This window comes from Pungitius pungitius, chromosome 9 (genome assembly GCF_949316345.1).
Source record: "Pungitius pungitius chromosome 9, fPunPun2.1, whole genome shotgun sequence".
Classification (NCBI taxonomy): domain Eukaryota; kingdom Metazoa; phylum Chordata; class Actinopteri; order Perciformes; family Gasterosteidae; genus Pungitius; species Pungitius pungitius.
In genome coordinates, this window is record NC_084908.1 from 18,893,136 (window position 1) to 19,015,590 (window position 122,455).

Consider the following 122,455-nt stretch of genomic DNA (forward strand, 5'->3'; position numbering starts at 1 on the left):
GTTAATTTTTAACTATTTGAAATGAGGTCAGTCATTATTTAGGCGATCGGTCGATAATTAAGAGTCTAATCTGAATTAATTGTTGGGAGACGTCAGTCTGCTTTTTGCCGTCTGAAACCATTCCAATTAAAAGTGAAGGGATTTAATATATTGATGTTTAGTTTTTTTTCCCCCCATAAATCTCTTTCTTTACCTAATGGAAGCTATGATGATGTAGAGAAGGAGAGAACCCATTTCCAGCTCCTTCTCTAAACGCAATTATAAACTTTTCCTCGTTCTAATTAGTGTAATTGTGCCTTGACGGGACGGCGGGATTTATATTTAAATTCATGTTTGATTAAATTACCTTTCTTAGATGTATATAATAATGTAAAATGATGTGTGTATATCACACACACACAGATGTGTGTTTGTAAATATGTGTGTTCATAGATATACATGAATTATCACACTTGAATTCTCCCCTGATATCCTGTGTTTAAATGAATAAAATTAAATATTCACAAAGTCAAACTTTTTTTATGGAGTCATAGTTCGAATTTAATTAAAAGTCATATTTCACCTCTTCTTCAAACATGTTTATTACACCAAAAGATTTTCGAAAGAGTCCAAAAAGCCATTTTAATTGTTATCAGCGAGCTGGATCACTCTCCCTCTGTGTCCCTTTCTTATGCCCCCCCCCGCTTTCTTCCCCTTGGCTTCCCTGGGCTGTCTTGGCTCAAGGCGCAGGGAAATAGACCTAATTAACCCCCCCTCCCCACAGGGAAATCCGCTATGCAAATTAACATTTTCAAAATACAGTAATGATATCATTTGAGAAATGGTGAAGCCAATTTTTCACGCACCGGCTCTAAGTATTTGCAGATACATTTTAGCAGCACAACCAATGCTGTTCTCCTCATCCTCTGGTAAGTGTGTGTGTGTGTGTGTGTGTGCGGGGTGGGGTGGGGGGGGGGGTGTCGTGTTAGAACAAATGCTCAGTTCTGATGTGCACGGAGGAAGAATGGATCCGCCTCTCCGGCCACTGTGCTGGCTACCGGAGCCCAACAAAACCATCTGCCGGGGGTGAAGTGGTGGAGGGCTGGATGGAAGGAGGAGGAGAAAGACCCCACCCCCCCCCCCTTCCTTCCTCCCACCCCCCCCTAAACCAAAGAGCTGAGCTTAAGGCGACTCTGTAAACGAGGAAAGATGTTTTAATTAGGAAGCAAGTTCACGCGCCTCCCATTTAAATGGCTTTAATGAACAGCTCAGTCTGAGTGGCTGGTTTGGGCTTTTTAACATTTTCCCCATGTAGCCTCACTCGTATTATACATTTATACCAAATGTACTGTGTCCATATAAAATCAGTTTTATAAAACATCCCCAAATATCTATCCAGAAAAGTCAATGCCGATCACATTTATTGGGAGGGAATCAATCATACATTCATCTGTGGGTAATCTACTGGATAATCTGTGAAATTATTCCTCAAAGAGATAATAAAAAAAACATCCTGTGACCTGTCACATAATGGATTCACGAGTCTTTGGATGAGGAAAGGTAAAATCTTCAAGGTGAATCCGTTTTCAGGACGCCTTTAATAAGCCGCGTCGGCGGTTTGATCATCGTTTTTCCACGTTTTAAGCAGAATATCAAAGGGCTTTAATGGCAAAAGGTTAGCAGCATATATCACTAATCCTCAGGAAAAGCTTGTATTTAATACCCACGCTGTAAATCCATATCCAGTGTTCATGCAAACAGACATCACGTGCACGGTGGGTTCAATAAATCACTGCGATATTTTTGACGTTTTACGGCGATTGTTTGAGCCACATCGTAACCTTCGGGCCCTCGTGAATCCCTGCACGAGTAGATAAAACCACTACAGAGGAGCGGAAAGGCTTTTCACTTTTACGACGTCCTTCTTACACTCCGTGTTGCTTTAAATGTTCTATATAGATGCTCAGGGGATTCAAAGCATGAAGGTTATTCTTAAATCATTTCTGGCTAAGAACTGTGATGCTGCTCAGAGCCCTTTTTTTTCAGTCCTGTTGGTCAAGAATTTCTATTTAGGTGGAAACAACTTTCACAGTTTTTTGATGACACATGATGTCCATGGAGCTTCCAGAACTATGATCATATATAGTTTAGTTCTATTTGTCGACACTATGGAGAAAAAACGGGGTTTTCCAATGATACAACATAAATGTTACAGTACTTTTAACCTTTAAGCTTTGTGCGCTCGAGTCGCACGTTTAAACTTAAATCTTCAAAGTCTGATCCATTGGAGGACAAGCAGCACGGCACTAAGGCCCTTCCTCTTCCACTCTGCACACAGTTTTCTCTTTTGACAGTCGAGCCGCCGATGGCACGCGGCCAAAAGGACGGGCGCTTTGTGCAATTAATGCTCAAAGATGTCAGCCAGTGAGCGAGCTCCTTTCAGAGGAACTGCCAGTCCACAAAGCGCCGCCTCACGATACCTTCTGGAACATCCCGTCCAAACATATGCCTAATTGTTTACTACCGCTTGTTTACATAAATACAAAATGTTGTAGAGGGGGGAGGGAGGGGAGGAGAGGCGCTACACTATAAGACAGAGCTGGAGAATTAATAACAATTTGTGGCAGATAATTACTTATCAATTAAAGCTGCTATCCCGCCTAATTAGGCAACGTTCATTAAATTCAGCCAATTTAAACCTTAATCAAAGTTAGCAGTGCCTGACAGCTGAGGGAGGATCAGTGGAGGAGCGCCCCCCAGTGGAGGACAGCCCCCCCCCCCCCCCCCCCCCCCTCCAGGGGCTGAATGTGTGGCGCATTTTCAGTTCATTTAGTGTAATTTTGTGAAGCATTACGAATGGATGAGAATGAATTGCTTTTTACACATTTTATGTTTTGCTTAATTACTTTTTTTTAAGTATTATTGTTACTATTTGTGTTCTTATTGTTATGCTGTTGCTGTTGCTTGTTATCAATGCAATAATTACAATTACATGAAGATCCTTTAGTAGAAGCTGTCCTGCTACAAAGTGGACCGACGGCGTTTTAGGAGCCGTATTAGTGTCATTATTCTGTTGCTGCTGGACTAATGTCTAAGCAGATATGAAGTTACTAAACCTGCGATATAATTGGAATAATAATAATAATTGAAGAGTAAAAAATAGTGTTTCATTGTTCAAGCTATTGGACGTGCAAAAGCACAAACATGCTTTTGCAGCTGAGATATTTGGCTCCTTATAACCATGTTAAAGCGATAATTTATCCGCTGAAATAATGAAGTTCTGGAGGCCGGGATTTTGATCCAGACCCGGTCTAAAGGTCCGGCGATAAAGTCTGACCTAATGAACGTTATCAGCTGATGATTTGGTTTGGTAATGCAAACCTTGTGCAATTACCTGGAGATTCACCGATATGTAAAACATTAAAGTTACTCTCCAGGGAAAAAAAGACATTAAAACCATCACCAGGAGCAGGAAGTGATCTGCAGGTCACAGTGACACTGGCCTCAACTTCCAAACGTTCCTGTGAGTAACTTCATCCTAATAATATAACCAAAAACAAGTCACCATGGCAACTTCCTACAACCTACAACTCATTTTGGTAAGTGGTTCTACTGGAGTAAGATGTTTGATTTATTTGGAATAGTGTAAAAAGTTTAAAATGAGGTTAAAATATGTAAAACTGTAAAAAAACACCCTGCTACAAGAGAAGATGGTTCAGCAGCAAATAAACATAAACAACAACCTTTTGATGTAAACAGTTTTCTAAAAAGGGATTTGGTTATTAATGTTACATTGAGCATTTGTGTTAATTACCTAGCGTTTTCTTTGGCTCAAATGTTTAAAAATGATTATTATTATTATTGCCGTGTCAGTGGCACGGTGTTGTTTCCTACTGTTTTTTATAATCCACCAGGTTTATAAAGGAAATAATTTGTTTTCTCACGTTTCAAAAGTGACTTAAAAACGTAGCTGTTAAAGGGGCTTTTTTACATTCTTGTTGCTCATGGTTTGCGCTGTTAGCCCCGTTAGCGCCGTTAGCCGTGAGCCGCCATGTTGAGAGAAAACCAAAATGTTGGATCAGTTAAATAAACAATCAATTCCCTTTGACATGTGATGCAGTACAAGGTAGCAAAGGAAATAGCATTTCAAAGTGGTCAAGAAGTTACCTGATGATAATTACGAAATGTGTTATTTTTAGCAAAACAATCTACCCTGGCGCGCACGTGACCGGAAGGTGTGACTCACTCCTCCGCCCTCCTCGTGGCCCGTCTGCTCCGCTGCTTCCGGGCGGTGGACAACAAGGAACCAGTTAATTAATATTGGCTCTTGTTTGGTCTAGTTAATGAACGAGTGAATTATGCACCTCTGGGACGCACCGCCTCCCCAATCGGTTTAAATTATCCCCCGCACCCTCCCGACATTGTCCTCCAATTTCCCCACTCTGATCCTGCGCTGATGGGGTCCCTGTCACCGACCAACATGACACACACACACACGCACGCACACGCGCGCGCACAGAGAGAGACGCGGGCTACCCCTGCCGTCTCCATCTGTCTGTCTTTGTCCTGCTCGAGTGTGTTTTACTTCTTTGTCTGCAGCCCCGTTCATCGACGCCCCTCGTTTTCTTCTTTTCATTCGACGCTTCTGTTCGACCTCGCATCGTCGGCTCAGGGTGGCAAATAACTTCCATCCCATTAACTCATCTGAGAGGGGGGGGCGGGGGGGGGGGGGGGTAGTCAAACAAAGCTCGCCCGCAATCTGATCCTGATCCAAACATATATACACGCTGTCTCTCACACGCGCACACACACACACACGTGGACAGTGGTGTGGGTCAGAGGAAGAGGAGACAAAAAAGGGTCCATATTATTTGCATTAAAAGCCTCGCAGCGTGAAATTCATTTATAATTACAAAGCGGGGTGCAGCGTGTGTTATGCAGATCAGGGGCGTGTGCGCGTGTGAGTGTGCGTGCGTGCGTGTTTGAGTGTGGGTCTGTGATTGGCTCGGATTGGTTATTTTGTGATATGCTAACACGGAATGTATGGTGACAGATTGCAATTATCCCATTATTGTAATTGTCAAAGTCAATTCACTGCAGGCCGCGTGACAGATTCTCACGTGATTTAGATCCGCTCCGTTTGACCCTTTTTCTTTTAAATCTAGTCCTTAAAACAGTCTCTGCTGTGACGAGCTGCACGGGGGCTCTTTATTTATTAACAGTGAGAAGTGTCGATAAAATTAAGTCATGAAACAAAACAAAAAAGTTAACGATCTGTTAAATGCAAGAACTATTTCTATATCGATTCTGGAGAACAGTTCTAGAAAGTAGAGGCCGATAGGCGATTACGTTTTGGGGTTGTTTCAATTTTAAGACGTATAGGTTACAATATCCTCAAATTATATATTTGTTTCACTGTCTGTGGGATGATCCAAGTGAAAATGCCCCCCTCTTCTAAGATATCTCAGCGTCTCACGCACATTTTTCTGAGCTCGTCCTCGTGGATCTCCAGCGCCCCCGTGTGGGAACAAAGGCAAAACAAGAAAACGATCATAATAACAGTGGTATTTAGTGTTATTGTAATTCTAACAGTGATTGCAAAATAATAATAATGAAAATAAGGATGTTACAAAACATAATTACACAAATACCAACTTGATCAAAATAGTCCTTCACGTTTCAGAAAACGTGCATATGACACACAATATATATATATATATATATATATATATATATATATATATATATATATATATATATATATATATATATAAGATATAAGATAACATGTTTATATCTCAAATCTGCACTTTGCATTGAATCTGTAGGCGCAGGTTCTGTTCTGTTCTATTTATTGAAACACAAATCAAAGTGTAAAAAAAGTTCCAGAGGTTTTATTGGGTTGTTTTAGGGCCAGAGTCATCTTATCTCTCGGTGGTTGCCAGGCAACCAGCCGAGACTTCAGGAAGCGGCCGCCAGTAGAAAAGAGAAAGCCACATAGTTGAGTTGAGTATTGTCGTTTTCTCTTTGCTTTTTCGTGAGGTTCAGGTCACGAGTCACATGTTGTTAGCTTTTTTTGAATGTGTTTGTTCTCAAATAAGCAAACATGGCTACCAGCTGCTGTCAAAATTTGCAAGTTAAATTTTTTAAAACTTTTAAAACTGTTTTTTCTCTTTGAGTCTACTTAATTTCATTTTGAAATGGAAATGAGGAAAATAAGTAACCAAAACATGTAAGAAAAATAACGATATGAATAAATTCCTTTCCATGGCCAAATATAAGGGATATTAACGTTACAAATAGGCCTCCGCCACCTTTACATCAAAAGGTTTTTCAACAGTGTCCGGAGATGTGACGCGGCTGTTTACGTCACCGATGACGTCACGCGAGCACACCTGCACCTGCTTCCACTGAATACCACCTTCCTTCAGACGCGGGGGCAGGAGCTCGCGCCCGGCTGAGATGGCTGAGTCCCGCAGAGTTCAGTTGACCACGTTGTCCGGTGACCACGGACCTGCATCCCCCGGGGAACCGGTCCCGGTCCCGGTTCCGGGTCCGGCCCCTCCCTCCGTCCCGGCCCCGCGCCGGGAGCCTCCGGCCCCGCGCCGGGAGCCTCCGGCCGGTGACCCGCCGGAGAAGGCCAAGGGTTCGGGCGGCACGGTCCGGCTGGAGCTCACGTTGTTCGAGGCCGACGAGAGGAGCTTTCCGGAGTTCAGCTACACGCAGCTCGTCGACATCAAGGTGGGACTTGATCCGAACTTCTGTTCGGAAGCCATTGCTCATTTTAATATTAACATTTGCTGCTGCTTTCTGTGCATGTCAGATCATCGTGATTGATTTATAAGGAAAATAGATTTGATGAATCAGAAGGGCTGGAACCTCTGTATCACTGCTTTTTAATGAAGGCCAAGTTAAATGTGGGACTTAACGACGCAGGGTTTTTTGTATCTTTTGTGTAAAATCCATGATTGTTTTATGTTTTTTAGACCATGCACACTGAAGAAAAAGTCCAATTGAGCCGATTTGAAGAGCAAGAAAAGAGGGAGAATGAAGAGATCACTGCTACTTTAAGGAAGTTGGAAAGAAAATATGTCAGTATTTTACTTTTAATCTTTTAAAAAAAATTTTTTAGCCAACACTATTCATTAAAAAAAATGTCTTCAAGCGACAGGTCGTGACTGAAGTCATAAAGGTGTTATTTACGAGTGGCAGAACGATATTTCTCATTCGCTCTTTGCAGGGCAATGAACCAAAGAAGAAGAAGCAGGACCGCATTCAGGACCTGATCGATATCGGGTTTGGTTACGATGAAGAGGATTCCTTCATCGACAACTCTGAGGCTGTGAGTCGCACACTTTAAACCCCCCCCCCCCCCCCCCCCCATAGTACGTTTTATCTTTTTGAAGATTTTCTTCAGGAATTGACAAAAATGCTAATGAGATGATTTATTTACCGGCCGCTCCCTGTAGTACGACGAATTCGTGCCGGCCGCCATCACAACCAAATTCGGTGGATTCTATGTAAATTCGGGCGTGCTTCACTTCCGTCAGGCTTCAGAGGCGGAGGACCTGGCAACAGAAGAGGAAACACTGGACTCTTCAGACGTAAGATGTTCCTCTGAAAATAACCCACATGAAAGACCATTGATGGTTGTTGTTTTTTTTTCCTCAAAAGGAACAGATTTCAGTTTTTGCCCAAACGGTTCTTTTTTTTTTTGTTTTGTATTTTTGTTACGGAAGCTTTCAACTCCTCGGAAACCCGAGGTCAACGGAGGCCCGGGAGAGCCGACGATGAAGCGCTGCGGAGAAGAAAGAAACGTGGATCCGACCTCCAGGTGAGGCTGACCAAACGTGCTGGCGCCTTTGACCCTCCCTCCCGTTTAATCCCTCTTCACCCGGGGCGCGTCTCATCCCGCAGGACTTTGTCTGAAGCTGGACCGGTTGACGGCGTGAAGAGGAAAAAGAAGAAGAAGAAGAAGAAGGCGACGACGACGACGACGTCCGCCGGCCCGCTGAGCGTCACCAGCATGTTGAAGAAGTTCCAGAGGGAGAAGGCCAAGGAGCGGCAGAAGACTGAGAGAGCCAGCCAGAAGAGCCCCGTCCCCGGCGAGCCGTGTCCGGCGGACGCGGGCGGCGGGTCGGGCCTGACCGACCCGCTCCTCAGTCTCATCGGCTCGACCGACGACCACGCCTTCATCCAAGCGGCCAACGCGGTGGACCTGGACATCGACCTGGACTCTTTGTTAGATGTCACCGAACAGACGACGACAACGACGACGTGGCCGACGCCCAAGGCCGAGGCGCCGCTCCTCCGGGCCGGGGCGGACGACGCGAGCCGGGCCTTCGCCGCCCCGCTGGTCCGGCCTCCGGACACCGAGACCAACTCGCTGCCGAAGCTTCACCCGGAGCCGGTCGGGCCCTCGCCGCAGGGGGTCCAGCTGCCCGAGGGCCTCCCCTCCCGCCTGGGAGACAGCATTCGGAAACTCGTGGCTGTGAGATGTGTTTTTATATATATATATGTGTGTGTGTGTGTGTGTGTGTGTTTGTGTTTGTGTGGGGTCACACGACTGATGACGTGCACTCGTTTCTCAGGTCGCCAAGACGTCGGAGGGAGAGTCGAAGCTGAAGTTCTTCACCCCGGAGATCAACTCGGTGTTGCTGGAGTGAGTTCTGGAACATCGCGGATTCCCTCGGATCAGTTTCTCCCGGATCCGGGTTGCGAGATGTCAAACGTTGTTTTCTGCTCAGACTGATCTAGGTTCAGATTCAGAGGTCCAGATTTCTGCCACCGGGGGGGGGGGGTTTGCCTAAATACTCTACATTGATTGTTTTTTCTATGAATAGTCTCTCAACACACCCTTTGGGTCAAATCGTGGATCTACCACCTGAACTACAAGCCTGTGAGTCTTGTGTTTACCTCGTTGACCCCCCCCCCCCCCCCCCCCCACCCCCAGCATCGAGGTGCAGTGCCGCGAGCAGGGCGTCCATCTCCGCTCCAAGGTCTACACGCACCTGTCGTCCTTCCTGCCCTGCAGCCGAGACACGCTCCTCAAGCGCGTGAAGAAGCTGTTCCTCGCTCAGCGGGTGAGCTCCTTATGAAATGTTCCCGCACGTTGTTTTTCCGGCGCTTCTGTTTTGTGACCCGCTTTCTTGAAATATGGGTGGGGGGGAACAAGGAGGACCCCCCCGGCGTGGACGACCCGTTGCAGAAGCTGAGGGAGGCCGTCGGCAGGGCGATGCCCGAGCAGATCGAGAGGTTCAACCAAAGCTGCGTAGCGTACGAGCAGATCAAGACGTTGAGGTACTTTCATCCGCACATATCTGGTGTAATTGGAAAAATGTCAAATAAGCTGCTTAACTTAACATAGTTATGCAAGTGAATAAAACAACATTCCAGGGATCCAGATGTTTATTCCTTAATTGACATATTAAAGGTAAATAAGTAGAAGCTGGAACAAAAAGATGTGATTGAGTTATTTAAATAATCCAACCGAAGAGCTACAAAAGGTGGTTGTAAATGTATTCAATTTGAACTTTGATCAACTAGGTATAAAATTTACTTTTTTTTTCTTTAGATATTATTAGAATTAAATTTTAAAAACCTTTTGTTTTTGTACACTTCTATGCTGCAAATATTGAAATGCGGCCCCGGCCTTTTTGAAATAAGGGTTTGGACTGCAGATTGGAGATGTGTGTGCGTGTCTTTCTTTCTATTGTCTTGAACTAGTTTATGTCCATGTCAGGGCAACGGAGGAGAAGGTGAACTTTGGTCCAGAGGACCACGTGGAGGAGAAAGGCGGGCGAAGAGGAGGAGTTCCTAAGAAGTCCTTCCAGTGGAATGAGGAGATCAGGTCAGATATGAAAAAGACCATCTGCTCGTAGGATATTACCTGGACCAATAATCTCATTCATCCAGTCGCAAGATCCCTGGATCCCAAACTACCTGCTTCAGTGTACATTAATTCGGGTTCCCGGGTGCGTCCACATGACTCTCCTCCCCCCCTCATCCAGGGGGAGCCTGTGTGAGGTGTTACGGGTGAGAATGGAGCGATGTAAAACTGAAGGGAAAGGGAGTCAGGAGATGGAGCACCACCTGAAGACCATGTTGGACAACGAGGTCAAACCGCTTTGGCCAAAGGGCTGGATGCAGTCCAGGTGTGTGGAACTGGTCCAAGTTTACTAATGAAACCCTTGTTTTCTATATACATTTATCAGAAAAAAGTACTTCTTCACCCGTTTGTACACGCAGACGTGTCCTTACTCAACATTTGTTTCTTCAGGGTTCTGATAAGGGAGAGCAGGAAAATGTTGAGCCTCTTTACGTCATTACTGTGAGTACGAGTTCAGCTACACCTACAATTTATATTAAATAAAGCTCAAATAAAAGCTCAATCCCACCCAATCAATCCACTCTCCGCCCCCCCCCCCCCCCCCCCCCCCCCCCGGTGTGTTGTCAGAGTGAAGCGTGTCCGGCCCGAGAAGAGGCCGCGGCCCATCGGCGCCCAGTCGGACAGCTGCGGCGTTCCCCACGGCCCTCCGCCACTGAAGCGACTCCTCCGGGTGGAAGACGCGGACGACGACGACGTCGTCGTCCTGAGACCAGACGTCGACGCGCCCCCGCCGCTCGCCACCGAGGACAAAGGAGAGGCGGCACAGGGCGCCGTTTCCCCGCCGCCCGCAGAGGTCATCGCTGCCGCGACGCCGTCCCTCCTGGACGTCCTCGCCGACCAGGCGCTGGCCAGGGAGCAGCACCCCCTGGTCTCCCAGGAGCTCCTGGCGGCGGCCGTCGCGAAATACAAACACTCGGTTCAGCGCTGGGGCTTCGGGGGGGACGCCAAGAGCCCCCCGCTGTCCCCTCGCCCCCCTCAGTCCAGCCCGGTCGGCTTCCCGCTCGGCGGGACGTGCCGCGGGGTTCTGCCCCAGCTGGTGCACTTTGGGGACTTTGCCCGGCACATGGACGCCAGCCACGTGCAGATCATCTCGGACGATGACGACGTCACCATCCAGTGATTTTTACGGGTCGGTTTAAATCACTCGAGCTTTGGGGCGATTGAGTTGATTCGGTGCGGATCCAGCAGGTCTTACTTTGGTTAAAAGCTCAGGAAAAAGCTAGTCTTTTTGGTCAATATAATATTTTGTAATTAAAGCATGAAATGGCTAAAATTACCATCAATTATTTTATTTCTACAATGACGCGAAGCAAAAGTCAAAACAAGTGTAGGATCTGTTTTTTTACTTTGCCAAAGATTGTTTTGGAGACTTGGAATGTAGAAAATAATCATTTATCTAATTTTTTTTGTTTCATCAGCAACGGACTGGACACATGTTGGGGTTCTAATGAAAACTAAACCTGCAGTGGAAATGATTAACGAGCTTTAATCAGTAAGTTTGGGTTCTCATTTTGTTTGAATCAGTGTCATCTGAGGAAAGGTTTCTTACTTTGACCCATTAGAGGAGAAGTTGCACTTTTACCAATGAAACAAAGTGACGACTCACTCGTTATCTTTCACATGGTTTGATCAGAAACATCCCAGAGGACCACCTGTGACCCTACTACGTATTGAATGATTTGAATAAATAATTATTAAAAGCTTACATTTTCTGTAACTGTTTTTTATTCTTTGAGTTGGAGCAACTGAGCCTTAAATTTCATTGTCTGGAGATTATTTCTTCTCTCCGTCTTCCCACCATCTGCTTTACCAACCTTTTTTCTTTTCTAAAGGGATAATATGCTTTCTTTATATTTACCAAGATTTGTCAACTGGGAGAATTCTTAGCATTTTGCCAGGGGGCAACTCCTTGTAATAGGAACTTCATAAATGCCACACTTGGTGCTTTGCAATGTTAAAGAAATACACAGAGCCTCCACTTTGGTGGGTCTTCATTCTGCAGAATAATAAACGCATGTCCACAGACAGGAAGTGAAACACTGTTGGAAGAGGATCCAGAGAGTCCGTGTGGTTGTGGATCATCAACCTGCTGTAAGGAAAGAAGAAAATGTACCTGGGCAGAAGCTCAAAAAGGAACTCCGCTTCTAATGGGACCTGAGATTCTGATGAAAAGGAAGTTGCGAAATAAGACGTTGAGAGAGAAAACCGGAGCCGCTTGAACAAATGAAGAGAGACTCGACGAGTTTTCCAGCGATTCTCAGGCCCGGAGCCGCTCATCCAGAGCGAGGAATCCCACCTCAAGTCCTACAGCCAGTTAATCATCTGAATCAGCAGGATGGCCAACAGGAAGTGTTCATTACAGCTGTTTGTGTTTCCTAGAACGAGGAGGAGACAAAAGCATTTTACCATCACGGGAATTTAAGTAAAGACAAATTTCTCCGATATTCAGGAAGGGGGAGGAGTTTAAACATTTGTAATTAGAACTCCAACGCACCACTGGCAGGGAGGACCTCCACCTCCACCGTGAAGTTTTTCTGTCCGAGGCGTCCTGTTGCAGAGACCGTGTATTTCCCAGCATCCCCTCTGCTTGAGTGAGTGGGCAGGGCAACCACTTGTCCATCTCTGAACCATGTGACCAACGGCGAAGGGTTTCCGCCCACCTCACAGCGGAGACTCTCGCCCTCTCTCACCTGCAGCTTTGTGGGACACGAGAGCCACGGACCAACTGGGAGGAAAGACGAGTCGGGATGAAAAACATGTTTTTTAGAGGAGAAAACGTGGACCAGAGTCCCTTTTATCTGTTCTGACCTTTCACAATAAAAGCCTTAGCGCAATTCGTAACCATTTACTGGTTAAAAAAAGAGTCCGTCTATGCATTTTAGGTCAGAAGGTGAAATTTGTTAAAACCTTTTTATAAAATACGTGTTGCATTTTTGGCAGCTTTGCATCGCTGGTAGTTTGGATGCAAAATAATTGCAGGAAAGTATTCGGAATTTTAATTTTTTTAAACTCACAGAGGACAATGGTGGTGATCTTTTGTGACATCACTAAAGGGAGCTTCAGTCCTTCAGGTCCCAGTTCCAGCTTCGCTTCACACCAGTACTCCGCTCCATCATCTTCTCTACCCGGGTTGATGTCCAGAGTGAAGTTCTGAGTCACTGGTTTCTCTGGTTCCTCCTCTGTGCTGTTGATGGACTGTGGGAGACCCAGTGCTGTCTGTCCTCTGTAGAAGCTCACAGAGAGGTTCTTAACAGGAGCCACGTCCTCTACTGTACACTGCAGAGTGTACCGATGACCCTCCATCATCGGCCCAGTGTGGTTAGCGCTGATGGACACTTTGTGTGGAGGCTCTGTGGAGACAGAGCAATATTCAAACCAAAAGAGAAAAAAAATGAATATTTTTCTAGCATGTCAGAAAGAGAAGGCTATTAACTCACTGTACACTATCAGAGGGAGAGCGATGTCGCACCGCCCCCCCGTGTCAGCTAGCGCATAGCATATTGGTCGGATGCCCCAGTCAGTCAACCTGTCAACATGCCAGACCAGAAACCCATCCATCGTGGGGTCAGGAGCCGCCTGGAGGAGCAAAGGATTCAAATGGTAAGTTCAATATAATGAAGTATATGAAGATGGTCTCATCATACCTAGCAATACAAAGGAATAATTATGCATAGTTTACTATTCACACCTAGAAGTACAAACTCAAATCCAAATCTTGGATTGCTGCCATGAAATATGTCAAATATTTTGAATTAAAAAATCAATTAAGTCAAACAAATATTTTAAAATATGGAAAAAAGTCAGAAAGAAATTCCAAAAAAAGAGGTCACTTAAGTTTTGAAAAGAACAAAGAAGAAACTCTTGAAGGAAAAAAAGTAAAAAAACTATTCAATTGCAGCTTATTTTAAAAGATGAAATAGAATCGATCAAAGGCTGGATGGTGGATCACACTATCAGAGGAGAACAGACACAGATGTCCTTTTTGTCTGTTTTTGTTTTACACAATATATAGATTACCTTACTTTGCTGAAAACAGTTTTCTCTGTTTTTCCTTTAGATGACATTACTTACAAAACAAAAGAAGAATACAGTAACTGTTTCTTACAGTAGTTTATGTGGCAGCAGTTTATTTGTGGGGACGATACAGTCCTTGAATGTTAAATATGTTGGTAGGCTTATTAACAGGGTTCTCATATAGATGTATTAGATATATTAGTATTAATTCACCTACCAGTGAGACTTCCCAACCAAGGAGAGAGAAGCCCATCTGGGACACAGAGCAGTTTGCAGTGGCTGGATCTCCGAACCTGAGTCAGGAGAGTTTACACACCTTTAGTTTACACAGAAACAGGGTAGAAATCTGCTTCTCAGCGAGGTCAGTGGCACCACAGATAAAAAGAGGGTTTTTTAAAATGTTTTTTAGTTTTAGTGCCTGCATGTGTGCACAATCCTTCCGTTGGTTGCTCAGAGGATCCACTAAAAGTGAAAAGGAGAAAAGGACACAGACCCCTTCAGCTGTCCCTGACATACCTGACGACCAGGGTGGAGGGAGACACCGTCAGAGGGCAGCCCACCGCTGAGTCACCGAGGGGCGGGGAGGATGCCAGAGACGGGGCGGGGGCCACGACTTGCCATGGGAGAGGTGGAGCAGGTGTGGGAGGGGAAACGGGGGATGAGGAGGCTGAGGTCAGGGAGGGGAAGAAAGACGCAGTAAGTCACTAGAGGAGTGAATGTATGTCCTAAAGACATCGTTGTGGCGCGGAGGGGTCAGAAAACTTATTTTCCTTGAGATGTACGTATTAAAGTATAAAGTGATCTGTCGCGTTAAGTCAAATCCCTGATAAGAAACGATGCCTCCCTTTGTGTTGTCCGAACAAAGGAGTCATTTCCCCCCCTTTTGAAACAATACATGCGAGGGTCAATTGAATTTTGCCCATCTCGTGAAATAATACTCCTTTTAGCTGATCTATTGTGAACCATTGTGAGTCCAACCCAGCGTGTTCCTCTGAGGAAGGAAGGACAACCCTGCCCAAGTCAAAGGACTGGCTCCTCTCTTCTATTGACCATTGTTCCCCGAGTCCTGGGTGGCGCCCCATCGGATGACCTCACAGCAGCTCTCCGGCGTGGCTGCCGGCAGGGCGGCTGCCGGCAAAAAAATCCATTCGTCACGTTTGCCACATGCCGCTCGCTCAAAGTGAGGGACACCAGAGAAATGCTTACGGCCCGCGGCAACGGCCTCACCTTTAGAGCGGATGGAAACATGCCAAATCAAAAATGAAACACGTCTTTCCCTTTTCAGAAGAGACAGTGAGATCTTTCACACAGGTGTAGGCATTAAAATGTGAAAACCTGCACTGAAAATATAATATAACATTTTAATTATACAGAAAAGAGTGGAAACTCCATTCAATTCATTTCTGTGAAAGTACCAATACTTCAGAATGAAGAATATATATATTGCCATGTAGTGTACCTGCAGATTAAATACCAACTTGTTGATCCTCCCTACCTGAGGTTTCCACAAAACGTTTCAAAATATATATTCAGACCTGAATATCTGGAAAGAGCCCAAAACTCGGAGACGATGATCCCGGTTCTTCTCGCCTCGTTTCACCCACCTGAGCTGATCAGATGGAGCAGCAGCAGCGTGACCGGCCGTCCAGGTGCACACATCCTTCCCCCCGGGGTCCCTCGCTCCAAATGTGCCAATATGTTCACATGTATGAAGGCGCACGTCTGCGTGATGGCGGCAGTAAGTATTTGTGAGCGAACGGGAGCGGGGGGGGGGGGGCTGCAGGTTTTTGTGTCAGGGTGTGTGTGTGTGTGTGTTTGTGCCGTTTTCCTTTTCTTGGGTGTGACTGAAGCTGATCGTCCGTGGAACCCACCGAGGGCGTTTCTCTGTTCGTAAATCAAACGAGGAAGGAAGGGAGGGTCAAGAATAACGCGGCGGAGCTCTGCAGCACAGAGGGCACCGGTGTGTGTGTGTGTGTGTGTGTGTGTGTGTGTGTGTGTGTGTGTGTGTGTGTGTGTGTGTGTGTGTGTGTGAGAAAAGTTACACACACACACTACTGAGAAAGCAACACTTTTAAACATCCTTAACGATGTCATCGGCGATGTTGGATGAGACGACTTTGTTAACTTAAAGGGGACGTGTGGCGCAGTCTAGCGGTGAGGTGGCTCTCTACAAGTCCAATGTAGAGAGAGTGTATCCAAAGTACGCCTGAGTGGAAGTTTACATGGCATCATAGTAATTGGTTCAATTATCAGAAAAGCACAATTAATGTGTGGTGTTTTTTTTTTGTACTGAATAGATACAAACTATGAGATGTCAACAATTTGTTTCCCTTTTACATTTCAACATCAAAATACTTACGAGAGTTGTCTTTTCCTAGAATCACACATTTTCATTATTTTACTTTCAAAGTTAAACGAGAAATGAAAATGTCTCCAATCAACATGTCCTGAAGAGATTTGACCAATGGGGCCGATCCCCAGCAACACTGATCTGTTGATTTATGTATGTACTTTAGAAAGAACCGGAGGCGCCGCTATCTACGCTTTCCCCACTTTGTGCTTCTCTCCACCAACTTCCTCCTGACACCGAAGGTCAGGTTTTCTGCCTTTTCTCCTGCTCTCCTCCCTCTCTGAGGAAGGGAGGAACCGCGTCTGTGACTGTGGAGCAGAGCGGTTTATCGTGGGAAGCATCAACAGCATCTCTTCTTCTCTTTTAATTGCTTCTTACTGTCATCTGGGATCATTTTGCTGAACCCTGTGCAAAGCTTGGGTCATGTCTGTCTTCAGCTTTCCTGGAAGAAAGGAGGAAAGGCATCGCAATGCTCTCTTTTGTATTTGCATGATTGCATTAGCCATTTGTCTTGTAGATGCAAGCGCTGTGTTGTCCAAGGAGCAGACCGGTTGTTATGTTTGGCAGGATTTAATGCAGGAAACGCTCTTCCCCGTCAGCTCTCACGACAAGAGTCCCGGCTGAAAGTATCAATAAGGTCTGATCTCCGTCTCTGGCGAGACATTTTGAATAGTTGAGAAACATCGACTTCAGGTAGGTGGTCTGGACATACTGGTTTGCCTGCGCTTGAGAGGCCACAGAGGCTGTAACGTCGTACATCAGCATCTTGCACCAGGGTGAGTTCTGACAACGACGAACCTTGGTTTACAGCAGCTACCAACTGCAGAAGGATCGGGCGTTCAGGACGGGGGACGAGAGCTTCACCTAAGAGTCGAAATACAGGTTTGACAAGACGGCGAGAGACGCTAAACGAATGTACTCTCAGCGAGTGGCTCTGCTTGACGAATCAGAGTCAGAAAACAGCTGCTGCTGCTGCTAAGTAAACAACAACAACCAAGCGTAGGCAAACCAAAAGGGACGTAACACCGGAGAGGGAACACAGGGGTGAGAAAGATGCTGTGTCCATCTATCTGGGTATTTTAAATTTATTTATTCACTGGAGGAATTCTCGAAAAAAAATGTCGAGGAGCAGCCAGCAGCGCCGGCAGTCGCTGTGAGTCACATCGCGCAGGCGAAGACGCCCAAGGTTGTTCGAGCATTTCGACATTGAATGAACTAAAAAAGTCAACGTCGTAACGTTTTGAATGTAAGGAGCCTCCAGCTGCTCTTCTGCCGCTGCTTTTCACTCGTCTTCTAGCTGATCAAGCTAGCGTTAGCTCGCTAATAACAGCAGTGATGCTAGCGAGAGCAGGTGGATATTTTTAAAAGAAAGAAAAATGGGCTACAGATGCAGAAGAAGTCTGTCGTCTCACTGACTGGTATTGTTAGGTAGGGTTGTTTGTGCAGGTTAACATACAATTTATATATAAATAAATAATAAATGAATGTCAGGGTTTTGGTTGTTAAACATTTTTTTTAATTTTAATATTTTATATAATCATTGAACACAAATCCAACCACGGATGATTTCAATTAGTTTATCCAACTTTTTTGCACGCTCTGTTGTCTGTTCTGAATGTGAGAGATAGCCACGCCCCCTGATTTGCATGTAAGAACGTGAAATAAAAGTGGCATTATGAAATAAAAGTCTCTTGAAATAAATAAATGTATTTAATATTTATGTATTTATTGCCTCATTCATTTATTTCTAATTATTTTTTTTTAAATAAAATGCATTAACACGATGTATTTCAAATGCATATTTTATGTATTTATTTATTTAATTGTGAATAAAACGGCATTCCAGAGTTCTTTAGAGAGTACTGGTGGCGACACTTTCTTGACTTTGAGCTTTTCTCCACCGACTTCCTCCTGAAACCGAAAGTGAAGTTACCTACTACATTTTCTTCGGCTCGGCTCGTCGGTGTCTCGGTGAGTCCCTTTTCTATAAAGAAGTGTCCACTGTTTTAGGGTTTAACTTTGATTTTGGGTTCCGGTTCCGCTTCGCCGTTTGATCCCTTTGTACTAATCTAAGGGTTCTAGACACCGTTTTTTTAAAGGCTTTTGTCCACATTAACGCCCTGATACGGAAAGGGGTGTCTTCTCCACGTTACGTCATATTTACTGCTGTTACGGTGACATGGGGCGAACACGTGACTTTTAAAACGCATTAGACTTTGAGCCACATCTCGTGTGCGGCCCACAATAAACTCTTATCACATCGTAATGAGCGCCCACTCAATTAATCTAAAACGCGCGTGTGTGTGCGTGTGTGTGTGTGTGTGTTACTGCTGCACTGCGCATGCGCAGGAACAATCTGAATTCTAATTTTCTTTAATGTGGCACAATCAGTGGTCTCATAAAAGTAGTTACTTATTTTATTATATTATTTATTTAATTATTATATTTAAATCAATAATATTACAATATTCTGAAAATGAGACTTTCTCAATGCTGCAAGTGTAAGTAGGCAAATAGTCTATTGTTTTACTACCAGGTCATTTAAAGAAACGGCTTAATTGACTTTCCCAATTCTTTCCCCTCGTCCACCTGCAGTCTGAGCAGACATGTCGGTTAGAAAGCTGCTGCTTGAGGTTCTGGAAGATTTGCTTCAAGAAGACTTCAAAACCTTTAAGTGGCACCTCGGGGACGTCGTCCTGAAAGACCTTGAGCCGATCCCCAAATCCCGCCTGGAGGCCGCGGACCGAACCGACACCGTGGGAAGGATTTTGGAGAGCTACGGCGAAAAAGACGGCGTGAGGATCACCGTGGAGGTCCTGAAGCTCATCCGCTACTGTCACTCTGCAGAGAAGTTGATGAACACATACAAAGGTATTTCTTTTGTAAAGTAAATACATTTACAAGTCGAGGTAAGCAAAATCCGACTTTTGCATTAACGTTTTGCGCACGCGTCTGTGTTTCTATCAGCAGGAGGAGGGGCAGCTTCATCCTCTGCACCTGGTGGTGCACCTGGTGGTGCAGCTCCTGCGGCTCCATCAGCACCTGCTGTTGCTCCGTCCACCATGACGGCTCAGGACCAAGGTGTCCTCTTCGCCCCGTTATTCGCCGGGGGCACCGTTGGGACAATGAATGTAACCATAAACAAATGAAAGACATCTAGATTAAGGGAATACACACTCAGGTTTTTTTTTCTTTTTTCAACGTAATTCAATTTCTTTTTGTTATTGCCCAGATTGAGATTCACTGTGGTTCACCACAAACAGTTGAGCCTTTGCTAAGCCCCTCCCCCTCGCCGCTGCTCCACCCGACCGTACGGCCGACGCTGACCCAAAGTCGGCCGCAGTTTGAGACCCACGATGCGAAGGCTCTCTGTGGTCCTGATGTCATCAGAGAGCTCGGACAGCAAAGTTAATAATTATAGTGATAGCAATAGTTGTGTGTTGTAGAAATACACAATTGTACTATAAACATTTGCCATTTTAAAATGTTTACTGTAGAAATACATGTATTTATAAAACACCTGATATTAAAGATGTGTTTTTTTTAAGCATCAACAGGCAGCTGTTAATTGCCTGTGGACCGATGGGGCTTTTTCTAGTCCTCGTTTGGAGAAATATACAAATATACAACTTTTGTTTATTGAATCGTTTTTTCATAACTTTTTCATCTCGGATACCTCTTCAAGTCCACCCTTTTTTAATAAATGAAGCAGAACTTTGGGAGAGGAGTGAAACTGAATTTGTGTCATCATTTCAACGGAGAGAAATGTAGATTTTAATTGAATGTTAATAGATGTGATGGGGGGGGGGGGGGGGTCATGAGATTTAGCCTCATCGCTGCAAAGGGGTCCAAACGAAGCAGATTTAAAGTGTGTGTTGTCCAGTTTCATGGAGACGCTTAACTATTATCTCCTGCTGCCTTCCCTCATCCATTATACACCACGGCTACAGTCCACTGAGCGCACACTGTGGGGGGGGGGGGGGGGGGGGGGGGGCTGGGCTTCCTCCACGCCATGCTTCTCATGTTCTCGTCATCAATTTAAATTCCACAAAAACAATATTTGTAAGTATTGAAATATTTCACAATAATTGTATCTACAAATCCATAATTTCATGGCTCTTATTTTGGTAGGTTTATTCATATCATTTTGTTTTTTACCAGGCGACAACTTAAAGCTCTGAAAAAAGAAGCCAATGTAGAAGCGGTGTAAACTGGAATTCTTCCTACTGACCAGCAGGGGGCGACTTTATTGTGTAGAAGGGAAAATAACCTCAGTAAAGTAAGAGTTCACGGACTAAAGACACAATAACAGAACTATCTTTGTTTCACTGAGGATTTCAAATATTTCAAAACAAATTTATTAATTTTCCAATTACTTAAAATGTTTACAAAACTGAAGCGGTCAGTTTTCAAAAAAGTGCACAGTACAAAATATGAGAGTGTACAAAATGATCAGAACACCTGGAAACATTTAGAGTAGGCCGTCTCTGTTGGTTCATGTTGTCCAAACATTTTTTTTAAGAATGTAGTTAAACCTGCAAACATGTGGTGCAACATGTGGAATACATGCTGATGAGATCCCGCGGATGGTCGGTCCGTGATTCCTAAACTAACTAAATCCCTGAAACGCCTCCAGCTCAGCCACCGAGAGACGCCGTGGTGATCCAGATGTTGCTTCAGCGGTGAGTCTCCATCGCCACCGTCGGCGTGCTCCGCGCGCTCCGAGGGTGTCCCGACGCTCCGAGGCCTCTAGAAAGACTTCCATCGAATGGCAGACAGGAGGGTGTGGGAGAAGTAGAGAAGCGTCGCCACGAACGAGAACACCTGGAAGGGCCGGGGAAAAAAAAGAGGGGAACGTCAGCGGTGGACTGGACTGGACTGAGAGGAGTCGTCCTCTGAGGACCATGCATATCGACAGGAGGTGTGGTGCGTTCGGGTGTTTTGGGGTAGCGCGGCTACTTAGGACTTGCATTCCAAGCTTAACTTTGTTGGTGTGGTCGGCTCTTAGGAGTCGAACCACATCAACCGTTCTTATTTTAAGATCCCACTTTAAACCCCTCCTGTGGTGTGGACCAGTGTACATCCGTAATAACCGCAAATTCGCATCATTGACGCAATGATAGTCCCACAGAAGAAGTCCTTCCCCACAGGCCTCGTAGTGATTCTGAGAAGGGGAATGTATGCAGCGATGTCCATTCTATGAATCATGGAAAATAGCAGTAATGAGGTAGTAGTTTGACACTGTGGGAACCTGGCGTGCGTGGGAGGGTCTTCGTGCTAAGCTAAGCTAAGCTAACCAACACTTGAGCGGCTTTCTCAGCTGGTCCTGCAGGTTCAGGTCTGTGTGTGTGTGGGGAGAGGGGAGGGGGGGGGGGGGGGGGGGGTGGGGGTTCATCCTCTCTGCTGGCCCTCTGACATCCCGACTCACCACTGCTGAGACGTCCAGCTTGTAGTTCCGGGAGCTCGTGTCGGTTATGTTCAGGGTGACGTTGGCCAGAACCACTGAAGCACTGAGGTAGAAGAAGGCCGCGACGCCGTGGTAGATGAAGTCCTGACAGAAGACAAAAGCAGAAGGTCAGGTCATCGTTAGGTGCTTCACTGTTTGCAATGGCGCCGAGTCAACGCAAACGCTGTAACACAAACCTGTTGCATTCACAGATTTATTATTTAGTTTTTTTGTCTCATTTGTCAAAGATGTCGGTGATGTGTCATGGTGGAAATCTCTCATTGGTGCGTTCAAGTTCCCCCCGTTATCTGAGGGTTGAGGATTGATGGCTGAAAACAAATCGTCGTTGTCTCAACTGCACTTACAATTAGTGTCCAATTGGGGGTTGAATTAATTCAATCACATGACCAAGCAGTGGTTGCTGAAGACACACCTGACAGGAGATCTCCACACACTATGTTGAGAGGGATCTCCTGTTAACTGTTAACCGTCAATCACTGCAGCTCATTCTTGAGGCGATGGAGACAGGAAACAGTGTTTGCTTCATGGGAAAAGTGAGGGAGACTTACTGCGGCGGCCCAGCGGCCTTTGTTCTGATGGACGCCGCAGGCGAACACCACCACCCAGACGAAGGTCACGGTGAAGCAGAAGATGGAGACGAACATCACCCAGGCCTGAGGGTTGTGCGGCACCACCAGCGTGCACGCCACCAGGATCCAGACCAGGCCGCCGAAGATCTGCAGGAACGCACCAGAGACGGGTGAGAGGAGACCGAGAACCCGCCCAACATCGCCCAACAGCGCCCAACAGCGCCCAACATCGCCCAACAGCGCCACTACCGCCGCTGACCTTCGTCCTCATTATCGAGTCCTCAGCTGATAAGAGTCCAACAGCTGAAAAACCCAGTGACGAACAACGATTTGTCTGGGCTCTGACCAACATTGAACGTGTACGAAATGGTGTTTTATTTCATTAAAACTCTTAAAACCATCTTAGAACTATATAAAAAGCATTCGACCCTAACAGTCGTTGTGAAGGACGTCTTTTCTGTCGACCCTGTATTTCCAGCACGGAGCCGGGCGTCGCTGCCCTCGTTCACTCGACACCTCCGATGATTGACAGGCTGCATTATTCAGGCAGCTCCACCAGACTCCACCTGCGCCCGTGTTGGTGTGAGTCTGTGTGTGTGTGTGTGTTTGTTTTTGGGGGGTGTAAAACTGCAGCAACATTCCTCCGCTGTTGAGACTGTGATGACGTCACGCTGCTGATCTCCTTTCATGCTGTATTTTGGCATGAGGAACTGGGAGGGGCCTCACGGTGGACCAGCTACTCCCTTCTATTTATTACTATTGATCTATTGATGAATATTTATCTTTTGTAATTTGGGTTTTTGTCTGCGCACGGTTGAAGGGATTTTGGGATTGGAGCGGCGTCCAGATGTGCTGATGGTGTACTCGAGGAACTTCTCGCCTTCATATATTTCCAGAATAGCAGCGGTTGAATCATCATAACTGAAAACGTCCTTTGTTTTATGTTCGCAAACGTCACTCAAATCTAAATTAGAAATGCGTTCACGTCACATTTCGCTTTTATCTTTATCTGTCAAACTTTTTTTAGGTTACATCACAGGTCGCTAAAGACAATGTCTCTTATGTGGGCCTTTTATTACCGAGTAAATTTTGGGTGAATCATGGACTTAATTCATCAACCCTCCCCACGTTCAGATTCGACCCACCAAACAGGTTTGTCTTGTCTCCGTCTGAACACATCCAGTCACCGTGAAACTGCTCATTCACAGCAGACTCAGTGTTGGAATAATTAGACCAACCTGCCAAACACAGAGTTGGTAAATATTCTGGTTAAACAAGAGAGAGAGAGGTGCTGAAACCACTCTTTGTGCTCTTGTTTCATGAAATAAAAGCAGTAAACGAGTTTGAACTTGCATTTGGGAGAAATCATTAGAGAAAATGAACATTTTAGGATATAAAGGATATATAAGTGTCCTCTGCAGGTGAATAAACGCGTCCACCCCCACACGACAAACCAGCAACACGTCCACCTCCCTCCACACGTTTCACCCGCACTCTCTAAAGTTCAGTTTACTGGTCAAATGTGTTGGGATGTTTTCGTGCGTGTCGATGCGCGGAATCGCGCCCCGCTGGAGGAAGCTGGTTCCCGTCACTTTACGCTGCTTCTTACCAGCTCGGGCACGTAGAGGATGTCGGGGATGGTCGTACATATCCCGATGCCGCTGGGCAGGTTCCCCATGGTGGCGGTGTTATGGGCCATCCTGATGCCGATGATGATGCTTCTGATGCTTCTGCTGCTGCTTCTGCTGCTGCTGCTGCTGCTGCTGTGGCCGCTCGGTCTGAAGCGAGGCTCCGAGCTGCTGCGGCTTAAAACCAGGCGCAGCCGACTGGAAAAACCGGAATCCCGAGCAGCCCGGAGGAGACACGCCCGGCGGCCCGGCGCGCTCCGCTTGGAGGTTCAGCGAGATGGAGGTCCAGGTGTCTGGCACACTGTATCAATGTTTCACCAGCGACACTCATTGATCACCGTGGCAACCCGCAGCAGCTCTGCATCATCATCATCATCAACATCATCAACAACAACAGCTTTAACGAGAGTGACAGCGTTTATTCTGTTTGGTTTAATCCTTGTATATGCAAGTTAGTCACGATATGCTCATAGTAGAATGATTCATATCAATGAAAATTAGACTAATGATGATTTGTTTATACAGCATCTCCAAATGGAAAAAGTGTGTGTAGCAGAACAATAACTAAGAACATATGAACTCAAAGAGATGAAAAACATCCACCATGAACATGAACAGTGTTGGTGAGTGATTCGAACACACAAAGGTGCTACAGATTCATCAAATGAGGAACTTTCATCTGTATGTGAAGTGAAGCTCAGTCCTGGTTCTCCCTCCAATAAGGCCTGGATCTCCATCCTGGTTCTGGCTTGTCATTAATCTGTCAAAAATCATATTAGATAAATCTGACCTGCGATCAGGGTGGTATGTTTCTCAAGGTCGTGAGAGTTCTTCATAAAACATCTCTCAATATTGATTATTTTTCTTCTTACCATTTAAAAAAAGATAAATACTTAATTTTAATACTTTGGACACCCCAATATGTCACTCATTTTGGGACCCTCTGTGAAATCATTGGGCCAGTCATCAAAGTCCAGTTGTTGAAACCTTTTGAGTGAAATATAAGAGCATGCTTGTATTACTGATGTGGTGAGAGCCTTTCACACCCTCACTCTGTAAACAACACATCCATGGAAACTGCCCCGCGTGTCATTTGGCCGCCGGACAAACACCCCGCGTAAACGCCCGGCGGGATCCGGTTCCCTGGAGGGCCGTCATCGGATCCTCTCTGACCGGGAAACCTGCTCCCGGTTCAACACAACGCTGCGTGCAACTCCTCTGGTGCTTCTCCGCAACTACAACAGTCGAGACCAAACCTTCCAGCTGCTCTCCTTGGCAACCCCGTTGCCGTGTAATGTGCATCCCACCGCTTGTGGCACGATCATCCCGCCTCCCTGCGTCGTCTACAGACCTTTCAACATGTGTATCGGTGACCTGTGGCCTCGTGGGCGCCAGTTCACAGTGTGATGCAACTTGACTCCTCCAACCTCCCCTCTTTTGTCCCACTGATGGTGTCGTCGGGTGACGGCGCCATGTTACCGAACCTGCGGCTCCATCGGCAGCTAAACGCTGAATTCTTCATGGTAAGATGATGAATGTACAGCGCGGGATCAAAACTCAGCGTTGTTTTATAGTCTCAGTCCATTTACTTTTGAAAGTTTGTAGTCTTTAATATGATATAAATTTCTATAAATAATTCTATAGTGCTTCAGAAGGGAAGGTCTCCCACTCCGCCAGTGGTTCCCAGTCCATTTGAGGCAAATTTGATCTGTTGTCTGTTCTTGAATCAAGGAAACAAACCAGCTCAGCTGAATTCCTTGATTTTATCATGCAGCAATCCGATATGTTGCTGTTAAAGGGAAGGGAGTCGACCAGACGACACCCGTTGGTTTCTGGGTTTATGTTTTGAAGCCTCAAAGTTTGTCGTCATCTTGTTTACTTTCTTGAGGAATTTTTGTAGGAGAAGAAAATGTTACAAAATGTACTTATTTCATTCGTTGACTACTTGAAATGTTCGTCCTTCCCCACTAAGAGATGCCGAGCCGAGCCGGGCCCTCGGGTCTCAGGTGGCTCCCGGTGACCTGCTTTGGAAACGGTAAATCAGCGGCGAGGCAGACAAACATTTGGGCCACGCTGAGGACAGCTGATAAAAACCAAGGTGAAAAGTTTCAGTTTGCATCACAAGACTCTTCCTTGAGCGTATCAGGAATCAGGAAACGTTTCTTGCCATTATATGTTAGACATACATGGAAATTGACTTGGCAGTTGGTGCATGACAGTACAATAATGACAACGTAGTGCAGCTATAAGATAAAAATAAAATAAAACTATATTAAAATATATGCTATGGATTAGTACACTAAAGCTATGGGTTAGTAATTAAGAAGAAATAAAGATAAAATACAAAATAAAAATAAAGATAAAGTGTACCAGCTAAACAGAAAGTGACAAAGTGACAAGTGAAAGTGACAAAGTGAATGTACATGGGAGTGAGAGTCAGTCAGGGGGGGCCCCGGGCTCTGTTGATGGCCCGCTTCAGAGTCCTGGAAGCGAACAAGTCCTGGAGAGACGGCAGATTGCAGCGAATCACCCTCTCTGCAGATCGGATGACACGCTGCAGCCTGCCCTTGTCCTTGGCTGTGGCTGCAGCGTACCACACAGTGATGGAGGAGCAGAGGATGGACTCCATGATGGCCGTGTAGAAGTGCACCATCATCGTCTTCGGCAGGTTGAATTTCTTCCGCTGCCTCAGGAAGAACATCCTCTGCTGAGCCTTTTTGGTGATGGAGCTGATGTTCAGCTCCCACTTGGGGTCCTGTGTGATGATGGAGCCACGACCATCTCCACTGTCTTCAGGGCGTTGAGCTCCAGGTTGTTCTGGCTGCACCACGTCACCAGGTGGTCAGACTCCCACCTGTAGGTGGACTCGTCCCCACCAGAGATGAGTGCAATGAGGGTGGTGTCATCAGCAAACTTCAGGAGCTTGACGGACTGGTGACTGGAGGTGCAGTTGTTGGTGTACAGGGTGTCGGCCCCCATCGGATGCAGGTTAATGCAATCAAGGAATCCAGCCCAGCTGGTTCGCTTTCGTGACACAAAAAAGACGACGTCAGATCACAGTTGCCATAAATAGGTCCAAGGCATTTCTTACTTGAATGTACTCAGGACAAAAGAAGATGTCAATGATAAGGATGTTCTAATTAGATTTATAAGGAGTGTTGATCATGTTTAGCTGATTTACGGCATTTTTTTTCAAATCCAAACGGACAAATAATCCTGATGATGTGACATCTCAGTGATGTAACCAAAACCGTTTGATAGTTTTTAAGTTTTAAGAAGACACTTTATTTAACAGATTATACATTTAGAAGATACTAATATGTCCATGAAAGGGCAACTTAATGGATTGCTGTATGTTAAGGTATTTTGATTATTATGTTTATTGAGAAGGAAAAATACATACATTTTACTAGATAAACTGAACTTAGCTCATTTTCATTCCTATTTAAGGACACAAAAGGCACAAAGATCTTTAAATTACCCAAATAAAATAAAAACATCTTAGTTTTTATATATTTCAGAAAAGAATGTATGTCTTTCACGAAAAAAATAAAGCCTGCTAATCACTGCGAACATCGGAAGGATTCATGGAATCGTGTCCAGTGGCTGAAGAATGATGGGATGGATGGTTCTTTGGTGAACCCGATAAAACCGGTTGAGGTGGTTACACAAAAGGCATAATGGCATTTTTGTACGGTTGAACTGCTTAGCCACCATTTTAATGCATGCTATGCAGATTATAAATACTGATGCTTTAATGTGTTCATGTCTGTAAATTACTCTCAAAAGCTTCTCTTCTCTTTTTTTGCTTGTTACCTAAAACAACTATTTTTCTGCCAGCTTTTATTTTGTGAGTATTTATCTGGGTCCTTTACTTTGAAGTTGTCCCGGCAAAGCCAGAAGTCTTTTGCAATAGTTGTTTGACCAAAGAAACCCGAGTTCATGTGAAGAAAAGGAACGAAACGACTTTCGACGGCGAAGAAGGAGAAAGTTTTCCAAAGAGCCACTTTATTACCTGTTCGCATCGAGCTGGGACGGAAAACAGGTATTGTGTGTTCTTTGGACATGTTTAGCAACATTGTACTTCTTTTAACCTGTAAAAGTGGGCTCAAATGTAGCGGCATTTGTTATAACAATGTGCGGGTTTAAAGAAACATGGCTACGCTGTAATTCTTTCCCTTATGCTGGATTTCAACCATTACGTACTATTGAATCATGTGAAAAACGTAAGGAAAGTACAAGCAGACTGCTAGTGAAGGTAGCAGCGGGGGTCGCGTGCCCGCGCCTTTATTCCGAGCATTACGGTAACCCGCGCGCTGCGCGTCCCCGGCCGCGTAACCCGTGCGCGTGAGGACATGGCAGCCGCCAGAGAACAGCTGCAGGGCCCCACAACTCCCCGTGAGTCTCCCCCCGCGGTCTCTGTCTTTTAAACGATGTCTCCTTCTTCTCCTTCTTCTTTTTACCGGCGGAGACGATGCAGCTTGACCGGGATCTCGGCTTAAACAAATAACGGTACCGGAAGCCGCGCGATAACAATGAGGAAAAGGGGGGGGGGGGGGAAGAAACATCTGTCATAGTAAAAGCTAATATTCGACACCTTTTTTCCACGAGGTGTTAAATGTGATGTTCTGCGGCCGGGATTCTGGCGGCGTGCTTTAAAACAAGACCTCGCGCTGTAGACTTTGTTGTTGTTGTTGTTGTTTTTACTCTGGTAGTTTATTCATAAACGCTCCTCGGTGTGCGGTCGTTGTGTCCTTTGATCTGAGCCGAGTGGACACGGTCTCCTATACGCGGTCTCTATATACGCGGTCTCTATATACACACGTCATCTTCAAGTCCGATTCCAGGGTTGCTGGTGCGATTCCCTCTTCCTGCTCTGACCGACTGGTTCCCTCAGTCACATTATGTGTTTCCTGTCATTGCAGAGAGGTATGAGACAAACTCAGCGTAATGGACCGAATTAAAAAGGTTGATGGAATACACAATGAAAATAATATATAATGAAACTAAAATTCAGCAGGAATTGGGGGAAAAAACACCTTTTGAATATTTCCATTTGAAGACATTCTGATGGATTGACGAAGAAAAGGAGGAAATCCCAATTAATACATTAATTTTGTTTGCTGCCATGTTCAATAATCTTGGCACTTCATGTCATTGAACATACTGTTTGTTTATTTTTTTCCACTTCATGTGTCCCAGTGCTGTAGCACTTTTCTCTGTTTCAAACAGTCGGTGAAATTAACTGTGAAAAAACAAACAACTTCCTCTCGTCTCTTTCTTCAGGCCCCCCCCCGGTTGTCCAGATGAAACTCCCTCCTTTCTCTCTGACTCGTTTTTCCGGGATCCGTCCACGCCGTAGATGCTGAGCTGAACCCTTCTGTGTTCATCTTACCCCCCCCCCCCCCCCCCCCCCCATATGCCTCGATGGAGATCCTTCGTCAGTCGGTACCTGCGATGGTCCAACCCCGTCGCTCAGGCCCTCGCCCTGTCCGCCGTCACCTTCTGCGTCGTCCTCCCCCTGTGCTGCCACCGGCTGCTGTACTCGTACTACTTCATCCGCTCCGTGTACCTTGACTCCATGAGCGAGGAGGTCCTGCGCGAGAGCCTCGACCGAGGCCAGGACGCGCTGCGCTTCTGGCAGAGCGCCGCCTCCTCCTCCTCCGGCGCCGCGTCGGCGGGGCCTCCCGCATTCGCCGGCGACGACCGGCGCCCCGAGCTGCTCGTGACCGTGGTGACGTCCCGGCGCGACCAAGGGAGCGACTTCCACTACCTGCTGCAGGTGATGCGTCGGCTGAGCGGCGTGCTGGGGGGCTGCGGGGAGCGGCGCTGCGCTGAGGTGCTGGTCTGCGACGTGGAGAGCGGCTCGCTGGAGAACCAGGACGCCCGGCTGCTGGAGGCCCACTTCAGGGTGATCCGGCGCTCCCCCGAGGAGCAGCGCAGGAACCGGGACGCGGTCAACACCTTCGAGAGGGAGAAGCGGGACTACGTCTTCTGCCTCCGCAAGGGGTGGGAGCTGTTCAGGCCCCGGAACGTGGTCGTCCTAGAGGACGACGCTCTGCCGAAGGAGGACTTCTTCCAGGTGGTGAGGGACCTGCTGTCGCGTCGCTTCTCCCTGCACACGCTCTACGTCAAGCTGTATCACCCCGAGAGGCTGCAGCGCTACTGGAACCCCGAGCCGTACCGCATCCTGGAGTGGGTGGGGCTCGGGCTGGTCGCAGCGACGGCCCTCCTCCTCGCCGCCTCCTCCTGCTGGAGCCCCCGCTGTTTCTCCTTCACGCCGTCGGCCGGCCACCTGCTCTTCTTCACCGTCTACTTCATGGCCGCCTCGGAGCTGCTGGGGCGGCACTACTTCCTGGAGGCGCGCAGGCTCTCGCCGCAGCTCTACGCCGTCTCGCCGGCCACGGAGTGCTGCACCCCCGCCATGCTGTTCCCGGGCAACTCCTCGCTCCGGGTGGCCGAGTACCTGGACGGCTCCTTCTGCGCCAAGGGGAACGCCAAAGACACGGTGCTCTATCGGCTGGCTCGGGCGACGCCCGGGGAGAGGTCTCACAGCGTGGAGCCCAACCTCATCAGCCACATCGGGGCCTATTCCTCAGTCAGAGCCAACCCGGCCAGGCCCAAGCTCCTCTGACATGGGGGGGGGGGGGGCGGCGGTGGCTCGGTTTAATCAGGTGCCTCCTCACGTGGATCTACTTTTCTTCTTCTGCTGTCACGTCCAACTGCCTCATTTTGTAAAACTAAATTGCAACAAATAAATCAATAGGTTTACATTTACAGCACTATCGGTTATTATCAAAATGATAACTCTTGAACAAGCAACTTAAAAAAATATCCAGTTTACATATTTTTTAGTGCAGCAACAAATGATTCAAAGCTCCAACAGGAATAAAAACAGAATTACGTTCGGGCTGGGCTTTGGTTTTGGAAAATCCAACGTAAGTTGAGTTAGAACAGAAAACGATTCATTGCACAGTCTGTCGAACCGCTGGTATGCAACGCTAGCAGCCACCACAAGCTAACACGCTAACGAGCTAATTCGTCGGCCAGTTGAGTGCGAGCGGCGGTCCTTTTCGGGGTCAACGAATCAATGTGTTTCCTTGAAAAAGCGATACCGCCACATACCGGAATACCGTCAGAATCTTGACATGGATTTTTTTTTTGTTGCCATAACCGCCCGGCCTTAAATGACATAATAACATATTTAAACAGAGTTGAGATATATCGTGAGCGACAAGCAATGCAGATGTTTGTGTCACCATATCAGTATCGATGCTTCCCCAGTGATCGCTTGTGTACACAGGATCTGTTTCAGTTGTGTTTCTATTTGATTCCCTAAAGTTGTCTTAAGGAGCAATTTAACGACCCTCTTTTGACTTTTTACAAGCTTGTAGAGGATTTTTAGGGGGGAGTTGAGTCCTTCTTCCCCGTTTCTTTGGCCCTTTGGCATCACATGCTGGACCCGTAAGTTGTACAGTACGTTCGGTGCTCATCCTGGAGGCTAGGCTATCGCTAGCTGGCTAACACAGCTAATGTTAGCTTCATATATTGGTCGAAAACGCCTTCTTTTTCTACTCGTTTTAGTATAGGAGTCTTGCAAAAAGGACATCAGATGTACGCGGTACTGTTAGCTCATTTCAGACGGGGTGTTTAGAACGTTGCTGTCTGGATGCTGTAAAGTTCAACACCCAAATGTGAGAGAGACGAGGATCGTGCTAAAGGTTTGCGTAGCGTTTGCTCATCAGGAGATTCACTAAAACCTCCGACACCAACCATTCTGTTTCACTAAATGTGCCTTTAACATTTCAAGCTTTGACCATTAGGAGTGGTTTCACCCCATTGCCGAATATTACCCATAATTCAGCCCTGGAGGAAATGACCCCCAAGTTGATCATGTGTATTATTTAAATGCATTTAATCATGATAATAATTGAACCTTTTTATTAAGGCAAGTAGCTACCAAAGTAAAACCAAATAGGCTCATGAGCTGCCACTGCTCTAAACCACCACGAAGCCTAATGGAAACCGTATGATGAATGAGCATGTACAATAGCATAAAGACAGTGAATATGTATTTAAAAAAAACATATATAGAGATATATAAAGTGATGGAAAAATCTGTTGACTAAAAAACGTTAAATTATATTTATATTATACATTTTGATTAAAATGATCAGAGAAGCGCTACATGATTTTTTTTAGTTTCTGCAGATTTAATTTTTATATTATTGATTATTTATACCTGAAGTCGACAACGTTAATTTATCAAATTAATTACTTTTTGTGTGTTTTTCATTCCATTGTTTTTGTTTGCATTATTTCATTTTTTACGTCAAATTATTGTTCAAAAGGATTTGAACTGCTGTGTGTTTCTGTTTACACTGAGGCTCTTTACCTGTTTCTACATGTAAAAACAATAAATCAATGTGTTCGGAGTCACTTGGTTGTCGTGATGGTTTGATTCCAGGAGCAACAACAGGGAAGTTGGAGTGTTTTTTCTTTTTTTCTTTAAAAATATACACATTTTGTTTACTTTAAATAAAAAAAATTACCTTAAATGTTGATAGTTTTACAAGATAGTAAATGTATGAACTGAAAACTAAAGTGAAATAAAATGAAAAATATGACAAATAATATTAAATCCAATCCATTTTATTTTGATTTTTCTAAATCCATCAGATTTTTTTTTTTCTAATAAAAAAAAATCCTTAAAGTTGATACTGTTTTTCCTCATATTTCCCTGCTATATTTGAACATTTCTCTTTTTTTACATGACTATACAACAAAGTATGTTGAATATCACAAGCAACTGGCAGAAAAAAAGCTAAAAACAAGCTTCAGAGCCTAGAAACTGAGCATCTGCAGATTAATCCCCTACCCGATCATTCATGATCCACTTAGGTTAAGCATGATGTATACAGTATATTCCTGTTTCTAAGGTTTTTGTAATCTTCGTGGCCATCTGGTCTGTCGTCCCAAAGCAGAGGAAGAGACGGAGAAAGTCTCTGTTTCTTAATGATGTTATTTCAGAATTGCTTAAATTACTTAATGTGGATTTGGTGACCTCTAGCGGTGAGCTGGCATATTGTAGAAGGATGAAAACGAACGCTCTCCTTATGGAGACAATAAGGGCTCATTCTAATAAAAAAAAGAAGCAATCAGATCAAACGTAAACTTAAGCATTCGGCCGATTATACAACTGGTTGAAAATAAGTTCTGAATATTTTAATTCCATTTCCAGTGGATTCCCCTGAGATCTACACACTGGCCCTTTAAGTGGATTAGAGAAAAGCAATATTTTGCTGCATTAGAGCCTTCCGATACTTTTCACTCTAATAATAATAATAATATTTTGCTGGAAAAGCTGCTCTCCAGTGGTTTAGATGTTTCATCTCAGAGTGTCAGACTTCAGAGTGGACAGCAGGAGGCAGTAGATCCACACGAATACCAAAATAATACACTTTTCACATTTATTCAAGGTACAAGAGTAGGCTCTTTAAGCTTTTTATCATACACAGTGTTTGTATCTATTAAAAATGACTAAAAGAAACATATTTACAGTTTTAGCTCTTTCAAAATTGTGAGGTGAATGATTTATGCGATAAGCGTGGTCAATCTTTTCTTTTGCAATTATGATTAATGCAATAATAAGAAAATATTTTAACAATGTAAGAATTGAACCCGGAAATCGAATCACAAGAACGAATAGAAACAATAATTCAATTTTGTGATTTACGTTTTATGTTAAGAAACATACTTTCTGTCGAGTTCTAAACATGTTGAGTTTTATGAATACATTTGGAGAATGAATGTACCTGAAAATTAAATCATCCGTTAGAGAAATTAAAGTTTTGTTTAACAGAAATAGTTCGATGACTTTTAGTTTTTTTAACCTAAAGACACCCGAAGGCGTGGCCGCCCCCTGGTGACGTCACCGTTTCGCTGCTGTGTGACATCACGGTGAGAGCCTACAAACTGTTTTAAGGTAGATATTTATTTTCACATTTCTCCTGCATGCGAACGTAAACACGTTTGTCGCCTTTCTTTTGTTCTTCCACTGAGTGTTTTTGGTTTTTAAACGTCTCTCTTCCTCCGTTTCCGTTATCCTGCTGCTGTGAGTCACATGACGCCTTCTGCTGCCTTCATGGTTCCCAGCTAGAGTCGGAAAACAAGGGATCACACTCATTCTAACAAACCAGCTTCACTCAGTCAAACTGCGATTTGAAATAAAAAAAACAATAAACAAATGGTCGCCTGAATGTAAATTACTTTCTCGCTTGTGTTGTCAGTTCGTATTTTAATCAACTGCCAGTTTGCGTTTTGAACAGTTATTAAATACCAAATTAAAAAAAACGTTTTCACTCACCGGTTAAAATAAAATAAAACGAATGACCTCTTCAGGAATCAGAACATGATTCACATCACCGAGTTTATTTTGACACAAACCTGCTACCCTGCAATTGCACCTTGTAATATTTCCTCCTGCCCCTAAAGGCAGCACGCGTCCTGGGGTTTATTAGAACGGACCCATCGGCGGCTCGGGTCAGTCCAGTCAGACAGAGACCAGGTGGAAGTCCCACTGCCCCGTTAGAGCTCCTGGGGGGAGGAAGACATGTGATGTCCTCGCAGACGGGCCCTCCGCGGTGACGTTTGGTGACGTTTACATCTCAAGCCAAGAAGGGGGGGGGGGAGTTGGCACTATTTGTTCCAGCAGAGACACGAACTGACGCGTTGGGATAACTTTAAGAAAAGTTTTTTCGGTTCCCTTTGGAGGTGGGGAAGGTGGGGAGAACGAGTCGTGACGGAGGTTTGGCCGCGATGTCCGAGCCAGACAAGAAGGAGGACATTCCTGATGGGTCCGCAGGAACTGGAATCCCGAACGGAGGAAATGCTGCAAAAAGCAAAGAGGTGAGAGCCGGAGAGCGCGCTCACAGCTGATGCTTCTGCACGAACTCCACTCCTGAGGAACACCAATGTTCATTTCACATGACCGCAGTAAACTCGTGGACTTTCGTCCCTTTTGCACCATAAAGAGTCGAAGACACTTCCGAGAAGCTTCCAGCGTCCCTTACTTGTGATTGAATAAAGAAATAATGATATAATTAAATGATCAGTACTTGTATTCGAATACCTAAAGTCAAATCTGAAACTCCTTGCAAAAGCATTTTTATTTTCACTGGGGTATAAAATTGATTTAGCTGATTTTTTTTGTTATTGGAATTTTTGCCAAATGTTTGCCATTTTATTTTCTGTTTGTCAACTAATAGTTTAAACCATTTAACCTCCCTCGTGAAAGTGTGTTTGTTGAAGTGATACACGTTTGAATTGTATTTTTTTTAAATATATATATACACATATTTTTGATAAGTTTGTGTTTGTCACTCAGGATTTTGCGCTGGCCTCCATCTATGTGTCGGATGCTCAGTACAACAGGAACATCTACTTTGACACGTCGCCTCAGGCTGTGAGGTCAGAACTCCCTCCATCACCACACAATATCTCAGAACCGCTGATGCTACACTCTGATCCCCTCATTTTTGGTTTTCTATTAAGCACACGTCTGGGGGGTAATCTTTTATTTTTCAGCAGTGGTCGTACCTCTTATTCCTCTGCCATAAAAGCTCTGCCTCTAAACTATTAAAAACACATCAGTGAACCTTACTTTGTCACTGAGTAACATGTTTTATTACGCTTTAATATTACCACTAACGTATCCTTTTGTTTGTTTTATCAGAAACAACAGTGAAAAATAAAACCGTGTGTGTGTGTGTGTTTCAAAGTTTTACATCTCCAGGAGGAACCGATGGGTTTGGTGCTGAGAGCCACTAATGAACTAAAGAACCGTAACAGCAAGTTCCTTTAACAGTGTTGTTGACTGTGTTTTTGCTCGTGTGGTTTCATAGACGAGTTCTGCACATGCTGTCAGTTAGAGGCCACCTTGTGGGGACATGCATCCCATCGCGCACTCACGTTGTGGGGACCCGCTCTTATGTAGGGACCAAAATGGGGACGTTCCCTAAAACGTAAATCATTATAGTTTATGTTAAAGACCTTGAGTTTTGTTAGATCAAGGTTTTGATTGCAGTGGTTATGATCAGTTTTTGGGTCAAGTCTAAAGAAAATGGATGCAAGTCAATGTAATGTCCCCATAAGTCATGAAAACTCAACTGCGTGCGTGCGTGCGTGTGTGTGTGTGTGTGTGTGTGTGTGTGTGGGTGTGTGTGTGTGTGTGTGTGTGTGTGTGTGTGTGTGTGTCCAGGCTTTATCTGCGCTACAATCACTGGATCCCTAAGGTGCTCCTCCTCTTCTTTATCGTGGTGAATCTGTGTCTGGCCATCTTCGAGGAGCCGGCTTTCTTCCTTCTGCCAGTGGTGGTAAGATGGCCGCCGCCCGCTGACACATAAACGCCGTTCTGTTTTCATACTTCCACTTCCTGCAGATAGAAGAAGCTCTGCGTGTCGTCCTTTACTCGAATTTACTCAATTAAAAACCAAAAAATGAATGGATTTACACTTCCACTGAGTCCTTTTCAAGGATCATTTTAATTTGAAAGTCATCTGGGAGCCCATTTTAAACGTGTTGCGCGGTCCAGCCTGTAACATTTGACCACATCGGGCGCCGTAACGGCAGCGTGCTGCTCTTTCTTTCAGTGCACCATGCTGGTGGAGCTGCTCTGTCTGCTGGTCTTCGCCCTCCGACTCACCCACTACGCCAAAGTGATTCCTCGAGACAAGTTCTGGAAAGATCCCAAAAACATCTGCATCATCGTCATACTTGTGGTAGGCGGGGCTTATCGACGCGGACTGACGGGAGGGACAACCAAGCTGCGTAAATCTGATGTGTTTATTGGATGTTGTACTGCAAAAAAAATACAACAATAAGAAGGAAGAAGAGGAAACAAAACAGTTTACCCACAGAGCAACACATTTAAGAACAATTAAAACCAGAACAACCAAAACCAGGACAACCAGTACCGAAATCCAACCCAGATCAACTTAAAGTAGGCGTCATGAGACCAGCTGACATGTAGCATAATGAAATGTAACTGAAGGGAATCGCTGAAGTGTCCCGTCCTGGGGACGGTTGGCGAGTTCCTGCAGAATCAGAATGTGCTGAGAAGACTTTGTCTGTTGTTGTGAAACAGCCGGAGATGTTGCCCCGTCAGCATCTTTTTTTTTTTTTTTTAAAGCAAAGCGGCTTCCTGGTGACCGAGGGGGCAAATCTTCACCAACTTAATGTGGTGTCGTAACGTCTGTAGTCTGTGAACAACTGCTCTGTCTTTCACATGTCTTTCTTTTTGTGGCATTATGGTCCACTGGTGGCTGTGGTGATGCTGGGAGTCAACGGGAGGCCGAGAGTAGGATGTGTCCTTTAAAAAAAAAAAAAAAATTCTCATGTTTGACTTCCGGCTGCCGACGCAGCAAATAAAAGTGAAAAATCCGTTGGACTGATTCACACAACCTCGAAATACGAGTCACTTTTAAATCAAGATTTGTATTTGTGTAGTTTACTTTAAACACAATCGAAAAAAACTGCAACGTGCCAAAAACTATCCACGATTTTGTGTAAACTCTTTGTTTCACCAGCTCACGCTGGTGGACATGATCATCTACGGCGCGCTGGAGGCCACCGGCTGCCGCGCCGTCCGCTGGTCCAGAGTCCTGCGGCCGCTGCTCCTGGTCAACGTCACGGAGGGACGGCAGGTGAGCCGCCTCGCCGCCCCCCCCCCCCCCCCTTTTGTCAACTTGCATTGGATTAACTTGCCCCCGACCCCAGTTGGCCTCTCGCTCTCATCATAGGTCACGTGAGCAGAAGCTTTAATTCGCTGATGTGCTCGTTTGAACTGCTGTTTAAACTTATGTTTGCCTGAGGCGCCGGAACGCACTGTTAATTAGTCGAGTGTGTTTGTGTGTGTGTGTGTGTGTGTGTGTGTGTGTGTGTGTGTGCGTGCGTGTGTGTGTCCTTCCTTCCTCACCAACTCCCCTTGTTTGTGTTCAGCTCCGCAGAGCGTTCAGAAGCATCCGGAACGCTCTGCCTCAGATCTTCTACGTCTTCCTGCTCTTCATGTTCAGCCTGCTGATCTTCTCCCTCATGGCGCTCAAACTGCTCAGCAAACGGTGAGGCGACCTCTCGCTGTTTTCCGCTCGTTTTTTTAAATCCGATTCGCTTCAGAGTCCAAGTTTAGTGGGACAAAAAGGTGGAATCACTACATGAAGAAGACTGAACTTTGTGTGTAGAGGTCTGAAGACCATCGATGGGGCTCCGTACTTCACCAACTACCTGCAGATCGTCTTCGACCTGTACGTCCTCGTCACCACGGCCAACAGCCCCGACATCATGTAAGACTTCTTCCCCTGGTCTGAGGTCACATTTCCTCGCTGATGACCTCTGACCTCCTCTACTCAAACGACCGGTTGTTTCATCCCTTTTTAAATAAATATAAATAACATTTAGAGAAATATTATATCTGCATGTTTTCGTCTTTCTTGCTTCTCGTCGGCAGGATGCCGGCGTACAACAACAGCTTCGTCTTCGCCATCTTCTTCATCCTGTACATCCTCATCAACACGTACATCTTCATGTCCGTCTTCTTGGCCGTCGTCTACAACAACTACAAGAAATACCTGAAGGTACGACGCTCCTCCTCGTGACGCACGACGGGTATCGATTAAAGAGATCTCCACTCCAACAGCTGGATCAGGGAAAACATCTGGGTCCTCGTCCTTTGGCCTTCATTAAAACGACATAAACACAATCGTATTAAGGGGCGTTCGGGGTTCAGCGACGTTGACTCCATGTGCTGGATTAACGGCCGCTCCTCTCGCGCCGCCCGCCAGGAGGAGGTGCGGCAGCTGGTGAGGACCAAGCGGCACAAGATGGCGCGCGCGTTTGCCGTGCTGCAGGAGGCGCGGGCGGAGGGCGGGGAGCCGGTGGTGAGCCAGGCCAACTGGAACCAGGTCGTCAAGCTGGTTCAGCCCGGCATCAGCAACGCGCACAGGGAGCTGCTGTGGAGCGTCGCCGACGACAACAACCAGGGCTGCATTGGTGGGACACACACACACACACACACTATATACAGATGCTGATTGCATATATATACGGTGGATATAAAAAGGCTACACAACCCTGTTAGTGTTTACTAAGGAAATATATCACTTCTATTCAAATGGACTTAATTTTGCATCTGGAGGTGTCGCCCCCTGCTGGTCAGTGTAGAGTTGTGAGTTGTGCAAGTTCAACGCACTTCTGCTTCACGTTTAGGAGCCAGAGGTTTCCCCCCCCCCCCCCCCCCCCCAACACCCCGCGCGCTCCGCTTTCTGCAGAGTCACCGTCGGCGCACTCGCACGCCGCACGGAGGAAGTCTAACTCTGCTTCATCATCAAGCTTAAACCTCTATTCTGAGAACTGATCCGATATCACACGACGCCAGGTGGACAATAATGCTGTTTGTTCCACATTCTCGAACCACACGATTAACATCAACGTTTAAGCGTGTAAACTCATCTATTTATTTCATGAATTCATCCACTTCCCATGATGATGGTCGGAAAATGCTTAGTAACTTCCTACATTGATGACAATCCAACCCAATACAACAGACTAAAACGCCTTTTATTAATGATGCACATTGTACAAGTTAACGTGTTCTGCAGCTCCTAAAATGAGCTAAGAATACCATTTCATGGATGGCCACTTAGCTGGCTGGGGTCAGAGGTCAGGTCAGACCAACAGGGAGTTTAATTTCACCCTCAATTAACCCATTAGAGCCGACCTTTGATCGATCCGTGACATGCTGTGGTCCCGGCATAAACGCTTGCTTAGATTTATTTAACTACCGTGTTCTATGTGCTATGAGGATATGGACTGTGAATGGAAAATTCTTTTTTTTATTCTTTTTTTAACTGCTAAACAAACCGTGGGTTTTTTTTTCCGGCCCCGCTGACGTCTTTACAGGCTTTACACTTTAAGGAGTCCCTGAACGCACCACGAAACCTCAGGTCGATCCGGATCACGGTTTCCTCTCCACCCCAAGCATTGACCTGAAAATTGATTGACAGGTAAGCTGGCGTTCGTCCAGCTGGCCGACCTGCTGAACATCGAGGTGATCACGCTCAAGTCGAGACCGCACCCGCTGGAGAGCGCCTGCCCCGCCTTCTACCGGTCGGCCCCCAGCCGCCTCGTCTGCCGCCTCGTTCAGCACCGGTGAGACCTTCTCCTCCACCACCGCGTGTCCGTCCGGGTTCTTCAGACGCTCGGTCACTTCATTGCGTCTGCACACTTTCAGGGCCTTCGTGATCGCCTACGACGTGATCATCCTGGTGAACGCCGTGTTCATCGGTCTGGACGAGGAGAATCCGCTGATCGCCAACTCGGAGTGGGCTTTCCTGACCCTCTACCTGCTGGAGATCCTGCTGAAGCTCTACGTGTTCGAGCCCAGGTCCTTCTTCTCCAGGCACAACTTCTGGAACTGGTGAGGGAACGACGCCAGTCTCCAACCTAGAATCTGGAGCGGTTTTTTTGGGGGGGATTTAACCAAGGACTCCAGTGGGATGACGCAAAGAGGTCTGATTGGCCAGTGAGAAGATGCTTCTCTTCAGACACCTGAAGAGTGTTTAGAAAGGATGGAATGAGCCCAAACACCGTCCCCCAGATTCTGACAGTAACAAAGAACTTAAATTCATTTTCTTACTACTTAACTGATTAAGTTAAGTAGTACTAGTGTGTTGTATGTATTATTATTATTATTATACATGGCTGATAATGAGGTCATTATTCACGTTGTTTTTGCCCAAGTTAAAGAAAATGTGTATGGATTCTGAACAAAATAACAATATTTTATTTTTATATTTCAGATGTATTTTGAGTTTGAAACTCAAAAAAAGTCTTTTTTTCAGAACGTCCCGCTAATGTGACGGAAACACTTGCTGATTGAACTCAAAATGACAAAACCTTTTCTAAATCTAAAATCAATGAGCTGTGTCCATTTCACGCAGCTATTCCTCGTCCCAGATTATAAGTGCCAGGTATGTGACACGCGATGCACGCGTCTGCTGCTTCTCCAGCCGCCCGCCTGCGAGCGCTTGGGCCGGCGCGACGGCTTCAGGCTTCAACCTGAGTGCGTTTTATTTGTGCTGTTGTGGAGTCGAACCACTTTTTTTGTGCTGCGGTTTTTGTTTTTTTTAGGGCCTGAAAACAAGAACTCTTTAAGAGCTGTGAGTGAATTACTGGGGAAAAACCTGTCACACTATAGTGAGAAAGCAAAAGTGCGATCAAAAAGAAAAACACTTTTGTTTCCTCATTCGCACCTTTTTTTAGTTTTTTTTTTTTTTTCTCTCAGGCTTTTTTTTCCAGAGACGGTGGCCTTTTTTATTGGGTACTCCTGAACAATTTAATGCAACACATCCGTCGGCTTTACAAAGTACAAGGAGTGTGTGAGTGTGTCTTTTATATAAATATATATTTAATCAACCATTTGGAATATTGAAAATGTGGAACCGACGTAAACGGGACACATTCAAAACCCCTCCGCTGTGACGTCACAGTCAACACAAAGTGAACACGATGAGCTTTGCGTCTTATTAAACTGTGCAGGTGTACCCAGTAAAGCGATCTCTTCGCCATCTGAAGCGCCCGCTACGCCGCCGTGGAAGTAGATTTTTTTTTTTTTTTCCCAAGAGGCTGCAGGGACTTCGGTCGGATGCGTTTTTCGCAGGTTTCATGGATGTAGAACAAGAACCGGAGGTCAGACCCTCAGACGGTCATAAAGGAGCTGGTCATGTTGTGCGATGGCGCTCTAGTGTTTAGTCGCAGTAATGCATCCATGAAATGTGGTTAAACGTGTCGTCGGCGTCCAGCGACGTCATGTGACCACAGGCGGGGGCCCACAACGACCCATCTGCTTCACTTGCAGACAACGCCGGTTATGCTTTGAGCTTCGTCACCAAGAAAAGTTCTTCATGCTCAACATGTTTCTTTTCTCCTGATGTCCGGTTTGTGTTTTCAGGTTCGACACCATCATCGTCATCTCCGCTCTCATCGCCACCATCGTCAACTCCGCCCTGATGTCCTGTAAGTTTAGTGTACTTCTTGCTTCTTTTAGCAGTAAAGTTCCTCAAGAGGAATAATGAATAATTATTAGGTTTTTAGTCCAACAGAATTAAATATGAGTTGAATCAGCGTTCAGAACAAAAAACTGAGCTGACGTTTGAAGAGATCTTTTGAAATGAAGCTTCAAACATTTTAAACCTTTTTAAAGTTTGGTGCAACATGATTCTCACCTCGGTTTAAAATCCGTTGCAGCGGGAAACTACACCAGCCGACAGATCCTGGACATCGTCTTCATCCTGCGGGTCCTCAGGCTGATCCGCGTGTTGGACAGCATCCAAAGGTCTGCAACCGCGCTCCCATTCAAAGGGTGGTTGTTGTTTTTTTTTGGGGGGGGGGGGGGGGGGGGGGTGTTTCGGTCTCTCATCTGAGCTACTTCCCCTATTAGGTTCCGCGCAATCATCAACACCCTGATCCGGATCGGACCGGCCATCCTCACGTTCGGACAGCTGATTATCGTAAGTCGCCGATAGCAAGTTACGATAATGGATTGGATAATCGCAATTTTTTTTGTCGGGTGCCTGAAAAGTGTTTTTAGTTTCCCCAAAAAGTCTGTAAAAGTCGTCCCATGTTTACCGAGCGCTGATGTATTAAGCAGCTTGGTATCGCCTGCTAAGATGCTAACAGTCTATTATCAGCACAGCCGAGGCTGCTGGGAAAGTATTTAGTTCGGCGGGTTTAGCGTGCTAGCATGCTAGCAACCCAATCGTCAGTCGAGTGTCACACAGTTCATCCCGAGGGGAACGACTACGCAGCAACGGCCAAGTAGTGGACAGACATTAAGGCTCCTCCTCCTCCTCCTCCTCCTCAGGTGGTGTACTACATCTTTGCCATGGTGGGGATGGAGCTGTTCAAGGGGAAGGTGAAGTTCTACGAGGCGAACTCCAGCGACCCGGCGAAGGCGTACTGCGGGAACGAGCTGCTGAAAGGAACGGAGTTCGCGCAACTAAACTACTGCAAGAACAACTTCAACAACGTGGTGTCGTCCTACATCCTGCTGTTGGAGCTGACCGTGGTCAACCAGTGGCACGATATCCTTCCATCAGTTGCAGCTGTTTTTTATTCATTTGTGGTTTTTATTAGATTTATTGATTGTTTTTCTTTGAATCTGCTCTGTAACCTCAGTCGCCAAATAAATGTAGTAAAATTGTCCAATGACGTGTAGTAAATCATTAAGATGTTTCTTTAGATTGTTTCTAATGTTGAACCTTAACGGGACTCCACTGCTCAGCAGCGGCTTCGCCGCCGTCACCCACGCGTCGGCCAGGCTCTTCTTCATCCTCTTCCACATCATGGTCGTCATTGTCATCATCAAGTAAGCCTGAGGAGGAGGAGGAGGAGGAGGGGCGTGGCGGCTGCTAGCGGATGATTCGGCGTGGATTCGATACTTGCAAATTGGGGAAATTTAATTTGTCGGGGTTTTCCTATTTTTCAGTATCTTCGTGGCGTTCGTCCTGGAGGCGTTCTTCGTGGAGTACTCGGTGGATAAGAGCGACCTGCAGACGTCTCTGGAGAGGAAGATTGAGGAGCTGGAGCTGGCTGTGGCGCAGTACGTCACCACGGCAACCGCGTCGCCTCAGCACCAGCGCAGTGCTCGAACCCCAAAAGTTTTGTTATGGGGAAATATGTTTTTCAGCTCATCCATCTGTGTTGTTTTGTGCTCCAGGGAGAAGTTGGAGGATAACTTGGTGAACGCCATGGAAACCGCCGACAACGAGCAGGGACCCGGCCAATCGGCAAACAACAAATCCGCCCTGAAGTTCAAAATCGCCTCAAAAAGTAAGAAGCAGTCGGACCCGCAGGCAGCATGAGTGGAGTGCGAGGGGAGAAAAGACATAAGGATATTGAGGACAGGAGGAGAGCCATAGCGAATGGATGCTTTTATTTTGAAAGGGCGGATTTTGGTATCTGTAGATCAAAGAACGTGGCGAGGCCCAAACCAGGAGAGCAAGTAAAAAACTTTTAGTTTTCGGTTTGTCCAGTTTTAATGAATTAATGATGTATTTTCACCTGCAGGTGACACAAACATGATATAAAACCATAAAGAATAGAATATTACAACAGGAAAAAAGCATATTTTCACATTTTTTGCGGTTTGGTTTAGTTTAACACAAAACTCGAGTTGAGTGCTCTGCTCTCTTATTGATCGGCTGGTATTGATGATGTGATCGCTTCCCGTCAGGATATCGGACCGTGGACGCTCTGCTGCAGCGGATGTTCGAGGCCGACCTCGACCCCCAAGACTTCGCAGAGAACGACGACGGCAACTTTGCAAACCCGGCGTTCAGCCCCGCGTAGACGTGAATGTACATTCATATACATTCATATACATGTATGAAGGGAACCAGATTCTATAAACTATACATTTTTTATACCCATATATTAAATCTCATGTTCATCCAGTGTTATGTTTATGTTTCCTGTAGCTTACGCCGTTCAAGTTTTATTTATTTCTGACCTCATTGTGGCAGAAACACAAAAAATGACTAAACCAGTAGGTTTTTTTTATAGAACAAGGTTCACAGATTCAGCAGTAAGCTAAATATCAGGAGAAATATAAATGCATTTTGAAATTAAAGGAATAAACTGTTGTAAGAAAGAAAATTTTGAATGTTTAAATTGAGGCTTTGATACTTTAGTTAGTCCAGCTGCACGTTGTACTCTGTTTATAGTGAAAGGGACTAAAGGCAAAATGTGAATGTGTAAATTTGAAATAATGTCATATTTTATTAATAAAAAGACGAGAACAATATCTGCAAATAATTCATGTTTGAATTGTCTTTACTTTTGCTTCCATTCATTGTTTTGAGCACTTTGGGAATCACGAGATTTTATTTTCATAACGGGATTCTGTAAAAATCCATTTGAAGTGTAAAGATCTAAAATAAACCTACAAAAGCAGCAAAGTCAGTCAGCCGGTGAAGACTGATGTGGTCAAAAGCTCCAGAACAAGTGAGTAAGATTAGCTGGGTTTCTTACTTTAAACCTTTAAATCTAAAGATCTGTTGCTGCTATTTAGCATTGAAGAAGCTGACCGTAGTCTTCTTTCCATACTGATACTTTAACTGCATTAAGTTGGTAATACTTGTGTACATTTACAATAATTCTACTGCATTACATTTATAATACTTGTATATTTCACTACGGATATTTGCTTGATGCAGAAAGTACATGTGCACTTATTCTGCAGATACTTTTAACTGCATTAACGTGGCACATCGTGGTGTCCTTCTGCTATTGATGCTTTAGCTGCTAGTATTACTATTGTGGTGCTAATTCTTTAGCGATGGGAATCTCATAACACGTGTGTACTTTTACTAATATTTTAACTACATAAAGTGGGCAATAAATGTTTTTTTTTTTACTCCAGGCACATGAATTCTATTGATGGGGACTCCCTGCCAGCAGGGGGCGCTGTGACGCTGCATCGTCACCATGGAGACACGGAGGAAGTGCGTGCGTGAGTGCGTGCGTGCGTGCCAGAGTGGTGCTGATGCTGTAGAGATGGAGCAGAGGGAGCGGAGGAGGAGGAACCTGCTCGGCTCCGGACAGAAAACCACATTCAGGTAGGAAGACGACGAGCAAACGGCAGAAAGCGACCTAATCGATCGATCGATCGAAGCGAATATTGGAGCCGACGCGAGGAGGAGTTGGCGCGTGTGTGTGTGTGTGTGTCGGTGTGTCTGTGTGTGTGTGTGTGTGTCGGTGTGTTCGAGGCCACAGGCTCTCACATCGGATCAAAAAGAATCCCCAGGGAGAACAGTCGATCGCATCCATCGGTGTCTGCTGAGAACAGGAGCGGATGGTCGCGCGACAACAACATGATAGAAAAAGGGCCCAACGGTTAAACGGAGGGGGGGGGGGGGGGGGCGGTGACGGTGAGGCGTTCAGGGGCCTGGTTAGAGGGTGGGACTGAACAGCGCCCCCTGTCTCTCTCAGGGGGATCGATGCAAAAAAATGGTGACGTAAAGACCGATAGTAGTAGAATGCTGCTATGCAATATAACATAGAACCGACTGTAAATCGGTCTTAAGATGAGTGGTTTTTAGGAGATATGTTTTCCAAGCTGAGAGACAAAAGCATACATTAGTCTCTTAGTGTCTTCCTTGGGGGAGGTGTCACTTGGGCAGTATTTCGAATGTGATTAAAATTCAAAACGGGGTTTAGAAGAACGCCAGAATCTATCTGCAATGGTCTGCTTTAGATATGCATCTCTCTCTAAACCTTTGTCTCTAGTTATTAATCGTATCTTTGTTTAATAATGCAAGAAGATACCTGATATTCACAAGTTGATATCAATGCAAAGCCAACGCCATTTTGCTGAATGGCAAATTATGCTGTGAAATAAGTGCACAGTAAAAAGTACAATATTTTCATCTGAGATTTAGTAAAAAAAATAGACTATTCTAATCTACTGATTCTGTAAAGTACAAGTACTTCAAAATACTACTTCAGTAAAGTACTTAATGTAATTACAAATCTAAATTCTGCTCTGAAACAGGACGGGATGTCGCCGCCCGGACGAGGTGGATCAATAAATATTAAATCAGCTGCAGACTTTCGAGATGCATCACATTTTATTCGGTTATTGCAAATTTTATATCAGAATCCTGAAAAAACAACTAGAATGTCTCCAAAGTAGAAATAGTGGAGGCAAGTAGTCAAAAAATAAGTTATTAAAAGCAGTAAAAGAGAAGAATCTCATGAGAGGTTACCTCATTTAAAAATCTCATGAAACGCTTTTGTGGAGAAAAAAGTTGCAAAAATTATTCTAAATCTAAATTATAGGACGTGAGGGCCGAACGATTAATCAAATATCAGAGGATTAATCGGTATCTGAATAACTTCGGTCCTGGACCAATCGTTGAAGACGTTTGAAGATGTCAAATTTCAATTTTATGACAATACAATTTTATAAATACAATTTACTCATTGAAACTTTTGGCATATTAACTGAAACTATATGCTGGTCCTGTATTAAGAAAAACACCATTTCAATGTATCACCCAAACAGAAAAACATACAAATATTTTCATTCCAAATTGTTTAATATTGATAAATCTCTTTATAAATATATGCCTTTAAACGACACTACATGTTGATAAAATATTAAACCGAAATATGTAACAAATAGTAAAAACGTTGAGAACATGGACTAATGTTTAACAACACTGTGTAATCCAATAGACAAAGTAAAAGGAACAAATCTTGGGCTTTGGATTTTGAGGTGAATGGATCACAGCGCGCTTTATTGTGAAAGCATCGACCGGATGTGGTGCTGGTGTGCGGTGACGCGGGTTTGGTGCTGCTGGATGCGGAGCTGCAGTGCGGACAAACAGGCTGGAGACGGAGAACCTGACACAGAGAGACACACACACACACACAGCCGGGCCGGGTCACCACCACTCCGGGTTCTGGGTCTGGTTTTCTCCCGGATCTGGTCCTGCAGAAGGGAGGATCCAGTCCGCATCACCCCCATCTTCCTCCTCCTGCTCCTCCTCCTGCTCCTCCTCCTCCTTCTCATCTGCAGCAGCGGAGTACCGGAGGAGGACCCGGACCCGGACGAGCAGGTTTTTAATGAGCGCTCCCGGGGAAATAGAAGCAGGTCTCTGGTCCCGGTGGACCCGGTGCGTCCCGGTCCTGCAGCGGGTCTGCTCTGCATCGCGCGGCCGGTCCGGGGACGCATCCGGTCCGGTTTGATACCGGGGACCGTCAGAGGAGAAATAAATGGTGGTTTAGTCCTGCGGGAGACTGAGGCCCAAACCCCGCCCCCCCTTAGAGGAACGGTGGGTTTTCTGGACCAGGACGTTTTGTGCCGAAATAAAATCCCAAATGAAGATTCCCAAAAGGCGGAAAAGGAGCGGACGGTGCGCCAGGTAGGCCTGATCCGGCTTAGGTCTAGCCCGGACCACAGAGATCAGTGTGTGTGCGTGTGTGTGTGTGTCCGTCCCGCGGCGGTGCGTTGACGGAGGAGAATCTACTGATAAGTATCAGAAACGTCTCTTAGAAACGTGGCCTGCTGGTGTGTTTTATTTTGGACTCTGATGCGGAGTTGTGTCTATGTGCTGATCTCTAATTCATAACTCGGGGTTAGTCTGGGCCAGATTTATTGATCAGCAGGATGTGATGCTGCGCATGCGCACAGCGCACCCATGACTGTGCACTGCAGAAAGGAGGGATTCAATATGGGTGATGCAGAGGGAGAAAGGGTGGGGAGGGGGGAGTCAAGTAGACCCGGACCAGAGCCGAAGTTTGACTCTGGTACATTATTTTTATTATTACATAAGTAAATACATTTTTTATTTATTTTAATCAATTTAGATACATTTATTATAGTTATAGTTATTTTTAGATAATTAAAGGGAGTTCATATATTGTAGCGAGAGCAGAGCAGAAATAACATGTTAATGTTTTAATGTTTTTTCAATACATTTTTACATTTGATTGCATATGACAGTCTCATATTTAGATGAAATCACATTTATTTTTTAATTCTTTAAATTTGAAGCTTGATTTGCATAAAACCCATGATTACATTTAATTCACACCATTTACATCAAAGTATTTAAAGAAAAGCAGTCAAATTAGAATATTTACTTTTTTATATTTTGTATTCCAATGTGTGACTTGGTGTATCTTTTAGAGTTTCTTTAAAATTGTTCAGAAGTGTTTTTCGGAGCAACAATGAAAGTACAACTGTCTTCATTATTCCCTCTTTTATTCCATCTGATGTCAGATTCACCAAAACGCTGACAGCACCAACTAGCGTACTCATGTATAGCTCAACCTGTTAGCATCCGAGCTAACAAGATGGAGGACTTTCTTCTCTCCGCGGCATGAGATGACGTAAACAGCCCGTTTCTGGCAGTAAGCCGAGAGCTCAGAGACATGTTCGTGTGGCGGCTGTTATCTGTCCAGCTGTAGTTTTCGCCATTAAACCCTCCCGAGGTGTAGTCACTCTGTGCGTCGGCCATAGAGCGGACTCTGAGGTGTACCTGGTTGAATCAAGCTTGACCCGTCACCCACCCCCCCCCACCCCCTCCCGCCACAGGCTGTCCGTATGAAACTCAGTCATCAGGGCGTTACCTGTTGGTTGGGACGATGGTTTTAAAGCCTCGAGATTAGCTTTTTGGCTGTCGCCATTTTGTTTTCTTTGCAACCGGTGATATAGAAGTGAACCAATACAGACGGCAGAAGAGTGACAGCTATAGAGCCCCGCCCAAGGCAAGGAAACGCCATTTGTTGTTAAATACACACACATATATATATATATGTTTTTCCATCCTATAATGACGTTGGTGCTCGGGCTAGAGGAAGGGGTCAAAGGTCACCAGGCCTTCGAGCTGCTTATGAACTAACGGTGTTTTGGTGAATGTGGCCTCATGTGGTTAAAGGTCGATGAAAACCGTTTGAGGTTCGATGATATTTTGTGTCCGCGGGTACAAAGCTGCTGTAACCTGACGGCCTGTCCCCTTATGCCCCCCCCCACTGTGATGTCAGTGTTTGGGCCTGTGTGTGCAGGTCGGACGGCTGCAGCGGTCAGCCGTCCTCCTCCTCCTCCTCCTCTTCCTCCTGGTTAACTGTGCCCTCTGTTTTGGCTTGTAGGCTAACACAGGAACAGGAAGGGTTTTGTCCCGCTCAGGATTTGTTGTAAGCCGTCAGGTTTTCCGGGAGCTCAGAACTATGGTGAGCTTTGGCTGACTCCATCAGATCAAAACTGGAATGATGCAAACCCGGCTTCTGGCACAGCACCCCCTCCCCTCCTCTCTCCCCCCTCCCTCCCCCCCCTCCCCCATGGCCGGTAACAGACTAGTAGGTTTGCAAGTGAAGAAGAAATGATAATGGCGAAGAAGACGAGCAAACTGAGGTTTGAAGGTGGACATGTGTCTGTCAGGATGTGTCACTCTGATCAGCTGCTGAGACGCTGCCGGACCTCAGAGTTTCTCTCCGTGCCGACTAATTTCACACCAGTGTCTATTATCAATAGTCCATAATACAATATATGTATACACCATACTCCAATATACAATATCACATAAACAGGGATGATACAAAACAGTAAGAGTTTGCAATACACAAAAATGTGATACAATATCACAATATTAAACTTACATACATAAAGCATAAAGTAACATACAAATATATTTGTTACATACTAACCTTATAATGCTTTACTAATAGGGTAGTGTCGAAACACCATATTATACATTTGTCGTACAATATGATACGCTGCATCATACAACAGTACATTATACTCCTAAATCACTATTATCTCAGTTCTGATTGGCCGGTTGCAGTGAATCTCTGTGGTCCCGCCCTCTGCTGTGATTGGCGGCTCAGCAGTGTGTTGAGGCCTGCAGCGGGTTTCACTACATCTCCAGTGTTACAGTGACTCCCAGCTGCGGGTCGCTGGTCAGCTGCTGCTGATGGTGATGATGATGGTGCTGCTGCTGCTGCCGCCGCCGCTGCTGCTGCTGCTGTGCAACACAGCTGTATCACTGCTGGTGCAGAGGAGCCTCCTTCCCAGTCCGTCCAGTCCGCCGGTCAGAGCTGGTCCGACTGGAAACACAGCGGACACCCTCCATCGTATCTGCAGTCCGCCTGAGCTGTGCATGCACTGACGACGGCCCGTGGCATATGCATGCAAGAACAGCATGGTATGGGGGACTGACATGCATCATTTAGAACTTCAAATCCCCCCCCCCCCTTATCTCTACCCCCACGGACTCACCGAGGGGGGGGGGGGGGGGGGGGGAACGACCATCATCCGTGGCTGAGACGTTGCGTCAGAGCGGCAGCGAGCTGCAGAGCACTGGAGGGACAGACGGGCGGTTCCCAGGTGAAGGCGGACTGCGGAAGGGACGCTCGGTGAGACGGGGCCCCCGCATCCTCGGCTGCTGACCCGCCATCAGGGAGGGGGGGGAGTCTGCTTCCAACTCATCAGCTCCGGTCGTGCAGTAATCAGCTGAGTTTTAATCAAGCTCTTTGTCGCTTGTGGACGAACCCGGACAGAAGCAGAAGATATTTTAACATCTGAACTGGGTACGATGCTGCAGGCCGTTAACCGTTCTGCAGCATCCGAGCCATAACCCAAACATGCAAAGGCTGTTCGGTTTATCCATGTAGTCGTCTTTTCGGGCAGGGCTCGTTTCCCGGCCGTTTAATCTCCAACACGCTCCACGCTTCGACCCAAACTCACTCCCAGTCAAGCCGTTTTTAATTTACGGCGGCTGTCTGGAGCTTTACGCGACTGAGGAGCCTGGCAGGTTTTACCCCACCATTAAACACTCACACCTGAATAACATTTCGATATGAAGACGACGCATTAGCTAACAGTGCTAACACTTTGGGCTACCATTAGGAATAATTCTACATCTAGTGAAGTCTTCTTGTTTCACTTAGCTTAGCATAAAGACTGGAAACAGTTAGCCTGGTTCCACCTACACGCTTTAAAGCTTAGTCTAGCTTAGTCTAGTCTTTCTTCGGTGTGAAAACAACATGTTGTGGTGTTACTGTTTTTTTTAAAAACATTTCTCGACAGTTGGGCGGTAACGAAAGAAAGAGTCCGGCCCAACCCTGTGAAACCCGGTAAAATGAGCACCTATCGGGCTGGAGGATTTTGTTCTCGTTGGCTGGCTACTGGTAAACTAGGCTAACCATCCAGTCTTTATGGTAAGCTAGGCTAACCGTCCAGTCTTTATGGTAAGCTAGGCTAACCGTCCAGTCTTTATGGTAAACTAGACGAACCGTCCAGTTTTTATGGTAAACTAGGCTAACCATCCAGTCTTTATGGTAAGCTAGGTTAACTGTCGGGTCTTTATGGTAAGCTAGGCTAACCGTCCAGTCTTTATGGTAAACTAGGCTAACCGTCCAGTCTTTATGGTAAACTAGGCTAACTGTCCAGTCTTTATGCTAAGCTAGGCTAACCGTCCAGTCTTTATGCCAAGCCAGGCTAACCGTCCGCCATGTTTAGTGGACGGACTCGACAGTCCCTTCAATGGAAAACGGCAAGTATTCAACAACAGTAGTGGTGGCTTGTGGGTTCTGGTGGGTTGGGGTTGGGGGGGCGCGGCCATGTTGGGGCCGGTTTCCGGTGCCATTCTGATTGTTTCCGTCACGTAGCGGCCCCCGTGGGGATCTCAGAGGATTTGGGACGGGACAAAGAGTGTCCGGCTGCTTCCTCTGCACTCATGATATTTGCTCCAGACTCTGCAAATACCATCACACCCCTGACACCCCCCCCCCCCCCCCCCTCGACCCCCTCTTCCCCTCACCGGCCTGTAGCCTGATCCAGCTGAAGAATGGCTTCTAATGGCGGCCAGCCATCTCTAATGCTTGTTGTTGATACTGGACTGCTGTGGCTGTTCCAGCTCAGGGCGCCTGTGGTCACACTGGGAGCCTCCCAGTACCAGGATGATGTGTTTAATTCACTGACTGTTGGGCCTTTCCCCCCCCACCCCCCTCTCCCCCTTCCTCCCCCTCACAGATAAATGGCTCTTTTAAGCTGGGAGCTGCTCGTGTTCTGTCTGGCTGGCAGATGCAGTGCCTAGTCCCCGGCCTCCAGGACAACGCCAACATGAACGGGACGTCCGAGCAGGCCGACATCCTGCCGCCAAACTGCATGGTCAAAGACCGATGGAAAGTGGTGAGTCCCCCCCCAATACACGCCAGCTTTAGCAGTGGAGCTCATGCACATACATGCATGGGATTCACATTAAAAGACACCGGCGTGATCCTTTTCTGAAACATGAAGTTATATAATGCAGCTCCTGTCTCGGCCAATCAGATCGCAGCGTGGAGCCTGCAGGGAATGTGCACTTCAACGATCCATTTACAGCGGAGCCACTGAACCGACAATGTTCAAAACCCACATATATATAAAGATATACATATACACATAGACACATAAAGTCAAGGAGGAAGAGGGGGGGGACAGAGGACAGAGGAGAGAGGAAACATGTGCAGAAGAAGGGAAGGAAAGAAAGAGGTGAATTATAAGAACAAGGAATAAGAAAGGAGAAAAAAGAGCAAAAGGAAAGAAATGAGGGAAGATAGAAGGATTAAAGGAGAGAAGAGATGCTTCCTGTTGTATTCTGGGTTGATTCTAATCCTTTGATGGTTTTTGTTTTTTTAAATGGTCTGATTTATTAATTTATTTTAGCAATTGATGCTTTTGTTTGTGGTCACTTTGTGGAATCCATGCTGAGAAAGTGAAAGCAGCGTAGAAGTAAAAAGCGGCGAAACAGTAATCAAGAGGCGAACAAAAATGGAAAACCATTAGGAAAAGTGAGGAAAATAAAGAGATATTGAAGAAGGAATGAAGCGACAATGGGATGAAACAGTTTGGATCCTGTCACGCTGAGCTCATCAGACCCAAACTGACCCAGAGTCTGTCCTGCCTCCTTTGGTCCGTTGCAGCTGAAGAAGATCGGGGGAGGCGGGTTCGGGGAGATCTACGAGGCCTTGGACCTGCTGACGCGGGAAAACGTGGCGCTGAAGGTGGAGTCGGCCCAGCAGCCCAAACAGGTGCTGAAGATGGAGGTGGCGGTGCTGAAGAAACTGCAGGGTGAGACGCCTTCAGCGCGCATTTAAACCCGGGTTAAGAGTTAGATCAGAGGGCAGATGGTGAGTTTTACTTTGACATCTGGTGCAGGAAGATCTTTCACTTCAGCAAAAGTTATGATACCGGAGTTGTTGCATTTAGGTCCTTCAAAATATACTGAAACTACCAATTTGACAGTATATCAGTTTTGTTATTTACTTTCCGTTTTTTCCCCTGCAGGTAAAAACCACGTCTGTAAGTTTATTGGCTGCGGAAGAAACGACAAATTCAACTACGTAGTCATGCAGCTTCAGGTGAGTCAAACTGCACAACGAAAGGGGGGCCTTTGAGGCTTTTATTGTGAAGGACATAAATACTGACTTCAGTTCTGAAGAGGTTTTAAAAAAATTTTTTAATTCTTTTGCAACAAACGATGAAATGTTGTTTACTTCCGCCGTGGTTTCCTTTGGCGCCGTTGCTAAGCGACCGTGTCCATGTCGTTGCAGGGGCGCAACCTGGCCGACCTGAGGAGGAGTCAGCCCAGAGGGACCTTCACCATGAGCACCACCCTGCGCCTCGGGAAGCAGATCCTGGAGTCCATCGAAGCCATCCACTCGGTGGGCTTCCTGCATCGCGACATCAAACCGGTACGACGGAAAAAAACCCTCTCCTCCCGCTTCTCTTTTGTTCCGTCGTTGGTTCCAAGCTCGCGGTCGACACGTCTTAAGTATGTGACCCTATTCAACTGGAGGGAGACGAATAAAGGTGAAGGGATTTCAATGTAAGAGGCCGAGTTGTTACATCGTTGGAGTGACGATCTGAAAACTCAGTTTTTTGTATTCAGATGGATGCTTTAGCCTCTTCAACCATTTATTTAGATGAATGCTTCATTAAATTAATCAAACAACATTAAAAAAAAAACACATTTTTGTCCAAATAATGGCAAAATGTTAACAATCCAACTTTGTGTTCTCACTAATTTCAGTATTCTCTTAAAGTACAATTTCTATACGTCTGTCTGTCGGCGTGTCGTCATCTGATTTGATGTGAAGGCTCAAAGTTTCGACGCTCGGTCGTGAACGAGAAAAAGGTCCAGTAGATTCAGATATTAATAAGCAGAGCTGGAACAAAAGCTGGAGGACCAACAGTGATGGAGAGGTGGATGAGGAAGGTCACAGTGAGGAAGAAGAGCCTGCACACCGTATATATATCCGCTTAGTAATGCTTATTAATGCTTATTATTGCATATTAATGTTCTCCAGGTCTCTGGTTCTGGTCCCATTCAGTTCTACACCGTTTGACCTCTTACACCCGTAGAATAATTTCACTTCCTCACAATATTTTTCCTCTCAGTGTCTGATTGTTTATCACAGTGAAAGTGGATAGAAGCTTCAATAGGGACACGCTTATTTTATTTAATTCTGCAATTTAAGTGTATGCATAGTGTATTTTTGAACCTGAACGGAATATTGAAAATGGTTGAGAATGGAGATTAAAGGAGAAAGCAGAGCACACTGAACCCAAACCAAACAATTCTCCACAACATCTGGCTTCCTGTCTCCATCCACTAACGGCTCAAAGACTCGGGGTCACTCAACGCTTCTCTCACCTCGCTGAGCGTCTGAACAAACTGTCGGGACTCTGTGCGAGTCCTCCCACACACTGCTGGCACTGTGCTGTGTGAGGGGGGGGGGGGGGGGGGGGGGCGCGAGTGAAGCAGGATGAAACAGGCCTTCAGAAGCGCCGAGAGAAGCTGTGAGTCAACCCAAGCCAAAAGAGGTCCTCGGGCTGCGGAGCCGTAAACGGGCTCCCAAAGAAAATCATCCCAGTTCGCTGCAGCGGAACAGACACACACACACACACACACACACAAACACACACCGCGTGGGGCCCCTGAAAAACATAAAAATGGTTCTGCTCTTGTTTCCGTTCCTGCAGTCGAACTTCGCGATGGGCCGGCTTCCCTCCACCTACAGGAAGTGCTACATGCTGGACTTCGGTCTGGCCCGTCAGTACACCAACACCACCGGAGAGGTCCGACCGGTAAGAAACCTCAAAGGAGGGCGTCGGGTCGGTTCCCGGCTTCTTCCTCCTCGTGTCGCAGGAGGCGTGTTTTATGGTTCACTTTCCCCGGAGCTGCTGTATAAAATCAACAGATTCATGAAAAGCAGCAGCGTGTCGTTGCTGCATTGCAGCACACAGCAGATTATCTGTTATTTATTGGATGTGATTGATCAAGATGATGTATAAGGACAGCCGTTGTCTGATGCGATTGAGGGCTTGAACGGAAAAGGCTCTTATTGTGAAAACTCTAAAATGCAATTCAACGTTTTGATTGGTTGCCGGTCAGTCGAAGGTCTGCTGTTTTTTGTAGTTTCACTGTTGCTGTTAAGTATATTTATATTCTTCTTCTTCTCTTTATGACGTCTGTCTGTCAGACCTCTGTCTGAGATATTCTTAGAACAACATCTGTGAGCTTCTTCCTCTTAATTATTCCTCCTCCTCCTCCTCACTTCTTTTCCTGTGTCCTTCTCTCCTCTTTTGTGTCCATCTTAACTATTTCCTCTCTTCTCCTCCTCCTCGTCTTCATCACCCCTCTCTCGTTTCTTCCTCTTGTTACTTTGCTCCTCCTCGTTTTCTTTCTCCCTCCTGTGCTCCTCCTCTTCCTCCTCCTCTTCCTTCCTCTTCCTCCTCCTCTTGCTGCGGTGTTGTGTTGCAGCAGTGAGATGAATATTTGATGCTCCTGCGTGCGTCAGTGGGCGAGTGACCTCCGTCTCTCTCTCTCTCTCTCCCTCACCCCCTCCCCTCCCCGTCTCTCTACAGCTGAGTCAGCTTCTGTCCACTGATCTGAGGGCCCCCCCCCCTCTCTCTTTCTATCGTTCTTCTCCTCCCCCACTCTTCATCCTGCTTCCTCTCCATCTACTTCATCCCTCCCTTCCTCCTTCATGTTTTGGCAGTACCACCTCTCTCTCCCCCTCTCTCTCTCCCCCTCTCTCTCTCTCTCTCTCTCTCTCACTCTCTCTCTCTCTCTCTCGCTGACGTCACATGACCGTAGTAAGGATTTCAGCTTGTTGATCTCCATCACTTACCATGTTTCCTTTTTGTTTGTTTTGGTCTTCTCCAGATTAAGTTTTGGATACAGAGACACAGAGTTTTCTCTACATGCTTTTGTTCATACAATCCTCTGCCTCTTTTTCATGGATCTCTCTGTTATTGATGTAATTTTATATCCTTTAATTAGTAGAGATTAAACTCTAACAACACCGTTTCAGAATGTTATGACTGCATCGTGTGATTTTATGAAAAGCTTTTACTTTGTGCGATGTTCAGTCTGTATTGATCACCAATCATCACTTCTGTTATCAATGATTTATGTCCTGTGTTTTATTTCCATTTTATTACGTTTCAGTGTTGTTTTTGTTTTTCTTACAGTTCCTTTGGACTTATGATTTTGACGTGCATGCCTCCCGTTTCTCCATCATCTCCATGGTTACCCTGGGATGTGAGTTGTTTCTATAGCAACAGTGGAGTCACGGCACATCACCAGCAGAACGCCGAAGTATAACCAGAAAGTAAAACCGAGAAAGAACATGTTAGTCACCATCAGAGACTAAAGTGCTGCTATTAATAGATCCAAACTCCCAACATTATCCACACACGTCGTCACCTCTTCATTTTAGTTTGTGGTACTAACACACAAACCAGGAATGTCTGTCCCCAATAGAGATTTTAGTAAGTGTGTGAATTGTTGCTAGGAAACACCTGTAGCCCGTCCAATCAAAAGCATCCTCCATGTGAACAGAGTCAGTGCAGCATCAGGAGCTTTAACATAACTTTAACACAACTTATAGTTAAAGGAGTTAAACGCTTAATTATACCTTTACTGGGTGTTTCAGATGCGTTTAAAATATCAGATCATATGTTTATATTCAGGTCAGATGTTCTGATGAATTGACCCTGTTAGCATGCTAACGTTACACTAATGTTAGCATGCTAACGTTACACTAATTTAAGCTTTGTCATTTAGCTACACAACAGTTCCACCTCTCAGCTAGTGTAATCATTTCTTGTGAATTCTACTAGAGCACAACCGGACCAATGTTGTGTTTAATTATATGTATAAATGGTCAGAGTCATTATACCAACAGGCTGATTTCACTTTGCTGTGGACGAAGTTGAGGCTCCAGATATTATTTATACTGATGATATGTCTGATAACTTTGAATGAACATTTTCAAACAATTACGTTCATTTAATTCATTTGTCCCTACAAAGAAGCAGTTTCTTTTTTGGAAGCTTCTAGATTTTAAATGCTAAAAGAACACTAACTCTAAACAAAATTCGGCTGACATTTATTAACGCATCCTGAGGATCGTCTCAATAACTCAATGACTCACAGTAGATCCATACATCCATCCCCAAGTCATGGCGTCTGTCCCCGTTGTCATGGCAACCTAAGCATGTCATCACATCCAGCTCACCACACAAAAATGACACACATCACCATGGCAACATCCTGACCGCCCCCACCTGTTCTCTGGAGGCTACGCGCAGGCCGTGTGACCCTCTGCTAATGTTTCTGTTTGGTTGTTTTTTTGTTTATTTGGTTTTAATTTACTTTTATTGGACATCTGAAACAATGAATCCAACAAATTAATTATTATCACTTAAGTTTTGCTTGCTCAGATTTCCAAGCACATATTTTAATTATAGTTTAATTATACATTTTAGTTATATTTTAATTATAATTTAATTATATTATATATTCTATCATTTTTCATAAATTAGATAACAATGCATTTAACACCTTAAATGACATAAATGTAATGTTTTTGGTGAACAGGATGTAAATTAGACCAAACTTTCTTCATCATGTATTATTTGTTGGAGCAGCAGTGTGTGACCTTTAAGAAGAGGGTTCAGTAGTGAACTCTGATGTCTTGTGTTCAGCCGAGGACGGTGGCGGGTTTCAGGGGGACGGTCCGCTACGCCTCCGTCAACGCTCACAAAAACAAGGTCAGAGGTTTTTCTCTTTTAATTGATTTCAGTAACAAATGTATTGATGCTAATATAAATATTCCACTGACGCTTGTACGTGTAACGCCAGCAGCGATGTCGTATAACTATGTTACAGTATTAACAACATGTGTGTTTGTCGCGTTCCTCCAGGAAATGGGTCGCCATGACGACCTGTGGTCATTGTTTTACATGTTGGTGGAGTTCGCCGTTGGACAGTTGCCATGGCGAAAAATCAAAGACAAGGTCAGACCGCCTCACCGGAACTAACCAGTAACACACTGTGTTAGCCAGAAGTACCTCTATGCACATAAACTACACGCTGCTAATACTTAGATTATTTATTTACAATAACCTGAAAGCACCTGGATAACTTGCAATAACTTGCAACCTTATTGCACCCAATAATATAGCATATTGTTTATAGAGGATTATTAATAATGCATGTTTGTAGTTTAGAAAGATGGAAAAATCTGCAACAAAGTTACTTGGATAGTTTTGAGCTTTACCTGTTTTTTTACATTTCAAATGTATGAATACAGGACTTTATGTGAATCCTTATTTATTATTTTTTGTGGTCATTTTCCTTTAGGAACAAGTCGGTCAGATTAAAGAGCGATACGACCATCGGATGCTGCTGAAACACATGCCTTCGGAGTTTAATATCTTCCTGGACCACGTCCTGGCTCTGGACTACTACACCAAACCAGACTACCAGGTACACATTGAGAATCCTTCCTCCAGATGCCTCCAGATGACTCCAGATGCCTCCAGATGACTCCAGATGCCTCCTGATTCATCAGCGCGTTGTTTTCTGCTCCAGCTGCTGATGTCGGTGTTTGAGAACAGCATGAAGGAGCGAATAATCACCGAGAACGAGCCTTTCGATTGGGAGAAGGGCGGAGGCGATGTCACGCTGTCAACCAGTACCTCCACCCAACCACAGCACAACACCCGACCCACCGCCGCCATGGTGGGGTAAGGACCGCGCCCCTTTATTTTTGTATGAGCGCCTCACTTTGAAGGGAAATCACATCACAAACGTGAACCGCGGCCAAAGCCCCCCGTGGCGTCTCATCTGTGGAGAATACCTAAATCACACCATCTCTCTCCCTCCCGGGTTCCTCAGAGCCCTCGTGACGCCGGTCCCCGGAGATCTCCAGCGAGAGAACACCGACGACGTTCTGCAGGACGAACATCTCAGCGACCAGGAGAACGCCCCGCCGGTGCCGCCCAGCCGCCCCCCCGGGGAGACGGGCGTCTCCAACGCAGGGGAGCCCGCAGAAGCCTGGGAGGACACGGACTTCAACCGCAACAGACTCAGGATCAGCCTGAACAAGGTGTGAACATCTGGACGGATCGCTGTACTCTTCTCGAGTACTTTTAAACGGACCTCTCACCCCCGGAGGTAACCAGATTGTCGTTGTGATGACCTCCTGTCCTTCCTCAAGGGTGCTCAGGAGGAGGAGGCCAGTCGGGGCGCGTGTCCCGTGTCGCCGGTGCGAGGCGGAGTCCCGGAGTCACCGACGGGTCAGGGCCGCTCCTTGCGGTACCGCCGGGTCAACAGCCCGGAATCCGAGCGCCTGTCCGCTGCTGAGGGCCGGGCCGACGCCTACGGACAGAGGTACGCGGGAGTCTGGCGTTGATCCTGGTTTTTAATTCTAATTTTAAGATAAAAAAACTCCAACATCCTTTGACTGGTCCTATGACTGGCGGTAATTTATAGTCAGACTTATCTGGACGGATTTGGGTGACGAATGAACTCCTGTCGAGGTCAAAGTTGAAACTCTAATATGAGTTGAGGTCTCATTTTCCCGTGTCTTCCAGGTCCAGGATGGACATCCTCGGCTCTCCTTCCCGCCACGTCTACTCCTCTCAGCCGGCTCAGATGCTGTCCGTCGACCCCGGTTGCCGCGGCGACCGGCAGGCCAGCGGCCGCCAGGAAGCGTCGGTGGGGTCGGTGGACCAGGAGGCGCACAGCAACGCCTTCATCCGCTCCGTCCCGCTGGCCGAGGAGGAGGACTTTGACAGCAAGGAGTGGGTGATCATCGACAAAGAGACGGAGCTGCGCGACTTCCAACCCACCACGTCGGGAACCACTGACGAGGAGCCCGAGGAGCTCCGCCCCCTGGAGGAGCAGGAGGAGAGGAGGAGGCTCAGGGCAGCAGGTAGGAGCTTTTGTATACGTGCTAGCCTAGCTCCTCCTTTAGCAACATGTCAGTTTAGCATTTAGACAACAGAGTTCGGACTTATTGGAGCTAGGCTAACAGTTTCCCTTGGAACCCAGTCTTTGCGCTAAGCTAGGCTAAACAACTCCTGGATAAGACCCTTGTAACTCTGGTGGATATTTCGTTTGGCTGCAGGAGGGGACCTGGTGGTCCGTCCAAAGACCCACACCAGGGACAGCAGCCGGGGGATGCTGACGTTGACGGAGGAGGAGGCGTCGAGGAGGAGCGCCGGGAGCCCCGCCCAGTCGCCCTGCCACTCGCTGCCGTCGGGACGCCCGCGCCGGAGAGAGTCGGAGCCCATCGGACCTCAAAGACCGGTAAGAGACCCAGCCAGCCAATCAGAGGAGAGCTGAGCTCTCCGGTGTTGGCGGACAGACGAAGACGAGGAGGCTCTGCCGCAGAGGCGCCGTCCCGCGGGGGAGGGGGGGGGGGGGGGAGGCGCTCCGCGGCAGCCGCTCCGCCCTCGCTTATCTGTCGGCCAACACGCAGCTTTGAGGACAAACCCGGCGGGAAAGGAGGTCCGGCTCGTTTCCTGTTTCCCTCTTTGGGGTTTTGTAAATAAAACCCTATCAGTGCTTCATGTTTCCCGAAAATAGTTCAAAAGGACACAAAACCTAAGTAAACTGTCAAAGCCCATGAACTCTCTCTTCTAACCTTAAGTCCTTGTTTTTAATGACCACAAAAGCCTGTGGACCCGTGCTGGATTTGTCCTCCAAAGGTGCCCCAGTGATGACATCTGTCACACGCCAGTCGTCCTGCGCTCTGGTAGATTTGACCACATGGTGGTGAGGTCCTGCGTGTGGTACCTGAAGTGCGTGTTGCTGCACAGCAGGAGACCTTTCGGGGTCGTTTGACCGAGGACACGGAGGCCACCGCGGCGCTCGTGATGTCACACTAACGCTACTATGTTATTGTCCATGTGAACTGACCCCTGCATGGCGGCGGGATGAGGCATTGTGGAGCCTCGGGGGGGGTCGAAAAGAGAGTTTGCGTCACGGGGGAACGCGGCGTAAACATCTGTCCTTCGGTGGTCGTTTGCGTTCAGAAGCACCGTTTCCCCCTCGAGCCTGTCGGCCTGCGGTCGAAGCCTCGTGGGAGCTGCAGCTGCTGGGTTTCATGTTGGCGTTTTTTGCTGTAATAGATCCTTGTTTTTCGTAATACACGGACAGAAAACCTGAGCCACACAAATTTAGATGCTTAGAGAGAAAAGGCATTTATTTTCAGATGAAGGCTGGAGTCTTTTTTTTTTTTTATTCACCTTCCTGCTCGGAGGTAAATGAGAACATCAACAGCACTCTCACGTCTACACGTAGATCAGTTTGACACAAGGCTGAGCTTAGTATGGTGCATTATATGCTGTTTGTTACGTATGACAACAATCCGAATATAGCATGTCAACCAATGCGCTTCGGTGGGTGATGTCACCGCTGGTGCGGGAGCTAGACCAGCTGTTTCCAGTCTCTATGCTAAGCTAGGCTAACCGGCTGCTGGCTGTGGCTTCATATTCACCGAGCAAACAAGAGCGTGCTGTCGATCATGTGACTCCCAGAAGAGGAGAGGAACTGTTATGGAGTCTGGCTGCGTTTTGGAGTTTTGTCGTCATGGGACAGAAGAGACGGTGCATCGTGTCTTCTATTTCAATATTTTCCATCTCTTTGCTTTCGCTCATGACTTTTGCTTTGGAGTGATTGTTTTATTCTGAAGGCGTGAATGAGAAGCAGCACTTCCTGTGTACGATGCCGACGCTGCTCTCGCCTCCTGCTGTGCTGCTGTGTTTTCCCATGTGCTCCGAGGGGGTGAAAGGGACCTGGATTCACCGGGGACACCTTCAGGGACACCTCCAGGGACATTTACCCAATCCCAACATCAACCACTAACCCTAACATCACCTCTTTACAAATGGGGGGGACGTACAGCTTCTGTCCCCAATTGTACAGGTAGCTACCAATGCAACTGGTCTTTGGTCTGAAATGTGTCCCCGAAGGCAACCCAACACACACACACACACACACACACACACGCACACACACACACAGGTTTGGTGGAGTAGTGGACGTTCAGGGTTGTGCGTTGACGTGTAGCGTAGCTGGTTTGTTATTCATTTATTGTAATCATGACTCAACCCTAGTTTTCATCTTTAACTTCATCCATATAATATAGAGATCTGTGGATGAGGGAGTGGTTTTTAGTGCGGCGGCATCTTTTACCGGCAAAGTAAATGCAACAATAACACCTTATTGTTCATGTGAAACTTCACTTTTTACGCGATTGATGAACTCTGGCCCGAACTGAAGTGTTTCAGAAGGTTATAAATATGTATTTTTATCAATCAATAATCACATTCACTAAACACAAAAAGGTCATCGTCATAATTCACTATAGCATTGACCAAATCTCACCACAAATGAAACTTAATTGAATCACAGTAAGAATAAAAGGTAACAGTGTTAAATATGAATAATGAAATTGATCCTTTATTTAAGAGAATATAAAAGAGGAGACGGAATGAGACCAACATTTCATTACAGTGTTTTTATTTTATTTGTGTGTGTGTGTGTTTGTGTATTTCTTGTGAACGTCTGGTTACATCAAAAATAATTGCCGAATCATTGAATTCTGCATTTATTTTTCATTTTAATCTCACTTGAGGACTTTTGGTTTTTTAATTTTCCTGCAGAAGGTAGTTTTTTTTTTTTTTTTGGGGGTAATTAATTAACACATTTTCTTTTACTTCCTACCCATAACTGTGTGTGTGTGTGTGTGTGAGTGTGTGTGTGTGTGACTCACTCACTCACTCACTCACTCACTAATACGCCCCGCCTGGTCCTCCGTACTTGGCTGCTGTTTACAGGCTGGACGTTATGACATCTGCAGCGTTTTAAAGCCCTCCTTTAGCTTCTTTAGCTCCTTTAATCAGAGCGAGCTCGCCGCCGCCGCCCGCCATCCAGGACGGCCTCTCTCTCTCTCTCTCTCTCTGTTTTTTTTTTTTTTTTTCTTTCTTTTTTTTATCGCCTTAAAAGTACACAGTATTTCGAGTTTGACTCACCCGAGGAGACAGAGAAAAGAGCGAGGGTGCCATTGGGACAACAGGAGAAGAAATAAAGTGATGTTTCGGGGTAAGCACAGTTTAGGAATAGTCCTTTACTTCTGTTCTCTCACTCAGTTTCTGTTCCTCCTCTTCCTCCCCCCTTCTGTTCAGACATACTTCCTCCCTTCTTTTCCCTCCGTCGTGTGTCTGTGTTTTGTGTGCTTGATGACTCCATCTTTCTTTTGTGTTCCCTGTTTTATTTTTATTTTTTTTGCATCTCCAATGGTGATTTTAGTTTTCTCCCTCCAGAAGTCAAAGAGCCGAAAGTGTCCAGGCTCAGACTGTCGTGTAGACTAGCGAGCCGCAGTATGTGGGAGTGTTCGTGCTGGTGTGTCCTTCTTAAACTGCCTTTTTTGTTTGTTTTTGTTGTGGGGTGGTGGGGAGGGGAGGGGGGATATTTTCCTCACCATTTGCCCAGCTAGAGGGATGCTAGTCTGACCAATCTGGCGACCCGCACAGCTAACAAGTCTATTGGCTCAACTTGTCCCGCTAACGTTTCTCGTAGCTTGTGCCGAGGCGTCTGATAGTTAGAATCGTAGACAGATTTACGCCAAACGCTCCCCACGGCTTCTCTTCCCCCGAGGCTCCACCCCCTTTTGCAGCCTTCGACCAATCAGCTGAAGGCTTTAGATGCGCGAGAGCACCAATCAGCTCTCTCCCGTCTAACGTCCGGTCGGCGTGGGGGAGGAGACGAGGGAAGGGAGTCCAAAACGGGAGTGTTGGGACGTAGCCGTAGGACAAAAAACATTGAACATTCAAATACATTTATATGTTCTGAGAGCATTGCGCTGGCTAACCTCCCTCCCTCTCTCTGATTGGTCTGCTTCGCAGTTGGAAGACGACAGACACCAACCGCGGCCCAATCAGCTGAGGAGGCTGGCCTCCTACGTCTTCTCCTCCTCCACCCTGGAGACGGAGCAGTACCCCCACGGAGGAGGCAGCTTCATCCAGAGGAGCCGCTCGGCCGAGAGCAGCCCCGCCCACATCACTGCCGCCAACGCCTCGGTGCGGCGCCGGCACGCCGGCACCCTGCCGGCGCCCGGAAGCCCGCGCAGCAGACACTCGGTGCTCAACGTGTCGAGGACGCAGCTGCAGCAGATGTTAGCCAAGCTCATGAACAAGAACAACAACAGCTGAGAGGGCTGAGAGACGGACTCAGAACACACGCACACACACACACACAGAGAGACACACACACACTGTATATGCAGGGTCAGTCAAACCAGAACGTAGAGCAAACGTAAAGCATTATTGACTGAGATACTGTCATTTAGCAATAGCATTTAGCAAAGACATTTTCATTATTTCGTAGATTTATTCTATTTCAGTTTAGTGTTTACAAAGAGTCCGAAGTGACCAAAGAGTTAAATGAAGAAGATATGCTTCCTGATTTAGTCTAATCATTTGGTCGGGGGCCAGTGTGTAGCACGTGTTTTTTTTTTCCACGCTTTTATGTTTCCACGGTAACCAAGAAGGGACAGACCGAGCCCTGGCTCCGCGGGGGGGGGGGGGGGGGGGGGGGCTTTCGGCTTCTTTTAGCTAGAAGCCGACGTGTTCGGGAAGCCGGCGTCGCGCGTTACCACGGCAACGTGTCGTCGTGGTAACGGTGCAGCTTCAGAGTGCAGCAACGCCCCCCCCCCCCCCCCCCCTCGCTGTTTATGACCTCGCTTGTTACCGCTAGCGTCCCACAGCACCGACCTCTAGGGCCTCTTAAGTCTGAGATTTTGGGAAGCTGAGACACTGATTCAGTAACTTGGCTGGTTTATCGCCGCCTGGTGACTCTGCATATACAAACACACCAATGTGAAAGCGCCATGATGTAGAGCCATGATAACGACACGTGTCAATCAAACTCAACAAGCCATATGACGGGCACGAAGCAGCACACGCGCACACGCACACACGCACACACACACACACACACACACGTAGCTCCACCGACTACTTTTTCGAGCAGAGGAACAGAAGACGAGGGGAAAACGGGAAATATTTTCCATGCAATAAACATCTGAAAAGCCTCTCCGAAAACTCCATGTTGCACACGCCGCGAAACCGGAGGAAACAACGCGAGACTCAACACCTCCAACGTGTCTGCGAAGAAGAGGAAACGGCGTGAGGCCGCCGAGGGACTGTTAAGCTTCACAGTGTTTGTGCGTTTTTGAGTTACACTGATTCTACCCTGCTTGAATGGAGGAGCGATCGTCGAGGAATGCAGGTCGTCCCGGCGGTCTTTTTCTTTTTTTTATTTTGCACCGAGACTTTGTAGCGTGCGTATTCACCGCGTCCACCCATCAACTCACCGCCTCGCCGACCACGGAACCAGTGACCCCCGACGTCTCGCTCTGATTCATTAAATGTTTTGTGTGACGAAGAGAAGTGTGAGTTTTCTCTGTGGAAAAAAAAAAAAAAAAAAAAGGTGGGATGACTTTGGTATCTAAACTCAGCCCGTGAGACTGTTGGCGTGCTCGGTCGCCGGGCGGAAGTACGGTGGCCGGCGAGTGCAAATGTTTCAAAGGAAAATAGAAGACGCAGCAACGTTTTATATGAGGAAAAAAAAGTGAATAGAAAGTGACATTTCATAAAACAACATTTCACTAAATCTCTAAAAACTCAACAACAATAGAGCTGAAAACTAATGAAAGGTCATCACAGTACTCATTTTGTATAAATGTTTCACAAAACACTAAAAACAACAAAAAAACGAAACAAATTGACATTACGTAACACACGTTAATTAAAAATAACAAAAAAAATGTTTTTCCAAAAAAACCTCATAAATAACAAAAATAACCCTTTTCATCTGACAGTTTTCTTGCTGAATGTTCTAACGATGGGCAGCAGAGACGCCTCTTTGTTCAAGGTGAACCTCATAAACGTCGCGGTTGAAAAGGTTCACAAACCCAACGCTTAGGTTTTTTTCGGGGTCCTCGCGTCAGTGTTTTTTGGGGGATTCACTTGTTGCAGCTGTGGTGATTATTTTATCTGCAGATTATGACCTCAGTGTCTCTTCGTTTTAGGAATACGCCCCACCCCCCCCAGTGACCTCAATTGACATACCATTTTCCTCAGACATTCATGCTCCCCAGAGGATAAAAAAACCTCGTATTTAGGCGATCGACACCCGATTGGACGGATTCTGATGGACTTTGCGTCCAATGATTCGAAGTACTACGACCAAACCGCTGCTGAACTTTGGGTTTGGTGCTAATCACCAAAACGTTATCAATGGAACTCATGAGGTGAGCGTGCTGAACATTCCACCCGCTCAACACCTAGCATTAGCGATAGCGTAGTCGTTGTTAGCACGTTAGCATGCTAACGAACGCCTTTGGCAGAGAGCTGCCGACTCTGCAGTGATCAGCTCATCTATAGATAAGAAGAGTTCAGTATTGATGGTGGGGGTCTCTTGGTGTTTCTCTGGATGAAAAGATTCTGTACATCCTGCTCCGTTAAAAGCACTTTATTAAAACTCATAATGTCACGATAATGAGCTCACCAACACTTTGTGAAAAACCGAAGCTGCTCAGCGCCCCACGAGTTTGTCGTCTCACGTCGTTCCACGTTTGTCGCGTTTCAGTTAAATCCAGATCTTCCAGAGGACGACGTAGAGGATGGATAATCGGAAATGCAATCAATACCATTGTTTTTTTCCTTTTTTCTGCTGTAGGAGACGTTGTAAGACAACGACCTAAAGGACATCGTATGTTTAGGCTTCTCGTGTTGGTTGCGCGATAGTGTTTTCTGGGCAGTTGTTTGTGTTTTTTTAAAAAGGAGGCCGATTTGTTCGTGTTTTGGGGGTTTTTTGCGTGGGTTTTTTTACCGGTTCCTGGCATGTTGTGTGTTTGGATCACCGTCTGATCTCCATTGTGCTTCCTCTTCCATCACATGTTCTCGAACCGCAGAACTCCTGTTGCACTTTATCACTTAGTCGATTGAAGAGAGGAGGGGGGTGGGGGGGGGGGGTTCGCTTTGTATGGATGCAAAACACCGATGCAATAAGTGAAATGTGGGAGGTCACAAGAAAGAGATTTTAATTAAATTAAAACGATCAAATAAAGCACCAATGTGATTCGAGCCGAGTGACCGATGGGAAACGAGCTACCTTTAAGTTCTCCATTTTCAAAGTTCCTCGAAAACTTCTCAAAAGGACGTTTTTTTGTGTTTGTGTGTGACTTTGTTGAGGAAGAAAAAAACAACCGGTTAAATTCATGAGCCTTTGAGTGTTTCACTCACCTCTGGATGGTTTGCATCTTCTGGAGCGGAGGAATTGTAGAAAACTAAATGAACGCTGTAGTTTCAAAACGTCCACAAACTGTCATGGTCTGTAATCACCATCTAAATGGTGTCTGCACACTTTTAACGCCCGAGGCGGCCATTTTGTCCCTTCCTCCATGTGTTTCAAGGGCTACGTTATTCAGTAAATATGCACCGCCTACCGTTCCGTTGACGACCCTCCGCTTTGCTTTCATGCTGCTTTCACGCCGACCCCGGGGGGGGGGGGGAACGTCTCGCCTGTTTTCTTTTTATCTTTATATTTAGCGTAGCGTTAATAGTACAACCACTTGGAAGAATGTATGAAGTGGACCAGCTGCTAACTTTATTTTGCACGCCCCGGCAAAATGATCCACCTACCGTACAAGATTGTCACTGGTAAATGTCGGCGTTCTGCCCCGCGTGGAGTCCGAGGCCCCGGGCGGGTAGAACGGCGCTGAAACGGGATCATGAAGAAGGGAAATGGGGAAAAAAAAGACGATGCACAGCACTCTTTGCATGACATCTACTGTCTGTACCACACGCACCTCTGACTGTAAAATGACAAACACTGTACTGTATTTACAACAAACACACAGTGAATTATACACCGTCTGACTGGAAAAAAACAAAACAAAAAACGCCTGTGATTTCTTTTGTAAATAATTGTGACGGCGAAGGAGGCGCGATGCTCGCGGGTCGGCGCCGAGGAGGAGGACGAGATGCAGATGGAGCCTTTCTGATCGTCACATCTTTAACCTTTACGCCATGTTTTGCGTGTTAGTTGAGGCGGTGACGATGCTTTTACAACCTCTTCACATTGTATGTTTTATGAGTCGACAGTGGATGAAATGTTTTTGCCGTAGCATTTGATTCAGAGACTTCCTTTAACAGTCGGCAAAGACCTGTTAAATTGATTTGTTCTAAGCTTAAAAGAGCCTGTCAGGTTAATGGACCCATGTTAAACTTATTCATTCGGTTTAAGGAATGATGGTCAAAAGACCCGTGATCTCAAAAAGGGTTGAAATTGTCCTCCAAACGTTTTAAAATTACTTCTATTATTCATTCAATAAAGCTCAGTTTTTCAACAAATCAAAATATGGCCAAACTCCCAAAACAAAGCGGTCAGTTGTGTTTTGTTGGACAAACGTTCTCAACGCGATGATCAAACTGAAAACATTGATTTTTGTTTGTTTTCAGTTGATTTCAGTGAATATTTAACTGTAAAAGAATGAATAGTTCAAATAGATGAGTGCGTATTTAGAACTGTCAAAAGTCTCGAGTCACAAACATTTTCACCGTCTGCCACAAAGAATATTTACCTCATGAATCACAAACTAGAATAACATACATGTAAAAAAAAAAAACTTTATTATGCTCCTTCACTTCCATTTTATTGCACATTTGATGTTAGTGCTGATTGTGAAGGAATAACAGGGTTATGATGAATGTCTGCAGAGGGAACGAGCTGCATTGTGTCTGCAGAAAGGAACTTACGTCTCCGTGTCCGTTTCGTCAATCACGTCAGTTTAAAACCAGTCAGTGACACTTTATTCTCAAAGCAACATCCACACATGTTTAAGAATTCCCTTTCAGTCGGACATTGGTAGTTTTCCTCAGAGAAGATGAAGGAGACGTCTGCGTTTCCCGTACAGAGGTGCAGGACGTGTTTAGCTTAGCTTAGCTTAGCACAAAGGCAGGAAGCAGCGAGCTGCTAGCCCAGCTAACACATTGACGTCCTGTCAGCTGGTTTTAGTCAGAACTTACGTAGCGCTGTGCTCAGTCACTGTTGCCAGGCAACAAATAGCCACAATGCTAATGGCTGCAATAGGCCACGGCGTGCCCAGAACTTCTAGCTAAGCTATAGGCTAAGCTAAGCTAAGCTAAACACATGGCGTGCCTGCTCAGCCTGCTCGTCCAGCAGAGCTGTCACGTGACTCCGAGGAGGACAAACAGATTCTTCTAAAATGTCCGGATGCTTCTTCAAAAGGTTTTTGCGATAACAGCCGAGTTTAAGTTGTCCGGGTAAAGAGGAGCTCGCGGTTCAGTTCGCTGTGGCGCTCCGTCGGTCTCTCTCACCTGTAAAATACATGTACGCGTTTCTTTCTTTTTTTTCCACTATACGATTGTACAGTACTGCTTGTATAATTTACAGGGAAAGCATGTATTTTAAACTTTTTGTAAATCCAAACAATAAAGTGTACATATATACAGAAATGTAGAAAGTGATTAGGTTTGCAGTTAATCTCTAATAGCATGATAGATAGCGGGGTTCATGTGCGCACAGGCTGTATGTTAAATCTTCATGAAGGGAAACACTTGAAACTCACCTGACATCAGACTGCGTGCTGTCTAAGGATAAACTCTGCAATGCATTTTTTTGTGCCTTTTATATCAATGTATGTAATCTAGACAATCTTGAAAAGCTTGTGTACAACCAAAATGACATTAAAATGGTTTTGGGGGCAAATACATCAGTTCACGATCGTCTTTGTTACTGGTTCGATGAACACGTGGCTCCACTGCAACAAAACCCAGGAAGCGAAACCAACAAATGTTCTTGTTTAAAGACCTCGGGAGAGGCTGGAGGCAACAAATGTACGGTGGTAGTTGATGAGGTCATTGAAATGGATTTAAATTAATCTGTATTTGAACTTGACCGTGACTATTTATGGGTTTTTACCATCTAGTTGCTTTTTTCTTCACATATTCTGAGTTACAGATGTGAGACATGTGCGTGTGAGTTCCTGGGATTGCAATTCAAAATAAAAAATGTAATTCCACCCTTCGTATGATAAGTAAATCAGCTGCTTAGGGCCTTCTGTTCATCTGTATAGTGATATGTGATATATGAGCTTCATCTGTGAACTCCTCCGTAGATTCAGTTCTAATAATAAAGCTTAATTTCTGTGTTTTTTTTCAGCTGTTGTCGCCCACGGAGCAGACCAACCCGTCGCCGCCTTCCCCGGACTACCGTACGAAGGGCCAGAGCGACGAGAAGGAGCACTTCCACATCCTCCCCCAGCTGCAGGTCAAGAGGGCCGACTTCCTCGCCGTCATGCTCACCGGCACCCTCCCCCAGCGCCGGAGCTTCGCCGCGGCGGACGAGGACGCGCAGGAGGCCGCGGGGCCGCGGGACGACGACGTCACGAAGAGCGAGTCCAACAGCGAGGCCAGTCAGAAGAGCACCGAGCGCAGCCAGGACGCCGCGCCCTCCACGCTGATGGCCGAGGACCAGAGGGGCCCGAGGGAGCACGCCTCGGCCGCCGACGCGGACCCCGACCTGGAGGACGCCTCCAAGACCCTCGTCCTCTTCTCGCCGGGAGACACTCGGAAGTCCCCCTCCGGCTGCGATCACGCTCTGGAGGCGGAGCTGGCCACGCCGTGCGCCCTGGGCTCCCGCGGCGACCACCACCTCCTGGTGGGCGAGGCCGCCCCCCCGCCCGAGCCCGCCGACGCCGGGCGCTCGTCCCCGGCTCTGCGTTCGGACCTGAGGCCGTCCACCCCCATCGCCCCCGCGTCGCCGCCCTTCACCAAGGTCGAGCGCACCTTCGTCCACATCGCGGAGACGTCGCACCTCAACGTCATGTCTTCCAACGGTCACTCGGCCCGGGAGAGCGACCGGGAGGTGTCGGCCGTCGTGAGGGCGGCGGCCGCAGAGGACGAGGCTCAGGAGCGAGGGGCGGCGCCGGAGACGCGGGAGCCCCCGGGGGAGTCTGCGCCGGAACCGGCCGGACCGGTCGGCGAAGGACCCGAGGACGGCCCGTCGGCCGCTCTGGTCCCGTCGCCTGAGCCCGTCCCGGCGGCCGCGTCGCCGGTTCTCGAACCCACAGAACCGCCGCAGGAGCCCAAGAAACCGACATCGCCCGGGGAAGAAGCCTCCGGGCCTCAATCCCCCGGATCAGAACCACCGGCCGCCACGAAACCCAGGATCCGAAGCCGAATCCCAGTGCTGGTCTCGGAGGAGGACTCGGGCTCGGAGCGGTCCTCATCCCTCTCGGCCCGGCTTCGGCTGCAGCAGCGGGCCAGGCAGCTGGACCTGGCGCGCGTGCTGGTCCAGAAGCAGCAGGGCCGCTGGATGAGGAGGAGGATGCTCTCCGGGACGTCCTCGTCCATGTCCTCCGGGGACGACGAGCGCCGCAGGGCCTCCGAAACTCTGTCCACCGCCGGCTCCGAGGAGGACACGCACACCTTGGACGAGTCCCGCAGGGGCGCCCGCCTCAAACCGACTGAGGAGCAGGGCTCCAAGGAGTGCCGGAGCAGGATCCCCAGGCCCGTCACCCCCATTAAGAGGGCGCCGGCGGTGCTCGCCACCGTCGCCGCCGCCGCCACCGCCACCGCCACCACTGCCGCCGCCGCTCCTTCCCCCCTCTCCTTGCCGGACTCCGGCGCTTCCAAAGGAGCGTCCTCCTTCGCCAACAGGTACGAATCCGTTCCTCCTGTTTTGTCGTAAGTCGATTTAATATTTCTGCTGAATTTTAAAGAAGTAACACCTCAGATTGTGTCTCTTGTCCACAGGAATCAGAAAATAGGACAGAACACTGTCAGCACTCAACGGAAACCCAAACCCGCCGCCCCCAGGTCCTCCTCCTCGTTCGCCCGTCCGTCCGGCGGCCCGTCCGGCGGCCCGTCCGGCAGCCCTCGGATGCCCCTGCGGGTCCTGTTTGGCACGCGGCGCAGCCTTAGCTCCAATCACTGCAGGACTGACAGCCCCTCCCCTCAGAGAGCGTGTCCGTCCAGGCAGCCGCTCTCGGTGCGAGCCCCGACCGTCCCGGTGCTGCCGCCCAGGACTACGACCGCCATGCGGCGCAGCGCCTCGCAGGAAGCCACCGCCCAGACCTCCTCCTCCTCCTGCGGCGCCGCGCCCGCCAGGACCAGGCCCAGAGCGGCCGGGGCAGCCAAGGGGAAGCCGCACGCCAAGGAGAAGGTGGCGCCCGCTAGATAATACAAAGAGACTCGCGAGCCGAGACGTGTTTGTGTATAATCAGTCTTCGGACAAGCTACGCCTCAAAGGTTCTCACCTGATTCCACATCAGACTGTGATCTTACAGTCTCCTCCTTCCATTACGTTAATGAACACGGACCGTGTTTGGTTTTTTTTTTTTTGTGTGTGCCAGGGACAACAACTTGCTGAACTATCTTCATGGGCTTCCAGTAATCTAGACTGACCGTCGTACAGGAGCGTCGCTGCCAAGGTCTGCTGCGCCCTCGTCGAAACCCCCGATTCAACGTGTTTCTGGAGCCGAGATATCGTGGCCTCTTAACAAAGTCCGGTTTCAGAACGCCTCACCTTCCACAGTACTCCCAGCTCGTCCACATCTATACTACTCCTCTAGTGACAGTACCCTGCTTGGTTGCATGGTGAAGTATATCACATATACAACAAATCCCTAAAAGGGAAAATAAATCTTGATTTGATATAGTTCTCCTCCTCCTATTGAGGTAAACAGGCAAAAAAAAGGACCAAATTGGGCTGGTTTGAATGGCCGGGTAATGATAATATGATAATGGATTCCTAACTATATCCTGTACTTATTATAGTCCTGAATTAAAATAAGAGTTGGATGTGAACATAAAATAAATTGCTCTGCCGCTCGCCTCCTCCTCCTCCTCCTCCTCATGGTGTGACAACGGGCATGCTTTAATCATTCTATTTTCTGGGTGTTTTTATTTTCCTTATGCTCTGAATTGTATATAATAGAACCATTTCTCATAAAGACATCTTTATTTTTTATCTTGCCAAGCAAAGTGTAAAGGCTTTCACCTTCTGTTCCGACGTGTTGGCACTCTGTTTCCTACGCATGAGAAAAACAGGGTCAACCGTGAGAGGAAGTCATACCTGCTTGGATTCTGCTGCCGGCGTGATGGTCGTTGGAGCCCGTGTTGTGTTTGTAGGGGGTCGATGGGCACTGAGCTGTGAAGTAAAAGTCTTGGTCATGTGTGTGAGCGTCTTGTCTTTCTTTTCCTCGTGGGTTTCCAGTAAAAAACCAGCGAGCCAGACCTGATCTGCATCCAGGGTTCCACACAGCCTCGAGTCCAGATGTGGTTCCGCCTCGAGTGCAATCACAACTCAAAGTAGATTGAAATGAACATGCAATAGAAATCAGCTAATAAATAAAGTCAAACAGAAGGGGGATGAGTGGCAAACGGACCACTTAAAACACCGCTAGGCTAAGCTAGTGCTAGGCTAAGCTAGTGCTAGGCTAAGCTAGCTAGAAGAGTCGCTAGTTCATTATGTTTCACCCTTCTGGCTCCAAGATGATCAAATGTGTGTAGTTTTGTTTTTAAAATAACATTAACAATTATAGAACAGTTTTCTAAAGTGATTACTTATTACTTGTAAGATTTAGTCTTTAGGAGACAAACAAACATTCATTAAAAACAACATTGTAACAACAACATTCATTAATTGCATCCATCGAGATTAATGAATTTTAAAATGTGCGATTAATTTTTTTTTTGCAACCTATTGACAGCCATAATGTAAACTAGCCTAACGAAATAAAATAATATCACATTATCTCATCATTAGTGGAAGCATTAGTACTGTGTAGTTCTCCCGGACATCCACCAGGTGGCGATGATGACGCCGGAAAGTCACAGCGGAAATGACGCAGATCCAAGATGGCGGCGCAGGTGGATTTGTGTTGTTTGGAGAGTTTCCCCCCATATCTGAGTCCTCTGGATGTTCTGATTCTACAAACGCAACTGGACTCAGTTTTCCAGAATGACACCGACCCGCCGACCGTGCTCTTCACCCCGCAGGGGCCTCCGGGCTCCGGAAGGCCGGGCATATTACTGCGCGTCCACCCGACCACCGAGGAGGAGACCGCGGGCTCCGAAGAAGGAGACTCCCCCGGAACCGAGTCCGGGACCCGGGTCCGGGTGTTCACCAGCCGCTTCTTCCTGCAGCACCACGGACTCCCCGGCTGCGCGGGGACTGTCCGGGCTCTGGAGCCCGTCCCCCTGCACAGAGTGGTGCTCGGAGCCCGCAGCAGAGAGAGCCTCCACTGGGCCGGAGCCGAGCAGTTCACCGCCGGGCTGCTGGAGCTCTGCCGCCCGGGACAGTGGCTGCTGGCCCGGCAGGGAGACCCGCTGCTGCTGCCAGGAGACCTGCTGATGGGAGAAGACCCGGGACAGGTGAGACCAGGACATCAGCGTTATATTAAAATGTCCACAGCATCGAGTCGTTTACATCCGTTTGTGTGAAAGCATGAAGTTCCCCTTGAGATGGGATCAGCTGACTCCTCCTCCTCCTCCTCCTCTTCCGTGTGCAGGTGGAGCAGCAGCTGATGGAGCTGCTGGTGTTGGAGTGCAGTCCTGTGACGCAGGGACGGATCACCGCCGACACCTCTCTGGTTCTGACGGACTGCTTGGACCCCCAGGCGCCCCCCCCTGCGCCCCCCCCGCCCTGCAGGCCCCTCGGGCTGTGCGTGTCGGACTTCGCCCACTACGCCGACGGCCTCGGCGGGGGCCGCTCCCTCCTCGACAACCGGAAGCTGCTGGGCTCGGGCTTCTCTGGCGTCCTGCAGGCGCTGGAGTGCAGGCTGGACGTGCGGGTGGCGGACGCGCGGCGGTGGCGCGGGGTCAAAGGTCCGCGGGGGGCCCCCGCCGACCCGGACTCCTGCGTGTTCGTGAGCAAACAGCTGCTCCTCCGGCTGGGGCTGTTCAACCAGGAGTGGGTGACGCTGTCGAGGCCCGGCGGGGGCGGTGGCGGGGGGGGCGTCTGCGCACAGCGGCTGGTCTCCGTGCTGGCCGTGGATCTGACGCGGGCTCCGGAGCTGCAGCGCCACGGCGAGGTCGGCTTCGTGTCCGCGACCCTGTGGTTCAACATGACGGGGGGAGACGCGGTGCCTGTGAGCGGCTGCACGCTGCGGATGAAGGTGCTCCGACGCACACAAGTAGCACCGTGGTGGTGGTGGTGATGATGATGATGATGGTGGTGGTGGTGTGTGTTCATCCCACAATCAGGGCAACAGCATGTGATTCCTCTTCATTGAGGGCAACATTTTCTTACAAGACCGGTAGACTTTTATTCTGATTTGGTAGACGGATGGATTTGAGATCTTGTCGTTGTTCCCCTGCTGACCCGCCGTGTCCGTTGTCCCAGAGGTGGAGGCCGCCCGGGCCCCGTCGCTCCGACAGCTGCAGCCGCTCTCCTTCGCCGGCGTTCGCCAGCGAGCTTCACGTCCGGCCGGTGGCGTCGCCGCTGTACGCCGGCCGCGGCCCCTACGACCAGCTGCTGTCCGATCACTTCGCCGAGCCCAGGTCCGGGGAGCGGAGACGAGGCGAGGGCGTCCACAGCGCGCCGCTCGTCCGTTTTGTAACGTGTCCGTGTGTCTCTCTCGGTGCAGACTGGTGTCGGAGGGAGACGTCCTGACCGTTCCAGCTGAAAAGCACCCGGACCTGCTGGAGAACAACAGCGAGGGGATACACAGGTACAGGTTCTTAAATCTTTCTAAGCTTTTACCTGTTAATGACGTTTGTTCTCCTTTGATCTTTGTCAGGTGTCCAGTGCTCTTCTTTAAAGTGCAGAAGGTGTGTCCATCGACAGAAGGAGGAGGAGGAGGAGCTTACCTGGCTGACAAACTGCACACCTCACTCTACATGGTGACTATTGACCTCTGACCTTTACCAGGGTGCGTATCTCTCCCAGCTGACTCCTGTGTGTGTGTGTGTGTGTGTGTGTGTGTGTGTGTGTGTCCAGCAAGCGTCCACCAGCAGCCCTGTCCCCTGCCTCTCTGTGGACGGTTCGTCTCTGTGGAGCAGCTTGTCTCCGCCGGGCCTCGTCAAGACGGTGGAGGTCCTCGCCAGCATCATCATCCCACACCTGCAGCACAGGTAACTCGCCTGTGGTGGTGGGGGGGGTGGCGGGACGGGCCGTGCGGTCATGTGACGCCGGTGTTTTGTGTGTCCTCGTAGCAGCTCCTTGTCGGGCTGCACCGCCCTCCTACACGGGCCGGCAGGAAGCGGCAAAACGACGGCGGTCAGCGCGGCGAGTCGCAGGCTGCACCTCCACCTGCTGAAGGTCTGCCGGCGGTGCTCTCACACTGTGTGTGTGTGTTTCTGTGTGTGTGCACGTTGTTGCAGTGACACTTCCTGTGTGCAGGTGGACTGCGCGAGCGCCTGCGCTGACACCCACGCCGCCGCGGAGGCGCGGCTGGCCTCGGCGTTCCAGCGGGCCGAGGCGCTGCGGCCGTGCGTCCTGCTGCTCCGCAACCTGCAGCTCCTCCTCAGGCCCCGAGGCGACGCCAAGGAGGACGGCAGGGTGCAGGCCGCGCTCTGCCGGCTGCTCCGCGGCGCCCCCGCCAGGTCGCCTCGCCGCCTCGGGCTTTTTTAAGGGGGGGGGGGAGGGAGAGAAAGCCCCGAGAGGAAGAACTGACGCGGCGTTTCTCCTTCAGTGTGGTGGTGGTGGCGACGGCCCGCAGGCCCCGGGAGCTGTCTGCAGGCGCAGTGGCGGCGTTCATCCACCAGGTGGCGCTGGAGGGCCCCGCCGAGGAGCAGCGGCGCGCCATGCTGCTCAGCCTGAGCCGGGACCTTCACCTGGGGAGGGACGTCGACCTGGAGAAACTCTCCAAACTCACGGCGGTACGTCACAGGTCAATAAGAAAAAACGCATCTTTCCACTTTACACGTCCATGTTTGTTCAGTCAAACATTTGATCATTCGACCCAAACAGATTGATCCAATCGTCACGGTGACAAACGGGTCGAAGGGTCATTCCATTTTACGCCCATCAGCTCATTTATAATCCTGTTGACCCACATTTTGCGATAATTAAAGTGCTTTCAAACCATCTCTTCCCCCTCAGGGCTTTGTTTTGGGGGATCTGAGCGCTCTGCTGGTGGAGGCCGGTCGAGCTGCCTGCAGGAGGCTGATTCACACCTGGTGAGGCAGAAGATGAAAGGAGGATAGAATCAAAGCCTCCAATGTGCATTAGCTGTTTTTTTTTTGGTCACGGTGTGAATCGGTGTCCTCCTGCTGTGTGTCTGTTGGGCAGCGGCGGCCGGCAGGAGGAGGATCTGTGCGCCAGCGGGGTGATGATCCTGAACCAGGACCTCTGCTCCGCCCTGAAGACCCTGCAGGAGGCCCAGTCCGCCGCCATCGGAGCCCCAAAGGTGAAGACTCCGCCTCCCACAGACCTCTTCTGCCTTCTAGTGGCCGCAAAGGATCTTTTTAATAACGGAATATTTCCGTCAAACTAGTTTAATTAATGTGTGTGTGTGTGTGTGCGTGCAGATCCCTGACGTGCGCTGGGAGGACGTCGGCGGTCTGCAGCAGGTGAAGAAGGAGATCCTGGACACCGTTCAGCTCCCTCTGCAGCGTCCGGAGCTCCTCTCTCTGGGACTGAGCCGCACCGGAGTTCTGCTCTACGGACCGCCGGGGACCGGGAAGACTCTGCTGGCCAAAGCCGTGGCTACGGAGTGCTCCATGACCTTCCTCAGGTGGGAGCACCTCCTTCTCCTCCCCAGCAGGAGGCTCAAGCGCTAGGGGGATATTGTCCCAGGCGGACATTTATTGTCCCTGAATCACGCCGCTGCTCAAAGCGCTGCGGGGACATTTCGTCCCGCGTGACCTTCTGCCCGCTTGTGTGTTTTTTTTTAGCGTTAAAGGTCCGGAGCTCATCAACATGTACGTGGGTCAGAGCGAAGAGAACATCAGAGAAGGTCCGTCTCCCTCTAGAGAACCATTCTGCTGTTGTTCAGCGCCTGCTCATCGTGTCTGACGTGTGTGTGTGTGTGTGTTCGCGTGCGTGCTTGTGTGCGTGCGTGTGTGTGTGTGTTCGCGTGCGTGCGTGTGTGTGTGTGTTCGCGTGCGTGTGTGTGTGTCTTCAGTGTTCAGCAGAGCGCGCTCAGCAGCTCCGTGCGTCGTCTTCTTCGATGAGCTGGACTCTCTGGCGCCCAGCAGGGGGCGCAGTGGAGACTCTGGAGGGGTGATGGACAGGTGAGTTTGGGCTTCAGGATCCTCGGTACATTGATGGAGATGTGGGTTTTTTTTTTCTTGTTTTGCTAATATATGTTTTAAAATATTTCTATTGCATAACCCCGTCATGTATCATGACGATGAACAAACCATGTGACCTTTCATTTCGCTGCTTTTCGTTCAGTTAAATTCGATCGGGTCTCATTTCTCGACGTTTGGTTTGAATCCGTCTGTCAGAGTCGTGTCTCAGCTGCTCGCCGAGCTCGACGCTTTGCAGTCGGCCGTCGGAGTCTTTGTGATCGGAGCCACGAACCGACCGGACCTGCTGGACCAATCGCTGCTGAGGCCCGGCAGGTCAGCACACACACACACACACACACACACACATACCTCTCAGTATCACTGCTGTTATAAAACAACACTTTTAGAGAAATGTCTTGTGGAAAAGTCGCATCTGAAGTAAATTAAAAATGATATTTTTACTTTTCATGAACGTTTCCATGAACCTCAGAATGTTTCACTCATTAATGTTACTGTCACGGTGACACGAGACCCGGTCCGGTCCCACGGATCGGACCTGCGCCATCGGTGCTTCCCTTTGATCCACGTCGGTAGAAGCTGAACCGTCTCTCCTTGTGTCTTCTTCAGGTTCGATAAGCTGGTCTACGTCGGCATCAACGAGGACCGAGCCTCTCAGCTGCAGGTTCTCCGGGCCGTCCTCAGAAAGTGAGCGCGGCGCCGCCTGGTGGCACCAAGTGGACGTGCACTCAGAGAGACGCTGCTGCGTGGGCGATGCTCCCCAGATGTTGTGCAGCGTCTCTCTGCTCAGAACGTGATGTAGCTCATCGTCTCGCTGTGTTCAGGTTCCAGGTGGAGCCGGCGCTGGACCTGCAGCAGGTGGTGGACCGCTGCCCCGACCACATGACCGGCGCCGACCTGTACGCCCTGTGTTCAGACGCCATGACGGCCGCCATCAAGAGGAAGATCGCCCTCATCGAGGACGGTGGGAAGACACTTCCTGTCACACGCGTCCTCGAGGATTTACTTGGTGGACGATCAGAACCAGAGATTCGTGTGTCTTAACGTGTCTCTCTCTGTCTCTCAGGTCTGGACTCGGAGGACACTCCCGTCCTCGTCTCCGCGGAGGACTTCTCTTCAGCGTTGGAGAACTTCAAGCCGTCCGTTTCCCACAAAGAGCTGCTGAGATACAAAAGCCTTCAACACAAACTCACCGCCAATAGAAACTGATGATGATGATGATGAAGGAGGAGGAGGTTTCATTTAAAGCATCAGAGAAATGACCAGTGTAAATTCTGTAAATGATGTAAACAATCTGATTTTATTTTATCTAATTTGTGAAATGTAATTTATGAATACAGATGTTAACGCTGACTTGTGTTTTTAATACCCTAAAAAAAATAGTTTAAAGGGGTCAGCGTTACACTTAGAGACAAAGTTTCCAGGTATGAAGAAGCATCAGAATGTTACGATTTGAAGAAAAACTCTCAAGACGTTAAAAGTTTCATGCAGATTTTTTTTTATCACCAGGAGAACTTAAGCATTTTGTTTTGTTCCACTAAACCCAAGTGGGCAGAGCCAGAAGAAGCTGAGACTCAAACACGGCTGTCAAAGCTGAATTCACTGCAGTCACGAGAATAGAAGATGTTCTGAAACCTCAGAAGACAAAATCACAATCTTTTTCAAATCTGAAAAACATGGAATTGTTACTAAAACAACACGAGTTTAGTTTAGTTGTCTGTTCCACACCTTGTGTCATTTTTAATAAGAATCCGTCCCAAACAAACAAGAAGCAGAGCACTTGATTTAAAGGAATCCACGGTGCTACAAAAACAAAATGAGGTCAAAATAACGTGTTTCCGTTTTATTTCAACATTTATTTAAACCATGAAATACTGAATCAAATTAGATTTTGAGCACACGTTCCCGCCGCCGTTCTCCCCAGTTTTAATTCAACTAATTAACGTTTGTGGCCTTCAGCAGCTCACAAAGAGCTCAGTGGAACGAAGCGATAATCCATCAAATGAAGCCGTCTCCATCCGCTGAACGGTGATGATCGACATGTTCCTCCGAGGTGGAACGATATTCTCTGGTTTGGACCCTTTTGAGCCCGTGAACATGAAGCCGGAGACGCGTTGGGCTCTCGACCCACGCGGGGGGCCGTCGCTCTTTGCCTGGGATTCGAAGGGGGGGGGGGCGTAATCCGGATTAATCTGGAGGTCTCGCGTCGGGGGGGGGGCCTCAGGTGAAGTGGGGCATCCGGCTGCAGGTCCTGGAAGAGAAGCAACGTCGGCTCTTTGACGCTCCGCCATTAGTCGCTTTTGAAAAAGGTCGCGAGACTTTTTAACCAAACGACCACGAAGAGACGAAACGCGTTCTCCGATTAACTGTAATCCTACGGCCCATTTTCGAAAAAACATCTAAAATGGGATTTTGACTCTTTAAAGTTTGGTTAAACTGATGGAAAACTGCAACAAAGGGACCCACAATGCAACACTGCTCTCACCATTCAACAGAACATCTGTTCATCTTCCCGAATACGACTTAAAAGCCTTTGAAACCAACGGAATGTGACAAAAGGAAAATGGCGTCATGCTAGCGTGTTAGCTCGTTAGCTTGGCTTGCTCCACAGCAGAGTTCAGCGAGGGCTTTGGGGAGGAGGGGGAGGGGGGGGGCAGCATCTTCCTCCATGCAACACAAGCCATATTTACCGCTTACGTGGCCTTTGCTACTTTCGTGCGCTTCATCCTTTTCCTCCTCATGAGGGTCACCTGAGGCCTCTTCAACCCGGCGATGAGCAGCAGCAACCGGGGCCGCGACTTGGTGAGCCAGCTTCTCAGTAGCGTCCCCTTGGGAAACCTGAGGGGGGGGGGGGGGGGGGGACAACAACAGCAGGCTGTTAAAGACAAGGGGACACCACCCCCCCCGACCACCGCCTCATTCAACACACAACAAAAAGCACCAACATGTCGACTAGAGTAAATTCCATGTGTTCCACTCATCAGAAACATGCCGCTCGACAAGAAATAATATTCATAAAACTACAGCCGAGTCCATTCTGGCGGGGGGGATCAGAGCCCCACACATGACCTTTGACCCCCCCCCCAAACGTCGTCTTCACCACGTGGCCGAAGCCCGGGACGCTCCTCACCGGACCCGGCGGCTTCGGGCCTCTTTCCGCACGCAGCCATGTTGTTTTGTTTGTTTGTTTGTTTTCTTTGAGCCGACCTTTGTGTGTTCAAACGACCTGCTGACCTCCACGAAAACACAACAAGAAGAAAAAAACCCTTTGTGGCGCTGAATCGAGCTGAAAGGAGCCAGAGAGAAATCTAGCAACGCGGCGATGTGGCTCCACTCTGCTGACGCCATTGTTGTGGCCTGCAGGGTTGAGGGGGGGGGAGGGAGGGGGCATTGTTTGTGTATCTGCCCCCCCCCCCCCCCTTCTCCTTTTGCCCTCATCATGTTCTTCATCGTCATGTGACTGCCTCCAGATAGCTGAGCTCTTCACTTTCTCACTCTTGTTGTTTTTTTTACTTTCTTTTGTTAATTTTCTCTCATAGAAACATTTGGCTTTTCTCGCCCTGCAGATCCGTCGTCCTGTTTGTCCTGTTAGATTATTCCCCCACAGAGCTCCTCCTCCTCCTCCTCCTCCTGCTCCTCCTCAGTCTCCATAGCTGACGGGTCTCCGGCGTCCTCGGAGTAACTTGGACGTGCTTCTGCTCCGTTGGGCCTTCAGCGAGAGGAGCTCCGTCTGGACTACAGACCAGCTGATCACAAGCTTCCATCCCAAAATGTAGTAATCCAAGTGACGCACACACACACACACACACACACACACACACACCAGGGAATAGAGGTACTGCTAAGCTGCGGAAACCGAAGCACTTGCCTGAAATACATCAAGAGTCAAAGTTCTCGCTCTGAGGCTCTGAAATCTACCGAGTGGGTCCCAGTCGATGTGGTCCACATCCATCACTCAGCGCACAACTTAGCAGCCCCTCTTCCCCTCCAGTCGCCCCCCCCCCCGTGCACAAGGAACCCAGCGGCGAGCGGTCCTTACCAGTTGACCCCACACATTTGTTAGGTTGTGCCCCCGGCGTCCCTGCAGAGCCACATTTATGATCCCCGCCGCACTAGAAGCTTCAGCCGGGACGCGGGAAAAAAAACAAGTCCGCTCAACAATAGGAGGCCGTGAGGCAGCCCGGAGAGGAGGGGGCGGGGGAGGGGGGGAGGGAGTGGGAGGGGGGGGGGGGGTCCACTCAGCAATTCTGACACTGCAAAACAGGGCAAACGGGCTGATCCCGGGACCCGGCAGCCAATCAGGGAGCGGACTGCATCTGTTGCCATGACGCCCCGGACTGACCGGTACATAGAGCGCGGGGGGGGGGGGGGGGAGGGGGGATCAGGACGGTCAACATGTGAAGTAAGAAGTACATCTACTCAAGTACTGAAACTTACTTCTTTACTTCTTCTCAAATGTGGAACTTTTTAATCTAATTATTTTACATCATTTAATCGACGCTGATGAAGCGTAACAAGTTAAAAGCTGCAGCTGAGTGTGCTGTCGGTGGCTGCTCTGTAGGGGGCGCTGTGGCTTTAGCACGAGAGATGGAAGAGGAGGAAGAGGGGGGGGGAGGAAGAGGGGGTGGGGGGGGGGGGGGGGCTGTGCAGGCATGTTTAGTACCAGACTGAGAGGTTCGCTTTGCCGTCTGTTCGCTGTTGCAGAGATCAACCTGTGTGTGTGTGTGTGTGTGTGTCTGTGTGGGGGGGGCTGGCACTGCAATGCAGAACATTAAATGAGGAGGAGGAGGAGGAGGAAGACGGGAGGGAGGGGGGAAGGGAGAGAGGGAGATGCCACCCCTGCAGAGCCTTTTTTTTCCTCGGGGATTCCCTGCTGTTTGGAGGAGAAGCCGCTGACGAGAGGAGGAGGGGAGGAGAGGAGGAGGGGAGGAGGGGAGGAGAGGAGGAGGGGAGGAGGGGAGGAGGGGAGGAGAGGAGGAGAGGAGGAGGGGAGGAGGGGAGGAGAGGAGGAGGGGAGGAGAGGAGGAGGGGAGGAGGGGAGGAGGGGAGGAGGGGAGGAGAGGTAGAGAGGAGGAGAAGGCCGCTGCGATTCCAACCAGGGAGGAAGGACGCGATGACCTTGACCTCAGCAGGCTCCCCCCCCCCCCGTGTTTGTGTACCAGTGCAATGAGACGCAAACGGGGGGGGGTTTGTTGGTGTCAGCGGGGGCCGAAGCGTGAGCTTCAAGGTCAGCTGTGAGCGACCAGGAGGGAAACTGAAGGAGTAATAAACCAAGCCGACGGGTCCTGGGGAGTTTTCCGTCAGATGGTCTCGTTGAAATACTCCGTCCTCCCCGGACGAGGCTGGACGGACGTTTAGAAGACGTTTATCTAAACCACGTCTTTTATGAACGTCAAAGGAGACCAAAGGGAGCAAAGTACAAAGTATCAAATCATTTATTGGCGTCGTTCCCTTTAGAAACGCTTTGTGCTGATACAGTTTCTCAGAGGTGAGACTACACATCGGTGGTTGCGTCCCCCGTCCTCCAGAGGTGCACGTGAGACATGGACCAAGACGCTACATACATGTGACCCGCGGCGGAGAGGGGGGTCAAGGGTCAAAGGACAACGGAACCTTCCTTCCTCAGAGAAAGCGAGGCAAAATAAGCACTCAGGTTACGAGCGTCATGCAGAGACGAGCAAAGTGCATCAGTGGCGGGTACCAGCGAGGCTCATGGGACGCCGTGAGACCGGCGCGGTACCACGGCGCAGCGACCCGTCCCTCGGCGCAAGCAGCAGACATCGATAAATAATTGCATATTATTATGACGCATTATTATAATCACACCAACACGGGGGACGTCGGGATGGAAGCAAACTCGTCGTCATGACGACAGGAAGGAAGCATCCGACGCTTCCTTTCGCTTTGTTTGTGGATGATAAAAAGCGGCAGAACTTTATATACTTACAAAAATAACGTTTATTCGTCAATATCAAGTGCAAAATCGGGTGAAAAAAAATAAAAATTCTGTGAGCTCATAAATAAGGTTGTTTAAAGAAAACAATGACTTTAGGCATCACGATTTCTTCCTCCACTTTGGACCCAAAGTCGACAGATTTTGGGTCAAAAGTTGCGAGCAGCTGAGGAATGAAGTGGTTGCGGTTTGCTTTGCTGGAGGCAGACAAAGAAAAGCCCAAAGAAGATCAATGAAGACCCGACGGACGCATTCAGCCGATTGCAGCGGAGAGACGATGACCTCCGACCCCCCACGGGACATTTCACCTCCAACACAGAAACATCTCAGCCACACCTACTTTGGGGCATCACGCATCACACATGACAGACGCCATTATGGACGCGGACGTCATTACAGCATTGCATTGTGGGATATTTATGCCGATGTTTGCACGCTGAAACATTTCGCAGGTTTGCAAGTGTTAGCGTGTGACACGTGCTGCCCCCTAGTGGCTACATGTAATTTAACGCCGAGCCGTCAATGGAGTTTGAAAAGCAAAACATTAAACACTGCAGATGTTATCCACCCCCCCCCCCCCCCCCGACAACGAGACACTGAGATGAGAACACGCACAGAGGGGGGGAGTGACGAGTCACATGGGCCCACAAAGAAGCTCTGGGGAGGACCTTCAGGAGGAGTGAGAGACGGTGGAGCTTCACAGTGAGAGGAGGAAAGTGCCGTGAAGGAAGGCGGATCAAAGGCGCACGAGTGAACGTAATGAAGGAAGATTTAAAAAAGTCCTCCCCTTCACCCCATGCGTCACATTTCATGTAGTCATTTATAGTGAAGTCGTAAATGAAGCCTCTCTTAGAAGCGCTGGGATCAAAGAGCACGTTTACACCGGGACTCAGTATGTATTTAAATCATCATCATCAATCACCCAATCAGATCACTGGAGGAGTTCTAACCCTGCGAGCACCATCCTGAGCCGAACCGACTGGGACTCAGTTCAAATAGAAAAATCATGTCATCGTGACGCATCGAATCTTTCACATTCATTCTGGATATAAAAACATCAGAGACACACGGTTCATAGTCAAAGCGTCACGTTGCTTCAGATGTGACATCATGCAGCCGTTAGGAAAAAGGTGAAGGGGTGACATTAGTTTAGTGTCGGATTTAAAGATTTGATCGATCGCCTCGACCCTTTGAGGCGGTTTCCTTCATCACAGTGTTCAGAATGAACAAAAGTTAAAGCCGTGTTTCATTATTGCTGAAATTAAATGAAGGTCAAAAGGCCCCCCCCCCCCCCCCCAGCGAGGACCATGAAGGTCAAATCTGCCTCGTCATCACTTGGGTCCGCGACCTCCACGTGACCTTCACCGCGCCCTGCTTAGGAGAAGCTGTCCCTGTCCGAGTCCGGGGACGGAGGCCGCGAGATCTCGAAGAAGGAGCCCGAGGACTTCCGCGACTTGAGGAGTCGCAGCATCTCGGCCAGCTGGGACTCCAGCGCCGCCATGCGGCCGTTCAGCGAGCGGATGTCTCCCCTCAGCTCCTGCTTCAGCTCCAGGAAGGAGGCGGCCTGTGCCGCGCCGCTGCCCGCCTCCGGCGCCGCGCCGGGGTCCGCCTTCTCCTCGCAGCGCACGGGGCTCCGCTCGCCGGCGTCGTCCAGCCGCAGGTCGCTCTTGGTGATGCCGCTGTCGCAGGAGTCCGTCTTCTTGAGGGGCGTCCCGTCCTGGGACTTGGTCCGGTCGGGCAGCGTCTCCATGGACTCGGCCTTGGAGACGCTGCTCCAGGACTCGGCCTTCCCGACCGTCTCCCGGAAGCGGCCCCAGCCGCGGGCTTTGGGCGGCTCCGCCGACTTGCAGCCCACGGCGTTCGCGTTCGGGGGGGCGGCGGGCGCGTGCAGCATGACGCGGCTCGAGGGCTTGGACGAGGCGGCGGCGGCGGTGGGCGTGGCCGGGCACTCGGTCACCATGTCTATGCGGGTGGAGGCCAGGATCCGGGGACCTGGCGGCGCCCCCGGGGGAACCGCGGCCCGCTCCACGTCGGCGCGCTCGGCCGCCAGCCGCGCCTCCCTCTGCTGCCGGAAGCGCTGGAAGAGGCGGCGGACGGGGTGGTCCGGGGGGAGGTTCAGGGGAGCCTCGTTCTTCCGCTTCAACATCTCCTCCTCCTCACGCTTCACGTCGCTGATCTTCCGGAAAACAATCTGTGAAAAAAATGGACACAAATTGATGAAGCTTTTAAGGCACAGTGTTTATTTTCATCATTTAAACGGTGAGTAATCGCTTGTAATGGAATTAAATTTGATCTTAAAAATGGAGATCTACTGATTCGCTGGTTTCAAGGACGTTGATGTCGCAACCGGAGCCGCGTTGAGAGACCTCCTGACCTCTGGCGAGGGCGACCGGCGCTTTGTTCCGCTGCGACGAGGCTTTTCTCGCTCAGCGGTGTCATCAGTATGTTAACCCCCCCCCCTTCCCCCCCCACCCCTAACCCTCCCCCTCCCCCCTCCTCCTGGAGCCAATCAGGAAGCTCCTGACCCGCTGAAATCGTATCGCCTGGACGAAGCAGCCGGACGGTTCTCTCAGAGAGCCCCCAGGAGGGGGGGGGGGGTGGGGGGGGGGGTGTAGGAACGTGAGAGGACTGCTGATGTTCTACTGCTGAACCGACTCTCTGTGCTGCGTCAGAGTGCAAAAACACACAAGGAGACGGCGGCGATGAAAAAAGCATCAATAACTGGTCACTAGAAATACGAAATACGAGGTTTGCATTCTTACAAAAACAGTCATTTTCGGTGTGATTATGCAGAGTTGTGAACAAATGCCTCCGCATTTCGTCTGTTTATTTCAGGTGAAATTGAATCCGGGCTAAAGGTGGCTCCGCATTAGCCGTGTTGCGTCAGTGTTTTTTGTGGCTGAGCTTCAGCTGGACGGTTTGGAGGTGAGAGCCGCCCCGACAGGTCGTTTCTCCTCCAGCGCCATTATTGCACAGCCAAGCAGAACAGGACACGATGGCTTTCACATCGATTTACAGCAGGAGAGAGAGAGAGGGAGACACTTCTGTCCCAGTGAAAACCCCTTATGGGGAATGTTCATAACTCATCTCCTTTTACTTCTTACACTTTTATCGCAGAATTCTGAAGGGTCTGTAAAAAAAAACAAAATAAAACTTTTTTCCCTGAGTTTTGCTCAACTCTGGGAAATTTATATATATTTTCTGTTGAGCTCTGTGCAGCTTTCCCAAACTAGAATGCCTTAATTCATCTTTACCATTTTAATAGTCTCATCTTACAGCTGACACGATTCAAGGTCACGGATCAAACCTGTAAATCACTGCTTGAATGTTGCTGTTGATCCGATCAATAGGGCTGATTAAAAACACATTCATGTTGTTCTACTGATAATATCAGGAGGAAGAAGAAGGTCCACTGGGGGCCAAAGGTGAATCCACATCAAACTGCTCATTCAGTCCTTTTTTTATTTAACATTTATTTTATATAAAGTGTAGAAATACGCAATTAAAACTCAAAGCGTTTCCTTCTGTGTGTAGATGTACAGGTCACGCATAATCATTTCGGATCACTTGTGTCTGTGGGGGGGTGGGGGGGGGGCTGTTGTAAGATGGCGTGTTTGCATTGCAACCCGACCTCTGATGCTCGGCCGTGCAGCGCGAGCTGTTCAGAGCAGCTGCAGAGAGAGAGACAGAGAATAAGTGATTCGTTCCGGGCCAAATCATGATCATGTAGGAGCTGTGATGAGAGGATATAAACGGGGTTTTGACATCAGACAGCGGCTTAATCGCTAAATAAACTCAAAGATGGCCGCCGCGGCCAGACAACCGGTAACCGAGGCGCTTTGAAGGGGCCGAGGTGAGAGCGCCGCCGAGGCGTCACCGTCACAGCTGCTCCGCGCGGAAAACAAAAGCCGCTCGCTCCACGTCCTTTTGTGGGGAAAAACCCGGGCGACGACAGCGCGGCGCTGCAGGACCGGGCCGAGGTCATGTGACTTACTCTTTTTGTCGGCTGTTTTTATTCCGTCAGTCAAAAGTCTGTAATAAGACACAGAGGGAGGACTTCTTCCTCTTCCTCGCTTTGTCTCCAAAGAGCAGAAAGAGGTCAGAACCGATCCGTCCCCCTCTGTGACGGACTCACCCTCTTCCTCAGGTTGTAGGTGAGCACCAGGTTCCTGGCGAAGTGGTTTGCGAAGGCGGCGTAAAACTCCAGAACCTTCTGCAGCGCGTCGCGCTTGATGATGTGGAGGTCGCAGTAGGTCAGCGCTCGCACGTTGGCGCAGGACTGAGCCAGCGTCATCTCCTTCCAGAAGACGTCGCCGAACACGTCGCCTTTACCTGCAGACGCATAAATACAAGACATATACTTCAGGATCTGATTTGTATAAGAAGATTTTATTCAAAGCACTCATTCTCTCTTTAAGAGGTCGGCTCCCTGCAGCCTGGAAGATCCGTTGCAACACATCACTCCTGCTTCAGATTCATCTTCCCCAAACGAATGAACGGATAACCGACAACACACGTCGGAGGTTGGCGATGACGAACGGCGTCATTAACGGGGGAAGCAGAGGACACAAGGAAAGTAGATGACAGGAGAGCACAGACGTCTGAGAGGTCTGCGGAGAAAGTCCAAATATTTACCCAGAGAGGAACCGAAGGAAACTCGGTCTGCCGACAAAAAAACCCCCCCCTCTCCCCTGGTAATTATCTGGAAGTAAAAGCAGACATTTAAGAGTCTTTCTAAGCAGCACAGCTGCTGTCCAATAAGTGACCTGAATAAGAAATCAATTACATCGGCATGAAGCATATGAAGCATAACTGAAGCAGATAAACAGACATTTTCAACAGCTCGTCTCTCAGAGTCTGACTCCCCAGCTTCCCCCCCCTCCTCCCAATATGATCAACGTCCGGCTCCAAATGAAACGAGACAAAATGTGCAGCCCATGCTAATGTTAGCATGTTAGCTCTCACAGGGATTCATTCATGTTATTCAAAACTGAAACACAGATGAAGAGTCAGAGGCTGAGTCTGCGATTAGGTTCCTTTCATCCCAGCTGTTGACATTTTAAGCAGCTCATGTTTTATGCAGAAAGAGAGCGTTTGAGAGCCGAGTGTGTGTGTTGCATAGAGCAGAGTGTGTGTGTGTTGCATAGAGCAGAGTGTGTGTGTGTTGCATAGAGCAGAGTGTGTGTGTTGCATAGAGCAGAGTGTGTGTGTGTTGCATAGAGCAGAATGTGTGTGTTGCATAGAGCAGAATGTGTGTGTTGCATAGAGCAGAATGTGTGTGTTGCATAGAGCAGAGTGTGCGTGTGCTACATAAATCTGTGTGTGTTGCATAGAGCAGTGTGCGTGTGCTGCAGAGTGTGTGTGCTGCAGAGAGAAGAATGTGTGTGTGCTGCAGATAGCTGAGTGTGTGTGTGTTGCATAGAGCAGAGTGTGTATGTGCTGCAGAGTGTGTGTGCTGCAGATAGCGGAGTGTGTGTGTGTGTGTGTGTTGCAGAGTGTGTGTTCTGCTCACTGCGGAGCTTTCGTATATCAAGGAGCGGTGAAAGAGCTCAAAAAGCTTTTGACATTTTCAAAATGAATCTTGCAGCTGCTCCGCTTCAACAGTTTCCTCCTCTGCCAGGTTTCTTGTTGTTAGTTTCTCAGAAAAGATGTTTCAGTTCAAACAGAAAACAGCATGTTTTAGTGATAAAGAAAACACTTCACGGATAAAACCGATGCTTTGCTAATGAGAGCCCTGCAGCAAGCTTCCTGCCGGAAATAGCAAGCGTTCTTTGTTTCTGACGCTGTGAGGAGACAGCGGAGCGTCTCTTCTGTTTCTGTGTGTGTGTGTGTGTGTTTGTGTGTTTGTGGAGCAGGTGACTCTGTTGTGTTGTGTTTTCGTGGGGCTCAGGTGTTTGCTCTGTGATCAGATGGTGGAACACGGTCTCATTTCCAGAATAAAAGGGGAGTGCTTGTGATGCAGCTGAAGGAGCTTTGATACGCGTCGATGGAACAAAGTCTCTTGAATCAGCAAAACAATTACTCCTCAAGCCTCTTGTTTCATGTCGAGGAGGGAGATGTCATTGTGTCCTGCATTAAGCACGAGGAATTCGGTTATTTTGTACCCTTGTCTAACATTTAGAAATATGTTTCATGTGGTTTTAAATATGGATTTTCCATTTTTGTTATTAGTTGGATAAATGCATTAGTGCATTAGGCTTTAGGTTGTGCTTCTGATAGTTGTGATCATTCTAACAGGCTTTAAAGATGAATTTGTAATGATCAGCTTCTTGCATGGAGTGTATCTGTTGCGACTCATAATCACAAAAACATAATAATAATAGTAATAATAAAGTAAATGTCTCAGATGCTAGTGAGGAAAACCTCGTAATGACACGGAAAAGCAAACTAAACAACGACTTCTTCGGTCATCAAAGAACCAAACTCACCCAAAATGGCCACCACCTCGTCGTCCTGGATGACCTCCAGTGACCCCGACACCACGAAGCAGAGGCTGTCCACGCTCTCCCCGGCGTGGAAGATGAGGTCGCCCGGCGCGCTGTGCACGGTCTGGAACTCCATGGCGAGGGCGCGCAAGCAGCCGTCGCTGGCCAGCCGGAACGCCGGGTGCTCCTTGAACACCTTCCTGTTGAGGTGGACGCAGATGTCCGCCCGCATGTCCTTGGGACAAATCTGCAGCACCTGCAGACAGGAGGGGTCAGACCAAGGTCAAAGTCCTGTTGACAATAAAGGTCCCAGCCGAGGCGGCGGCGGCGGCGCGGCGCTACCTTGTCGGTGTCGATGCCTCTGGACATGGACCAGGTGGACACGATGTAGTCCATCACCCTCTCGCTGAGGCCTTTGGGGACCTGGTAGAGTTTGAGGAAGTCCCTCACGCTGTTGAGCATCTCGTGGTAGCGGTTGGTGTTGGCGTACATCTGCTGGAAGATGGTGGTGACGTTACCGAAGATGGTGGCGTACAGCAGCGCTGGTGGAGGAGGAGCAAAGGACGTTTACGTTTTACATCCGCTAGACAGGAAACATGAAGGATTATCTCGTTATTTTACACATCGGTGTTATTCATCCAAAGTGCTCCCATTTGACTTGAAAGATGTTTTATTAAACTAAAGAGAACATCTTCTTTCATCTCAGAAAATGAATTCACATTTGATAAATGATGCGCCGCCTAATGCTCATTTGTGAGTACCGAGGAAAACAGAATAATGGAGGACTCATTATCCGTCTCTCTGAGCCCAGTGGAGGTCGCTTTTGCGTTTCCAATAAACTGCGCCGACAGTGTGCATCGTTCTGAAAAATGATGTATTGCTGTTTATAAAGTTTCCCATCAAAGACCATTTAAAAGCACCCGCACGGTACCTTTCTGCAGCAAACTGCACATCGCACACATTTCTGCAGAAGGTTGTGCTCAGATGCTGGAGTTCTGCTCCTAAAAAAACCCCCAGCCGTAGTGAATTTCTTTGGTAAACTCAGAGAAAAGCCTTGTTTCTTTAACATAAAACAAAGAAAATACAAACATCCAATGGAAACAAATGCACACTTTGAGCGTGACTTCCTGCACACCGATGATTCCCCGCGTTGGACCCTGAGAGCAGATGGAGGATGCTCAGGACAGAAAACGGACCGGTTATTTCTGTCCTTCCTCTCAGCGCCATGAGTTCCCACTAAGCATCACAACGCTGGCGCTCGCTATGCTAATGACCCAAAGTCTCATCCCGGATCCGGGATGCTGGCTGTCATAGCAACCGCTTTCCATCAGTCCCCAGCAGCACTCAGACACCTTTTTTTTTTTTCGTGGTCCAGGAAGCTGACGAGAGGTGGTGTTTGAGGCGGAAGGGGGGAGAAAGGGGGAGAAGGGGGGAGGGGGCTTAATTCAATACTCAGCTTCCTGCAGTGTTCCACATGAATCTAAATTCAAAAGCAAAAAACGGGTTTACCCAGACTGCAACGCTGCCTCAATGCAGAGACGTGCCCCCCCCCCGAGGGACACACCGTCAGAGCACAGAGCTCCACGCTCACCTCCTGATTCAATAAAAACTACGTGAATGAATCAGACATACAGTGTCATTTGCAAATGAGTCGACACACGGTGACCTCAATTATAGGTTTAGAAAAAAAAAAAAAGCACGGTCAGGGAAGGTGCAGGGAGTCATCCATCAGTGGTTCCGTTGGAAGTCAGAGGAGAGTGGAGGAGGAGGTGATTGATGGTGGAGGAACAGACGACGGAGGCTTCCCATGAAGGAGACTAATTGTCAACATTTAAAGCTCACTGGGGAAAGGTTTTTACCAACAGGTGTTCTGGGAAACCTCCACTAAGGGTCCGTCTGCTTTCGGTGTTACACAGCTGTGTGTCTCTGTGGAGTCCGGCCAGATGTTCACGTTGGAGAAAAACACGAGAAACGCAGCTCTAGAAGAGCAGGGGAATGTCGCTCAAAAGTTTCACCAATACAAGACAATAAAGTCTACTAGAGTAGAGTAGAGAAGTATGCTTTGCAAACACAAATAAAAGTAATAAACAAAATGAATTATATCAGGTTAAGAAAGAGAGAAAACTAATTTGGTCTTCAACAAATAAATAAAATAGTCACAATGGACTAAAGGATTCATTTATTAATTAAAAACCATAATCAGCTGACTGTTGTGACATCACAGGTGTGATTAGTTGATAGTATCATCTCCTCCTCCCGTCCATCCCTCCAACCTGCTCCACCACCCCTGTCCCTCCGGCAGCCTCCACTCCACTGGTGCCAGCCTGCTGTCTCCACCACTCAGGACCAAGCACCAGACCCGTGGTGACAGGCCCGTCTCCATGGCAGCGCCCCCCCCCCTCCCTCAATCCATCCTCACTCCCATAACACACACATCTGAGACCGTGCCAATCTGTCCACATTCAAATCCAAAATCCCAAAGTGGACCCTTTTCAGAAACACCTTTAATATTCAGATGCAAAGAACGCTCCCTTCCTGCCGAACCTCCTTCGTCCTCAAAGAGACCAAACAGCAGAGACAAAGGGACGTTTCATCAGTCACTCGCCGAACGAGTTCATCCTCGGGAGAGCGCGAATGTGATCGGGACATCCCGTCATGTCACGGATTGGATCCTAAGAAATGTCATTTGGTGTCTTTACAGATGAGTGTGGAGTTCCCCCATGAACTCCTCCCTTTCCGCACTGCAGCTGCTCGTTGCCGGGTGGAGTCGCTCCACGCGTCTGATGCTCAGCGAGCGTCCTGCAGCTCTCGGGGCGTCCCGCCGAGCAGCTGGATGTGTGCAGACTGCAGCAGACAGCGGGGGGAGACGCGAGGCCGGCCGATCCGACGCCGCGGTTAATATTTCAAGTGTGGGACTCCACCGCGTCGGAACGCATCACATCGGCGTCGCCGAGGCAACCGCCTCCGGCGCCCGAGGGCCGCCCCTTCGGATCGGATCTCACCAGACGGGCCTCTCTGGGCCTTCCGGGGCATTTATTACCACGTGAGTTAAAGAGGTTAAATGTTAGATGTTGTATTTGCATTGTCTGGTACTAACGACTCAGTGTTACGGTGCTAAAGACCAAGAAATCCAGCGTCCACTGGAACATATTTCAATCGATTTGACAGCTCTTGAATACCCCTAAAAGCTGTTTGCACACTATATTAATATATGTCATATATATTTATAAAGCAGCCAAGCTAATCATAAGGATGAAACAAGAACTAGGGCCATCTACTAAATAAAAGAGCCATTGTTTAAAAACAAAATGACTGAGAATCTTGATCTGCAGCTGTTATCATTGTAATCTGCAGAGAATATAATTTTATAGTAAAAGAAATGGAATGAAATCTGTCTGAAGTGATGCAATCCAAAGACAAGGCTCTCACGTCCTGAGCTCTTTGGACTGATGCTCCACGCGAGGACGAGAGGACGATGTCTTTGCTTCCTGAAAGGAGCCGTGACAACCGATCCACCTGAGGTTTCACAGGTCATACTCATACTAAGAAGCCTCCGCTGCTGCGTACGCTTTGTGGTGGAAGTGACTGATGAGAGTGAAGACGAGACAAACTATTTATTAACAAAATGATAACCTCATTTTAGCGACTAAATAGCGCATACCAGCAGATATCCGACGCCGCGTTCGATAACTTGCCAAAGGGAAGAAAAAGCCCCGACTCACATCCGATCATCATCATGGCCACGGCGAAGATCTTCTCCCCGTCCGTGTTGGGCGCGATGTTCCCGAAGCCGATGCTGGTCAGACTGGTCATGGTGAAGTACAGCGAGGTGATGTAGACCGAGTCCTTGCTGGGCCCCCCCTCCCAGCGGCCCGTGCCCGAGGCGTTGAAGCGGTACGGCGTGCCCACCGTCTCCCCCAGCAGGAAGAGCCAGCTGTCCATGCGCACGCTGTTGGTGTCCTCGTCGATCACCTCGTAGTCCCCGATGCTGAACCAGATGCAGGCCAGCCAGTGGGCCGCCAGGCCGAACACGCACACCAGCAGCACCAGGACGGCGGCGCCGTACTCGATGTAGTGGTCCAGCTTCCTGGCCACGCGACCCAGGCGCAGCAGGCGGACCACTTTGAGGGAGCTGAAGAGGCTGCTGATGCCCTGGAGAGGAGAAGGGGGGGGAGGTCAAAAACACACTTTTAACACGCGTCTGCGGCGATTGGACGGCGAGATCTTCTGTTCTGCTCAGACACAAACTCATTGTCAATGTTCCTCAGAAAACCCAACACCCTCCGAAAGGATCGACTCTACGTGTTTGTAAAAGTTTCAAAACATGCTCTTAGGGAGTGAAACGTGATCTTTTGTCATCACACAGGTGCGACCTGATCTCATCGGCTCCACAAGAGTCTCAGCTTTCCACTCATGCCCAATGTTTGCAATTCCAAGCGTGGTTCGGGACTCCCATTTTTGGAATTGGCAAAAAATAAAAAGCATTTATTGCATGCAAAACAATCGCTTGTTCTGAGACAGCAAGAGAACCTGGAGAACCCATTTTCATCCATTCAGACATCTCCTTTAAATATATCCGACCACGGCCCCAAACGGCCCACGTGCGGAGGTCGGCGTATGAAACAAACATATGACCGACGTCATGTGACCTCGCTGGTTGCTCTCGAGCTGCTGTTAGATGCTCCTCCCTCCACGAGGCTTTTAAGAGTGAAGACGGGTGAGGTCGCCATGAAAGATTTATTGGACACGTATGAAACATGCAGCAGTCTCTCACCACACCGTCCAAACGCCTCCGTTCACCAACAACGTTGTTTGCCCTCCCACAATGCACTGCTCCTCCACCAGGAGCCCCGGCCCTGGAAATACCTCCCCAATAACTACTCTTACTTTCCTCACTTCTTTTTCTCTGCTCTCACTTCTTCTTCTTCTTGCCGGATTTATATTTTTAGATCAAATATTTTATGCGGAAATGGATTGGACATCTTGGAATGTGAATGTAAACAGAAACTCAACAGGGGGCTTGAAGTCATTGTTTTAGCAAAAGAGAGTGAACTCTGAGGCAACTGATTTCATTCAAGTCCACAGCACAGAACCTCATGAAACGATGTTGTGTTTGTAATAAATTGTTTCACAACCCACACTTCATTCAGGTGAGCGAGGTCTTTTTCTGTCGATTTCTCTCTCGTATGACCGTGATCTCCGCTCAGCTGGAAGTTGGTCGGAAAAGAGAAAACCAACGAAGCAACAGACCTTCCTGCTTCCTGCTTTGAATACCACGCCGATGAAGTGGTTTTAGTCAGTGGACACACGACTGATTCATATATTTATGTATAAATATATTCTTCTTGCTGGAGGTTCCGCGTCAGCAGTCATGGCCTCTTCTCTCTCTCTCTCTGCACCTTCATGCGTCACTTCACGCTGGATGTAAGAGCTCACGGGGCCACGCGCCCACACAACAGCTGATTTTAAAGATGCATCAAAGCTGCGGCGTTGCTTATATGAAGACTTCATCACGGGCGACAACACAAATGCAAAAACCCCAAAATAAGCAGCTTTGCGCCCACCGACCTCGTCGACGTTCTCGAAGGCGTTGATGACATCATAAGGCAGGCAGGACAGCAGGTCGATGACGAACCACGTCTTGACGTAGTTCATGCGGATGAGCTTGGGGTCGGAGATGACCTCGCCGGCCGGCCCCACGAAGGTGGTGTGGAAGTTGAGGACGATGTCGACGAGGAAGATGACGTCCACGATGCTGTCCACCACCAGCCAGGTGACGTTGTTCTGCTTGGTCTTGAAGGAGACGTTGTAGGGCACCATGATGGCGGTGTAGAAGGTGAGGATGAGGATGACCCAGTCCCACGTGGTCTTGAAGAGGCAGTAGTGCAGGATGATGTGCGGCGGCGTCTTGGGGGTCTCCTGTTTGTACTGAGGCAAGATGTCCGAACCCAGCTGCAGGACCTGAGAGGCAGAACGCAGGTTTTTTTTTCACAACTTCATGATTATGTCACATGTCACCAAAATCTGCTGCAGACTGAGCTCCGGGAATTTTAATCATTCGCTCTATTTCTACCAATTAATTGCGCAACTAATGAAAATTAAATAAAGTAGAGTTAAATTAAGGACAAAGGTCGAGCAAAAAATAAACTACACAATATCAGCATTATTAATAAATGAAAGCATTTAATTATACAGAAGAGCATCAACATTGTTTTTTAGTTCATCATTTTAAAATGTTAGGGTTAGGTTCAGTTAGTAAATATAACATCATTATATAGAAAAAAAAGAGGCTAAATATCCAGATTTCATGTTGCATTTCAATGACGTCGTTTTCTAAACTTAACTCTTTCTTCCTTTACATCTTCACTTTGATTATCAGTGTCGAGGTATTTGAAACAAAATGAGTGAATTAACGCGCCGCTCATAAAGAATAAAAAAACCTTGATTTTAACACGAGTTTTAATGTGGAGTACAAACAGCATCACTCGTACCCATAAACTTCCTGATTATAGACGTCTTCCTGCGGGTTAATGGGGGGGGGATTAGTCACAGTTAATTACCTCTGAGGGATTTAACAGCCTGTTTGCAGGGCGCTGATACAATAAAATACACGTAACACATTTTCCTTTCTTATGATCTGGAACAAAGAGCTGGGAGGACAGTCAGTGCTCCGACGTGCCTGCGGATTATCACAAAACAAGAAAGCAACAAGGGACCTACGCACAGAGGAAAAGTGGAATAATTAAAAAGGGAAGAAAATGTTAGACTCAAGTCTAAAATGCACCGTGGCACAGGACAGCTGCTGTGTGATCAGTTCATGTTCATGTTTGACTTGCCTCTTTGTTTGTGTGCAAACAAAGCTGAAAACATATAATCCTTTTTAAATCTCTAGTTCCACTTAATTGTCTCCTTTTGCATTTACAATCTTTATACAATTAGACAAAACCGTTATTGTTAAGAGTATATAATTCAATCTAGAAGTATAGCAGAAATGGTGATGTCGGTTGAGCTGAATTTCTTTCATACACAAATGTAATATAAAAAGAATGAAAGGAAAGGAATCTCTCATAAAATGGGGGGTGCGTTTGTCTGAAAGAGCCCCGTAACTGGATGAGACAGGATGTCAGAGCTGCTTTGTTCCAGATCAATAAAGAGTCCTTCTCATCCCACGACAGGAGGAAAACATCAACGTTGAATATGATTCCCGTCCTGTGTCATCTTTATTTTGGACATTTTTACGGCTCGCTCCCAGGAAAAAATGCCCTCACATCGGGTTAAGGCCGATGGAAAGCTCTTTCAGAGACCATGTGACTCGGTGAGGGCCCATTGAGTCACCTTCAATCTGTCTCGGTCCAAAAGGTTCAGAGGCTCAGTTGTTTTAGTAAAACCATGTTTCATATCACCTAGAAACAAACGTTATGGTTGTAAACTGAACGCGGGGGGGGGGGTCTCACCTCGGCCAGCCTCGAGTGTTTGTGGACGTTCTCTCCCTTCTGGACGGCCGGGGCGAGCTGCTGGAGAACCCCCCGGCTGCTGGTCAACGCTCGAGTCAGACGGGCAAATTTACCCCAACCTGCAGAAAAAAACAAACGTGATTTCACTGTAAAACGACGGGACAGAAAAACGCTGCGGCAGTAAATCACGCTACAATCTCAAAGGTCTCATTCGCTGTCAGATTCTGTATCAACGTGCACGAGGAAATGCGGCTATAGTGCCTTTATGCTACATGAGAAACCCATGTAACGATGAGATCGGTAAGTTGGTGATGGCTTTCGATTGATGAACATTGTGAAGATCATCTGGCCAAAAAAAAAAGCCTCATTGACATCCGTTTTCCACAGACCTTTTTTTTTTGTCAATAGTCAAATATGAAATGATTTATTTTAAGGGACTAAAGGGGCCTGTGTTGATCAGACGTTTGTACGCACACACGCTGAGGGGACTTCTTCTTCTCTCCCCGTGAACCCGACAGGGCACCGCAGTGCGTGTGACGCCCACCTTTTACAGAGTCGTCCTCGATGGGCTGCTTGAAGGCGGTGATGTCACTGAAGGTGCAGAGAAACAGGACCACTTTGTCCTGCTCGTTCCTGATGGGGGCGATCTTCACGAAAAACCAAACCGGCATCCCTGCGACACGCACAGACACACAGACAGACACAGACAGGAAGTCAGTCAGTCTGCTGGTTCCTCACGCGTCCAGGAGAGCGGCGTGTGAAGACGCGCTGCGCTTCGCCCCGGCCTCGGTACGGAGGAGGGGCTTTTTTTCGGGGTCGAGTTGTAGTTTCTACCTCGTCAACAGTAACGGTTACAACGAAAAAGTCACTGTTTCAACTTGCTAATATCTCGCTGTAAGTATAATCTTTCATGTGAAATAATGCTCCTGAGTGAAGTCAATGACGAGTGAAGAGGTGCCATTGCTCATGTGATGTCATTCACTCAGGTACCTCTGGTGGAGGGAGGAGGATCTAATTTTAAGCCCAATAATCAAGACGCCTTTTGTTTGTGCTTTTCTATGATACCACTGTTCTATACAGTTTTGTTGTTTAACCGGTGTGATGAATTATAAATTGTCGGCTTTTTTTTGGTAAAGGTCTTATTTTGCTAATGTATTTCAAACGTAAACCACAATGAAAACTTTAAAACATCCTGGGCAACAAAGCATCATTTTGGGTTGTTTTTTACGATGAGAGGAACATCAAATGAGAGGAACTGCTGACTCATCCTCTTGTTCATGCTTTGTTCCAGTTTAGGACTCAAACTCAAGCCTGTGGGTTTTTTGCGGGGGGGGGGAGTGGGTGGTAGGTGGTGGGTGGTGGGTGGATGAGGGGGGGGTCAGGTCAGGCGAGGGCTCCGCTGAGTACGTGACGCTTTGCGCCACTCACAAAAACAAAATAAAACTGAAGCACTCACGGTTTTTCTTGTACATGAGGATCTCGAACGAGTTCATCTCGTAGTTCTCGAAGGTCTGCCGAACCTTCTCCGCTACGTCCTTGTCCGTCAGCTCCCCGTACATGAAGCTGCAGGAAGTAAAAAAACACACACACACACACACACAGAGCGATGAGCCTCGTCCGTCCCGCCGGGGGTCCGACCGCGGCGTGTGTGCGTGCGAGGTGGCCGCCGCGTACCTGCAGGTGCTGCTCTTCTGCATGACCTCGGCCCGGTGGTAACCCGACAGCTTGCAGAAGCCGTCGTTGCTGTAGACGATCGGCCAGTCCACGATCTGAGCGTTCCCCAGCACGAAGTTGGTGTCTGAGGGGGGGGCAAACGGGGAGAGGGGGGGGGGGGGGGTTACGACGCAGCCAGGTGACCGGGAGGTCATGTGACCGACCGTGTCTTATACATGGCGGAGGGCCGCGCGGTCGTTTATGGCCGGTGACAATTATCTTTGTAATTTGTTACTTTGCAGATTATTTTCTCAATTAACCATTGAGTCTGTGTGAATGGACGTAAGAATAAAATTACCACTTCCCAGGGTCCACAGGGACATTTTAAAATGTCTTATGTCCAATAAACACAATTTTTTTTTAATGATTTTCTTTTAAATTGATTGAATTACTGTTTGATTTATTTAAGATTGTTGCCAATTCATTTATGTGAGTTTTCACAGCTTTGCCCATTCCATTTTGTTCCCAAAGACAAATGAATAATTGGGATCAATAATCATATAAAGACAATCCTATTTGTCAACAAGCCATAATCCTGCAGCCCCAGATAAATATCACGTATTTATCTTTTCTTTCTACTGACATATTCATCCAGCTGAGATGTAGCTGAATATGTATGAACCTGTGTGCGTTTGTGTGTTTTATCTCCATCTGTGTGTGTGTGTTGTTTTTTTGGAACACGTGTGCGTGTTTAATGAATGTTATGAACCTCTAAACTAAACTGTCTCCTGTGCAGAGGTGTTGTTTTTTCTCATCATCCACCTTCAGAAGCGACTTCCTATTATTTCACACAACAAAGGACCGAGTTGATATTACAGAGAAGATGCTGTTTGCTGCGGGTTGTTTGTTTTCACAATGACACACGACACCGCGACCAATAAAACAAACCGGACCACATGATGATGAATGAAAACACGGACAAAAATAATAGAATCTTGATCAGATCTAATTTTCTGTATTTTATTAAATAGCTTATTGTATTCTATAGGTTTTGTTTTCATTTAATTAAGTTAGATGTGCATCAGATGTATACATCATCACTACAATATTACAACATAACCCTTAAAGTAAATAGTGAATTAGTGACTCTTCCTAATTTCTAAAGGTCTTCAAAATAAAGACAAGAATGTAAATTAGCCCACACCCCTCTAAAGAGATGAGAATTAATAGAGTGCATGAAGTCATCCCATCAATTAAAATGCATCCAGACCTTCCCTCTAGCGCCACCATCGGGGCTTTCTCCCGCGCGGTGTAATGAACAGGGCGGCATCTCGGGGGCCCAGCGGCGCCCCCCCCCCCCCGGAGCTTCAGGCTCGACTCTTTCCTTTTGTCAGCTCATTAATCGGGGCGAACCGGGCAGAACGTTATGCTGATATTACACTGAATTAAACCCTCGAGCCTGACATCCGTGACCTGCTGCTCATTTAACTGCACCAGGAAAACAGAAAAAAAAATGTTTGACGGAGGTAAGTGTTTCTCTGCTTCGGTGTGTGTCAGAAAAAATAGAATCAAGAAGTGAAATAGCTGCTAGTTTTATTTAAATAAAGCATGTGGACTCTACCGAGCTGATGGGTGTATGTCTGGGACCTATGTACCTACATATAATATACATTATATACATATACACATATGTGTAAATGTATATACACACACAATACATACACACACACACAGTATAATCAGGTGAGTGGGAGGGGAGGGGTACATGTACACAACATTATGTGGAAACACTGGTCTGTACCTGTCTGTCTATGTGATAATGTCCAAACTGAAAAGGTGAAAGGAAAAGTGGTTAAAGGAGCAGAAACAGACGAACGATCAAAGACGAACGAAAGCTGCCGAGGCCCCAAAAAAATAAAATAAAGGCTACTTTTATCATTTCAGTCCTTGATCAGTAACTCAACTAAAATAACGATGATATTTCTTAAAGCGTGGCCAAATAAAACCTTCATGTTGAGATAATTGAGTGCTGCTTATCTTAACATATATTATATACATGTTTTATATGTGACTGCAAAATAGAGATAGAATTAGAAATGCTTTTATTTAGTAATGAAGCAGATCCTGTGGAAGCGGCAGAAGGTTTCTTTGCTTTGCTAATTTCAAAATAATTACTGAGGATCTATTGACTTGTCTGTTAACTTTGTTAATTGTTTAGAACTAAAATATTTTTGGAAAATGACTGCTTGGACTCAAGGTAAATATGATGCTTTTTAGAATATGAGATTATTAAAACACACAGCCTTTTAAATCTGAATGTAAATATTGTTTAGGAAATAAGCAGTCAAGACAGGGTGTGCAATGACAGGCACGTTTAAAAAAAGAAAGAAAAAGGCTAATTGTACGTAAATTAGTTAGTTTGAAAACACAGGTGTGAATATTCCCGAATGTTACTTAAAAAAATGATACTGTCCGGATTATATGAAAACGTGATAGCATAACATTATATGATTATATGAAAACAGTCACTTTGAGGAGACACACGTTGAGTTGAGTTTACATGAAGGTTACGAGCTAAGTACGTTAGCATCCCGCCAGTGAGCAGCCATTATAAAACAAATACCTGTTAGCTTAGAGAAGGGAAGGTTAACTACTTAACGTTAGCTCGCTAGCGTTAGCCACGCAGCCAGCGGGTTTTCTTAAAATAATCACAGCCTATCACGGGAGGGCTGTCCGATGACGTCACAACCGAACAGAACCACGAGGAGTGAGTGAACCGGACGGAACCGGGCTCCTACCGTTGGACCGGCGGACGATGTTCTCCAGGAACGTGTTCTGAGGGGCCACGAGACCCCGCCGTCCTCCCGCCATCCTCCCGCAGCGCGAGACAGAGCGCGAGGCAAGAGCTGCTTCCCGCCACTCACATATCTGATGCTGCACGAGCCCCGCGCGCGAGGAGGAGGAGGAGGGGGAGGAGGAGGAAGAGGAGGAGGAGGAGGAGTGGGAGCCTCTCTCTCTCTCTCTCGTTCACTCTCTCCTCTCACTCTCTCTTACTCTCTCGTCGTGTCCCTCTCTCTCTCCCATGCTGCCATACGGTCTCTCTCTCTTAACATGTCCCCCTCTCCCTCTCCCTCTCTCTCTCTCCCTCTCTCTCGCTCTCTCCCATGCTGCCCTTATGGTCTCTCTCTCTCAGCAGGCTCGCGAATGGCAGATGTTTAGACTCAACATTGAGAGAGACATACATTGAGAGAGTCAGAGATAAATAGACGTACATTGAGAAAAAGAGATGTTTTGAATGTTTAATTGAAGACTTGAAGCCAGATGTTGAGACCATAAACTCACAGTGAAGAGAGAAGAAGTCCTTTTCTCATTAACTCTCGCAGGAGGAGTCGCCCCCTGCTGGTCAGCAGAGACGATGCACGTTTCAACACTTCGGCAGAAGAGGTTGAAAAAAAAAAACAGTTCATAGCGGCCATTCAGAAAGTCATTAAACTCACTTTAATAAATGATCTACGGCCATGTGGACGTTAAGGACCGGGACATGAAGAAGGGGATCTGTACTAAATTGTGTTTTCTGTTTTTTGTATGGTCCCTTTCTGTTTTGTCCGTATGTTTTGGTGTGTTTTCCGTGTTAAATACCGTTGCTTACCCTACCATCAAGAACTGAGAACTACTTTTAAAATGTACTTCATAATTATGTCTTGTGCTTTAACACATTTCTGAATTTATTTTATTATACTATACACTGCAAATATTTACAGATTGCCAGTGGCGGCCCTGCTTTAGAAACGTGCATTTAAACAGTTATTGCTGTATATCATCGATTAGAAGTTAATCAATGAAATTGAACTAATTGGTCAGTTTAGAGTTTAAATATCTGTCTCGAGAGCATTATGGATCCTAGCTCTAGGACGGAAGTGTTTACTAGAGTTAGATTGTTGAGCGGTGTCCCCCCCTGCTGCTCATTATGAGTCATTGCAAAAACACCACTTTTATTTATAGGTTTTATTCAAGATTTCCAGGAGTTTTTATTTTATTCATCTCACTGTGGACTGTGTTTCTGTTAAAAATCTCTTGACGTGCCTTTGTAGCTATTTTAAATGTTCATGTGTGTATTAGTTTAGTGTCGGCGGAGGGATCTGCTGCCACAGAAGCCGCAGTAGCTCGAGTCGCACTGCCGCCGGAGGGTGCGTAAAAAGCCTTCCGCCGCGATGGTTAGACCCCGCTCGGCAATCGTTTTAACTGGGAAGGGAAAGGAGAAAAAAAACACCCTCCCCAGCGGTTGATTTCGCATATTAACACTATCTAACATCCAGAGGAGACTCTGGACGGTTGTGAACCACGAAGCCTTGTGGCCCGAAGCGATTGTAAACAAACCGGCGGGAGCAGAGAGAGGCGCGCGACAGCGACGCGGACCGAGCGGCGGCGAGCGAGCGAACAGCAGCGGGGGGGGGGAGAAAAAAAAAAAAAAAAAAAAAAAAACCTCCAGCTCCTGGTGACATTTTATATTCCGACACCGCGGCGGAAAAACGGCAAATTCGAGCGTTAAAATGCCGGGAATGATGGACAAAGGCTCGGAGTATTTGGGGAAAGGTCGATCGAACGGCACGAAGAGTCCGTCCAACGCTTCTAACGGACATTTTTCTGACGAAAGCGGCAGCGACGACGAACACGGTGAGTATAGCCTCGAACAGCGTCTTGTCGCCCCGCGTATACGTGCGCGTTTTTTAACGGCACGGCAGTTCTCTTTTTTTTTTTTTTTTAATCGAACTTGTCTTGTTTTTCATGCTGATGTTTTTCTCAGATGTGGGCATGCGGGTCGGAGCGGATTATCAGGCCAATATTCCCGAGTTCGAGCCCGGTGAGTTTTTTTCTGCTGGTTTCTACCTGAGTGACGGACGAGGGTAGCCTCGGTACATGCTGTACTCTACCCGTCAACTAACGTTACCGACACAGCGAGCACACAGTGACCGAAGCGGAACAATTTTAAACGGTGTGCTAGTTCATTTCGTCGGCTTTGCCCCCCCCCCTACCCCCCTTTAAATGAGCTGCAGAGAGAAACGTGGACCGAGGCTATTCCTCCTTCTCACTGACAACTTGTGACATTCGGGGATTTTAGTTGATGAAGTGAGTTTGTTTACATTCATCTCCCTCGCTTTCTCTCCACTGTAGTAGTCATTTAATGTATTTTCTTTGTGGGCAAATTATTTCAACAATAAATACATTTTTAATAATGAATAGTCTTAATGTGCTGAATTTTATTTTCTAAATTCCATTTTATTTTTTTATTTCAAGCCACATTTGTTTTATTTCTCTGATTAAAGTCTGATTAAACAAAAAACGATTCAACAGCAACCAACATTTGTTACCTTTTTTATTTAAGAATAGCCTGCAATTTGTAAGAAGCATTTAGGACAAACCTATCAATGCCTTTTAAAATAAGTTATGAAATGTTGAAATGTCCAAACTTTAATTCTTTAGTATGGATCAAAATCTGAAAAAAAACGTATCTAGTTTCTCATAAAACAAAGGAACTTTGGACAGATCCTTGGAGGCACAGAACATATTTTAACAGAACTCTGTGCTCTGAACTTTGATGAACTTTGCCAAAGTTCTTCAAAGTTCTTCAAAGTTCACCAATGTGGCGACTTACAAGCCTGACTAAAACTGAGAAATGATGTGTTTGTTCAGGCTCCACTAAATACACGGACAAAGACAGCGGAGGGATGCTGGTTTGGTCTCCGTATCACAGCATCGTCGACTCCAGGCGTAAGTCAACTCACGCACGCACACATACACACACGCACACACCTAATTGTGTGTGTCCTCCACAGTGGACGAATACATCGCTTTGGCCAAAGAGAAACATGGGTACAACGTGGAGCAGGTGAGTTACGTCTCATCTTTCTGCCCCCCCCCCCCCCCCCCCCCCCCAAGTCTCATCTTTCAGAAAAATATAGTATGTTTTTTGTGTGTGTGTGTGTGTGTGTGTGTGTGTGTGCGCAGGCCCTCGGCATGCTTTTCTGGCACAAACACAACATCGAGAAGTCTCTGGCCGACCTGCCAAACTTCACCCCGTTTCCAGACGAGTGGACGGTGGAGGACAAGGTGCTGTTTGAACAGGCCTTCAGCTTCCACGGCAAGAGCTTCCACCGCATCCAGCAGATGGTAACCCCCCACCCCCCCCGTCTGTTTGATTACCACCATGGATGTACCATTACTGCCACAACGTCACACAGAACAATGCAACTGACGTCTGTAGCTACACATCTCTTGTCAGACGATGTTTTTTTAAGCGACTTTGAGAGCTGTAAATGTTGAATTTTTTTGATCATGTTCCTTCCTTCAGCTACCGGACAAATCCATCTCCAGTCTGGTGAAGTACTACTACTCCTGGAAGAAGACTCGCTCCAGGACCAGCCTGATGGACCGGCAGGCCCGTAAACTGGCCAGCAGGAGCACCCAGGACGACAGGTGCGTCGAACCCTCCACCCTAAACCCTCCGCCCCGAACCCTCCGCAAGGAGGAGTGTTGATGCCAAAGTGCTGTAAGGAGAACGTTTCATCAAGAACGTAGAGAGTCAGTAAACACACCTGTATTTCAGTATCAGAGGAGGAGTTTCACCTTTAGCCATTTCTGTCCTGGCCGGCCGTGTTGTTGTTGTTGTGGTTAAAATGACGTGCACCGACTCGGCTTTGTGTTGTTCTTGCCGTAGTGATGAGGAGATGGAGGAGGCTCCTCCCATCGAAGCCCACGACAGCGACTACGACCCCAACAAGCAGACAAAGAAAGAGGTGCGTGGACTCACCCGACCTGCTGCAAGTCTTCTACAGGTTTTATAGAGCTATTTAAAAATGTTTTTGAATCAGACCCGAAGATATTCCATCGCTCACTTAACAGAAAATTAATAAATAATAAAGATAATCCTCAACATCTGTCCTGTGGCAGGTCTGTAACATTTCTTTTGTTTTATCTTTTATTATGATTCTTCTTCTTTTTTTTAATTAGCTACATTAGATACATTCTTGTCTGTCCAAGTTCAAACCCAGTGTGTTTTCTTCCCTCCAGAACCTGGTGGAGCCGGTGGCGCCCAACCCCAAGGTGGCGTTGGGTCGGCGGGAGCACCACACCCTGCAGCACCGGCACCACCAGCGCTCCCGCTGCCGCCCCCCCAAAGGCATGTACCTGACCCAGGAGGACGTGGTGGCCGTCTCCTGCAGCTCCTCCGCCGCCAACACGCTCCTCCGCCAGCTGGACATGGAGCTGGTGTCGCTCAAGAGACAGGTGGGAGCCGCCGCGCTCCTCCTCCTCCCGCTCCACCCACGCAAAAAAAAAAAAAAAATCCATGCCTTTTTGTTTTTGTCCCACTGGTGAGTCTTTTGGCGTTTGGGTGTCGTTTGTCCAGGTGCAGAACGCAAAGCAGATGAACAGCGGTCTGAAGCACATGTTGGATTGTGGGATTGAGGAGTTCAAACTGGCGGAGGTACGTCGCCGATGACCCTCGCGGTCCTCTGCTCTCCACTGTCACTTGTAACCGTGGTGAATCGACCACCAGGGGGACGACGCGATTGTCGCGGCTTCCTCTCGCCGTCAAAGCGCTAACGGTCAGTCGTTGCTGTTGCAGTGTAACCAGAAGGTGAACGCCCGCTGGACCACAGACGAGCAGCTGCTGGCGGTTCAAGGTGAGCTTCTCCACAGGTGTTTTAAAGTCACAGTGAAGCACCAGTGTTCATCTTCAGCACTAAGCTGTGAACAGAATGAGGAGAGGATTAGCACTTTCTAAGCTATTTCTGCGTTAGCATCAGTTTTTGGCGGCAAAAACTGGCAGTTTTAAGATTTGAGAACATCATCCCAAGCCCTCTGTGATGTTCTTCAGGCGTGAGGAAATACGGGAAAGACTTCCAGGCCATCGCTGACGTCATCGGCAACAAGACGTTGGGCCAGGTGAAGAACTTCTTTGTGAACTACCGGCGGCGGTTCAACCTGGACGAGGTGCTGCAGGAGTGGGAGGCCGAGCAGGGAACGCGAGCGCCCAACGGGGACGGCGTGACCTCCGGGGAGGAGGGGAAGACGAGCTCCGCCACCCCGTCGGGGAAGAGCACCGACGAAGAGGACGAAGAGGTGAGACAGTGAAGCGTTGCCTCTTTAAGAATCTTAAGGTTGGAAACCACTGCTTTAAATGACCACTTGAGGACTTGTGAATGATGCAGACGTGGCCTAATTATGCCCCGCCCCCCCCTCTCGTTACTGCAGGGTCAGGTGACCTCCTCGGGCGCGTCTCCCGCTGCCTCGTCTTCCTCCTCGGCTCAGGTTCCAGCGACGTCCGGCACCACCTCCACCTCCTCCTCCTCCCTCCACCAGCCCCCTCCCCTCCTGCGGCCCTCCCTCCCGGCAACACCCTCCCTGCACCGCCAGCCCCCGCCCCTCCAGCAGCAGGCCCGCTTCCTGCAGCCCCGCCCCACCCTGCAGCAGCCGCCGCCACTCATTCGCCCCTCCAACCCCATGCTCCCTCGCCTCAACCCGCGCCCGCCCGCCCCCATGGCCCTCGGCGGCGGCAGCAACGCGGGCGGGTCAGGCCCGAGCTCCGCCCAGCAGGCCCCCGGCGCGGCCGCCCACCAGTCAGAGGCCTCCTCGTCTTCCTCGCTGCACTGACGACCGTCGGACGGAGGTTCCGCTGAAGAGACACGAGGGGAGAAAGTGTTCAACCTGCCGCCGCGTTCAGGTCCCGTGGGAAAGTCCGAGCGAAGAGCTTCGACGACAAGTGGATCAGTCTTTATGAATTTGTCACTGAAAGTGTGCAGATTTTTAAAGCTGATCTTTGTCAGTCAGCAGACATGTGGCGTCCCACAGGGTTCCATCCTGGGTCCCTGCCTTTTCTCTTCATCATCATCACGCCTCCACGTTTCTGCATTAACTGCCATAAACCAAAAGGCACACGACAGCGGTACCTGTACATTTCAAAGTGACTCATCAGTCCTCCTCAGCAGCGCTGATATTTTCTACATCTAAATTAATCTAATTGAAATGAAGTAATAGTCTAATATAACTTTGAATTAGGTTTTAAATTCAACTTGAATCAGCGTATCTTCTTACATTAAGAAAGTCAACATTGCATTTCGTTCATTTCGTAATCATCAGTTGTTTTGTGAGTTTTCCGGAGGTTTCTAGGTTTATACTCTGCTGACTCTTGAGTTCCTCAACCCGAACAAATGAATCCACCGACAACTGGCTCCCCAGAGGACGAATCCTTTTCGATGTCTGTGTCCCCCCCCCCCGATCTTTTTCTAGCACCACCCTTAAGAATCAATGGAGGTCACCAACGTGATCACACACCTTTACAAAGGGCTCCATACAACCTTAATGTTTAGATACAAATTAGGATTAACCCGAGGTGCTGATGTTAAAAGCTCTAGCTTTTAGCTATATAAAAGACCCATGTTTACACGCACACCAACGTTGTGTCTGACTGTGCGTGCCTCTCGGCTACAGCCACATTCAAGTAAGTTTAAAAAGTCTCAGTAATCAGCCTAAAAAGTTTTAGTTAAACACGCTTTAGTTGGGGACTATTTTCAGCGGTGGATTCATCTTAGTTTGGTGATCTATTGGCAGCAGGACGTGTGTGTGCGTGTGTGTGTGTGCGTGTGCGCTAGAAAACCTACACTGTGTGTCGTCATGGCGATGAAGGAGACGAGTACAGTTTGGTATCCGTTTGAATCAGCTGTGACTCGTTGGGTGTAGAAACGTCTCCGTCAGCCAAATGAGAAAATGCTCCTCACTGCTCTTTACTAATTGTTCCGTTGTTGGATTTTACTTCCTCGCAGTAGCTGATGTTGTTTTTTTTCCTGCGTGTTGAAGATTTATTTTGAAGAGAAACACTTAAATGTTTAATGTCTGTCTTTTTTTGTTATTTATTATTCTTCCTGGTGCTATCAGTTTGGACTTTGTGTGGAAAAAAAAAAGTAATTGTGAAAGTGCTCTTAATGCTTTTTGGGCAAACGTGCATCACGGCGTTAAATGTAACTGGAGAATTCCACTACTTGTAAAATATTGCTGTTAAAAATTTAGCTGGCGCGACGTCTCATTAAAAACGACATTTGTACCATCAGACGTTTTTTATTCTTCACAATTGTTAAAAACAAAACCAAATTATCTTTTGCCGAAAAGAATATTATTCTGAATGGAGATGGGATCGGTCTGTTATTGGTAACAGCTTTCTGCAGTAAACAACTTAGTACTTTATCATTATCACTTTATCATACTTGTACTTCCAATCGACTCCACCCCATCTTCCTACTTTTTTTAGTAGTTATTTAAAGCTTTAGTTTCTTTGCAGATGCAAAATATCAACAAATAAATGATGTATTATTAAACTAAAAAGCAGTATATAAAGTCAAATTAAATAAGCTTCACATTTACCAAAGAGGCAAGCGATCAACACATAAATGCAACAATAGTTCATCAATCCATAATATATACAGTATAAATATTATTCTTAAATGGGCCGTTCTGAAAAGAAATGTTACTTTTCTTCTTAACTTGTGACTTACTTACTTTATACTTCATAATTAATACTTGTGTTGTGAAAACAGCAGGTTGTTGGTGCTCACTTCCTGCTGGTATAATTTCCTCTTCCGCTGCTGCTGCTGTTCGGGCTGCAGATAATCGATACTGATCGTTAATATCAATCCGGAGGAAGGACGACCAGGTGGCGGGAGGAGGTCGGGGCCTTCGGGGAGGTCTCTCGGACTGAGGTATGAAAACCGGCCAAACCTGCAGCCGAGATGTTCCGTCTCTGAGGGAAAGTGAAAGTAAAGCAGCTGATCCGGGGTTGAACCTCCGCGGGTCGAAACGTGTCAAACGTTGTTTTATTTTTAAATGTTAATCTAAAAAAGAAGATCTGGAAGGATTTACATGCTTAGAATACATCCAAATCGAAAAACTCATCACCCGTGCGACCTCCTCCGCCTGGCCTCCTCCGACGCATGGCGGCGCCACGCCCGGAATCCGGCCCGCCGCCCGGGGACGTCGCCGGGAGCCGCGGGGAGTCCGGGGCGAGCTCCTGGGAGTCGGCGCTGACCTCCGTCCGGCACTCGCTGAGGTTCGTGTCGCCGCTGAGGGAGGAGTTTGTCTGTCCCGTCTGCGGGGGAGTGGTGCTCGACCCCCAGCAGAACTCCTGCGGGCACATCTACTGCTTCCTCTGCCTGCGGGGGCTGCGGTGAGAGACGCGCGCGGCGACCCGCATCCAAGTGAATGGAAACATGCAAAGCAGCATTTAAAAAAAAAAAAAAAAAAAAATGTGTTTCAGGGAGGGTCCATCGGCGTCCAGCCCGGTTTGTCCCGTGGACGGAGCTGCGATCACACCTGCCGGGGTCAGCTGCGCGCACCTTCACCTTGACCCGCGTCCGGTTCTATACGTTGATCGAGACATTTACGCCCGCAGGTTTTCCAGGACAACTGCTGCAAACGGGAGATCTCCGGTTTGGAGGTGTACTGCGTCAACTTCCCAGCATGCACCTCCGTGGTCACGTTACGCCACCTGCAGGTAGAAACATAAACACACGCGATCCGACAACTCGCGCCTGGTGGATCGCTGTCACTCCGTCACAATGACGTCACCCATTGGCTTGTGGAGTTTCTAAGACCCTGAAGACCAAACCCCTTCAAGACCAATGTATGAAAACAAAGCAATCCACCCGATCCACGTGTAAGGAACCACACCGCTGGTCTCCTGGAGATGTGAAATGCTTTCTATAAATAAATAAATAAAGAACCCATCGTCCTCTGCAGGAGCACCTGGCCGACGCCTGTCCTCAGCGCATGGTGGAGCCCCGCCCACACTGCCAGCCCCCGCAGAGACTCACCCTCGACCAGGTGGGTTGGAGAGAGGGACGGACATGATGTTCTTCTTCTTCGTGTGTAAAGAAGCAAAAGGTTTTCCACTCTGAAACCAGGTGAATCTTTAAAGCTGAAACACATCTTCTGTAGGATCGTGTGCAGAGCTCCTGTTTGGAGGTGGACTGTCCAGTCAGCTGCTCCCAGACGGCTCCCAGACACAAGGTGACTGCTCATACACTTCCTAAACCTCAACATCCTAAACATTGGAGAAGGGCTTCTCTTCCTGTAATTCTTCTTCAATGCCTTTTTAGTAATATTTAAAAAAGTCTCCGTGTTGTTTTTCCAGCTGATAGAACTCAGAGAGTCGTGTCCAGAGCAGGTCGACTGTCCTTACGAGAAGTTTGGCTGCTCTGTGCAGGTGATTCTCACCTGAGAGCGACAAAGAGAGACCATAGGCAGCATGAAAGAGAGAGAGAGAGAGAGAGAGAGAGAGACTGAAGTCCACCCCGTCGTGTGTCCTGCAGGATACGAGAGGGAGAGTGAAGCTGCACGAGGACGCCGCGCTCCATCGTCACATGCTGCTGGTCCTTAGGAGCAACACACACCTGGAGCAACAGGTGCGTCTCACAAAGACACCTGAAGTGATATCGTTATTACTGATTTTCTGTGTCAGGAGGGGTCATTAAAATCTCTCACCTCATCCAGGGAATCTGAGGATGACTGTTTTATGAGGTTTCAGGATCCAGTTCTGCAGCTGTGGAACTCTGATCAGCGCAGATTTAATTCTCGTCTCCTTGGGCAGGTGGAGGTTCTCCGGGAGGAGGAGGCGCTGATGCAGCAGGAGGTCCAGACGGACGGTCTGCTGCTCGCCGGCCTGCAGAAGACCATCAGGCCGCTGCTGCAACAGAACCAGGACCAGGAGCTCACGGTCTCTGCGGCCCAGGTGAACACACACTGGGATTCTAGCTGTGTGAAGTCTGATAAAAGTCTTCATTTTAACGTTGATTGGGGACGAAGAGTTAAAAATGAAAATCCGGAGGTTTGAACACCTCAGAGCACTGTAACAAACCACGATCTCGCCCTCTCCTCTCAGAGGAAGAGTTGCATTGTGGGTAAGGAACCAAAAAGACATTTTATTTTATTGTTTAAACACAATGATGTCTGTCTGTCCCGTCAGAGGACGCTGGGCCGGCAGGAGGACGTCCTGTCCGCCGTCCGGCTGGACGTGAAGCAGGTGTCTCGGGGACTCGGCGCCGGTCTGGAGGGACTGGAGGAGCTCAGGAAGTCGCTGGACGCCGCGATCCAGGAGGTGTCTGCAGCCGAGGCCCTCAGGCGACACCTGGGTAAGAACACCTGGAGCGGACCCGGCGCTGAATGTTCTCAAAGGGGCAGTTCGCTGAAAACAGGTGGATGAGATGTCCCTGCGGGTTGCTGTCGCGTTCTTCTTCCAGGAACTCTGGAAGAGGATCTGAAGCAGCACTCGGGTCTCCTGCACCTCCACGCCGCCAGGCTCAGCGCAAACAGGCGGCACCTGCGGGAACTCGGAGCCGCGTCCTTCGGCGGCCGGCTGGTCTGGAAGATCGACGACTTCGGGAGCAGGAGGGAGGCCGAGGTCAGAGGTCAGCCGCCCTGCCTGAGCAGCGTCCCGTTCCATGCCGGGACCTGCGGCTACAATCTGGCCGCCAGGGTCTACCTGAACGGGGACGGCGAGGGAAGAGGGACCCACGTGTCCCTCTACGTGGTCCTGCTGCCGGGGGACTTCGACGCCCTGCTGCCGTGGCCCTTCAGGCAGACCGTGACGCTGTCCCTCCTGGATCAAAGCGGCGCCGCCAACCACCGGAGCCTCAGCTTCAGACCCGACCCGACGTCCAAGAGCTTCGGGCGGCCCGCCGCCGGGTCCGCCGGCAACGTGGCCGTCGGCTTCCCCTGCTTCGTTCCCCTCGGCGAGCTGGAGCCTCGTCACAGCGCCGAGTACGTGAAGGACGACGCGCTGTTTGTCAAGGTGAAGGTGGACATGGCCGGGCTGGACCCATAGGCCTTTTTAGGATTCACTCCTTTATTGTTACTAGTAAGTTAATATATGGTCAGCGTTGTCTTTCTTTCTGACCGACGTTTGGATTTATCTTTTTTTTTTTTAGCTTTCGTAGCATCTCAGGGATTCTTTGAAGGTCCGACTGCGATCACTCAGAATTATTTAATGCCCCTTATCTTGAGATCGAGACTCAACTATCGGACACTTGGAGCTTAAATCAAGTTATTTGTATAATCTTTCCTCCTGAACTCACGAGAACATGGAGAAAATGTCAGAAATCAAGAACTTGATTTTGCTTCATCGCGACTCTAAAATAAACCACCTGCTTCTTTTTGAGTGTGAATGAAATGGGATTCATGGCGCCTTCCAGTCTGTTAGTTGCTGACATCACTGGTTGTGATTTATTGTCTTGTATGATGCGTTTGTGTAAACGTTGGCAGGGCTAAAAGACAACAACGTCGGCCAGATTGTGTGATGTGTACCGGACAAAGAATTAGAGATAATAGAAATAATACTTTCAACATGTTTTTATTTAATCAGCAGTTGGTTAAAGTGCTTCTTAAACCCTGTTTTAACGTTGGTGATGATGGAGGGAATAAATCAAATGTGAAGAGGATCATAATGTTCTATTTCAAGTAAAAGGTGTCAAAACATTCATTGATTCTACTAAGTCACAGTCACAGTTTAAGTGTTTTAAAACGCCCTCCTCCCAGAGCAGACCAGTGTTATTAGCAGTACAAGCATTTTGTGTAACAGTGTGATGTGTCCAACGTGCTGAAGAGCAGGTGTCTGTCAGTCTGTGATGCTCCAGACAACTCGTACAAGTCCTTTCCCTTAGACTCCAGCATTTGGCCGATATTGTATCTCATCATCTTGGCCCTTTGATCTCTTTGGTCTAACTGTTGGATTTAACGAGAATTAATGATCCAAATGTCTCTATGAATGAATATAAAATGAAAAGCAATAATGCATCTGTCTCAGTACCCGAGATAATTAACAAAGACACAAGTAAATAGTTCATTAAGTCTATGGTTTAAATACACGCATTGTGCCTCCTAGTGGTAGAGAACTGGTTTTGCTTTGTTCACTGAAGCAACAGAACAATACACAGAAACACAAAGAATCAGTTCCACTAACAGCAGAAAACAGTGCAGGATTAATGAGGATTGCTGTGTACATGGATGAATGAACATTTTGTTTTAAAACGAGATAACTGAGTTTCCGTATTTTTGTCTTATTGTTTAAACGTTCAAAGGAACCATCAGAAGTTTCACGGGCCGTATGAACAATTTTTTCAGATTTGAATCTGAATCTGAAAATAAATAAAAACACTTTAAAAACTATGCCATGCTTCATTTCTTCAATGACTTTTGATCTCATACTTGTAACTATTCTTTTTTTTGTAAAAAAAATCCACCATCCATTGTCATCAATAAACATACACATATACTCACATACCCATGTGTAGATGTGCACATACACACGCACATATAGACACAAACCTCATATACACCCATGCAAATGCAAATATTTTTTCTTATTTTTCTTATTTTCTCTCGTTTTGTTTATTATTATTCATCTTGATCTCATAATCTTTTTTTTTTTTACTGGTGGAAATGGGCTTCCACTAAAGTAGCTATTTAATGGAATAAAACAGATGAATTACTTCTCTGCATGAACATTGTACAAAGAGAGAAAAGAGAAAAGTCAGCTGTTAGAAGTTTTGAAGGACTGAAATGTTCAGTCAGTCCCACAGACCTGAACACCACACAAGGGTTAAATAAGAAGTTTGTTCTAAAAGAAGAACGTAGACGGCTTCCATTGGAACATCACTGAAAATGAGAAGTGACTAAGCTGTAAGAAGCCCATTGAGGACATGCGTCTTCACCTCGCGTCCTTGTGCTCCTCAGGAGACCACCAGAAAGGCGTAGACCACCTGACCAACGCCATCGCCGTGTGTGGTCAGCCTCAGCAGCTGCTGCAGGTGCTGCAGCAGACTCTGCCTCCACCCGTCTTCCAGATGCTGCTCACCAAACTGCCCAGCATCAGCCAGGTAGGGGACACGTCTCTTTGTCCTCCGTGTGGACCTCCACGAGTCCTTCTGTCCTCCCCGTTGGGTATTTAGAGTCCATCCTGCATTAGTAATTGTATTTTGAACATTAAGTTTTTAATGAATTAACATGTATTTGTATGAATTGTTGTAGAGATTAATAAATAACTCATGTGTCATTTCTGTTGAGTGATCAATTCAAGTTATTTATAAGGCAAAAGTAACTTAAAAAAAGAAATGTACATTTGTCGTTGATTAGGACTTATCTTTATTTTAAGTCATATTACAAATATTCACTAAACAAATCCAAATTTGCCAATTTGACTTTAAATTATTCAAACAATGTTCTCACCAAAAGGACATTTGCATCTGTTATTAATTCACTTTGTCCATTGACCTTTAATGCAACAACAATAACACAAAGTGTATTCTGTGAACACAATGGAAAGGTAAGAGGCGTTTATGAAAATATTAAATGTTCAACAATAAGTTCAGGCTGCACATCAGATAAAATTTGTTAATTTACTCAAAGTTCAGCAAGAGAGATGATCAGAGGAGCATAATCTTTAAAACCAGGACCAAAGTACGGGAAGAGTTTCTCAGTGAAGGAGCAGCCAGTGAAGGAGTAGATGAGAGCTGCAGCTTCTACGTCATAAAAGGAGACCACACCCTCCTCATAGTCCACAAACACCCCCACCTTCTGAGGACCAGACTTCACAGAGAGAACAACTCGAGGATCATCAAGAGCTGTGTATTCATTTCCATTTGTCAAACATAGAATCCAGGAACCATTCTGAGGACTCCGTGAGATGATTTCCTTCCTGTCGACAGACTCTCTGATCACTCCTAAAAACCACTCAGTCTTTCCTTCAACCTGAACCTCAAAGTAGAATCTGCCTGAAGAGAAACTCTGCTTTGTTACAACACAGTAAGAAGAAAATCTCTTTGGGTTGTTTGGGAGATTCTTCTTCACATCACCATGTTTCACTTGTTTCCGATCCGCAGACAGGATGAGTTGAGGATGAGCTGTTTCAGGATCAAGAGTCACATCCACTGCAAACATCTGGACCTTCTTCAGCTCAGCTTCAGCAAACCACACCTTCATCTTTTCACTGAGTGTCTCCTCCAGCTGAGACACAGCTCTCACCACAGTCCCCTCATATGAAGGACAAACACGGACCTCTGTCCAGTCCTTGGTGGGTGGTGGCTGATGGATGTTTAAGGACTGGAGAAGATGGAGGTGGTCTTCAGAGAGAGAGAACTGCTCCACCTCAGCGCTCCTCTTCATCAGCTCAGAGATTTCCTGGTCCAGCTCTCTGATGAAAGCTTCAGCCTGTTTCTTTGTGGTTGCCTGCTTCTCTTCTATTGTTTTGAGGAGCTCCTTCAAGCCTCTTCCAACAGACTCCATCAGATCAGTGAAGACCTGAACACCTTCTGCTTTCTCTCTGCCTGCATTTTCCTCACTGAGGTCCACTGAGTGTTTGATCTCCTGAATCTTCAGTCTTCTCTTCTGGATCATCTGCTGGATTTCAGTCTCTGTCTTCTTCAGCTCAACCTTCTTTTCTTCATATTCTTCTTCCAGAGGAACATACTCATGGTTCTTGTGGTCTAAAACAGTGCAGAGCATGCAGGCACACGTCTGGTCGCTCTTACAGAACAGCTCCAGAGGTTTATCGTGCTTCGTACACATCCTGCCTTCCAGGTTCTCCACAGGGTCCATCAGCTGATGTCTCTTCAGGCGTGAAGCTGTCAGATGAGGCTCCAGGTGAGTCTCACAGTAGGAGGCCAGACACACCAGGCAGGACTTGAGGGCCTTCACTTTGGTTCCAGTGCAGACGTCACAGGGAACTTCTCCTGGTTGCTCTGAGCTGCTGCTGCTGGCTTTCTGCTGAGTGGACTGTCTGAACTGAACAATCATCTCAGTGATGAAGGTGTTGACCCTCAAATCAGGTCTGGTGGTGAATTCCTCCTTACACATTGGACACAGGTTCTGGTCGCTGGTGTTCCAGTGTTCATTGATGCAGTTCATGCAGAAGTTGTGTCCACATGGTGTGGAGACTGGATCAGTGAACACATCCAGACAGATGGAGCACAGGAACTGATCTTCAGATGGACCATAGTTTGCAGAAGCCATGTCTACACATGTTGTGGAAGAGAAGAAAAATATATAATTATAATGTGTTGTCATTTGAAAGCAGTGGGATTGTAGCGTGTAACATTGGGTAAAATCCTGTGTCTTCATGGTCACTATTCTTGATGAACAGCCCAGAACGTGTCCACATGCTGTGAATAAAGAGCAGCACGCTAACAACGCTCTGCTTACTTGGTGACAAACATGTAGCATCAGGGCCGGCGCTAGCCATTTGGGTGCCCTAAGCACAAATGCTTGGTGGTGCCCCCCCCCAACCAACCAACCAACCAACCACCACCACCAAAGGAATAACAACCATTCAGAATGTCTTAGTTAGGTTCTCTTTATTCCCCAAATAACTTCTAAACATAAATAATTTACATAAACAAACATGTAAAGAAATAAATTATATAAAAGATAAAATTATAAATACCAAATACCACCACAATTACTAAAAACACAGATTTGGAACTGAACATTGTAAACGCAGAAAGTATTCAAGTATATAACTGTGTAAGTAATAATGTGCACATTTCTTCAGTAAATAATATACATAAGTACAAATAATAATAATAATAAAGTGCAAACTGCACAGTATAATTTACTTTACCATCTCTATAAAAGAGACCATTCTGCTATCCGATAGAACTATATTACAAACATTTTCACTATCATCAGTTGTCAAAGGCCCTACAGAGGCACACGCCTGCATTTCCTAGCTGCAAAATCAGCTCTCAGGTCATATGACAGTTTCTGAGCCACGTCCCCATTGATGCTGATGACAGCCAGACCACTTAAACGTTCCTGCCCCATTGATGAGCGCAGGTACGTTTTGATTAGTTTGAGCTTTGAAAAGCTTCGCTCAGCAACTGTGACAGGGAGAGTCAGTGCAATACGAAGAGCAAACCACAGATTGGGATATGCCTCTTGAAGCTGATTGTTATGCAAAAACTTTAATGATAACATGAAAAACAAATGATAACAGAAACGGTAACAGAAACTTTGGGCGGCCCGCGGACGAGTACCGACTACGACCCACCGGCGGTCCGTGCGGACATTATGAGGCGAGTACATGTGGGCAGCCGGCCGCCCGGTGGCCGCTAGCAACGGTCCTCACGAGACAAAGTTTGGGGACCCCTGGTTTAAAACATTGTCTTAGCTGAGAGAGACGCGCGAGCATCATCCCGCTGTCTCTTCTTTTTTTCTTTTTTCCGCCCCCGACTCTTGATGCCTTTTCGAAGCCGTTTCAAAGCTGTCTGCCACATTTGAGATTTGAGGCATAATGGAACAAACCACTGGGAGGTGGGGGGAGGGGGGGCGCACAGGAGGTTCCCCTTTTTCTCCACTAATTTGGTCTAGGCCTATTTCTTTTGTATTGTTTTTGCATATTAACATGCTTTAGACATATTTTATTTGTTTTTTATACTAGTAGCCTACTGTGATGATTTTTCACGTCCCAGATTTTTTGGTGCCCCCCCAGGCACTTGGTGCCCTACGCGCAGCGCGTGATGTGCGTGTGCGGAGCGCCGGCACTGTGTAGCATCTCGTTTAGATGATTGACACTAAAAGCCTCCAGCAGGTTCCTGTTGAACACGTTTAACGTGACGCAGCAAGAGGAAACAGAGGAAGGGATCAGGAAACAGAGAGAGACTAAAGTTTAAAGCACAGAGATTCAGCTCCAAGTGACTGAAGTCCTGGGACAGTTTGAAGCTGTTACACTGAGTCACTGTATCGTGGGACTGTGGATAAACACACAGGCTTTTATTGTTAACATTCTATCAAGTAGGAAGTGAACAGAGAGGAACTTACGCGTTGTGTGTTCTTCCTGCTTGTTGAAGGTGTAAATGTGACCAGCTGTACTCACCTGTGTTCTCAAGAGACTCTGCTGTGTTGCTGAGGAACACCTGATGACGTCACTTTGACTTTTCTCTCAGAAACACGGAGACTTGTCTTCACTGCAGCGCGTCTGTCTCTCTGACCAACTTAACTTTCGTTTCTGGAGAGTGACGTGGAAGCTTCGCCCCTCCGTGTAGCTCCGCCTCTTACTGGTGCGTCATCTGCTGGTGACGTTTGTTTCCTCCCTCTGATTCATTCTGATTGGTGGAGGAGTCAGTCTTATTTGTCCCAGTTGTCCCTCCCTTACCAGTGCCGGCGCTCCGCACACGCACATCACGCGCTGCGCGTAGGGCACCAAGTGCCTGGGGGGGCACCAAAAAATCTGGGACGTGAAAAATCATCACAGTAGGCTACTAGTATAAAAAACAAATAAAATATGTCTAAAGCATGTTAATATGCAAAAACAATACAAAAGAAATAGGCCTAGACCAAATTAGTGGAGAAAAAGGGGAACCTCCTGTGCGCCCCCCCTCCCCCCACCTCCCAGTGGTTTGTTCCATTATGCCTCAAATCTCAAATGTGGCAGACAGCTTTGAAACGGCTTCGAAAAGGCATCAAGAGTCGGGGGCGGAAAAAAGAAAAAAAGAAGAGACAGCGGGATGATGCTCGCGCGTCTCTCTCAGCTAAGACAATGTTTTAAACCAGGGGTCCCCAAACTTTGTCTCGTGAGGACCGTTGCTAGCGGCCACCGGGCGGCCGGCTGCCCACATGTACTCGCCTCATAATGTCCGCACGGACCGCCGGTGGGTCGTAGTCGGTACTCGTCCGCGGGCCGCCCAAAGTTTCTGTTACCGTTTCTGTTATCATTTGTTTTTCATGTTATCATTAAAGTTTTTGCATAACAATCAGCTTCAAGAGGTATATCCCAATCTGTGGTTTGCTCTTCGTATTGCACTGACTCTCCCTGTCACAGTTGCTGAGCGAAGCTTTTCAAAGCTCAAACTAATCAAAACGTACCTGCGCTCATCAATGGGGCAGGAACGTTTAAGTGGTCTGGCTGTCATCAGCATCAATGGGGACGTGGCTCAGAAACTGTCATATGACCTGAGAGCTGATTTTGCAGCTAGGAAATGCAGGCGTGTGCCTCTGTAGGGCCTTTGACAACTGATGATAGTGAAAATGTTTGTAATATAGTTCTATCGGATAGCAGAATGGTCTCTTTTATAGAGATGGTAAAGTAAATTATACTGTGCAGTTTGCACTTTATTATTATTATTATTTGTACTTATGTATATTATTTACTGAAGAAATGTGCACATTATTACTTACACAGTTATATACTTGAATACTTTCTGCGTTTACAATGTTCAGTTCCAAATCTGTGTTTTTAGTAATTGTGGTGGTATTTGGTATTTATAATTTTATCTTTTATATAATTTATTTCTTTACATGTTTGTTTATGTAAATTATTTATGTTTAGAAGTTATTTGGGGAATAAAGAGAACCTAACTAAGACATTCTGAATGGTTGTTATTCCTTTGGTGGTGGTGGTTGGTTGGTTGGTTGGTTGGGGGGGGGCACCACCAAGCATTTGTGCTTAGGGCACCCAAATGGCTAGCGCCGGCCCTGTCCCTTACACACCTCCGTCTTCTGAGGACATAAATTAGATACAAATTCAACCAATGCATATGATTCAATTATCGTGATTAATGTGAATTGGGGACATTTAGTTTTCTGACGCGTCCTCTGTGCCCGCTGGTGGGAGCTCACCTGTGTGGCCCCCTGAATACCGGGAGGGAAACATTACAAAGACAAAGGTAAAATAATGTTAGGACATGCAGTAAAACTGCAGGAAAGACTTGCAAGATCTAATGTTGGTTAAAAGCTGTGTTGCAAAGAAAATTGATTCTGTTTTACTGCTGTCAGATTTGTTGCTATTTTCAAAAATAGTCAACCTTAAGTTATCACTAATTTTAGTTCCACCTTAAAGCCAGATAT

The 122,455-nt window shown here is 47.6% G+C and overlaps 12 protein-coding genes and 1 long non-coding RNA gene across 21 annotated transcripts; 8 read left to right on the plus strand and 5 right to left on the minus strand.

Annotated features, from left to right (window-relative positions):
- The first annotated feature begins 6,327 nt into the window (after window positions 1-6,327).
- LOC119217892 (ubinuclein-1-like) lies at window positions 6,328-11,598 on the plus strand. 2 transcript variants are annotated; one of them, XM_062564456.1, is made up of 14 exons: window positions 6,328-6,720; window positions 6,966-7,070; window positions 7,220-7,321; window positions 7,449-7,583; window positions 7,719-7,813; window positions 7,897-8,470; window positions 8,571-8,641; window positions 8,933-9,062; window positions 9,155-9,279; window positions 9,722-9,829; window positions 9,990-10,133; window positions 10,259-10,309; window positions 10,436-10,997; window positions 11,287-11,598. In XM_062564456.1, exons 1-13 carry the CDS (start codon window positions 6,442-6,444, stop codon window positions 10,986-10,988), a joined length of 2,472 nt encoding a protein of 823 aa, XP_062420440.1. In that variant the 5' UTR covers window positions 6,328-6,441; the 3' UTR covers window positions 10,989-10,997; window positions 11,287-11,598. The 2 variants fall into 2 exon arrangements, with proteins under 2 accessions (XP_062420440.1, XP_037327815.2); XM_037471918.2 differs by having other exon boundaries at window positions 10,436-11,597.
- Window positions 11,599-11,842: 244 nt separating this feature from the next.
- On the minus strand, window positions 11,843-15,662 carry LOC119217999 (intercellular adhesion molecule 3-like). Its single transcript, XM_037472114.2, has 7 exons — window positions 15,487-15,662; window positions 14,399-14,549; window positions 14,100-14,175; window positions 13,306-13,444; window positions 12,883-13,218; window positions 12,363-12,593; window positions 11,843-12,243 (listed from the first exon to the last, which is right to left on the minus strand). The coding sequence occupies exons 1-7, from the start codon at window positions 15,539-15,541 to the stop codon at window positions 12,173-12,175; spliced, it is 1,059 nt and encodes a 352-aa protein (XP_037328011.2). The 5' UTR covers window positions 15,542-15,662; the 3' UTR covers window positions 11,843-12,172.
- Window positions 15,663-18,143: 2,481 nt separating this feature from the next.
- Window positions 18,144-19,964, plus strand: LOC134132724 (caspase b-like). The gene is made up of 3 exons (XM_062564467.1): window positions 18,144-18,203; window positions 18,828-19,103; window positions 19,200-19,964. Exons 2-3 carry the CDS (start codon window positions 18,839-18,841, stop codon window positions 19,379-19,381), a joined length of 447 nt encoding a protein of 148 aa, XP_062420451.1. The 5' UTR covers window positions 18,144-18,203; window positions 18,828-18,838; the 3' UTR covers window positions 19,382-19,964.
- Window positions 19,965-20,354: 390 nt separating this feature from the next.
- On the minus strand, window positions 20,355-24,213 carry LOC119218055 (myelin and lymphocyte protein-like). The gene is made up of 4 exons (XM_037472190.2): window positions 23,878-24,213; window positions 22,248-22,415; window positions 21,661-21,783; window positions 20,355-21,056 (listed from the first exon to the last, which is right to left on the minus strand). The coding sequence occupies exons 1-4, from the start codon at window positions 23,965-23,967 to the stop codon at window positions 20,982-20,984; spliced, it is 456 nt and encodes a 151-aa protein (XP_037328087.2). The 5' UTR covers window positions 23,968-24,213; the 3' UTR covers window positions 20,355-20,981.
- Window positions 24,214-27,804: 3,591 nt separating this feature from the next.
- Window positions 27,805-31,139, plus strand: pgap4 (post-GPI attachment to proteins GalNAc transferase 4). Its single transcript, XM_037472081.2, has 2 exons — window positions 27,805-27,941; window positions 29,183-31,139. The coding sequence occupies exon 2, from the start codon at window positions 29,316-29,318 to the stop codon at window positions 30,528-30,530; it is 1,215 nt and encodes a 404-aa protein (XP_037327978.2). The 5' UTR covers window positions 27,805-27,941; window positions 29,183-29,315; the 3' UTR covers window positions 30,531-31,139.
- A 3,453-nt stretch (window positions 31,140-34,592) lies between these two features.
- On the plus strand, window positions 34,593-44,764 carry tpcn3 (two pore segment channel 3). Its single transcript, XM_037471928.2, has 19 exons — window positions 34,593-34,804; window positions 35,283-35,365; window positions 36,156-36,270; window positions 36,547-36,675; window positions 37,483-37,599; window positions 37,895-38,013; window positions 38,134-38,235; window positions 38,400-38,526; window positions 38,734-38,941; window positions 39,955-40,099; window positions 40,182-40,367; window positions 41,901-41,965; window positions 42,197-42,284; window positions 42,390-42,459; window positions 42,813-43,032; window positions 43,226-43,316; window positions 43,437-43,550; window positions 43,668-43,780; window positions 44,184-44,764. The coding sequence occupies exons 1-19, from the start codon at window positions 34,715-34,717 to the stop codon at window positions 44,297-44,299; spliced, it is 2,298 nt and encodes a 765-aa protein (XP_037327825.2). The 5' UTR covers window positions 34,593-34,714; the 3' UTR covers window positions 44,300-44,764.
- A 685-nt stretch (window positions 44,765-45,449) lies between these two features.
- ttbk1a (tau tubulin kinase 1a) lies at window positions 45,450-74,067 on the plus strand. Of its 4 annotated transcripts, XR_009956909.1 has the most exons (17): window positions 46,611-47,877; window positions 52,488-52,646; window positions 53,420-53,567; window positions 53,784-53,857; window positions 54,050-54,190; window positions 55,482-55,586; window positions 58,494-58,559; window positions 58,713-58,805; window positions 59,152-59,277; window positions 59,383-59,537; window positions 59,689-59,899; window positions 60,011-60,183; window positions 60,387-60,727; window positions 60,923-61,104; window positions 71,050-72,548; window positions 72,645-73,139; window positions 73,244-74,067. XR_009956909.1 is itself a non-coding variant. In XM_062564450.1 (16 exons), exons 2-16 carry the CDS (start codon window positions 52,539-52,541, stop codon window positions 73,069-73,071), a joined length of 3,849 nt encoding a protein of 1,282 aa, XP_062420434.1. In that variant the 5' UTR covers window positions 45,450-45,567; window positions 52,488-52,538; the 3' UTR covers window positions 73,072-74,067. The 4 variants fall into 4 exon arrangements, 3 of the variants coding, with proteins under 3 accessions (XP_062420434.1, XP_062420433.1, XP_062420432.1); XM_062564450.1 differs by lacking the exon at window positions 46,611-47,877 and adding an exon at window positions 45,450-45,567 and having other exon boundaries at window positions 72,645-74,067; XM_062564449.1 differs by having other exon boundaries at window positions 46,610-47,877; window positions 60,020-60,183; window positions 72,645-74,067.
- Window positions 74,068-74,587: 520 nt separating this feature from the next.
- pex6 (peroxisomal biogenesis factor 6) lies at window positions 74,588-80,441 on the plus strand. Of its 2 annotated transcripts, none has more exons than XM_037471883.2 (18): window positions 74,588-75,266; window positions 75,404-76,009; window positions 76,237-76,394; window positions 76,481-76,564; window positions 76,634-76,736; window positions 76,834-76,967; window positions 77,052-77,154; window positions 77,236-77,438; window positions 77,528-77,714; window positions 77,938-78,014; window positions 78,127-78,244; window positions 78,366-78,571; window positions 78,732-78,793; window positions 78,962-79,070; window positions 79,287-79,403; window positions 79,698-79,775; window positions 79,913-80,052; window positions 80,155-80,441. In XM_037471883.2, exons 1-18 carry the CDS (start codon window positions 74,751-74,753, stop codon window positions 80,295-80,297), a joined length of 3,144 nt encoding a protein of 1,047 aa, XP_037327780.2. In that variant the 5' UTR covers window positions 74,588-74,750; the 3' UTR covers window positions 80,298-80,441. The 2 variants fall into 2 exon arrangements, with proteins under 2 accessions (XP_037327780.2, XP_037327779.2); XM_037471882.2 differs by having other exon boundaries at window positions 74,589-75,266; window positions 77,049-77,154.
- Window positions 80,442-81,290: 849 nt separating this feature from the next.
- LOC119218079 (uncharacterized) lies at window positions 81,291-83,263 on the minus strand. The gene is made up of 3 exons (XR_005120333.2): window positions 83,128-83,263; window positions 81,779-81,926; window positions 81,291-81,339 (listed from the first exon to the last, which is right to left on the minus strand). It is a non-coding gene; the product is annotated as an uncharacterized LOC119218079 (long non-coding RNA).
- Window positions 83,264-84,229: 966 nt separating this feature from the next.
- Window positions 84,230-103,718, minus strand: kcnh1b (potassium voltage-gated channel, subfamily H (eag-related), member 1b). 2 transcript variants are annotated; one of them, XM_037471893.2, is made up of 12 exons: window positions 103,372-103,718; window positions 102,375-102,401; window positions 100,595-100,718; window positions 100,377-100,483; window positions 99,465-99,593; window positions 98,921-99,039; window positions 97,035-97,427; window positions 95,189-95,618; window positions 91,809-92,008; window positions 91,470-91,722; window positions 89,177-89,373; window positions 84,230-87,232 (listed from the first exon to the last, which is right to left on the minus strand). In XM_037471893.2, the coding sequence occupies exons 1-12, from the start codon at window positions 103,442-103,444 to the stop codon at window positions 86,417-86,419; spliced, it is 2,868 nt and encodes a 955-aa protein (XP_037327790.2). In that variant the 5' UTR covers window positions 103,445-103,718; the 3' UTR covers window positions 84,230-86,416. The 2 variants fall into 2 exon arrangements, with proteins under 2 accessions (XP_037327790.2, XP_037327791.2); XM_037471894.2 differs by lacking the exon at window positions 102,375-102,401.
- Window positions 103,719-104,751: 1,033 nt separating this feature from the next.
- rcor3 (REST corepressor 3) lies at window positions 104,752-110,678 on the plus strand. Its single transcript, XM_037472001.2, has 12 exons — window positions 104,752-105,247; window positions 105,378-105,434; window positions 106,265-106,342; window positions 106,408-106,460; window positions 106,580-106,741; window positions 106,923-107,047; window positions 107,289-107,367; window positions 107,642-107,857; window positions 107,979-108,056; window positions 108,198-108,255; window positions 108,450-108,694; window positions 108,827-110,678. Exons 1-12 carry the CDS (start codon window positions 105,124-105,126, stop codon window positions 109,223-109,225), a joined length of 1,674 nt encoding a protein of 557 aa, XP_037327898.2. The 5' UTR covers window positions 104,752-105,123; the 3' UTR covers window positions 109,226-110,678.
- An 877-nt stretch (window positions 110,679-111,555) lies between these two features.
- traf5 (Tnf receptor-associated factor 5) lies at window positions 111,556-115,397 on the plus strand. 2 transcript variants are annotated; one of them, XM_037471983.2, is made up of 10 exons: window positions 111,556-111,788; window positions 111,879-111,942; window positions 112,014-112,115; window positions 112,361-112,444; window positions 112,559-112,630; window positions 112,755-112,826; window positions 112,933-113,025; window positions 113,211-113,351; window positions 113,586-113,751; window positions 113,860-115,397. In XM_037471983.2, the coding sequence occupies exons 1-10, from the start codon at window positions 111,556-111,558 to the stop codon at window positions 114,441-114,443; spliced, it is 1,611 nt and encodes a 536-aa protein (XP_037327880.2). In that variant the 3' UTR covers window positions 114,444-115,397. The 2 variants fall into 2 exon arrangements, with proteins under 2 accessions (XP_037327880.2, XP_037327881.2); XM_037471984.2 differs by lacking the exon at window positions 112,755-112,826.
- A 333-nt stretch (window positions 115,398-115,730) lies between these two features.
- On the minus strand, window positions 115,731-120,677 carry LOC134132723 (E3 ubiquitin-protein ligase TRIM39-like). 2 transcript variants are annotated; one of them, XM_062564465.1, is made up of 2 exons: window positions 120,486-120,677; window positions 115,731-118,626 (listed from the first exon to the last, which is right to left on the minus strand). In XM_062564465.1, exon 2 carries the CDS (start codon window positions 118,622-118,624, stop codon window positions 117,017-117,019), a length of 1,608 nt encoding a protein of 535 aa, XP_062420449.1. In that variant the 5' UTR covers window positions 118,625-118,626; window positions 120,486-120,677; the 3' UTR covers window positions 115,731-117,016. The 2 variants fall into 2 exon arrangements, with proteins under 2 accessions (XP_062420449.1, XP_062420450.1); XM_062564466.1 differs by having other exon boundaries at window positions 120,431-120,677.
- Window positions 120,678-122,455: the final 1,778 nt, after the last annotated feature.

Bases quoted from the DNA above. Each gene is read 5' to 3' on its own strand.
- LOC119217892 (XM_062564456.1), top strand. From the start codon at position 6,442: ATGGCTGAGTCCCGCAGAGTTCAGTTGACCACGTTGTCCGGTGACCAC. The intron at 7,814-7,896 runs GTGAGGCTGACC...CTCATCCCGCAG, and splicing joins AACGTGGATCCGACCTCCAG to GACTTTGTCTGAAGCTGGAC. The intron at 10,134-10,258 runs GTGTGTGGAACT...TTGTTTCTTCAG, and splicing joins AAGGGCTGGATGCAGTCCAG to GGTTCTGATAAGGGAGAGCA.
- LOC119217999 (XM_037472114.2), bottom strand. From the start codon at position 15,541: ATGTGTGCACCTGGACGGCCGGTCACGCTGCTGCTGCTCCATCTGATC. The intron at 13,445-14,099 runs GTAGGTGAATTA...TTGCTCCTCCAG, and splicing joins TTGGTTGGGAAGTCTCACTG to GCGGCTCCTGACCCCACGAT. The intron at 13,219-13,305 runs GTGAGTTAATAG...CTGTCTCCACAG, and splicing joins TCTCCCTCTGATAGTGTACA to AGCCTCCACACAAAGTGTCC.
- LOC134132724 (XM_062564467.1), top strand. From the start codon at position 18,839: ATGTCGGTTAGAAAGCTGCTGCTTGAGGTTCTGGAAGATTTGCTTCAA. The intron at 19,104-19,199 runs GTATTTCTTTTG...TGTTTCTATCAG, and splicing joins GTTGATGAACACATACAAAG to CAGGAGGAGGGGCAGCTTCA.
- LOC119218055 (XM_037472190.2), bottom strand. From the start codon at position 23,967: ATGGCCCATAACACCGCCACCATGGGGAACCTGCCCAGCGGCATCGGG. The intron at 22,416-23,877 runs GTAAGAAGCAGC...GCGTTCCTGCAG, and splicing joins TCCTCTACGTGCCCGAGCTG to ATCTTCGGCGGCCTGGTCTG. The intron at 21,784-22,247 runs GTAAGTCTCCCT...GTCTTCTGTCAG, and splicing joins AAGGCCGCTGGGCCGCCGCA to GACTTCATCTACCACGGCGT.
- pgap4 (XM_037472081.2), top strand. From the start codon at position 29,316: ATGCCTCGATGGAGATCCTTCGTCAGTCGGTACCTGCGATGGTCCAAC.
- tpcn3 (XM_037471928.2), top strand. From the start codon at position 34,715: ATGTCCGAGCCAGACAAGAAGGAGGACATTCCTGATGGGTCCGCAGGA. The intron at 38,236-38,399 runs GTAAGACTTCTT...TCTCGTCGGCAG, and splicing joins GCCAACAGCCCCGACATCAT to GATGCCGGCGTACAACAACA. The intron at 38,527-38,733 runs GTACGACGCTCC...GCCGCCCGCCAG, and splicing joins ACTACAAGAAATACCTGAAG to GAGGAGGTGCGGCAGCTGGT.
- ttbk1a (XM_062564448.1), top strand. From the start codon at position 47,233: ATGGATCACAGCGCGCTTTATTGTGAAAGCATCGACCGGATGTGGTGC. The intron at 52,647-53,419 runs GTGAGTCCCCCC...GGTCCGTTGCAG, and splicing joins TCAAAGACCGATGGAAAGTG to CTGAAGAAGATCGGGGGAGG. The intron at 54,191-55,481 runs GTACGACGGAAA...CCGTTCCTGCAG, and splicing joins TGCATCGCGACATCAAACCG to TCGAACTTCGCGATGGGCCG.
- pex6 (XM_037471882.2), top strand. From the start codon at position 74,751: ATGGCGGCGCAGGTGGATTTGTGTTGTTTGGAGAGTTTCCCCCCATAT. The intron at 77,439-77,527 runs GTCGCCTCGCCG...TTTCTCCTTCAG, and splicing joins CTCCGCGGCGCCCCCGCCAG to TGTGGTGGTGGTGGCGACGG. The intron at 77,715-77,937 runs GTACGTCACAGG...CTTCCCCCTCAG, and splicing joins AACTCTCCAAACTCACGGCG to GGCTTTGTTTTGGGGGATCT.
- kcnh1b (XM_037471893.2), bottom strand. From the start codon at position 103,444: ATGGCGGGAGGACGGCGGGGTCTCGTGGCCCCTCAGAACACGTTCCTG. The intron at 102,402-103,371 runs GTAGGAGCCCGG...TCACCTTTTCAG, and splicing joins CATCGTCCGCCGGTCCAACG to TTTGGACATTATCACATAGA. The intron at 99,040-99,464 runs GTGGGCGTCACA...TTTTTTCTGCAG, and splicing joins CGAGGACGACTCTGTAAAAG to GTTGGGGTAAATTTGCCCGT.
- rcor3 (XM_037472001.2), top strand. From the start codon at position 105,124: ATGCCGGGAATGATGGACAAAGGCTCGGAGTATTTGGGGAAAGGTCGA. The intron at 107,368-107,641 runs GTGCGTGGACTC...TCTTCCCTCCAG, and splicing joins ACAAGCAGACAAAGAAAGAG to AACCTGGTGGAGCCGGTGGC. The intron at 107,858-107,978 runs GTGGGAGCCGCC...TCGTTTGTCCAG, and splicing joins TGGTGTCGCTCAAGAGACAG to GTGCAGAACGCAAAGCAGAT.
- traf5 (XM_037471983.2), top strand. From the start codon at position 111,556: ATGGCGGCGCCACGCCCGGAATCCGGCCCGCCGCCCGGGGACGTCGCC. The intron at 112,827-112,932 runs GTGATTCTCACC...TGTGTCCTGCAG, and splicing joins AGTTTGGCTGCTCTGTGCAG to GATACGAGAGGGAGAGTGAA. The intron at 113,026-113,210 runs GTGCGTCTCACA...CTCCTTGGGCAG, and splicing joins ACACACACCTGGAGCAACAG to GTGGAGGTTCTCCGGGAGGA.
- LOC134132723 (XM_062564465.1), bottom strand. From the start codon at position 118,624: ATGGCTTCTGCAAACTATGGTCCATCTGAAGATCAGTTCCTGTGCTCC.